We start from the raw sequence: 101849 nt of genomic DNA, 5'->3' as shown, positions 1-101849 counted from the left end.
TCTGCAAACAGAGAAAGCCCACACAAAAGCGACGAAGACCCAGCACAACCAAAAAAAAAAAAAAGAGAGAAAGGCGCTGAAAGTGGTGCCTCCATTCAATATTACCTACACTTTTTGAGCTGCACTCCAGGCAGGGGCTAGAGTTAAGAAGGTGGTGTTCCTGCTCTCCAGGAACTCTTGGGGTAATGGGGGAAAGGGTGCAACAATATTACAAGTGCTTCACAGAGGTGCAAAGTGCAAGTGAGCCTGGAAAGTCAGGCTGATTTCACTTGGGGAACAGAGTGTGAATATCAAGCGAGATCTCCTCCAAGAGGTGACATTTGAGCTGGGTCATAAAGAATTATAAGACTGACAGTAGGAAATGGTCTTTGTAGCAAAGGGTAAGAATTACCGGAACTATTGGGAGTGTTGGGTGCTGTGCTCAGCACCCTATGTATTCATTTAATCCTTATGATGAATCTATGAAGAAGCATTATAATTATGCCCATTTTCCCAGATGTGGTAACTGAGGCTTAGAGAAGGGAACTGATTTGTTTACAAACTTCCACATCTGGTAAATGGCAAAATTCAGACTTGAACCTAGGTCTTCCACACTCTTAACTTCTCCTACATAGAGTGGTTTGGGCAAAGGACATGTGGAGAAGGGTAGGAGGTGAGACTGGTGGGGAGACTGCTAGGGGGAGGCAGAGATTTGGGTGGTAGAAGCCTTGGTGAGAAGTGCAGCCTTTATCCAGAGAGCAGTGGGGAGCCATGCAAAGTTCATTAGTGAGGGAGGGAGTAAAGAGGGATGGGACACACAATTAGCTTTCTGGTTTTATTTATTACCACTTTTAAGTGACTTCCCTGGTGGCTCAGATGGTGAAGCGTCTGCCTACAATGCCAGAGACCCAGGTTAGATCCCTGGGTTGGGAAGATCCTCTGGAGAAGGAAATGGCAACTCACACCAGTACTCTTGCCTGGAAAATCCCGTGGATGGAGGAGCGTGGTAGGCTACAGTCCATGGGGTTGCAAAGAGTCCAAAACAACTGAGCAACTTCACTTTAACCACTTTTAAACTTTTTATTTATTTTTGGCTACACTGGGTCTTCATTGCGGTTCATGGGCTTCTCACTGAGGTGCCATCTCTTGTCGCGAAGCACAGGCTCCAGGGTGTGACGGCTTCAGTAGCTGTGGCGCATGGGCTTGGTTACCACATGGCATGCGGGATCTTCCTGGACCAAGGATAGAACCTGTGTCTCCTGTATTGGCAAGTAGATTCCTAATTAGGGAAGTCCCCAGCTCAAAGGAGAAGAAATTAGAGACAGAGAACCCTGTGTAAGCGTTGCTACAAAAATCCAAGGAAAAGATAGGGGTTGAAGGATGGAGAAGATGGGGTGCCCTGGGAGACGGCAAGCAGAACCTGGGGGCTAAATGGCTCTGGCAGATGAAGTGGAAGGAGGAATCACAGATGATGTCCCAGGTTTGGGGCCTGTTATGTTCCAGAAAGAAGCTTAATAACAGGTCTTTAACAATATATTGGGTACCGCCTCCCTTAATCAGGGCTTTGCTCCACATGGCACCTGCAAAACTCACCCCTGGATGGTGCTCAGTTGTTGTTCAGTCGCTGAGTCTTGTCTGACTCTTTGCGACCCCATGGACTGCAGCACACCAGGCTCCCCTGTCCTTAACCACCCTTGCTCAAACTCGTCCATTGAGTCAGTGATACCAACCAACCATCTCGTTCTCTGTCGTCCCCTTCTCCTCCCGCCTTCAATCTTTCCCAGCATCAGGGTCTTTTCTAACGAGTCAGCTCTTCACATCAGGTGGCCAAAGTATTGGAGCTTCAGCTTGAGCATCAGTCCTTTCAATGAACACCCAGGACTGATTTTCCTTTAGGATTGACTGGTTTGATCTTCTTGCAGTCCAAGGGACTCTCAAGAGTCTTCTCCAACACCGCTTAGTCTTCTCCAAATACCCAAATGCATTCATTGCTTGCTTTTGTCCTTGGTCACCCGATACATATGGAGCACTTACTGAATGCCAGATATTCTGAGCTAGGATGGACAAGGAACAAACTGAACTAACCTCATTAGTGGCTTACTGATTGCAGCCTGGGGTCTGCATCTGAATCCTTGTTCTGCTACTTCTTGGACTGAGTCCTGGCTCAGCTTCCAGCTTGCTTGTGACTTCTGGTACATGACTCTATCTTTCCTTTTCTCAGTTTCTTCATCTGTAAAATGGGAAAACTAACTGTACCCAGCACAGGGATTAAATGGGTTAATGCATGGAAAGTCGCTGGCACTGGGTAAGCATTTTGTGTCAGCTATTATTATTATTACAGAGTTCACCTTTTAGTGGGGAGACAGATCCAACTACACAATTAATTATTTAATTACAACGGGGATAAATACCTTGAAGGAGCAGCACAGTCTGGAGGTGAGAGAGGGCTCCCCAAAGTGAGGGATGGTCCCCGCTGAGCACTGGGGCTGGCCGGTTTAAGGGTGAGGGAGAGGGGTCTCAGAGGCGGCCGACCCTCAGGCAGAAGGAGGTGCTGAGAGGTTTGTATTTCTGTTAACTCTCCCTCTTTGAAACCTCAAAATGGTGCTGAGAAGTAGGTCAGGCAGATACTCTGCCCCCATTTTCCAGAAAGGGCACTAAGACCTAGAGAGAAACAGGGACTTAGCTGGTCAGTGACAGAGCCTCCTGGTTGTTGCTCTGATCCAGGGGGCTGGAGGGGACAGGCTGAGAAGAGGCCTTTGTCCCTCTGTCTGCTGGGGCGGGAGCAGCAGGAACTGAGGCCGCAGCTGGCCACTGTTCCTTCCCCTGCCAGCAGAGCAAGTCCAGGCTCATGGCAGGGGCTGGGAACGTTCCTTTCGTCTTTTTTTTTTTTTTTTTTAAGGCACTTTAATCAACATTAAGCTGTGACTTCAAACAGACACAGCTCCCAACTGTCCTCCCTAACCCTGGGTCTCTCCAACTCCCCAGGGTAAGCCCCCCCAGGCAGCCAAGTTTCCAGGAAAGGGAATGAGGCCTGGCTTCGGAATCCAAAGACTTTGTGGTGAGTCCTGGCTCAGCCTCCAACTTGCTGTGTGACCTCGGGCAGGTCACCAGCCCTCTCTGGGCTCCGAGTGTCCTCTGCAAAACAGGGAAGGGAGGGTTGAAGGACATCAGGTGGTGTGGGAGGGTGGTGGCGGTGGTGGTAGTGGTGGTGGGGGGAGCCCAGTAACCGGGTTCAGCCAGCTGCAGCCGCTTTGCTGCCCTTCAAGTTGGAGGCACTGGGGCCTCGGGGGTCCGGAAGCCGGGGACAGGCAGCCTTTCATCTCTGCTGGCCCAGGGTCGCTGCAGGTTGGCAGGCCCCACATCCCGAGATCGCGTTTCAGGCTGGAAGGGGCCTTCCTGTGACCTCAGCCGGCCAGCCCGGCCCCTGCCCCCTCCTCCCCATTCTCACCAGAGGGAAGCAGGCAGCAGCCCGCCCAAGGTCACTGGCCAGCAAGTGGCTGTCCTTCGGCCTGCCCTTCCCTCCCACCCGAGCCAGCCCCCACCGGCCTCCCACTGTAAAGCCTCAGGTCTCCTGGGCCATTAGGAATCTGCCAAGCGAGGCGTGGTCTTTTTCCTCTCTCTTGTTTCTTGGCTTGTTTTCCCGGTTCTCCAACAGCCGCCTCCTGCAAAAGCCTCCGGGTGCGTGTACAGGAACATTTTTCTTTAAAAAAAAAAAAAAGAGAGAGAGAGAGAGAAATGCAGCCACAATTTGGGTAAAAAAGCAACCAACTCCTTAATCCTTCCCTGTAACCTCTGGCTCCTCAGCAGGGTTGGCTCCAGCCGCTGGGAAGGAAGGCCCTGCTGGGGTGAGAGGCCTGGGCTTGTTTCCCGCCCACCCCCTCCTCACCCGCCTCTGCTCTCCTTCAGGGTTTCGTCTGACTTCTGGAGCCAGGAGGAGGGCTCAGCAGAGCTCAGGAAGCATGGGGGGCTGATGGCGTTGGCCAGGGCCTCTGCCCTCTGCCCACTTGGCCACTTTCTAGGGAGGTTACATGGAGCAGGGGTTTTCACCCCTAACCCACTGCCTCTACTCCCGCTTTCATCCCTTTTTTCTCCTCTACGAGTCCCCTGCAAGTTCCCTGAGCACCATCTCCCATCTCACTGCTTCGTCATCCAGCACCAGGGCTTGGCTTTCTTTTTGTGAAAGCCATACACTTCCACACTCCAAGCCTCTATCCACTCAGACTCCTCCGTAGCGGGGCACTCAATGTCCCCGCCAGGTCTTGCTCTGTCTGCGGAACCCTTAATTAATTATCTGTTGCAGCCTCAGGACCTGGGTCAGTGCTTGAAACATCCTGGGTACTTGGTGTCTCTTGCATGAATGATTTCAAACCGTCAAAAGGTCTCTAGCAATATTCAGGGTGATCCTGCAAAAGGAACATTTGATCACGTCACATCCCAGTTAAAACCCTTCCGTGCCTCCCCAGCACCCTTAGAATCCAGTCCAATTCTCCATCCCCCACCTCTTTCCATTTGCCGGATCGCATCAAAGGATTTCCTTTTTCTCCCAACACAGCCATCTTTCTCTTGCCTCTGGGCCTTTGTACTTACAAGAAATTACCCCCTGCCTGCCACACCCTTCCCCAGCTCTCACCTGGCTGACTCCCTCTGGTCAGTTACCTTGTCAGATTACCCAACAAGCAGAGGAACGTGTATTCAGGACACCAGCAAAGCAGGGACACCAAAAACAATTTTTAAAAATAATCTGATGTTTGATAATTTAAAAAACATTTAAATAGTATTCATGGCAAACATCTGAAGTTTATTTGAGTTCCTTACTCTTACAGTTAGTTTCGTTTTTTTATGTTGAATTTACATATGGGCTGGGTGGTGGTAGGTTGACATAATCTGGCTCTGATTTTTCCTTTTTTTATTTAAAAAAATATTTATTGGAAACTTACATTACCATATGTAAAACAGATAGCCAAGGGGGAATTTGCTGTGTGGCTAAGAAATTCAAACAGGGGCTCTGTATCAACCTAGAGGGGGGATGGGGAGGGAGATGGGAGGGAAGTTCAAAAGGGATACACCTATGGCTGATTCAGGTTGAGGTTTGACAGAAAACAACAAAATTCTGTAAAGCAATTATCCTTCAATAAAAAAATAAAAAAGTTTTTCATTTGGTTGTGTTGGGTCTTAGTTGTGGCACACAGGATCTTCCATCTTCTTTGCGGCATGTGGAATTTTAGTTATGGCATGCGAATTCTTAGTTGTGGCTTCTGGGATCAAATTCCCTGACCAGGGATCAAACCCGAGCTCCCTGCATTGGGAGTGCCAAGTCTCAGCCACTGAACCACCAGGACAGTTCCTTGGCCCTGATCTTTAAATCTCAGCCTAGATATCAACCGGCTTCCCAGGCAATGCTAGTGACGAAAAACCCACCTGCCACCGCAGGAGACATAAGAGACGCAGGTTTGATCCCTGGGTTGGGAAGATCCTCTGGAGGAGGGCATGGCAACCCACTCCAGTACTGCTTGGAGAATCCCATGGAAAGGTGAGCCCGATGGGCTACAGTCCACAGGGTCACAATGAGTTGGACACCATTGAGGTGACTTAGCACAGGCATCAACTACTCCTCCAGGAAGCCTTCACCGACCCCTTGACAGGTTTAGGTCTCTCTTTTTTGGTAGTCCCAAAGCCTCTCTGGATTCTTCTTTAATACTGCTGTTTTTGCTTTACTTATTGCTTTCTATTCCCTGATTCCAAGTCTGTAAACTCCCTGGGGGCATTTCTTTCACCTCTTTATCTGCAGTGCCCAGAAGACCTAGCATAGAACTTACCCCAGCATGTTAGTTCAGTTCAGTTCAGTTTAGTCGCTCAGTCGTGTCCAACTCTTTGCGACCCCATGAATCACAGCATGCCAGGCCTCCCTGTCCATCACCATCTCCCGGAGTTCACTCAGACTCATGTCCATCGAGTCCATGATGCCATCCAGCCATCTCATCCAGCATGTTAGTATCTAGCCTTTATAGATTCAGTCTCCTTTGCAGGGTTTGCACTGTACATCATATTCTATGTCTCTATATTATAACTTTGTTTGAGGAACTCCTATCTGCCTTTCAAGACCCTACTCAAATGATCCCTCTTTTGGTAAGCCTGCCCCAATCCTCCAGTTAAGTTCTATGCTTCTGTGGGCTCGCAGCTCCTGCTGCAATCGGTGTTTCTCTCTTTCTTTCAAATAATGTATGTGGTTTTTTTTTTTTTAATTCTTGTACTTTTCCTTTTGCTGTTAGAGAGTTTTATTTTTAAAAAATATTTATTTACATATTTATTTGGCTTCACCAGGTCTTAGTTGTGGCACTTGGCCTCTTTCAGTTGCAGCATGTGGGCTCTTTAGTTGTGGTCTGTGGGATCCAGTTCCCTGATCAGGGATAGAACTGGAGCTCAGAACTGGGAGCTCAGAGTCTTAGCCACTGGACTACCTGGGAAGTCCTATGTATGTGTAGCTTTTATGTATGTGTTTTTCTCCCTCACTAGATTGGGAGTCACTCGAGGGCAGAGACTGGGTGGATGGATCCCTGGATTGCCAGTGCCCTGCACAGGTCTGGCAAGAGCCGTCAGCAGTAGAGGCTCACTAGATGAATAGACTAGAAGACGCTACAAAGGAGAGAAAATTCAGGCAGGATTTTGAAGGTGGGAGGGAAAAAAAAGAATAACATGCACTTACTGAGGGCACAGAGTCAGTACAGATAACAGCAAATAAAACAACCACCACTGAGAGCACCAGGGTGCAAAGGGTAAGAACAGAGCTAAGCTCTGCCTCTTGTGGGCTGTGTGGCCTTGCGCAGATTATAGAGCCTCTCTGTGCCTCAGTGTCCTCATCTGTAAAATGAGGGATGGTAATAAGGGACCCCTTCCAGGGTCCAAAACTGGACTCTTGTCTAACTCTCAGAAATGACTTGTCCAAGGAGACACATATGCTGACAAAGCAAGAGATTTTATTGGGAAAGGGCGCCCGGGCTGAGGGCAGTAGGGTAAGGGAAGCCAGGACAACTGCTCTGCCACGTGGCTCTCAGTCTCGGGTTTTATGGTGATAGGATTAGTTTCCGGGTTGTCTTTAGGCAATCATTCTGACTCAGAGTGCTTCCTGGTGGTGCATGCCTTGTCCAGCCAAATGGATGCCAGAGAGAAGGATTCTGGGAGGTGGTCGGACATGTGGTATTTCCCTTTGACCTTTCCTGAACTCTTCCGGTTGGTGGTGGCTTATTAGGTCTGTGTTCCTTACCAGGACCCGTCATAAAACAGCTCATGCAAATGGTTACTATGGTGCCTGGCCAGGGTGGACGTTGCAGTCAGTAATCCCTCACAGTAATGGGATCCACCTCACCAGGAATCAAGTAGACTAATATTTGCCAGGTGCTGAGAGCTGTGCCAGGCACACGTGGGCACTGGGTGTGTTGCCATCACTGTTACCAACTCCATTGCTGAGCGCTTTGGTTGTGCTGGGCACTTTCATCTGGCTTCCCTGTTTAGTCCTCACAGCGGCCTGAGAAGGGATTGTTGTCTCCTTTTATCAAGAAATGAGGTGTAAGCAGGCCAAACAGCTTGCGGAGGCCACTCCCTGGCTAAGCGGCAGGAATGGGATTTGAACTCAAGGCTTTCTGGTCTGCCCGCCCACCCGTGTTCCTTGACTATGTGGCACCTGCCTGCAGGAGGAGGGGGGAGGGAGAGAAGATGGCACAGTGGGAAGGCAGGGGGAGGCTTCGCCGAGCTGGGGCCTCAGGAGCAGAGCGGCAGGCATTTTTCTAGAGCTTTCATTTCCGTCTGCCTCTTCTGAGCAGGTGAAAAACCCCACAGAGGGCCCTTCACTTGAGTCCTCCCCCTCCTCCTCCCCCTCCCAGTGCTGTCTCATCCCCCATGCTGGGATGGGGGGAGGTCAGGCTTGCCGTGGGGGTTGCAGGCAAGGGGAGTGAGGTGGTGGGGGAGCATCATTCCAGATCCTTCCCCTCCAGCACCGCCCCCCCTCCCCCCACCTTCCCCCATCAAAGTCGCTCCGGGGAGGAGGAGAGAGCATTCCAGGTGGAAGGAATGGCAAATGCAAAGGCTGTGGATTCAGGATGTGGAGGCGGGGAAAGCCTGCAAGCTTGGCTGGAACCGAGGTTCGGGGGCCCCCTGGGATTGCTCAGTGGAGAAGAACTTGTTTGACGAGAGGGAGGGAGGGAGAGAGAGAGAGATGCAGTGGACCCAGCCTGAGCTAAGGATGCCAGAGGCAGGGCAGTGGCTTGGAGACCATTCTGCCTCTGAGCACAGTCCTCTCCACCCTCTTGCCTTCAGGCAGGGGTTGTGTGAAGGGGTCAGCGTGATTCTCTGTGGTCCCTCTGCCCTGAATCCCTGTGCTCTGGCAGTTCTGTAACAGGCATGGGTTCATGGCGTTTGGTGCCTTCTTTCACTGTGCTTGTGCTCCCTCCAGCCCTATAAGATCAGTACGATTCACTCCATTTTATAGATGAGAAGACTGAGGCTGACTGCCCCAAGGTCACACAGGAGTAAGAGGCAGATCTGGGACTCGAATCCAGGACTGTTTCCAGAGATGGCAATCTGCCTGGTATGCGCTATACTGGCTGTGACTGCTTTTCTGGAGTGCTCGCCATCCCCATAGCAACAAGGAGAGGAAGCCTTGTGCTGAAGAGTACTTTATAGTTCATGCAGGACTTGTTTTTTCTGCTCCTCACAACAGCCCTAGGAGGCAGAGCTATTATCATCCCTATTTTATAGACAAGGAAACTGAGGCTCAAAGACGGGGTGTGACTTGGCTAGGACAGAACCATTAAGTGGCACAGTTGGGACTCAAACCAGTTCTGGTGACTTGATGTGTCTTCCTGCTTCCCCTTGTAGAGGGAGAAGTTATGTTCCCTGATCTTATCAGCCGTCGAGGACAGGGAACAGGCAAGGGTTATTTTCTAGAACTGGTGGGAAAGGAACAGCGTTTGGTCTTCAGAACCTGGGACTTAGCAGCAATGATTATTTCATCGTTCCAGGTGAGAACTCCTTGGGTACTAGAGAGAGGGCTTGCCTCTCAAAAGCACCAAGCCCTCTCAAATTCCAAGGTTGGGTTTAAATTGCAGTCATATTGTTTCTTTTTTAAAATTAATTTATTTAATTGGAGGCTAATTACTTTACAATATTGTAGTGGTTTTTGCCATACATTGACATGAATCAGCCATGGGTGTACCTGTGCCCCCTTATCCTGAACCCCCCTCCCACCTCCCTCCCCCAAAACACCAATACAGTCATATTGTTTCTTGACTGTTTGGCCTTGGGTAAGTCACTTGACCTCTCTGTGCTTCCTTTATCTCATTTGGAAAATGACAACAACAGGACCTAAATTATAGGCCTGCTGTAAGAATGTATGAGTAAAGCACTTACCCCATGGCTGGCACATAGCAAATGCTCAATGTTAGTGCTTATTATTAGTAACAGTTATGTTTTTTTTTTGGCAGCACCATGTGGCTTGTGGACCTTAGGTCCCCAACCAGGGATCGAACCCATGCTCTTGGCAATAAAAGTGTGGAGTGCTAACCTTGACTGTCAGGTAAGTCTCAAGATTAGTTATTAGTATTAAGATGCACAGCACCTCCGCTTCTGAAAGTAACCTATCTCCATTGCCTGAAAGGAGAAATGAAGTCTCCTGTTGCCAGACAACCTTCAAGCAAAGCACCAGAATCTTACCTCGTACAGACAGTAACTGCCGACATCAATAATAATAATTAAGGCGAACATTCAACAGCTGCAGCTATGTGCCAATCACTGTGCTAATTACTTCACATTTTTAATATTTATTTACGGCTGCATCAGGTCTTAGTTGCAGCATGCAGGAGCTATCGTTGTGATGTGCAAGTGCCAGAGCACGGGGCTCTGTAGTTGTGCTCCAGTTGCCCTGCAGCATGTGGCATCTTGGTTCCCTGACCAGGGATTGAACCCATGTCTTCTGAAATGGCAGGTGAATTCTTAACCACTGGACCACCAGGGAAGTCCCTGCATTTGAGATAAAGATGTGATCATCTTCACATCTCTGAGAATCAGGAGCAATTATCACCCCCATTTTACAGATAAGGAAACTGAGGTTCAGAGAGGTGAAGTCACCTGCCCAAGGTCACACTGGCAGGAAATGGTACAGATGTGACTTGAACCCAGGCTTGCCTGGCTCCAAAGTCTTTTATGACAATTAAAGTCAGATGACAACTTGCGTGGTGCCCAGGAGCTTGTGTCAGCTCTCTCCCAATATCAGTATTAATCAGTTAACACTAATTGCCAATTAGTATTAGCATTATTCATCTACTGGATATGCTGCCTTAGGCTCACCTCCCTCCATGCTGTGAAGGCTAAACATCATTTGTGAAGTGCCTTCTATGTGCCAGAGTGTCTTATACACATTTCCACACTGAATCCTCACTCCCTCACCTTATTCTACCACTATCCCCACTGACTGGAAGAGGAGCTGAGGTACAGAGAGGTGTGGTGACTGCTTCAGGTCACATGGTTCAAGGTGAGATGGCAGAGCCAAGATTCAAGCCCAGGGAGGTTGATGTCAACACTCAGGCACTACCAGAAAAGAACAGAGACCCTTGGAGAATGGCCTCACTTTCACGCCAGTTGCCTTAGCCTGTAACACCTTATTTGTTTAGGCCCACAGCAAGTTCTCTCCCCAATGCTGCAATTCACCCCCATGGGCCTGGGCCTAGATGCTTTTAGCATGCTTTCTCTTGGCCTCCAACACTTCTTCCAACCATCTGCAGCTTAGTTAATCCCCATTCATCAACTCATCTCTTCAGCTTCCTGAGACCCCATCTCAGTTCCTGACATTCATTCTCATAAACACATTGTACTTTGCCTCCTTATTCCTTATCATAGCTTTTGATTTGTCTGATCATTTAACAACTTGCTTCCTCATCAAACTGTAAGCCCCATGAAGGTATGAGTCTGTTTTGCTTACCATTGTAGCTACACTGCTGGCAGGCTGCCTTACACATGGTTGGTGTGTAATAATTTTTTTACTGAATGGATGAATCCATGAATGAATAAATAGCTATCAGGCACTTTACACACATGACTCATTAATTCCACAATTAACTTACTGAATCCTCACAACTGCTATGTTGTCCCCATTTTAGAGAAGACCTGGGTGAGGCTGAGAGTTAGTTACAAAGTAGTGGAGCTTGGATTCAATCTTAGGTTAGTCTGCCCTAAAGTCATTGACCTCTGCATAGCACCTGCTGCCTCCCAGCGCCCAGTGGCCACAGTCAGGATTTAAATAGTCATCCGCCCGCCGTCAGACCACATGGCCCAATTTGAGCCTGGAGGTCACTGACTCAGCGGGCACTGGGGCCTTATGGGCACCACCCACTTGGTGGTTTCTGTCCTTCTGACGTCTTAGGCTGCTCCCTCCTCACACTCCCTTTTTGGCTCCCTTCTTTTCCAGAGAGGGAAAAGGACTAGGAATTATAGCCAAGGCAGTCCTTCGGAGAAAAACAATCCTGCGGTGAAAAGAGCCCTGTTCCGAGAGCAGAGAGACCTGGACATAAGTCCTGGAATGGAGACTGCCCCTCTTGGAGCTTCTGCGTCCTTACTCAGGATTCTACCTGGGTTTTTGACCCACCTGTCATCCCTTACCCACCTCCTGGTTCCTAGGCCCCCAGAAATAGTTCGGGTACATCCCTTGGCTTCTTTTTCCCAGGAACCTCGGAGCTGGGGAGTGGCTTATTTTTCCCAGGAACCTCGGAGCTAGGGAGTGGTCACCTAAGTCTATGGTTACCAGAGAGATGCGGGATTGGCCTGAGGGCACCCTCAAGAATCTCCCTGGAATGCTAACAAGTTGGAGGAGAGGTCTTTCTCAGGGGACACCAGACCTGGAAGGGAGAAATACAGAAATGGAAGCCAAAATATATAGGTTTGAGTCCCAGGGTCATTTCAAATTCCCTGGGCGACTCAGGGTTAAGTCATGGCGTTTTTAGTTTTCTCTTTTGCAAAATAAGGACAGTATCTGCCTTTAAGAGTTGCTCTAGAGAACTAACTGAAGTACAATGTGAATCCGGCCTGCAACCTTTTATGATCGGCAAGACGTGCATATACCCACTCAAGCATGAATCCTTAAACACTGCAGGACAAGAGGCAGACGTGACTGCTCCTACTTTGCAGGACAGACTGAGACCCAGATAAGTTGAGAGAGTTGCCTGAGGTCGCAGAGTTCGGTGGCGGCTGAACCAGGATCCAACTCACCTGACCCTGGCCTTTCACACCCAGCACCCAATCCCAGGACCCCGGGCGTCACCCCAGAAGGACCCTTAGCGGCAGGCGGGAGCCTGTGACTCACTCTCCCCGCCCTACTTTCTGCCGGCCCGAGACCGGTCGGGAAGGAACAAAACTATCAGTAACTTTAGGGGTGTCCACAGAAACTTTATAGGTTTGACCCATTCATCCTGTCAAAGATCCTGGTTATTTGAACTCTAACAAGAAGAATGCACCTCCCGATACACTTTGTATGAGTTTTTAAGTGGGATTTTCCTACTTTGAATATAGGGGTTGGTTTAGTTTCAAAGCCACCCCCACTTCACTTGGTTTGCCCCTTGCTGTTTACTCCGATTGCGGAAGTAGCTCGGGTGGAGCTCCCGGGACAGTACCCTTGAGTACGTCGTTTGCGTAGCTTTTAACTGACATTCCACTCAGGCCAATGGAAAGCCCGGAAGTCCCAGGCGGGTGGGACAGCGAGCCAATCAGGGCGGTTGGCGGGGTGTGGCTGCGTCCCCGGGCGGGGAATCGCGTAATGGCGGACGCGGGCCTGGCGAGCGCGGCTGGGGGCGTATCGCACTGAGCGGGGGAGGGGGGGGTCCGGCTGTGTGGCAGCCCGAGAGGCGGCCGGAGAGAACAGACCCTGTGCGGAGAAGGGCGGCCGGCCAGCCTTTCTGACGCTAAGGGCGACCGCGCGAGACCAGGTGAGCAACAAGTCCCCGCGGGCGGGCCCAGCCGTGAGGCGCCGGGCCCGGTCGGGCCGCCCCTCCCGAGTCGCTCAGGGTTCCGGGGGAGTGGGTGCCGCGCCTCCAGCCGCAGACCGACCGAGAGCCGGTGAGCGGTCAGCACGGGGTGATGTCTTCCAGTACACTCCCTTCCCCAGAGAGATGTCCCGGAGACCCCCTCGGAGGCTTGGAAGGGCCCGCGAGGCAGCGAAAGTACCCCAACCTGATTTATCTGTGCTTCCAACTCGCTGTGTGACCTTGGGCAAGTCATTTCCCTTTCTGGGCCTCGTTTATATCCATTTGTAAAACGAAGGCTTTGCGGGCAGACGTTGTCAGAGATCTTGGGCAAGTTCTCGGCGGAGCCTCAGTTTCCATCTCGGCCATGAAGACATTAAAGCGCTCTTTGAGACTTCTGGCCAGAGTGGTCGAGAGGAATGTGTAGTGTACGTGAGTGTAGGTGTGTGTCCAGGATGGTCTGCAGAGTAACAGGGAAAGTTGGCTAAAGGGGCCCATCGAGGAAGACTCTGGATGGACCCCAGACTATAATGGGGTGGGGTCTGGTTGTCTTGGTCTTCCAGGATCTTCTAGAATCTCTGAGATGGGGAAGTTTTGTACAGTTCTTCATAGAATCGGAGAAGAGGGAGGGATCCTTGGAGCCTCTTGGGGCTGTGATTGAAATTTAGGCCCCAAAGAACTTGGGTTTTTTTTGGGGGTGGGTTAGAAGAAACATTTATGGTGCCCCTACTGTGTGTCAAACAGGTTCTTGTTTAATTTTTACAGCCACGCTTGAGAATTTACAGGTAAATAAGTTTCAGAGGACTTGAGTAACTTGCCCAAGGTCACACAGTAAGGTTCAGAGCTTACCAACATTAGGGTGTTTCCTTTGAGAATCACTGGTCAAGGGGCAATTGACTGTCTACTTAAAGGAAGTTTGTTTTGTCATAGATGGGGGAGGGGTTGGGTCCCAGACACTTGAACTGACTTCTGACAAGGAGACAGGCTGGGTCTTAATCTCTGGATGGTTAATCATAAGTACATCCCCTTTGTTCAATTTGTGAGTTGGAAAGGACCGTTACCGAATTGTAAAAGTCACTCGGAAGTGTGTCAGAATCTCAGAGAACTGTTTGAATCCTGATTGCATGGCCAGTAGAAGTTCACTAACTGTTGGTGCATAGACTTGACTCTTGGTTTGGGATGGTGCCAGCCTAGTAACTTTTTCTCCTCCCTAAGAAGGCCAAGCTTTCTTGGGATGGAAGAAATTTCCCATTTCTTAGTGCAAATTTCTTTGGATTCTTGGGGTGAAAGTTTCAATAGCCCGCCTCTTGAAGTGAAACAGTCCTTTCTTTTTGCTTCCTGTTATTTGACTTCTAGATTAGTGAAGATTGTGGACCTAGAGTGGGTACTGCAACTAAATTGCAACTCTTAATTTTTCCAAGTCTCAGAGCTTTTGGTTAATCAAAATGGTAGGACGGCAGTGTGCATTGTTCTCATATGTCAACAGTAGGGAAGAAAATTGGAAGAGGAAGTTGCTGAGAAGGAGGGCGTTTCTTAGCATTGGAGCCAATATGTATTTTCTTTGTTTGAAATTCTAAAACCAGAAAAGCAGCAACTGAAGGAGGAAGCAAGGAAAGAACTGTGAAACTCTTTTTCCCATTGAAATGTTTTTAAGGACTTTTCTGTTGCTGTCCCCTGTCTAAGGCTCTGCTTTCACAGAAAAAGTCACTTGAAATATGTTCTATGTTCAGAGATTATATTCTAGAATGAAAGAATTTTACATCTTAAATCTTCTGAGATAATTTTTAAAAAGTCAGAACTGAATATGTTATTTGTCAGTGAATGATTGTTTTTCTCAACATTATTACCAATTGTAGTCTTCGGGATTTTTTTTTTTAAAATCAGTGATTTAAATTAGTGTATTTCAGCCTGAGAGGACTTGATCTAGATATTGGATGATGCAAATGTCCCCATTAATTGGAAAGCAAAAAATGGTGTGTTTTTTGACATTTGTTAAGTCTTTATAATGCTTTATTTTACAGGATTGTATAGTTGTGAATAGTTAAAGACATTAAATTTATTATCTATTACATGTAAAGATTTACATTTACTCTTAACATCAGTTATATTTTCTGTAAAAGATTAGTCTTAATTATGTATAGTTTATCTGCAGTACCGTGAGCAGGGGGAGGTTCTTGGGATTAGTTGTGCTTCTGAATTTAGAATTTTGAAAAAGAAATGTACAAATATTGTAAGTTATGTAACATCCCTGAAAGGTGTGGGGCAGCACCTTGTAATCAAACATACTTCTGTTTCTGCAGTAAAATGTCAGAATGTTCACACCAACTGGGATAAATAAATGTTATAAATAGCGTCATGTCATTTCATTTATAGTCATTTCATGTCAGGATTTGCCACCAAATGAATAATGAAAACATATTTTTTATAGCCTTTTGGATTTTGGAAGGAAGGAATTGTGGAATTTTATGGATATAGTTTATATGATGAACAATTACAAGGACAAATATTGTCAACCAAGCAAATTTTAAAGTCATAGGTCCTGAAAACAGTATTACATAGAAGACACTTTTTTCTTTCATATTTCTTATTTTAATATACATTAATATGCATTTTTCCTCAAGTACAAAATTTTACCTTTTAATACTGTTATTGGTCTCTGTCTTAGATGTTTGAAAGACATCCCTGCCCTCTTTTTTTTAAAAAGTAATTTATAGGTCTTGTGCTCATCAATTTTTATATAGCAATTAAGAGAATTGTATCTTTTCCCATATAATTCAGAGAAAGACTAATCAGGTGAGGATCTGTAGAATCATGTTTGCAGAATTTAAAGTTTCAAGGTGGTCTTTAGTATGAGGTCATTGCTGCTGGATGAGATTTATATAAACATTTTTATGTTTTTAAGTTTTCAAGCTTCTTCAATTTGTACATCAAGGAGTTTACTAAAATATATTGGATTTAGATAGTTTTGATTTATATTTTTACTTTTTAAAAAATTTCAATTATTTACCATGTGAAAAACTGAAGTTTACCAGCCTTATGAATTTGGGTGATTTCTTTAAACGGCCAAGGACCTCTAGGAGCACATTTACAAAAATTCGGTCTACTCTTTACTATTCTTGAACACTTCAACTAGGAGTGAGGTGGACTGGTATTGTTAGAGGTTAAAGAATTATTTCTCCTATTTAAAAGAAGGCCTTCGACATCATGAATTTGAGAGATTCTGGGCTTCAGGACAAACTGCCACCTGATTTGAGGGCCTCAGTTCATTCTCCTAATTGGAGTGTCTCCATAGTTCCTGAGAGTGGCACTTTCACTGTCTGGGAGATAGAAAGGGTGTGGAACAGTGTATCAGTGTAACAGTGTATTAGTGTAGTTAGTGTTTGATTGGACTAGGAAATAGGAACAGTTCTTATCCAGACTACCTCAGTTTCTTCCCTTTGGTAAGGATTGATAATATTGCAAAAGGGTTACAAATTAGTAAACAAACATATTATTACAGGTTACTCTGTTGTGACTGTGGTTAAGCTCTTCAAAACAAGCACTGTGTATTACACTTGTATATTCTGTAAAGCCTAAAGGCCAAGGCATCACACTTTTGTTGCATCAGAATTTACCATCAAAAAGGAAATTATATCTGAGAATTCTGGTATAAGTAAACAACCAGAGTTGAGAACCATTGAGGTAAGCACATGGAAGGTGTTCAGTAAATATATGTTGATTAATTTGCTATTGGATTTCCCTGGTGGCTCAGACAGTAAAGCGTCTTGTCTACAATGCAGGAGACCTGGGTTCGATCCCTGGGTTGGGAAGATCCCCTCGAGAAGGAAATGGCAGCCCACTCCAGTACTATTGCCTGGAAAATCCCATGGATGGAGGAGCCTAGTAGGCTACAGTCCATGGAGTCACAAAGAGTTGGACATGACTGCGCAACTCCATATTGGTTCTGGCATGAATTGGGTAGGGTGGAAGAGGATTTCTTCATAAAGTAAAATAGCTTTCCAAGATAGCAGCACACATCCAACAGTTGGCAGATCTGGACACATAGTCAGTTCATTGCTAGTTACTCTGCCAGCATCGCCATCCTGATTTTGTGATCTAGGCAAGATTAGATACAGTCTTGTCGACAGGCAACTGGAAGTTCTTCTGAATCCGTGGATAGTGGCCTTCCTGACTACTGTGATAGGTTGGTGACAATTGCTCAGTGAAAGAATGGTTGGGATTTGAGTTGGGGAGGTGGGCTGCTGGGCACCGGCAGTGCCAGGGGAAAAGTGGAAAGTTGTAATTTGTGTCTCCAAAACATAACAGAATATGCGGAACATAATTGGTATTCCACAGTTTTTGTTGAATGGCTTTTTGTCTGCAAAGAGGCATTGTAAGCTGTGAAGTAAGATGCTTCCTACTCATCCTTCAGAACTGAGCTAAGATGTCTTCTAAGATGTGAATCATTCCTAGGAAAAGTTGAGTGACTCCCTTGTATGCCATTTCCTTCATTAAAGCATTTATCGGATATTGTCAAATTAGATAACAGACAAATTATAAAACTCTTTCCTTTACCTGGCGATGAGCTTCTTATGGGCTGGGCTCTATTGTTCATTTCTGTATGACCAATTGTGAAACACACAATAAAGCCTTTTTTTTTGTTTTTTTTGCCATGCCACGTGTAATGTCGGATCTTGGTTCCCCCACCAGGGATCGAATTCACATCGCCTGTGTTGGAAGTGCAGAGTCTTAACCACTGGACCTCCAGGAAGTCTCAATAAAGGCTTGATAGATGCTAGTAATGTTTAATTTAGGCCTCTGTCTTCTGTTTCATTCTTATAGGCTTCTCTTTTTTCCAATTTATGGTCTTTCCTTTTCAGTTCATTCCAACAAACATTTATTGAGAGGTAGGTCTTTATTGAGCGTTGGGGTCAGGTTTCTCATCCTTGGTGCTATTGACATTTTGGGTTGAATAATATGCTATATAGTGGTAGACTGTCGCGGGAATTGTAGTATCTTTAGCAGTATCCCTGGTCTTTACCCACTGTCTATTAATGGTAATTGCACCTCTGCCCCTTCTCTGTGCCAACCAGAAATGTCTCCAGATAGTGTCAAATGTCCTTTGGGGAGAAAATTGCCCTCTGTTGAAAACTCTGTCAAGGGTAGGGGTAGTAGGGTCATAGAGCGGGGATGAATGTCGGTGTCCCCACATATGTGCTGTCCTTCCATTCCTCCTCTCTGGTTATATAGTCTCTTGTCTCTGACTTTTGGATAAGAAAGAAAAATGAGGGAAATCAGGAGGTGACAAACTTAAAATAGCACCATCATTTTTATTCTGCTCATTTTATTTTATTTGGTTTAAATATATTACAGCAGTACAGACAGTTGAATTATTTATGCAGATTTTGTGAATTCAGTTTCTGCCACCGGTTAGGCAGAGTAAAGAACTACTAGAATATTACTACCTTGAATAAAAGATTCAGCTTTTCTCAGAAAAGCTGTTTTAACACTTAGAGAATAACCAGCATTGGTTTTATAGAGAACTTGCCAGGACTTGTCAGGATTCTTCTCAGCTAATTTTTGAGCTTCTTGGCTAAGATATATCTTTTAATGTTTCTACATAGATACTTCATAATTCTAAAAAACATGTTTAGCTAATGAGCATGTTTTTCTAAGCGCAGTATTTTTTTGTGATAGGTAGATTGGTCAAGGCAGTGATCCTCTTGGTTCCTTTGGATGTTCATAAAATGATGATGACAAGTTAGTCGTAACACTGGGGGACTTCACTCCTTTGGCCAACCCTCTACAAGATAACATAATCATTCATGTCTTAGTCACCATTAAAGTGAAGTTGAATGAGTGTTTTTTTTCCCCTGTTCCATTTAAAGTTATGAATAGTACTCTAGAGAATTCAAATGTATGGTTATGAATGGTATCTCAGAATAGTTACCATTTATGCAAATGAAGCACACTTCTTAACTTAGAAACCAAACAGAATTGAATTAGAAAAGAGAAGAATAGAAACAAGAATTGTTGAATGCTTACAGAAGAAATAACGTTCAGATATAGAAGTACCGCAGAAAAATTTGGTCGTCTTCATGATTTCTATACACTAATAAACAGTTTGAGATTGATGGGAGAGGCTATTAGACTTTGCCTATGATATTATTTTTCAAGCTGCTTTTCTTTTTGGGTAAATATGGGAAAGCTTGAGACATACTCTCAGTTATAAGATGAATTCTGAATTCTAGTTGAACAGAATTAAGTTTCTTATTTTTAGAATGTAGAAGCCCTTTTGGGAAGAAGCAGTGGTTTAACTCTGTTCCAATTTGAGTAAATATGTGTATGTATGTGCACAGATAAATATTTATACACATTTATGATAAGACTTACGGGGACATTTAAACTTTGTAATTGACATAGTAAAGTAGTGAGCAACTCTTACTCTCATGTATTTAGAATTGAGACCTTTTCCTCCTGTGATTATGCCATTGTTCCGGCAAGTACTCAGTCTAGCAAGCTTTCTCTCAAGTCGTATCTTGAGTAATTGTTTTTAACTATGTAGAAGGAGGTCTTAGATCATGTCCATGATGTTCCTTTCCCTTCACAATTGAGAACTATAAGTAAATTTCCCTTTGTAGAATACTGATAGTTTTTAAAGAATAGTATTCCTGATAACAAAGCCATTTGTTGTATTAAGAGAAATATAAGATCCACTTTGCCCCCATTTTACCTTTAAAGTTCTTTGAACATTCATACTGTTACAGTTTGCAAAGCACAGTCTCTGACTTTGATACATGTTACAGTCAGTTCCCAGCATTGAGATAAATTATGTTAGCTCCATTTTATACCCATAAATGGGCTTCCCCATGGCTCAGCGGTAAATAATCCGCCTGCCAGTTCAGGAGACACAGGAGACGTGGGTTCGATCCCTGGGTCAGAAAGATTCCCCTGGAGGAGGAAATGGCAACCCGTTCCAGTATTCTTGACAGGAAAATCCCATGGACAAACGAGCCTGGTGGGCTACAGCCCCTGGGGTAGCAGAGAGTCAGATATGACTGAGCATACATACAGATAAGCAGCCTCAGAGAGGTTAAGTAACTTCCTTAAAGTCATTCAGCTAATAAATAACGGATTTGAGATGGAACCCTGTCTTTTGAGATTGAACCCTGTCTTTTTTTTAAAAAATGAGATTTCTTTAAAGGTAAAATTTACATATAGTGGAATACATAGAAATACAAGTGTGTAATTATTGATAGATGAGTTTCGACACATGTAAATACGTGTATGGCTAACACCCAGTCAAGAGATAGACTGTCTCCATAACCCTCCTCAGTTCCCTGCTGTCTTACAGGCAACCACTGTTGTGATTTCTATCCTTACATATTAATTTTCCTGTCCTTGGCTCATGCAGTATGTACTATTGTGTCTGACTTCTTCTGTTCAACATAGTTTTTGATATCCATGTTGGTGTGTATATCAGTGTGAATCTGAGTCTTGTGGTCTATGTATAGAGTTCTTTCCAACAAACTGTAACTCCTTATTTGCTAATTCTTATATCATATCCATTTTTGGGGCTTTGGTATTTGCATGTAATTTACTTCATTTTTCTAATATATTAGATTTATTTGTTTTTAAAATCTCTTTGGAATTACAAAAGTAATACATGCCCATTGCAACAAATTACAGAATTTGAAGTGAGTAAAGAGTGAAAGTTTCCTCAGATTTATTTTTATTTCTTCATTTTTCCAGTTATGAAAATGATATGAGCTCTTTTTTGTTATTAAAGCCAAATTAAAAAAATATGAAACACAGAATGAGTCACCCGTAATCCCATTGGGCTTCCCTGATAGCTCAGTTGGTAAAGAATCCACCTGCAATGCAGAAGATCCCGGTTTGAATCCTGGGTTGGGAAGACCCGCTGGAGAAGGGATAGGCTACCCACTCCAGTATTCTTGGGCTTCCCTGGGGCTCATCTAGTAAAGAATTTGCGTGCAGTGTGAGAGACCTGGGTTCGATCCCTGGGTTGAGAAGATCCCACGGAGAAGGGAAAGGCTACCGGCTCCAGTATTCTGACCTGGAGAATTCCATGGACTGTATAGTCCACAGGGTCACCAGGAGTTGGACACGACTGAGTGACTTTCACTTTCACATAATCCCACTAGTTAGCATTTTGATATGTTTTCCTCTTTTTCTGCAGTGTGTTTGCCATATCTGAGACCACAGTTTAGGGATTTTTAGGCTTCCCTTCTTATATTAGGTTTGTTACATCCTCATTAATCGGTTATTATTTCAGTGTTTGTGCTTGTGGTCACCCTAAATCTGAGTATCTATCTGGTGGTGATCTTGGCTGGGCTGGACTCATCAAGCAGCCTTTTTGAATACTTATTGTATGCTCCTTAATCACTCATCTCATTCTTGCATACCCAGCATCCAACATTTCTTGCAGAGTAGGAGGCAGTTAGTTGTGGTTATGAGTATAGATTTGGAGTCAGCCCATCTGGTTTCAGATGTAGGCTCCTCCATGTGTTAGCTTTGTGTATAGCCTTGGGCATTGACTCTTAGGTTCAGTTTTCTCATCTGTAAGAGAGGGGCCTGTCTAATTAAATTAAGACAATGAATGGCGTGTTTGGTTGGACATATCATCTAGTCCAGAATTCTGCTGCTAATGGTAAAGGGGTGAAAGTGTCAGCTTCAAAGTTTAGGGCTCTGTTGCCTAAAATCTGTAATTTTTCTTAGGAAGAAGGTTCTTATGGAAAAGGTGCCTATGAATTTTTCTAGACTATCTTTGAATGATTTTTTTTTCTTATATTCTGTACTCGTCATCTGAGTAATGAGTTTTATTACTTTATATACTGGATTGGGTAGTAAACTATTACTTTTTATTAGTCCTAATAAAAGTAGTAAATGTAGACTATATACCAGGTAGTATGCATATCTCCATCCTCATGGCAGCCCTTCAAATTAGATATTTAAAGATGAGAAAAGTGAGGCTCAAAGTTAAATTCATTCCCACTGTCACACAGCTAAGCCTACTGGGATTAAAGCTCAATTCCTTCCTGCCTTCATTTTTTTCCCCTTCTTCCCTTTCCCCCTTCCCTTCCCTTTTTTGACATAAAACTTCTGTCTGTCTTATTCTAAAACTTGGGCTTAAATTTTTTAAAAAATATACTTTACTGTTTGTTTACACTTCTAACTGGATTGTAGCTTTTAAGATTTGATGTAGTCTACCATTTCATACTCGCTTTGTTTCATACTAATGTGTCCTTTATATATATATATATATATACCTACATAAGCTCCTCTGTCCTTTGGCCGTTTTGGATACCTTTTTAGACCTTCTCTGTTTTACCTTTTTGTGTTATGGCGACCACAACTGCACATTTTATTCTAATACAGATACACTTTGCTTGGTACAAGGGCAGGATGATGTGTTCCCTGTTTCCAAGGCCTTCGTAATAATGACCAGCATTTGGTTGCCTTTTTGTAGCTGTATTCAGCATAAATCCAGGGATTCTGATATCTTTTTCCTGTATTGAAACAGGTAGCTTTAGAGCTCATCATTTGATAATTATAGTTTGGACTGCCTTTCCATTACTGCATTACCTTATTTTTGTCTACATGGATGCTATTTTCCACCTTTCTTAACGCACAACGTTGTATCATCATACCTCTAGCTACTACTTTAGAGTCATGCAAGCTGAGACGATTCACTAGACAGTTTTTTTCCTAGCTAATTTCTAAAAATGTTATTTCTGATAGGTTTCAGCATTAATCACTGGGGATCCCCTTGTTTATAGGTCTGTCTTGAGAAGGTAAATACTCTTTATTTCTGTTTCTAAATGAATTCGCCAGAGGAAAAAAAAGTCTTCTTAAATAGTATTTATTTACTGTTTTCACTAGCCTTTGGAGGAATTAAAAAAAATTTGCATTCTATTCACGTTATATCACGTATCCTCTCACTTCAGACATGCATATGTGTTACCTGAAGCTTTGCAAACAGTAGGTTCTCTGTAGGACCTTAATGTATTAAATGTTCAACAATAATACGCAGTATTGGGTTACTAGTTTAACATTCAACAAATAATTATTAAATATCTGTTATGTGCCAGGTATGAAGAACACAGCTCAGTGATTATAAGAGGCAAGGTCTCAAAAAAAAAAAAAAAGGCAAGGTCTCTGCTCTCATGCAGTTTAAGGAGGCTTGGGTAGGCAATAAGTAAACACATAAATCAAGATTAAATTAATCACATAGACAAATAAATCAAGATAGCCTGGAGAAATATCAGCAACTTCAAATATGCAGATGATATCACTCTAATGGCAGAGAGTGAAGAGGAACTAAAGAGCGTCTTGTTGAGGGTGAAAGAGGAGAGTGAAAAAGCTGACTTGAAACTCAGCATTCAAAAAACTAGATGATGGCTCAGGTCCCATCACTTCATGGCAAATAGAGGGGGGAGGGGAGTGGAAATAGTGACAGATTTTATTTTCTTGGGCTCCAAAATCGCTGAGGACCGTGATTGAAGCCATGAAATTAAAAGACGCTTACTCCTTAGAAGAAAAGTTATGACAAACATTGACAGCATGTTAAAAAACAGAGACATCACTTTGCCAACAAAGATTGTATAGTCAAAGCTATGGTTTTTCCCGTGGTCATGTACAGATGTCAGAGTTGGACCATAAAGGAGACTGAGTGAGGAAGAATCGACGCTTTCGAACTGTGGTGCTGGAGAAGACTCTTGAGAGTCCCTTGGACAGCAGGGAGATCCAACCAGGCAATCCTAAAGGAGATCAACCCTGAACATTCATTGGAAGGACTGATGCTGAAGCTGAAACTCCAATACTTTGGCCACCTGATGCAAAGAACTGACTTACTGGAAAAGACCCTGATGCTGGGAAAGATTGAAGGCAGGAGAAGTGGGTGACAGAGGATGAGATGGTTGGATGATATCATGGACTCAATGGACAGAAGTTTGAGCAAACTCTGGAAGATAGTGAAGGACAGGGAAGCCTGGTGTGCTACAGTCCTTGGGGTCGCAAAGAATTGGACACAACTTAGAGACTAAAGAACAAAAACAAACTCATAAGATATTGAAAGATTGTGATATGTTAGTAAGAGAATAAAATAAGGTGTTATAACAGAGGTAATGGAGAAACTCAGAGATGGTTGGGCTTCCCTGGTGGCTCAGTCGGTAAAGAATCTGCCTGCAGTGTGGGAGACCTGAGTTCCATCCCTGGGTTGGGAAGAAGCCCTGAGGAAAGCATGGCAGCCCCCTCCAGTATTCTTGTGTGAAGAGTCCCCATGGGCAGAGGAGCACGGTAATCTGCGGTCCATGGGGTCACAAAGAGTCAGACACGACTGAGTGACTAAGCACACCACAGAGATGGTCAGAAAGGCTTCTGTGAAACGGTGACAAACCAAAACTGAAGAATGAAAATGAATGAACCAAAGGAAGAGGTGAGGAAAAGACAGTTCCAAGGTAGAAGGAAAAGGAACTAAGTGCAAAGGTATTTCAAAGCTTTGTAGGCTTGATAAGTTTTAAGTAAAATGGGAAGTCTTGATGAGATTTTTTTTTTTTTAATTCAGATGCTTGAACAGTTTTTTTAAAAACTTTTTTTTTTCTTTCTTTTTGGCCCCACTGTGTGGCTTGCTAGATCTTAGTTCCCCAGCTAGGGATTGCACCTGTGCCTGGCAGTGAAAGTGTGGAGTCCTAACCACTGGGTTGCCAGGGTATTCCCTTTAAAAAGCTGTTAATGCAAAATTTCAAGCATATGTAAAAGTAAAAAAATGGTATAATGAACCCCTGTGTATCTATTTCCTAACTAGAGTTACTAATTCATGGCTGATTTTTTCCTTCTAATACTCTGTCTCCTCCCCTAATGTTATTTTTTTCAACAGTTAATGTAACTTTTATTTATTTTTATTTTTTAAGCTTTATCAAGATATAATTGACAAAAATCTTATATTAAGGTATACAACATGAAAATCTAGTGTATGTATATACATTGTGAAATGATTAACCACAATCAAGTCAGTTAACACATACATCACCTCACATAGTAACTATTAATCATGTAACTTTTGTTTAAAATTATTATCTAGCTTATAGACAGCAGCAGTTTAAATACTTGAATTAACAGCCTTTTTTTTCATTTTATAACAGCTTTTTTGAGATGTTATTGGCATAAACCACCTATTGAAATGTAAAATTTGGTAATTTTTGACATATGTATATACCATTAAAGACACTACCATAATTAAGATAATGAACATACTCATCACCCGTAAATCTTTCCTCCTACCTCTTTGTAATCACTCCCTTCTGCTCTGATACTCACCTTCACACTCCCAGCCACAGGCAACAACTGATACACTATCACTATAAATTATTTTGAATCTTCTAGCCAGCGTGCATGCTCAGTTGTGTCTGGCTCTTTGTATTCCTTTGGACTGTAGTCTGCCAGGCTCCTCTGTCCATGGGATTTTTCAGGCAAGAATAACTGGAGAGGTTTGCCATTTCCTCCTCCAGGGGATTTTCCCAACCCAGGGATCTAACGTGTGTCTCCTTGTCTCTTGAGTTGCAGGCAGATTCTTTACCTGCTGAGCCATCAGGAAATCTAGAATTTTATATAAATGGAATCATACACTACATGCTCATTGACAGAGGTCTGGTGTCTTTCATTTGGGATGATTATTCTGAGATTCATCCATGTTGTTGCAAGTTTCACTGGTTGTCAAGTAATAATCCATTACATGAATATAGTAATTTTTTTATCCATTCACCTGTTGATGGATATTTGGATGTTTCTAGTTTGGGGCTATTACAAATTAAGCTGCTATGAACATTTGTGTACAAGTCTTTTTGTGGACATTTCTTTTTGATTTTTAAAAGTGAGATGCAGGCTTCCCTGGTGGCTAAGTGATAAAGAATCACCTGTGAATACAGGAGTCACGGGTTCGATCCCTGATCCAGGAAGATTCCACATGCCTTGGAGCAGCTAAGCCTGTGCACCACAAGTGCTGAACCTGTGCTCTGGAGCCCATGGTCTGCCACAAGAGAGGCCACTTCAACATGAAGCCCGTGCACCACCAGGAGAGAGTAGCCCCCACTCCCCGAAACCAGAGAAAAGCCGAGCAGTAATGGAGACCCAGCACAGCCATAAATAAATAAATAATAAATAAATAAATTTAAAGTGAGGTACAGTTCACATACCAAAAAGTTTACCCATTTAAAATGTGCAGTTCAGGGACCCCCAGTGGTCTGGTGATTGAGAATCTGCCTTGTGACGCAGGGGACCAAGGTTCAATCCCTGGTTGGGGAACTGAGATCCCACATACCACTGGGCAACTAAACCCGAGCTCCCTGTAGCCAGTGACTCAACTAGAGAGATGTCTGCATGCTGCAAGGAAAATCCTGTGTGCTGCAACTAAGACCCCGAGCCAGCCAAAAATAAACAAATATTAAAAATAAAATATGCTATTCAGTGTTTTTTAGTATATTTACAAGGTTATACAGTCATCACCACTGTTTAATTTCAAAATGCAGAATGTTTTTATCACACCAGAAAGAAACCCCATACCTATTAGAAGTCACTCCCCATTTTCCCCTCCCCACAGCCCTGAAAGTGAAAGTGAAGTCGCTTAGTCATGTCCGACTCTTTGCGACCCCATGGACTGTATCCCACCAGGCTCCTCAGTCCATGGGATTTTCCAGGCAAGAGTACTGGAGTGTGTTGCCATTCCCTTCTCCAGGGGATCTTCTGAACCCAGGGATCAAACCCGGGTCTCCTGCTTTGCAGACAGACTGAAATTAGACTTATATAAAATAAAGTGGTGCAAATCAGCCCCCAAAAGTAATGTTTTTGATACACAGTCACTTCCATGACCTTGTTAGGCAATTTGCGATGACACTGCCCTTGTGTAGGAAAGGCAAGCATGGCACATGAAGCGTTTATATTGGGAAGTCAAGTGTTCCTAGGCAATCTACGTTAAACTCCCTTCCAGAGTTTACAACCAGAATTCATAGGAATTTTGAATTAGTCAAGGTTAAAATAGATGAAGATACTTTAGGGGAAAATAAATTTAATGACGTTTTTACATGGTATTACATTAATCTGCTTCTTGTGTCTGTGGATTTGCCCTTTCTGGACATTTCATATAAATTCAGTCATATAACACATGCTGTTCTGTGGATGGCTTCTCTCACCTAGCACAATGCTTTCAAGTGTCCATCATGTGGCAGGCTTGTATCAGTACTCCATTGTATGGATGTAACACTTTTATTTATTCATCAGTTGGTGGACATTTGGTTTGTTACCACTTTTTTGCTATCATGAATGACGGTGCTATAACATTTGTATAGAGATTTTTTGGAGTGGATGTATGTTTTCATTTCTCTTGAGTACACACCTATGAATGGATTTGCCGGGTCATATGGTAACTCAGAAACTGCCAGTCTGTTTTCCAAAGTGGCAGCACTATTTTACATTTCCACCAGCACTGCGTGATTCCAGTTTTTCCACACCCTCACCAATATTTCTCATCTTTTTTTTTTATAGCCATCCTTGTGAGTTTGAAGTGATACCTCATAGCTTTTGTTTTGTTTTTGAAGTACAGTTGATTTACAGTGCTGTGTCAGTGTTTGGTGTATAGCATAGTGATTCAGTTATACATGGATATGTTCTTTTCCTAATTCTTTTCCACTGTAGTTTGTTACAAGATACTGAGTGTAGTTCCCTGTGCCATACAGTAGGACCTCTTGTTTATCTACTTTTTATGTAGTGGTTTGTATCACCTAATCCCAAGTGCCTAGTTTACCCACCTCCCACATAGCTAATGTTTTGATTTCCATTTCCCTAATAACTAGTGTGATGTTGAGCACCCTTCATGTATTTGTTGGCTGTTTCTGTATCTTCTTTGGAGAATGTCTGTTTAAATGCCTTACCCATTCTTAAGTTGGGTCATTCATCCTTTTTATTATTGAATTGAATAGTTTTTTATATATTCTGGATACAAGCCCCTTACCAGATATAATATGTAAATACTTTCATTTCTGTGTGTTGTCTTTTCACTTTCTTCCTGTGAACTTTGAAGCACAAAAGTTTCTTAATTTTGATGAGGTATGGTTTAGCTACTTTTCCTTTGCTTGTTTGTTTTTTTGGGTGTCCTATCTAAGAAACCATTGCCTAGTCCAGGATTGTGAAGATTTACACCTATATATTCTCCTTAGAGTTTTATACTCTTAGATCTTATAGTTAAACCTTTGATCCATTTTGAGTTAATTTTTTGTTATGGTGTTAGGTAGAGGTTCAACTTTATTCTTTTCAGATGAGTATCTAATTGTCCCAGCACCATTTATTGAAAAGATAATTTGTTCCTCATTGAATTTTTTTGCATCCTTGCTAAAAATAAATTGACCATAGAGGTTTTTGGGAGTTCTCAGTTCTGATCCACTGACCTGAATGTCTGTTCTTACGCCAGTGTCACAGTCTTGATTACTGAAGCTCTTTTATTATAAATTTTGAAATAAAAAAGTATGAGTCCTTCAGCTTTGTTCTGTTTTTCAATATTGTTTTGACTTTCTGAGTCCCTTGTACTTCCATATAAATTTGGGCTCAGCTTGTCAATTTCTGCCAAAAAAAAAAAAATTCAGCTGGGATTTTGATAGGAATTTAATTGAATCTGTAGACTAATTTAGGATGTATTGCTATTGGAACAATATTAAGTCTTTCACTCTGTTAATATAGGGTGTTTTTTCATTTATTTAGGCCTTTACAAATTTTCTCTATATTTTGAAGTCTTAATGTACAAGTTTTACACTGCTTTTATTAAATTTATTCCTAAGTATTCCTAAATTTATTTTGATGCATTTGTAAATGAAATTATTTTCTTAGTTTAATTTTTGGATTGTTTATTACTGCTGCTGCTGCTGCTGCTGCTGCTGCTGCTGCTAAGTTGCTTCAGTCGTGTCCGACTCTGTGCGACCCCATAGACGGCAGCCCACCAGGCTCCACCGTCCCTGGGATTCTCCAGGCAAGAACACTGAAGTGGGTTGCCATTTCCTTCTCCAATGCATGAAAGTGAAAAGTGAAAGTGAAGTCACTGAGTCGTGTTCAGCTCTCAGCGACCCCATGGACTGCAGCCTACCGGGCTTCTCCGTCCGTGGGATTTTCCAGGCAAGAGTACTGGAGTGGGGTGCCATTGCCTTCTCCAGTTTATTGCTAGTGTATAGAAATAAAATTGATTTTTTAAAAAGAAATTTATTTTGCTGCGTTGTGGGTCTTCCTTGCAGCACATCATTTCTTCATTGAGTCATGAGGAATCCTTTGTTGCAGTTCATGGACTCTAATTGTGGCTCACGGACTTAGTTGCTCTGAGGCATGGGGGATCTTAGTTCCCTGACAGGGATTGAATCCTCGTCCCTTGCATTGCAGGGTGGATTCTTTTAACCACTGGACCACTAGGGGAGTCCCTAAAATTGATTTTTGTATATTGATCTTGTATCCTGCTGCCTTGGTTCTAACAGTGTTTTGATGGATTTCTTAGCATTTTCTATATTACACGATCATGTTATCTGCAAATAGAATTTACTTCTTCCTTTCCAGTCTCATGCCTTTTCTTTCTTTTTCTTACCCAATTGCCCTGGCTGGAACCTCCAGTACAGTATTGAACAGAAGTGAGAAGAATGGATATTGCACTCTTGTTCCTAACTTTAGGGGGAAGTCTTTGGGTTTTTTTTTTTAAATTAATTAATTTATTTGGCTGCACTGGACCTTAGTTGCGGCATATGGAATTTAGTTCCCTGACCAGGGATTGAACTTAGGTCCCCTGCATTGGGAGCATGGAATCTTAGCCACTTCCCCACCAGGGAAGTCCCTTTGTCTGGTTTTGATAGCACAGTAGTACTGGCCTCATAGAATAAGTTCAGACTTGTTTGCCCTTATTATTTTTGAAGCAGACTTCATTTGTCAATATTTGTCAATGCAAGTATTTTCCCTACTGGAACATGATTATATTAGCATTGTCACACCCCAGTGTCTTTAAGTATCCATTTAGTTAGTGTTTTAAAGAGGGAGTGGCTATGTGATATGATTTGCATTTTTTATAGATTAATGTAGGGACTTCCCTGGTGGTCCAGTGGCTAGACCACCCCAGCTCCCAATGCAGGGGGCCAGGTTCAATCCCTGACCAGGGGACTAGATCCCACTTGCTGCTCCTGAGAGTTTGCATGCAGCGACTAAAGATTCCGTGTGTCACAGTGAAGACGAAGATCCTGCATGCCACAATGAAGACCCAGCGCAGCCAACTAAATAAATACTTTTTTTATAAAGAAAAGATTAATCCAATTGCTGCAAAAAAATGAATTATTTGGGGGGCAGGGATTGATATAAGGTGAATAGCGGAAGTCCAAGTGGTAGAGACGTCAGCTAGGTTGGTGGAAGAAGAAATGAGAGAAGTAGATGCATGTGGTAAGTATTTTGGAGGTAGAGCTGATAGGCTTGATGAGGAATTAGCTGTGTGGGTCAAAGAAGAAAACAAGGATAGAGCATGCCTTCCTTCTAGAAACTCTTCTCTAAGCTTTTTAACAGGGCACTGTTCTGATTCTCTCGCTTTCCTTGATCTCTCTTCTTTTTCTGTCTCCAGGTTGTCCTGTGTCCTTTCCTTTCTCTTTATGCTTTTGTGTTAGGAGGTCATCTCTTTTCTCATGTCTTTGACTATCACCTCCTCTGTTTGGTAACTTCCAAATCTGTATTTCCACCTTTGAACCCCAGTCCCAGAATTCCTATTGAATTCTTCCGGTTGGTCATCTCTTCTGCACCTTCAGCTTTTCATGGATTGTTTGCTTTTGGCAACCAGTGGTCATATTGGTACAACTTGTTTCCTTCTTGGTAGGGAGACATGGTAAGAGTTTTTAAGGATGGATTTTATACTTTTTATACAGGTTTTAACGATAGAACCTTTGCTTTTCTGACAATGCTGCTTAGCACACCTGGGCAGCATTTTCCTTCAGCACCTTGACTTCCTCATAAGTTAAAACAGGAAGGCTGAGCTGTTCTGCCCATCCCACCCCACAAACCCCCTTATTTACTTATTCACTCAGTCAGTCGTTTATTCAGTACATTTCAGAGCTAGTATAGGTCTGCCAACATATCAAACAGTGGCTCTACTGTTTACCCAGTTGAGTGAGATGTAAGGCCTTAGTTGCTGGTTGACTTTCCTGACCTCCCTCTTTTCATGCCAAGATACCCTCAGGTCCCTCCCTGTCTCTTTTCCCTACTATACCAGTTCAGGTTCCTTGTTCCCTTTGCCTTGACTGTCGCTTCGGCTTTCTGTATCGCGCCTGTCCCCACTCCCACCGCTCCCAGGTCCATTCTGTTCTTCTCTGCTCAAGTGCGATGTGTGTGTGTGCTCAGTCAGTCAGTCTTGTCCCACTCTTTGTGACCCCATGGAGTGTAGCCTGCCAGGCTTCTCTGTCCTTGGAATTTTCCAGGCAGTAATACCAAGTGATATGCATAGCATCTTCCTAAATATTCTTTAATCTGTAACTCATCTTGTGTGACTCCTATCTCTTAGCGACTAAAGTACAAACTCACCCTGATATTTAAGATTCTATCATCTGGCCATACTTGTCTTTCCAGCCATGTTCCCTACTGCTTTTGCAATAATGTACTCATCTTCATTCCTCAGAAATGTCTCATTATTCTCTGCTTAGGTACCTCTGCTCACTTTGTCCACCTTAGACATAATACTCCTTGTCTTTACATGTCCAAATCCTGCCTATTTTAACACCCAGTTATATGACACTCCTCTATCATGCCTTTTTGTGGTTTACTTAACCAGGTAAACCATAACTTCATCACTTTTACTTTATTTTATATTTATGTTCTTTTCTTGTCTCTCCTGTATTATGAAACTATTTAAACAGAAACCCTTATATCTGCATACATCTTCTACAGTGCTATGGCCTTTGCATTTAGTAATTACTTAATAAATGTTTGTTGAGTGAAGTAATATTGCAAGTAACATTCCTAGAAGCAAAAAACTAGATTGAATGACTTCTTGAGGTACCTGCCAACCCCATCATTTATTTTCATAGATGTTTGTAGATTCAAGAGCTGGAAGTGTCCTTATAGTAAAATTTTTTCTCATAAAAAAAGTAAGTTTAGAAATTTTCAAATATTACAAATATAGAGAAGATGATATAAGGAGCCTCTATATGTCCATCACTGGACTTCAACAATTATCAGTCTCATGGCCAGTCTTGTTTCATCTGTACTACTACTGTCTCATCCTCACAAGATTTTTTTGAAAGAAATTCCATGCACCATATCATTTAAATTGTAAATAATTTCATTATGTGGCTTTAAAAGGTAATTACTCTTGAAAAAAAAATCACAGTACACAGTAACTTCATTGGATATCCAGTTAATGTTCATATTTCCACAGTTGCTTTCTCTTTTCCCTCTCTCCCTTCACCAGTGTTCCCCCCTTCTCTCTAAACAGTTGGTTTATTAAAATCAGGTTCCAAAAAAATTTCCATACATTGATTTGGTTTATATGGCTCTTAAGTCTCTTTTAATCTTTGGGTTCTCTTGCCTCTTTTTTCCCTTATATTTTTGTTGTTGATGAAACCAAGTTTTCTCATTCTAGATTTTGCTAATTGAATTTCTGTGATTTATTTATTTGTTTCTCTGCCACTTGTATTCCTTGTAAACTGGTTGTTAGATCTAGAGCAGCATTATCTAATAGAAATATTCAAGTCTGAAGTGAGATTTCAATTTTCTAGTAGGTGCATTTAAGAGGTAAGAAGAATACAGGTGAAATTTGTTTTATTTAGTTGTAAGTTACTATCGTTTCACCATGTAATAAATATAAAAATTATTGAGATATTTTGCATACTAAACCTGTGTGGTTTGGAGTGTATTTTACACTCACAGCACGTAGCAATGCACGTGAGCCAGCCACATTTCAAGTGCTCAGTAGCTTCGTGTGTGTAGTGGCTGTTTACTGGTCAGCACAACTCTGATGGCTTGAACTAAATCAGCTCCCTGCTTTGACGATATAATGCTTTGTAAGTGTGGTTGTGTTCTTCTCTCAGAAGGCCTGTAATGTTCAGGTGTCTCTTTTTGTGTTGTAAGTAGTCATGGATGATGATTACCTAGATGTTTGCAAAATGGTGATATTCATCCCGGTTCTAATTCTTTTATTTTCCCTATTATTCTTTCTTCGTTTATGAGCTGGAATACTTCAAAAAAGAAAAACTTCCCTAATCAACTCTTCGGTTTCTCTGAAGTTTTTGATTTGTACAGGAAAGGCAGGATAAATACTCGATTCTTTACCTTTATTCCCTTATTTGCAAGTTTGAAAATAAGTTGGTTCCCTGATACACTCCAAAGGGAATGAATGAGTTGTTTAGGTTTTTAAAAAAACTGTCATCATGAGTTTTAACGTAATTGATATGTTTTAGTCTATTGTCGTTATTTTTACTGATGTTCGCTTTGTTCCATCTTGAACTAGTGGGAGCCTCCTCAGGTTGGCTCCTGATTCCTTTTGACGTAACTGAAGTAGTCCTTGATACTGCTCCTTGCTTTCTAGTTATAAGAGGTTCCAGACTAGTCTTGAACAATTCCTGCCCTTTAGTCAAAGAACTCTGGATGCTTTTAGTGAGATACGGTATTTAAAGACCACATTTATCACTTAGGAAACTGGAGGCTCTAGAAGTAGAGTGATTTAACCAAGGTCACACAGGTTCAGCAGCATAAGCTGACCTAGAACCTGAGGCTTCTGGCTCTTAACTCTATGCCATTGCCATCTTGTCTTGCTTTCTCTACCTAGCTTCTGTGGCAGGTGTTTTAACTGCATTTGAGCTTCTACTCTAGGCCATCAGGGGAAGATAGGTTTTGTGGGTCATCATTGGAGGTACAATCAAACCTCATTAATTTGGGCTAATTGGGGTAAATCCTAGTGAGGGTGTTGTGTTTTGTTTTTCTTTAGGTGCAGCTGTTACTTTGAGTCATAACTGAAACTAGGCTAATAGTGTTACCAGGTTATTTTGTTAGATAGAGGTCCCTGTACCTGGTTTAATGAATAGCTGAGAATGATGTGCAATTTAACTTTAATTGTATGTAAATTAGACTCCCGAAATGCTTAAAAACAGCTCATTAAACATTTCTCCCTGCAATCTTATTTACACCATTTTCTTAGCCAGGCTTTTCTTTATTAGAGTGCAGAGGTTAACTTTAGCTCAGGTCTGAGTTTATCTCAAGTTTCAAATGGGTGTGGAGTCTATGTTAATAAAGTGTTGCCATCAAGTTCAGAGAATTTTAGAAAAAATATTTGAGAAAATACAGAGGAAGAGCATCTGAAAGTCAGACATCTGGCATTTTCAGCCGAGCAGAATGCAACTCTTTGCATTTGAAAGGAAGCTGAAAGTACTTTTGAAAGTCAAAGAGCTTTCCAAAAGCTTGTTCACCTACCTAAAAAGTCTCATCCGAGGGCCTCACTCTGAGGTAACTGTGTTTGTACTGAGGGCCAGAGGATCTAGGTGTGTGAAGGCTGTCAGTGTTGCCTGTTGGCTCTGTGGCCCAGAGTAAGTCAGTTGACCTCTCTGAGCCTTAATTTATTCATCTATAATGAGGTAATTAAAATTGGGAGTCGTAATACATGTTCTTTTTACCTCACAGACTTCTTGTGAAATTCAAATCAGCTAATTAATCAAATGACATAGTAGATATTTATTGAATTAATGAGAGATGACATGAAAGTGCCTTTTAAACTAAAAGCCTTGTTTGACTATAAGCATTATTAGAATAATATAGAGTGGGTGCACTAATACATACAGATGATCAAAAGCTGACAGCAGGAGGAGGGGATTCAAGATGTCTGTCCAGAACGTTATTGCCGTTTCACTGTGGAGGTGTATAGCACTTCACACCTCAAGAACCTTTGACAGCATCATGGTTTTATAGCATAGTACTCTTGCTGATGTGAAGATCCTGAGTTACTAAGGAAAAGGTTGAATTATATTTTGTGTATTCTGTTTAAGAAATAATGGATATGCACAACATATTTTACAGAGGGTTTTCATTAAAATGACTTTAAGAAGTATAGTGTCTAGGGACTTCCTTGGCGGTCCAGTGGTTAAGATTCCATGCTCCCAATGAAGAGGGTGGGAGTTCGTTCCCTGGTTGGGGAACTAAGATCACACATGCTGAACAGCATGCCCCGCCCCCCCCCCAAAAAAAACAAAACACAACAGAACTATAATGTCTAAAGAGTTATTTTCATTATCCAGCAGTTATTGTACTTTGTATGGAGTCTCTGTGTAACCTCATGGACTGTGGCCCACTGCCCCGCTCCTCTGTCCCTGGGATTCTCCAGGCAAGAATACTGGAGTGGGTTGCCATGCCCTTCTCCAGCGGATCTTCCCGACCCAGGGATCGAACCCCGGTCTCCTGCACTGCACTGCAGGCAGTGCTTTACCAGCTGACCACCAGGGAAGCCCTGCATGGAGTCTGTCCCTCCCTAAAAGCAGCTAATACCTATATTAAATGCCAGAAACCGTTCCAAATTCTGTATGTTTACTCCTTTCTTTCTCCCAGTAATCCCATGAGGGAAAAATTAAGAAACCTGGCCACAATTCTGGATTAGAATCCTGGATTGAGGAAAAAAATTCCCATAAAGAGCATTATTGGGACACTTGGTAAAATTTAGATATGGACTTTATGTTTGTTGCACAGTAATACTGTATCGTTATTGTTAAATTTTCTAATGTGATAATTGGACTGTAGTACGTTCTTAGGAGTTGACTTTCTGAAGTATTTAGACGTAGCGGCACCATGTCTATCTACAACCTGTTATCAAAATAGTTTAAAAATTAGTGATGAAATTGTGTGTGGGGGGAAGATAAAAGTAAATATGGTAAAATGTTCATAATTGGTGAACCTCGGTGACGGGCATAAAGGAATCCTTTGTACTATTCTTGCAATTTTTCTCCAAGTTTGAAATTATTTCAAAGTGAAAAAAACAGCAAAATTTCTTGAGGTCACATAGCTAGAGTGTATGTAGCAGGGTTAAGATTTGAACTCCGGCCATTTGCTTCTAGAGTCCATGTTCTTAGTTACTCTGCTGTTGCTGTTGTGATCATGGTGCTAGATAAATGAGGGAAGTATGTACTGGATTTTACATAGTTGGGACTATGATTCGATCCTGAACATTGAGGCAGCTCTGCCTCCTGGTTCTTGAAGGTCAGGGTGCTCATATAATTGATTGTGTAAACCGATTCGCTTAAAACTTTTTTATGTGAAGTATAGTTGATTTACACGCTACATCTCACACGCTAGTAAAGTAATGCTCAAAATTCTCCAAGCCAGGCTTCAGCAATACGTGAACTGTGAACTTCCAGATGTTCAAGCTGGTTTTAGAAAAGGCAGAGGAACCAGAGATCAAATTGCCAACATCCGCTGGATCATGGAAAAAGCAGGAGAGTTCCAGAAAAACATCTATTTCTGCATTACTGACTATGCCAAAGCCTTTGACTGTGTGGATCACAATAAACTGTGGAAAATTCTTCAAGAGATGGGAATACCAGACCACCTGACCTGCCTCTTGAGAAACCTGTATGCAGGTCAGGAAGCAACAGTTAGAACTGGACATGGAACAACAGACTGGTTCCAAATAGGAAAAGGAGTACGTCAAGGCTGTATATTGTCACCCTGCTTATTTAAATTCTATGCAGAGTACATCATGAGAAACGCTGGACTGGAAGAAGCACAAGCTGGAATCAAGATTGCCGGGAGAAATATCAATAACCTCAGATATGCAGATAACACCACCCTTATGGCAGAAAGTGAAGAGGAACTCAAAAGCCTCTTGATGAAAGTGAAAGAGGAGAATGAAAAAGTTGGCTTAAAGCTCAGCATTCAGAAAACGAAGATCATGGCATCACTTCATGGGAAATAGATGGGGAAACAGTGGAAACAGTGTCAGACTTTATTTTTGGGGGCTCCAAAATCACTGCAGATGGTGATTGCAGCCATGAAATTAAAAAATGCTTACTCCTTGGAAGGAAAGTTATGACCAACCTAGATAGCATATTCAAAAGCAGAGACATTACTTTGCCAACAAAGGTCGTTAGTCAAGGCTATGGTTTTTCCAGTGGTCATGTATTGGATGTGAGAGTTGGACTGTGAAGAAAGTTGAGCGCCGAAGAATTGATGCTTTTGAACTGTGGTGTTGGAGAAGACTCTTGAGAGTCCCTTGGACTGCAAAGAGGTCCAACCAGTCCATTCTAAAGGAGATCAGTCCTGGATGTTCTTTGGAAGGAATGATGCTAAAGCTGAAGCTCCAGTACTTTGGTCACCTCATGCGAAGAGTTGACTCATTGGAAAAGACTCTGATTCTGGGAGGGATTGGGGGCAGGAGGAGAAGGGGACGACCCAGATGAGATGGCTATATGACATCACTGACTCGATGGACATGAGTCTGAGTGAACTCCGGGAGTTGGTGATGGACAGGGAGGCCTGGCGTGCTGCGATTCATGGGGTCGCAAAGAGTCGGACACGACTGAGCGACTGAACTGAACTGAACTGACTAATAGTTGACTTACAATGCTATGTTAGTTTCAGGTGTACAACATGGTGATTTGCTATTTTTAAAACCAGTTCACTTTTAAGAGTAAGAGGGAACACTATTAATAATTTCTGTGGGACAATTGATAGAAATCAAGTTGATGGACACCCTAAAACAGGATACCTGTTGGCAGAGTTCTGTTTTAACAAATGTGACAAGACATGATAATTGCTTCACTTTCATTAAATTTTGTTTACCATGGATTCTTGTTTACAGAGAACCATACTTTTTTCTCCTGCCAACAAACCTCAGGCCTTCACCTGATGCGTTCTCATTTTCTCTCCTCTCGATTTGCTAATTCTTTGCTTCCTTCCACACCACTTGGAAAATAATCTTTGTCAAATTCCATTTTGACCAAGCCTGAAAAATACCAACAAAAATTTCTGTAACACTTGTCTAGTTTTAAAAACTACTGACATTTAAAACCATAAATCCTCAAATATCATTTTTTTTTTTTGGCCTTGTGCCGAGCAGCTTGTGAGATCTTTGTTCCCCAACCAGGATTGGAATCTGGGCCTTGGGCAGAGAGAGCGTGGGGTCCTAACCACTGGACAGCCAAGAAATTTCTCTAAACATCTCTGTTAATGTGATTTCTGTAAGGAGAAGAGCTGGTAAAATACATTGGTATTATGAGATAGGTAGAGAAGTATTACTGCTGTCAACTTCTCATAGATATTTGGGAAATCTTATTGTATAATACTGGAGGCTGTGATAATGCTTGTTAAAAAAGGATTATACCAGTTTAGAATCAGAGGTGTCTGTACTGTTTCACTGATCTGTTGCCCAGGTAGTGTCCTGGACTATGTCCAATTAAAAAGGTTGACTTTCACTAATAGAAGACTAGTATTATTCCATGAGTCTCTAAACAAGCTTTCAAAATTATTCTAATATAATCTGCTCTGGATGTATAAAGCTCAAACCATCTCTTTGCTTCTCCTTTCTCATACAACATGCATTTAACCGAGTGCACATCCACTGGGGCAGGAGAGGGTGGGAGGGGACTCTGAACTTTAAATCAGATAGTTTTCCTTTCAGTTAGTTACTGTGTTCTAAGGTGTGAGGAAGAAGTGAATAAAACAAATGACTAACATGTTTTTTTTCAAACCACTAAACTGACTTTTCTTAAGTCATGAAGTGTGATTTTATAGTAACAATAGTCTTAATAATAACTTCATTTTTATTTTTTAAAGTAATGTGTATTTTTTCATTCAGAGCTGTATTTTATAGCTCAAATCAGTTCCTGCTGGTTTTTTTTTCCTTTAAATTCAATGAATTCCCATATTTAAATGGATTTTTTTTTTAAAGATCTTTGAAACCAGTTTTTACTTGATTGTATAAAAGGTTTTTATTTTAAAGACAACTACAAATATTACTCAGGTCAACCATATATTAATCAAAATCAACTCTTAAAATAAGAAAATACCTGTTGACTTGAACTATCAATTTTGTATTTTTCATTTGATATGGGAAATCAGGAAATACTTTTTAGAACACATTAGGTACCAAAGACTGGTAGACGTGATCCCTGTCCAAAAGAAGTCTGTGTTCTAGGAATGCAGAGACACATGAACACGTTGCAGTATTGTGAAATCTCAAATCTTTGTTTTGGATCCTTATCTCTGCCCTTATTCTGTCTAGTCTTCTAGATATTTTTTCCTTATAGTAATCATTTTTGCTAATCAAGTTAAAGAATACTGTGTCATTTTATTTTAAAATTTAGATAAAATGGACAAACTTCAAAAGAAAGCTTATCAAGATGATTTAAGAAAAAATTGAAAACCTTTAACTATTTAATGAATTGAATTTATAATAATAACAACTTCTGCAGAAAATACCAGGCCCAAATAATTTCCAGATGAATTTAAAGATACAGCCTGAGGTTTTAGATTCAGTTATAAATCTCACTTTTCGATGCCTTTGTCCCCCATTAAAGAGGTGACTGTCCAGTTTACATGTCCACTTCCTGGCCTTCCTGACACGGAGCTCCATTCAGGAGTCTGAATTGTCACAGTTAATTCTTACTAGTTCCCAGTGCTTTTGTCCTACCTTGCCTTTTCTCTGATTTTTTTTTTCTCTTCATAATCAGCAAGAATAAGAAAGAACCTTTTCATTGTTTAGAGATTTTTTCTTCTTTTTAAGAACTATATTCTTTTTGGCCACACTGTGCAGCTTTCAGGATTTTTGTTCCCTGACCAGGGATTGAATCTGGGCTCTAGACAGTGAGAGCGCACAGTCCTAACCACTGGACCACCAGGAAATTCCTTAGAGATTTTTTCTTAGCAGATTATGTTTATCTTTCTGTCTACTTACCCAGTGTTTTATGAAGAATTGATAGTTGACAGAGTGCTACTCAGCCCCTGAGGATTTAAGAGATAGTACTTTCCTTCAGAAAGCTCCTAGTCGATCCCCGTTACAACTGTAATATGGGATGGGTACTCTAACAGAAGAATTATAGAGTGCTATTGAAGCAGTGGAGAGCTTGATTAATTATTTCTGAGGAAGAGGGTGAGGATGGCTTCACGGAAGCAATTACATTTGAATTGGGCAGGGAAGGATTAATAAAATTTCAAGAAGTAGGGGGAGGAAAAAAAAATTTTTTAAAAGGTAAGTATTCCAGGAAGCAGGAAATATCTTGTATGAAATCACAGGCAGGAGAAGTGTAGAGCATTGTAAAGGTGTGACCAGAAAGGAAGCTGAAGAAGTGTGTTGATATCAGATAGTCAGAGGCCTTAAATATTGCAATATTTGCCCCTCTGATTTTTCTGTCTCAGTGTAGTCCTTCTAAATTCTCTAACTCACCATCAGTTGTCAGATGAAAAATCTTAGATTTGCCTGTGTGTCAGGTGTCAGTATGGCTGAGATTTGGTCATACAGTTTTAGCTTAGTGCTAAGAAAGACCAATTTTCATCTTGTTAGTTATTGGGAGGCAGCATTCTGAAGGACTTCCAGCCTTCTAGGCTTTCAGAGAAGGTTTCTGAAAATAAAAAGTAGCTCCTTTCTACAAAAAGCATTGAGGATGCTCAGCCTTATGAGCAATCAGGAAAATGCATGTCAGAACTACAGTGATGTGCTGCTTTGTGTCTATCAAATTGGCAAAAATTAAAGTCTGGCAAAAAATGTCAGCAAGGCTATGAAGCAACCAGAACCCAGCAAATAGTAGTGTAAATGGGTACAACTATTTTGCAAAACAGTTTGGCATTATCTCATGATTGAAGATGTGCACACCTGTACCCAGCAGTTTCTCTCCTGGCTGTCTACCCTAAAGAACTCTTGCACATGTGCAGTGGGAGATGTGTACCAAAATGTCCGTAGCAACACTGTTGGCATTAGCAAAATAAACAAAAAATCCAAACTGGGAAAAAATCCCAATATCCATCAACTCCAGATTGTATAAATAAATCTCAGTGTGGCCATACAGTAGAGCACCATGTAACCATGGAAATGACATGAATGAATCTCAACAAATTGTAGAGTGAAAAGTTGCAGAAGAATATACATTATGATAAGATTCATGTGAAGAAACATGTGAAAATAAAAATGTTTAGAGATACAGTTGTGATAAAGTTACCACTATTTGGGATAGTGTTACCTCATGGTGAAAAGAGAAGAAGGTGGGTTTGGGGAGAGACATGCAGGGGACTTTAAAACTAATGGTAAAAATAAAAAATAAAAAAAAATAGATAAAACTAATGGTAATATTCTTCTTAAACTAGGTGGTAGGTACACTCTACAGTGATACTTGCTATCTCACTAAACGTATATTGAAGAATTTATACTATAAATTTTAAAGCATTAAGAAAAGGATGATACATGATAGTCTAGTGTTCCCCCTAGAACACACAAATGCATTTTTCAGAATGTAAAAACTGAGAGAGATTAGGTAATTTAATTGTGTTCAAAAGAGAAAGCTTATCAGTGACAACTTGGTCTCAAACTCAATATAGAGCAATTTCTGTCATCTTATGTTGCAACTTTCCCATTATGTAGATTCTATCGATCAATTAGAAGTGCTTCCACTTGGATTACTGCCTCAGTCTTTCTCCCCTTCATGTAATACATTTTCTCTGCTGCCAGAAAGAGCTTTCTAAATGCAAATCCGATCATGTCACTCCCTGGCCTCAATCTTAAATAATTCTCAGTAGCCATCAACACACTCCCAAGTGCTATAGTACGGCACACAAGGCTCTCTGTACCTGGCCCTCTGTCTGTCTGATTAGCCTCATCACTCGTGACCTCCTGCACTTCAGCCACACCCAGCTGTTTGCTGTTCCTGGAACACTGTTTGCCTCTGCACACATTGCTTCTTTCCCCTGAAACTTCTCTTAACTAACCTTTTCATCTTTTAAGACACTCTTTCTTATGACCCCTTCACCCCCAGTGTGAGCTGGATGCCTCCATAACCCTTGAATTTTAACATTTGTGGTCACATTCATCACTTATATTATTGTCCCCCTTTTTAATTTGTCTCCTTCAGGAGCGATCAAGCTTCATGAGGACAGGGCAGTGTTGAATTATATCCCCACTGTGTGCACAGTGTAAGGTCTGTTGAATGAGTGAAGGAAGGCGGAACAAACAATTGATTAATTGGATATCCTTTATACTGGTGTCCCACATGTAGTTTGAAGTTGTCATTTGTTTGCCAAATTCTGATCATCTCTCTCAGTATTTGTGAAGGTAGGAAGGAAAAGAAAGACGGGGCAGGCTGGTGGGTGAGTAGATGATGGGGAAGAAGTATCGAGGGAAGGGAAGCCAGAAGCTGATTTGGGAGGGAAAGGAAAGACTCAGAGGCTTATTAACGTTTTAGGCTAAGTGCCCGGGGATTTTAATAACAGCCTGGATTTCTTTCAAGCAGTGGACATGTGCTGATTTTCATGACTTAGACCTTCCCTAGCCTTTTTGGAAATTTATCTTCTTTGGCTGATGACTCTTAGCATTCATCTCTCTTTACTTTAGGAAGTAAGAACTTGGAGGTGAGTGAATAAAAAGGAGGTGGCAGATTGATCATATTGGTCAGGGTAGCCTTTTGTTTTTTAGTTAATTTTTGCCTTGGGTTTTAATTTTTAATGTCTCACGCTGTATCAGATTAGACCCTTGATATTTTCTACGGCTTGGAAAGTGTATGGAGATTCTGTCTTGTGATCTGGTGTGCTACCAGGACTCTTAATCTAAAATAGAAGTTAAACTTGGACCGTTCAGATTGGGTTCTCTTCCCTCAGGAAGCAGTGCTGTAAGACGGGAGGTCCAGAGACACTCTCCCGACTTCACCTTTTCGAGGGCTAAAGCATAGTAGCCACTTACTGTAGCTTTATTCATTTGACAAATTTTTATTGAACATTCTGTGTCTCGCATGGTGGTAGGCATTAGAATTAGAGATGACTGAACACTAGCCTCAGTTTAGTCTAGTGGGAGAGCAGGTAAGAAAATCAGTCATTTTAAAGCAATGGGATAGGATGGGAATGCACAGAGTATTATGGAATTTTAAAGAGGGTGTGAGGGAGGGCCATCAAGCTCCTTTGGGGTCAAGGTAGGTCAAAAGATGTTTCACTTTAGCTCAGTGGGTGGTTTCTTTTTTTTTTAATATTTAATTTATTTATTTGGCTACCCCGGGTCTTAGTTGTGACATGCAGGATCTAGTTCTCTGATCAGGGATTGAACCCTGGCCCTCTGCAGGGATTGCAGGGTCTTAGCCACTGGACCACCAGGGAAATCCCTGAACTCAGTTTTGGAAAACCCTAGAAGTTGGGGAGAAGACCCTAGAAGCAGGAGGAGAAGGGGCCGACAGAGGATGAGATGGTTGGATGGCATCACTGACTCAATGAACATGGGTTTGGGTGAACTTCGGGAGTTGGTGATGGACAGGGAGGCCTGGCGTGCTGCAGTCCATTGGTTCGCAGAGTCGGACACAGCTGAGCAACTGAACTGAGAAGTTGGAGGTTGTGGTAGGTGGTTAGACTTGAACAAAAGTATGGTGGCAAGAGAGAACGTGATGAGATGGTCTGTGGGACTTCAGAGAAGGGTATGTAAATATAAGATATGACAGAAGATGAGACTGGAGCCAAAGAAAGGGGCCGTATTGTGAATGACCTTTTCTACCTTCCTAAATTAATCAGTAGACGTGTTTTCATTCATGTTATGTTAGATGTTTAGTGTTTCTCTTGATGTTGTCTCTTGAGCAGCTGAGTTTTACCTAATGTTTATTTCTTTGGTTCTTTTTATGATGCCCCTTGGAGGTATCATATCAATTTGGAGCCCCCTTTCCTTTTATGCTTTAGGTTCACTCCACATTGAGTACCATCTAGTCAAACCCCATTCTCAGGCATTGTGGAGAGGATGATGCATTGCTTTTAAGGCAGCTTGGAAGGAGGAGGATTTAAATGACCTTCAAAGACTAATGTCAGACCCCCATGTCAATGTCACTGCAATTCATGCATGCGTGGAGAGTGGGAAAGGGAACTTAATTACGGAGGAGGGGAATCGTAACCCTGCTTGAATGGGTAGTTGAAAGTCCTGGACCCGCCCCTTAGCCTCAAAAAAAGGGCTTTCTTACATTTGCTGCTAAAGCGGTCATTGGGAGAGCCCACATAAATACTACCCTCCCTCGGATGTGTGAGCCAGTCTTATTCTTTTGCTTCCACAGGTGCAGAATAGGTTCACCAAACAGTATTCTGATCTCCATTGAACAGAATTTGGCATCTTATTGTCCTTTTCCAGAGAATCAATCCCTTTAAACATGGAACATGGCAATTTTAGATCAGCAGGCATTTAAAGACACCTTTTAACTTTCAAGGGCTGGCCTAATAAGATACATTTTGTGCAAAAATACCAGTGTTACTAAGATGAGACTTGAATCATTTAAATCTGGAAAGGGGCTCAGTTTTAGCTGCCAGTACACCTTTCACTTGTGAAATTCCTTCTTGTCTTTTAATGGCGCTGTCCTTCTGGAGTCCTGTGAGCATCATCAGATATCAGGCTCCATTCCTTCTGCTAACCTTTGGTGACTGCTCAGAATTCATTACAGTGTTTGAAATGAGGCACTCACAGTGACCCCTTGTCACTATCCTTTTGGACCATCAAATAGCCTTCCAAGTTAGCCAGGATGACAGCAGAAGCCAGCCTTATGTATTACGTGGTCAGGAACCGCTCCAGTACGGCTACAGTCTGAATGGCGAAAGGAGTTAGTCATAGTTAGGCTTATCTGTTTCATTATTTGTTTTGAGAAGTCATATCAGTGAGACACAGATGCACCTTTGGCTCATTAATACTGGAGTCTGAACAGTGACATTTATTTCAGTGAAATCCTGGAAAGTTGCTGAAAAGGCATGATGTTGCTTTGTAGTTTCTTTTGTATGTATGGCCGCACTGAGTGACTTGTGGGATCTTAGTTCCCTGACCAGGGATTGAACCTGTGCCCCCTGCAGTGCAATCGCAAATTCTTAACCAGTGGACTGCCAGAGAAGTTCCTCTTTGTACTTTAAATAGAACTTTTCTACTTTGGAGGGGAAGTGCTGTACAAATATGGCCACAGTTGTTACTGCTATAACATATATATTCATTCAGTTCTTGATATTTCTAAAGTTTGGGAAAGCTCCATGTTAACGTAAACACAATTTTAATTTTTCTAAACACATGCTCATATCTTAAAACAACACTCATTGATAGATTTTGGTGGGAGGTAGAAAAACAAAACTGTCTTCCTAATTTCTCGTCCGTATAGGCCTTTACTCTCCGTTTTAATAGAAGTTCTTCTGGGCACAAACTGTGGCAGAGCCCATTTTCAAGGCAGTTCATAGATTTAGCTATGCAATTTACTTACTCTCAGTCACCAAGAAAGAGTAAAAATCAAAGAGCCAAATGGCTGCTAAGGGAAAATGTTGTAACAGCAAACTTGAGGGGCTAGACCAGAAGGGGCTAGCAAGAGGAGAATGCTCGAGGGTAGTCTCAGGGAACTGTAATTGATAGTAACAGAATAGAAATGAGGTAGTGGAAAATTTAGGCTACTATACCAGAGACATGCTCCTAGTTTTGGCTTGAAATTGTCTTGCTAAGTAAAGCTGTTGTGATTACTGGAATGCCGTAGAATTCATCTCTTGGCTTTTTGTCCCACAAAAGCATTAGAATTTAAAACAGACCCTTTAACATGAATTACAGCAGACGAGAAATGCCAGTTCAGTTAGGGCAGGTGTTATTTAATTACCCTTCTTTATGGGGATGGGGCTGTTCCCACAAAAACTGTTTGTGGGTGAAAGCACAACAAAGATCCATAAGGTACAGCTCTATATGTATATATTTAAAATAGACATCAATCTCTGGAATTTTTCTGATATCAAAGGTTAATTTAAAATATTAATGCTGAAAAGATTAATTTAAGATATTAAATCTACTAGGCAAAAATACATGTACATACTGTAATTACTTCCCTTTTACAATTAAAGTAATTGGATTATATTTAATGAGCTATTTACATTTAATAATTAAAAAAGACTTATCTTTTCAGCATTCCCCATATGCAGAAAGAGATGGGGGGGTAGGACTCACTTCTGATATATAATTATCTTTGCTTGGGCTAAAAAGGAAAAACAGTTGTGCTTTTTAGAAAAAGGCTCAGAAGAATATTATTTTAAAACACATAAAGTCATCACCCATTATCTGAAGTTTCAGTTTCCTCTGTTTCAGTTACCAAAATTATTAAATAATAACTAATTTCAGTAGTCCAAAATTATTAAATGAAAAATTCTAGAAATAAGCAATTCATAAATTTTAAATTGCTCACCTTTCTGAGCAGCATAACGAAATCTCACGCCATCCTGCGCTGTCTTGCCCTGAACGTGAATCGTCTCTGTCCAGCGTATCCACACTGTGTATGTTACCTGCCTGTTAGTCACTTAGCCACCATCTCGGTTATTAGATCAGTTGGCAGGTGTTGCAGTGGTTGTGTTCACATAATCCTTCTTTTACCTATTAATGACCCTCAAATGCAAGAGTAGCCAAAGAGAGGCCAAAAAGTACTTCCTCTAAGTGAAAAAGGTGAAAGTTCTCGACTTAACAAGGAAAGAAAAAAGTATTTTGTTTATATATAGGGTTTGGTACTTTCAGGCATCCTTGTGGGGCTTGGAATGTATGACTCTTGGAGAAAGGGGACTACTGTATACACTTTAGGAATTACCCACGGGAATGTGTTTTGGTTCATTGTAAAAGAAGATAATAGATTAGGCACTTTTAAAAAGTCCTTAATGACAAGATTTGATGAGTTCAACAGTGCCCAGAGAATTGAACTTAAAAGTGATTTTCAGGGACCTTGTAAATAAAAGTAACCCATCAGAAGTGACGGAACCCCAAATGCCTAGCTCTTTGGAAATAGGCGTTTGTTTGAAAAGCAGTAGCATCTGAACATGTATGTTATCTGAGGCTGGCACTTTAAATGAGCCAGTGTTTCTGTTACTTAAAGTGAAAGATGTGAAGCCCCTGAGCAGCTGGCTAAAACTGGGTGTAGAGAGGGAGAAAGCAGTGTGTTATTCTCATTAACACCATTGCAGTTCCAGGGTAAATATGTCAGGAAGGCTTTCTTATGTTAGCATATTATCTTTTTTTTTTTTTGAGGGGGAAGAAACTAGTCTGGGGTTTGATGGCACTTGTGTATGAAAATGAGAACTTTGGGCACAGTCTTGGCTAGGGTGTTTGTGAAGTCAGCATAGTGTCATGGATGCAGATGGACCTGGGTTTAAAAGCTGTGTGACTGTGATAAAGTTACAGAACTGCTCTTAGTGTTTTAGTTTTCTTAGCTGTAAAATCAGAATGCTACCAGTTACCTTTCAGTAGTGTTTTGAAGATTAGATTTGTTGAAGAAAATGTGACTAAATACCTGACACATTTTGGGCAGACACTGTAGGATGCAAAGAAGTTTTTAAAAATCCCACCCTTATTACAGCAGATTCCAACAGCTGCTGCTATTACTACTGTTTCTGTTTAAAGATATTTTGTTTTTCAGTTCCTGTATTCAAAGAATTGTACACTCCAAAAAGCTGTGCTACAATATAGGATGTAGTGACTGCCGTAAAAGGTTCAGCATACTTTTTTGGCACCTTTGGAGAGGGAGAAATTACTTCAGACTAGAAGAGTTGAGGGAGGCTTCTTAGAAATGGTGACATTTGCCTTGGGCCTTTAAGATGAAAGAATTTTTTTTTTTTTTAAGAAATGGTACAATCCAGATAATAGTACTTTTGAGACTGCTTTCAAAATACATAAAGTGAAAATATTGAATTGACTCTTGACAGTGATTTGGAGGACTGATAGACTGATACCCTTTGTCTTAATCCTTAAAATTGGTATAACGTAAGCAAAGGCCATCCATTTCTTTCTTTCTTTCTTTTTTTGACATTGGATACGTTTTTATTGAACCTTTTAGTTTATAACATGAAGTAAAAGGCAAATCAGTTCTCTTCAAGTGATATTTTACACAGTTGTAGTAAAATATTTTAAAATTCAAGGGTTTATAATGGATTGCATTTCTTAAAAGTTGAGGGATCAAGTAAACAAGTTCTAACTTGAATTTTCCAGTCGACTCTTCACTTAACAATAGTAACCAGCTCTAATTAGATACATAAGTTTCTTCACGGCCACGTCTTTATTATTTTAGTCAATATCCACTAATTCCACTTCAAAAATAAGTTTTGCATTTGGTGGAATTTTGAGGCCATCCATTTCTTTCTCAGCTCCTGTCTTCAGACTCCCAGAGAACCCGTTTCAGAAGTTAAGAGGCCTAACTACTGCTTGGTTTCCTCTGAGACCAAAGAAAAGAGACCCAATTAGGAGAACTCTTTGATTTGACCTGCGCTCTTTAGATTATTGTATTACCACTAGGAGGTAAGTCCAACAAACTCAGTTCTCCTTTGAATTAGCAACAATGAGAGCTGTCAGTTGTTGAGTACCTACTAGGTGCTAGATACTCCTCCAGAAGGCTTACGTATGTTACCTCGTTTTATCCTGAAAATCATCCTATGAGATAGGTTTTATTTTCCCTATTTTACAGATGAGGCTTGGAGAGATTAACCAGCCCAAAGTCATATATAACTAGTGGCTCAGGGAATCCTTGTCTCTTGACTGAACTTGCCTCTGGATTCATCAAGCTGTATTGATTTTTAATGTGATAAATACCTATATGAGTACCAACTTTAAAAAAAGAAAAAGGGAAAATTTTCTGCCATTATTAATTATGATTATTCAGAAAATTAAATGTTATTCAAATATGTTACAGGCATATAGTGGTGATATCCTACCTTTTTGCAATGTTTTCTTATTTGATTTTGGGATACCTGTTCTTCCTTTTAAAAGTTTTCCATGGCATATACTTATTGAAGATAAATTGAAATTAATACCTCTTTATGATTGGGGACCTTGCAAAACCAGAGTGGAAGTCAGTCCTGACTTACATAGGAAGCTTGTGGCTTTGATTGCTGGGAGAAGGGAAATAAGGAGGTGAGCCCCGTGATTACCCTGATTTTCTGTCTAGATGTATAGTCTAACCATGGAGCAAGGCGGGGTGGGGCGGTGGGGAATCCCAAGCAGAGCAGATTTGTCTTACTGAACTGAAGAGACAAATTGTGTTAATAGTTCAAGGGAGGCTGAGGCAGCTGGAAACTGTGGGGTGCAGTTCTGGAAAAGAGGAAGAATACTGTTCTAGAAATCTTCTTAGGGTCTCCTTGAGGCTTGACTGATCACCCATATGCCTGGGGTCAGATTACAGGAGGTTGGAAAAGAGTGACCAGCAACTTATGAGCTAACTGATTCCCAGTGTAGGGAGGTGTACTAATTCCTATCAGCCAGCGTAGAGAGCCCATGTTGCTCACTCTCCAGCAGAGATCCAGTAGAGAGCATCCAGTAGAGATCACTAAAAGGGCCATGTCTGTACTGGGGCTAAAGAGCCAAGAGAGTAAAAGCTGCTCAAGATCCACCCTAGCAAAGCTTAAAAAGAAACCTCAGGTGTACCAAATTGAGCCAGAAGTCACTTAACTGCCAGCCAGAACAAAGCCTCACACTTTTGAAACCAAGACAACGATGTTAGGTACTCAACGTCATAAAATCACAGTGTCCAACATCCAGTCAAAAGTTACCAGGAAAATGTGGCCCATAATTAGGGGAAAAATCAGTTCATAGAAACACTCAAAAATGATAGAGGTGATAGAATTACCAGACAAAGATATTAAAACAGCTGTTATAATTATGTTCAAATATATAGAGGAAAGGGCTTCCCAGGTAGCACTTGTGGTAAACCCGCCCTGCCAGTGTGGAGACTTAAGAGACACTGGTTTGATACATAGGTGGGGAAAATCCCCTGGACAAGAAAATGGCAGCCCACTCTAGTATTCTTGCCTGGAGAATTCCATGGACAGAGGAGCCTGGCAGGCTGCAGTCCATTGGGTTGTGAAGAGTTGGACACGACCGAAGCGACTTAGCACATATAAAAGAACATACGCACATACTAATTAGGAGGTAAACATTTTAGCCTTGCAAATAAATAGTGGGATTTGGTTTCAGTCGCTCTTATTTTTTATTATCTTTCTTCTCATGGTGTTGATGATTTGGTAAAATTTGAATATTGTAAGTCTAAGTTAACCAAATCATATCATTTTGTTTTTTTTAATATCATTTTAGAATTGGAAAGAACTTTTAAAGATCATCTTGTTCACCCTCTCATATTATAGAAAAAGAAATATTATGTTTCATTAATTCTGAGATGTATATTTTCCCCATATTTTAACATCTCTGGAATAATCATGCATCTTAAATTTCATGAAATACCGTAAAAACCCATTAGAGTTGTGACTTTTCCGTAAATACTCATGGTAGAATTCAAGTCTTCTACTTATATTACCCTCACCTAGAAAACTTCCCTTCTTTATTCTTTAAATCCAAATCCTGCCCAGTTCCGGTCTTTATTCCAGGAATTCTGTTCAGTTGAGAGTGATCTTCTCATCCCTTCTTTTGTCATAATCGACTACATCATTCGTTAGATAACTTCTGTTTACTGTGTTGGTACTTACCTGTGTTTTATCTGTCTCCTCAAATTATAAGCTCTTGGAGTCATGGGGAGAATTTTACATTTCTTTGTGTCATCTAGTGTCTACTTGATAAATATTCACTGATTGATAAGGGTACTATAATTAGTAGTTAGCAATTAATGCAACCCAAAACTTATTAAAAGAGTGTTTACTGGTTAAGAGAACCACATTTTTAGCTATATGCCAGAGCTGACCGCTAGATAGGTGCAGAATTAGTATTTCTGTCACCACTGCTGCTGCAGGGACTACTGTTACTGCTACAGTCATTGCTACTGTTATTGTGATTATTCTGTACCAGGTACTATGTTAAGTATTTTATACATGCATTATTTCATTTTTCTGCACAACAACCTCAAAAACCAAGGATCATTTTACTAATTTTAACAGGTTAGGAAACAGACAGGGAGAGTACTGCTTGCCAAAGTCCCAGAACTGAAGTTCGGCAGTAGTGGGGTGAAATCCATACCTCTTTCTCTAATGCCCATGCTCTTGCTGCTCTACATCACTGCTTATTAGCTCTTTTGAGGGCTTTGGTAACCTAGTAAACTGAGGATAGAAAGAAAAGAAATGGACACGTGCTTTTCCCGCTGTTCAGGGACTTTTCCTTATAAATCCCACGTTTTGAGTGGTGGATAGACCTTGTGAGAGGAAGATGTACAGCTGCCCTTTGCTGCTCTTAGTTGCTGGCAGCTTGGCCGTTGGTGACAGATGAGTGTGTGACACTTTTTCAGCAATGAATTCTTGTTACAGCTGGCAGAATAGAATGGTTGATATGAAATCTCATGGCAGTGTGCTTCGTAATTCCACTCGCTGGTGTACGGATGCAGCTGAGATGGCAGGTCTCTCGCCCACTTACGCTGGTGTGTTACCAGTCACATCCAGGACTACTGCTCCGTCTACCCCATGACCACACAGTGTGTTTGTGTATCGCCTTGAGCTGTCAGCAAAACATTTTGCTGAATTTCCTTTTTTGTTGTTACTCTGTAACCTTTCCCCCCCTGGCCTTTCTCATTTGTGTGGAACTGGCTTCTTTTTTGGCCTTTTCATCCCAGAGAGGGAGTAGTTACTACGGAGGGATGCCTGAAATATGAAGAGAAGCATCATAGAGATTAAATGCATGGCTAGAGAGCCAGCAGGATGAAATGAGACCTACTCAGTGCCTAATGTACGGTTCCATCCTGATTATCTCCTTCCTCATTTTCAAACTTGCTTCAGTATTTCATCCACCAGTGGGTGCTCCAATGTCTTATCTGTAGGGAGCTTAACCAAGTGCAGTAGACTACTATTTGCAGGAACCAGGAAAGAAGGGTTACAGCCTAGCCCCATTTTTCTGTCCCTGGGTGAGATAGTAAACTGGGAACTAGACATTCTCCCATAAAAAACAACTTTGTGTTCCTATATGGTAGCACATGTCCAGGTTAGGCTTCCTCCCGGGTATTCAAGCCCAGGTACTTGGAGAGGAATGCCTTTTGTATCTATCCTCATCTCAGTTTTTTGGCCACCGCCAACCGGAGATCATTCATTTCTGTCGTTGCCTGTAAATAAAGAAAACTTTTTAAAAAAGAGAATACTTTATAAGGGCTTGTGTGAGTTATTGACACATTTCTAATAATCTTGTGCAGTGATTTGTTGAGGTTTTGGGGTTTTTTAATCTATTTTTTTGTTGAAAGATAATTGCTTTACAGAATTTTGTTGCTTTCTGTCAAACCTCAACATGAGTCAGCCATGAAAGAAAGTGAAAGTGAAGTCGCTCAGGTGTGTCTGACTGTTTGTGACCCCACGGACTGTAGCCTACCAGGCTCCTCTGTCCATGGGATTTTCCAGGCAAGAATACTGGAGTTGGTTCCTTCTCCAGGGGATCTTCCCGACCCAGGGGTCAAATCCGGATCTCCTGCATTGTAGGCAGACGCATTAGCATCTGAGCCACCAAGGAAGTCCATATCAGCCATAGGTATACGTATATCCTTTTCCTTTTGAACCTCCCCCCCATCTCCCTCCCCATTCCACCCTTCTAGGTTGATACATAGTCCCTGTTTGAGATCCCTGAGCCATACAGCAAATTCCCATTGACTATCTATTTTACATATGGTAATGTAAGTTTCCATGTTACTTTTTCCATACATCTCACCCTTTCCTCCCCTCTCCCCATGTCCATAAATCTATTCTCTGTTTCTTCATTGCTGCCCTATAGATAAGTTCTTCAGTACCATTCTTCTAGATTCCGTATATATGTGTTAAAATATGATATTTATCTTTCTCTTTCTGACTCTTTCTGACTGACTTCACTTTGTATAATAGGTTCTAGGTTCATCTACCTCATCAGAACTGACTCAGATACACTCCTTTTTATGGCTGAGTAACATTCCTTGGTGTATATGTACCACAACTTCTTTATCCATTCATCTGTTGATGGACATCTAAGTTGCTTCCATGTTCTAACTATTGTAAGTAGTGCTGCAATGAACAGTGGGAGGCATGTGTCTTTCATTTTTGGTTTCCTCAGGGTATATGCCTAGGAGTGGGATTGCTGGGTCATACGGTAGTTTTATTCCTAAAAAATATGGAGCGCTTCATGAATTTGCATGTCATCCTTGCACAGGGGCCATGCTAATCTTCTCTGTATCGTTCCAATTTTAGTATATGTGCTGCTGAAGCGAGCACGAGGTTTTGTTTTGTGAGGTTTCTTTGTCCCAGAGCAGTTGAGTTGTTTTTCATGTTAAACTCCTGTGTGAATTTAATGCTCATTTGATGACTATAGCTGAAAGAAAACTGGTACTTGAGTACCCACAAATGACAGGAATAAGGTTTCCTCACTTACTCATAGGGATGCCAATGGTAAAGAACCCATCTGCCAATGCAAGATACGGAAGAGATGTGGGTTCAGTCCCTGGGTTGGAAAGATCCCCTGGAGAAGGGCATGGCAATCCACTCCAGTATTCTTGCCTGGAGAATTCCATGGACAGAGGAGCCTGGTGGGCTCCAGTCCATAGGGTCACAGAGTCAGACATGACTGAAGCAATGTAGCATGCATGCACTCAGAGTAAAAGTGAGCCACCATTTATTTTTCCAGTTTTATTGAGATATAGTTGGCACACAGCACTGTATATGCTTAAGGTGTGCAGCATAATGGTTTTACTCACATCCATCATTCCATATAGATAACAGAACTAAAGAAATAGAAAAAAAATTTGTGTGTTTGTTGAAAACTCTTAGGATTTACACTCTTAACAATTTTTGTATATAACATACATCAGTGTTAATTATATTTATCATGTTGTGCATTATATCCCTGTCACTTATTTATTTTATAATGAAGTTTATACCTGCCGCCTTCATCCAGTTCCCCTCCCCCTGCATCTGATAGCTATAAAATTGATCTCTTTTTCCATGAGTTTATTTTTGAAGTATAATTGAGCTGCAACTCTGTGTTAGTTCCTATTATACAGTATATGATTTGGTGTTTTGAAACATTTCAAAATGATCACCAGGATAAGTCTAGTTAAGATATGTTACAATACAAATACATATCATAGTTACTGACTGTATTTCCCATACTGTACATTTCATACCCCTGACTTGTTTATTTTGCAACTGGAAGTTTATACGTCTTAATCTCCTTCACCTATTTCTTTCTTCCCCCCTGTCCTCTGACAACCACCTGCTTTGTTCTCTGTATCATAGTTCTGTTCACTTAAGGGATCTCAGTTCCCCAACCAGCAGTTGAATCCCAGTCTTCCCAGGTGGCCCAGTGGTGAAGAATCCGCCTGCCAGTGCAGGAGACTCTAAAGACTCGAGTTCGATTGCTGGGCTGGGAAGATCCCCTGGAGTAGGAAATGGCAACCCCCTCCTGTGTTCTTGCCTGGAAATTCCATGGACAAGAGGAGTCTGGCTGGCTACAGTCAGTGGGATTGCAAACAGACGTGACTGAGTGACCGAGCACGCACGCAGACACACACGCGGCAGCTCTGAAAGCGCCAACTCCTAACCGCTAGGCCACCAGGGAACCCATTTCTGTTGTGTGTGTTTGTTCGTTTTTAGATTCCATATATAAGTGAAATCATACAGTATTTGTCTTTCTCTGTCTGACATTGCACTTAGCATAATACCCTCTAGGTCCATCCGTGTTGTTGCAAATAGCAAGATTTCATTCTGCTTTGAGGGGGAGCACTTTTACTGTAGTTGATTTACAGTGTTGTTTTAGTTTCTGCTATACAGCACAGTGAATCAGTTACACACATACAGATCCACTCTATTTTTTTATTTAAATTTTTTAAAATGTTTATTTTTTTGGCTGCATTGGGTCTTAGTCGAGGTACATGGTGCGTTTGATCTGTAGTTGTGACATGTGAGATCTTGTGATTGTGATACGCGAACTCTTAGTTGCACCATGTGGGATCTAGTTCCCTGACCAGGGATTGATCGGGTGCCTACTGCATTGGGAGCCTGAGTCCTAGCCACTGGACTACCAGGGAAGTCCCTGTCCACTCTTTCAGATTCTGTTCCCATATGGACCATTACAGAGTATCGAGTAGAGCTCCCTGTGCTATACACTAGGTCCTTATTAGTTTCCTATATGACATACAGTAGTGTGTATATGTCAGTCCCAAAGGTTTTCATTCCTTTTTTTGTGGATGAGTGATATTCCAGTGTGTACGTGTGTGTGTGTGTGTGTGTGTGTGTACCATGTCTTCTTTATCTAGTCATCTCGTGATTGGCACTTGGGTTGCTTCCGTGTCTTGGCTGTTGTAAATAACGCTGCAGTGAACATGGAGGTGTAGGTATCTTTTCAAGCTAGTGTTTTTGTTTCCTTGGATAAATATCCAGGAGTGTAATTACTGGATCAAAAGTAAGACCTTTTAGATGGATAGTTTGGAGTATTTCAGACCATTCCATTCTGATGAATTTAAGTTTTGCTAGAAATTGGAATTAAGACTGGGAGAGTAAAAATGAACTTTGTGTCTGTTATTGAAGTTATCAGTGATAACCATGCAGACCCTGTGTAATTTAAATGGATTCATAACTAGGAACTTAGGCAAAGATGCAGATACAGGAAATATTTTATGTGAATAAATCTCTTTGGAGCTAGGAATGTTTTGTAAACAAAATCTCAGTTTCATATAGCACCTCTCAAGCATTTTTTTTAGTGCAGCTCACAGCTGAACTGGAAAGATGAATTGAAAGTTTTTCTCCAATTGCTAGTCATCGTTAGACTAAGAACTAGAACCCGACTCACAGTTTTAAGTGGTTTCCAATGCACAATTTTAAGTGTATTTTCTTTTGGACAACCAGATGGATCTTACTTTAAAAAAGAGCTTAATTTTGGCCATTTGAAAAGCAGTTTTTTATTTCTCCTTTGCAAATAAGTTCATCTTTACCATTTTTCCAGATTCTGCATATATGTGTTAATATATGATATTTGATTTTCTCTTTCTGACTTACTTCACTCTATATGTCAGTCTCTAGGTCCATCCACATCTCTGCAAATGGCACAATTTCATTCCTTTTTATGGCTGAGTAATAATAATCCATTGTATATAGTTACAACATCTTCTTTCCTATTCCTCTGTTGATGGACATTTAGGTGGCTTCCATGTCCTAGCTATTGTAAATAGTGCTGCAGTGGACATTGAGGGTGCTTGTATCTTCTTGAATTACGGTTTTCTCCAGGTATTGTACAGATGTAGAGAACAAGCATATGGCTTCCAAGGGGAAGTGGGATTGGGGATGGATTGGGATAGGCATATATACACTACTATGTATAAAATAGATAAACTAATGAGAACCAACTATTAGCACAGGGAATTCTACTCAGTGCTCTGTGGTGACCTAAGGAAATCCAGGGAAGAGGGGATATATGTATATGTGTAACTGATTTACTTTGCGGTACAGCAGAAGCTAACACAAGATTGTAAAGCAGCTATACAGTAATAATCAAAACAAAACAAACCCCAAAACAAAAACCAACCAAAAAAGGCAGTTTTCTGTGGAATAGTTGATACTAGAAGAAACCAGTTTTGCAGGTTGAAGTTATTAGCTCCCGATTTTAGCTTTAAGAACAAAGCTATGATTAAAGCCTGAAGAGTAATAGAAGAAAAAAGGTGGTATTGCCCCTAAAAGATAATAGAAAGTTATGAAATTGCCAGGTGTGAGTGGTCCTTGATAGATGTACAGTATGTTCAAGGAGTAAGATACTGTAGTTTAGAAATCTGTTCCCCTGGACTCCTTTCCCAAAACCAAATTAGGACAAGAAGGAACTTTACATTTATTGAAGGTAGGTCCATAGCTGGTGTCATTCATTTATGAAATTGGTCATTTCTCCTGGTTTTAGATCACAGGTAAGCTTTTATTCTTGGTTCTCCCAGTCAGATACTTTCTTTGTACACTCTTGGAGTTCCATTTATCTTGCCAGCTTTTTTAAACATTACTCTGGTGACCTGAACTGATTTGTCAGTAATTTCTTGTGTTTGGAGAGAGTCTGGTTATATTTGTAGCTTCAGCCCCACCCTGTATTTCAACAGGAAGTGGTAGGTGCCTAAGTCTATAAAAGAGACAATTCTCCTTGGGATTGTTGCATGAGAGTGAGGAACTGCTATATGCAGCAGTAAATTTATACTCCTTTAAATATTTTGATGGACCAACTTAGATTACCGTAAACCTGAGTGTTATGTTTTATTTTGAAATCAAGTGATTGTTTGACTTTTCAGTTGAGATTCTTGAACCACTGTGGAATGCATATTCTTTATCATAAAGAAATTTATCTCCTGAAAGAGGAAACTAGTCTACAAAGCAAGGCACTTCTCATATGCCCCTACCCAAAATGCTGTTAACTATAGAACAGTGGGAAATGCTGAAGTGAAAAGCAGAAGTACTAATTGCCACACATACAATATCCCCACATGTTCTCATCCCATGCTACTGCTGATCAGCATTTTGAGGGTATGTTTCAAACAGGAACTGCCTTGAGAAGCATTTCTGTTGTTATAGTTATTGCTGTAGCTCAGATATACTTGCTTTGGGATGTGACCATAGAAATCTGCAGGTGTTATCAGTGACCATGGCTCTAAATGAAGCATCGTTCATTTATTTATAATAAACAGCTAGTAATACATGTCATTGCCAGAATGAGCAGTCATCTGTGTTTTGTCCTGCTGTTAATAGGAATTCAAAGTGTAGAGTACAGATGAGTGCATCCTCCCCGTCACATGCACTCTTCCTTTATTACCTTATTCCAGCTTCCAAATTCGTCCCTCTCACCTACTTCACCCCACTCCTGCTCCAGGCTTGTCGGGAGCAGAGTTGAGAGTTCAGAGTGTAGGGTACATGTCAGAGTCTCCTTTTGCCTTAAGACTGGCCAAATGTGATATATAAATACCCCATGATAACTTCAAATATACAAACTTGTAGAGTCTTACTGTTGTGAAGGGACCTCAGAGAACACCTCATCCAGTTTCCAATTCAAAGCACAATCCAATCATGGTACTGGCAGTCCAGACTGGTCAGTGTACTCCAAGCCATGGGTTGGAGGGGATGGTTGAAGTCTTTGATTTATTCTGACTCATTCTCAAGTCCCTTAAGCTGAAAATAGCTGGGGGGGGGTGAAGATGGGGGTTGCTGCTGAGTCTGACTGGAAGTCTGTAACTGGTCTAAAAAAAAAAAAAGCTCCCCCCCTTTTTTTTTTCATCTTTGGGTAGCCAACATCCAGATTGGCTTGGGAGGCTCCCCGAGTGTAATTAACTTAACCCCAGGGCACTATCTGGAATGTCCTTTTTACCATTCTGGACCTATAGAAGAGTTTGATTCATGGACATGATCCATCCATCTTTACAGTACCTAGACCTCCCCTGCCCTTATGTTCAAAATGCAAGTGACTGTTGGCCAAGCAGAGGTTATGGCAGCTCTCAGTTCAGTTCAGTCGCTCAGTTGTGTCTGACTCTTTGTGACCCCATGGCATGCAGCACGCCAGGCCTCCCTGTCCATCACCAACTCCTGGAGTTTACTCAGACTCAGGTCTGTTGAGTCAGTGATGCCATCCAACCATCTCACCCTCTGTTGTTCCCTTCTCCTCCAGCCCTCAATCTTTCCCAGTGTCAGGGTCTTTTCAAATAAGTCAGTTCTTCACATCAGGTCGCCAAAGTCCAGCAAATCCAAGAATTTTAGAGTTTTCAATCAGCGATAATCGTGCCTCGGATAAACCTCATTGGCTACGATACTGCCACTGCGTAAAGCTCCAAGAATTTTAGAAATTCTTAAAGATCTTGGCTTAGTCCTTTTATTTTGCAAATGAAGAAACTGAAGCCCAGAGTCAGAATTATATCATCTTTGATTTAGAGGGCATTGTATCAGTCATCCAGTCTGACCTCTCCATATCATCTTCTTACAGTCTAGGAATCTCTCCCCCAGCATGCCTAATAGCTGGTATCCAGGGGATGATACTGGGGAACTTATCACCTCTGAAGAGAACCCATTCTAATATAGGACAGCTCTAATTAAAAGGAACTAACTTAATTGAAATCTGCATCCCTATAACTTTTATCTTCTCAATGTTTCTAATTTAATTCCTCTCCTATGTAACATCCCTGAAGGTAAGACCTTCTCAAACCCCCAAATTAGCAAATATCACTATAGTCTATAATTTTTCTAATCAAAGTAAAGTATAACTGAAAAAGAACTTCTACTGATTCTATAAAGACAGGACATTCCACTTTTCATGTGTCCAGAATTACTTTTTCTAGCTAAGAATGACTACTTTCTTGGTTTTCTTCACTGTCCCTTCATTACTGGCACTAGCATTTAGTTCTTTTCATAGTACTTTTATTTTAAAAAAATTTTTATAAATGGCAAGATCTCAGTTTCCTGATCAGGGATTGCAACAAGGCCACAGCAGTGACAGCACCAAATCCTCACGACTAGGCAACCAGGGAACTCCCTCATAATATGTTTAATAAAGAAATGTACATTTTATCACTTTGTACAGAACAGATAGGGCTGAAGGATTGGACTCACCCTCACAGCCTGTCTGTGGTTTCCCAGTTCTTATTTGCTAGCTGTGGTGGGCCTCTCCATTCTATCGTCTCCTTCTCATCCTGGGAAGAGTTTCCCAACTGGTCTTCTTACCTCCAGTCTTCTGCCCAAATACAGCTTCCTACTTCTTTTAGAATGATTTGTCTAAAAATGCAGATTTGACCATGTCACTTCGTTAATTTAGTAGTTCCTCAACACCCAGTGCTCCACTGATTTTCCATTAAATGACGACTGATGATCGAGGAGTTTTTCTCAACTGGATTCCCATGAGAACATTAAGCCCTAATGCCATTAGGTATCCATTGTATATAATGCATTAGCTTCTCTCCAGTGCATCTGGAATGGTGCTAGTTGTTTACACTCTTGATGAGAATGGAGAAAACAGTCACTCTAGTCCTTTTCTCTATTCTGTGGTTCAGATGAGGAACCCATTGTAAAAGAGTAGAGGAGAGAGAATGTTTGTTCTTCAAGAGGTCCAACAGCATGGCTGGGAGCAGTCTCCAGAAACAGAACTCACAAATTTCATTGATGTCTAGGGTTTCATCTTTAAATTTATGTGAACACTGCGTTCTACTACATAATATGTCCATTGTTAAAAGTGTTTCAAAATATTTGTCAATGAATAAAATTGACTTTACAGGAGGATTTGCCTCAGGTCTATTGAACTAAAAATAACTGCCTTTTTTTCTTAGCCCTGTAGTGGACATTTTATATATGTTACATTATTTAATGTCTCTAGGAAAATTGCCCAAGATCACACAGCTAGTAAGGTGTCAAGACTCAGGGCACTAACCCAAGTATGTCTCAACTCCACAACTTAAAGCTGAGTTGAGTCAAGAGCCTTTGCTTCATTTCCAAGTTTATCTTCACTGGAATGTAGGATTTCTTTCTTGGTCAAGTTAGTATTTTGGTTCAAATTGTGCATAATTCCATACTTCTTTTGAAGAAAAGTGAGTAGTAATGTGGGTGATTCCATTTAATAAGGACTCTTGTCTTTCTTTGGTGACTCTGAAACATGTAAAATGACTTTTTTTAGTAGCAGATTCACTTTCCTAATTCTTTTGTCTTGATGGATATTGAATACTGTAATTTTTTTATTACTCTAGCTTGATGTGGGAGCTGGGTTTTTTTTTGGCAAGACGTAGCTAGCTATCTTGGTATTGAAAACTTGGCGCCCCCCCCCCCCCACCTCCAGATGACACAGGGTTGACTCCATTTGTGTCTTCTTACCCAAGGAACTTGGAAAAACATAAATGCTTAAGTACCAAGGTGTTATGAGTGGCTTCCCCAGTTTCATCCCCATCTGACATTTACCTAGCTATTTGGAATCCAGTTTCCATTAGGTGTCCAAAGAGAATGTCTGGAATGCCCTGTCAGTAGCCATTTGACACAGAATTTCAAGGGGATCTGGCTCCTGTAGCTCCTCTAAGATGCTGGAACAAGTTCTGAAATGATTGCTAAAGGAGGGGGCCATAGTGGCTATTTCCAGTCATCTCTGGCTGCACCCTGAATTTCTGGCTCTTCTGGTGAGCTTGAATTTGGGGAATCTGGGGGCATCCAGAGGGTGCACAGCCCTGTGAGCTTCTTTTATTTGTGACCCCTTGTCTCCCTTTCTGCTCTAAACTCTTTCTCAGTTTGAGTTAGTTACTGAAGCTGCATGTTAGTACCCAGTACCCTTTACATTATGTAAAAGAGGAGAATCATTAGACTGGAAGGGAAAGTCCAGAGTTTGGATTAGAAAATCTGTTGAATCAAAGGGGAACTTAGCTGAGGAACAGAATGAAAATTATTTCCTTAGACAGTAGACAAATATTCAGGAAACACCTCTGCACCCCAAAGATAGGCACAGCTGCCATACAGTGACTATTAAAGGGAGGTTCAAAGTTAGGAGCAAACAGCTGATTCTCTTGGTTCTTGGGCTGTTGCTGTTGGTGACAGGAAATCTTGTTCCCCAGGCTGCTGGCTTCCTGTTTTATTTTTACTCTTAGCAGATCAGAATGTCCATAACAAGGAGCAGTCTGTTCCAAAGGGTTCTACTCCCTCTTTGAGCTGAAGGGCTTTTTTTTCTTTTGGTCAGACAATATGTTGGTTCACTTTTAAGTTCTATGATGTATAGCTTGGTTTAAGCATTTCGTGTTCACAATCAACTTTTTTGGTGATGAGCTGGTGTTTTAAGATTCAATGTAAGTAAACCTCTGTGGATTTGTGTGTGTGTTTTAAGAGGTGTTTGCAATCTTGGGGACTTGAGTATATTACCTTTATGCTTTACCATTTAACTTGCCATTTTCCCTAGCACAGAAACCTTTAGGCTGCTTCAGATTTCTTTAGTTTCACAAGTTAGGTGAACAGTTCCAGCCCAGTGTGCCTTGGCTATAGTCATATAGTCATTTTGTTGGATAAAAAACCTCCTCCTGTCCTCGTAAAGTTAGGAATTTGGTAATCTAACTCTGAAACAATAGCTCAGCGTGAACCTAAAGTGCTGGGGGATTTCCTAGGGAAAGGGGCTTAGCCGACAGGATAAGAACCAGTAACTGGAAGGTTTCCGGATCTGCTCCAGACACTTCCTGCTGTCTCAAGAGACTTTTGGCCCAGGTGTGTTGAACCGGATGGGAGAGAGAAAGGGAGCTGTGAGTAGAAGAGAAAGGACTGCTGGGGAATCTTGCAGCACAGTGTGCTTGGCATCATGTTTAATATATTGAACATATAGAATTTTCCTTGGTATTCTTTCATTGTGTCCATTTACAGAGTGCACTTTAGTAGTCTTAATAGATACTGACAGTGTTTAGTTGTACATTAAGAGTCCTCCATCAGGGAAGAACTGGAGAAATTACGTCCTGATGTAGATCAGTGGAATCACTTGGCAACGTAATTTCGTTGTGGAGACTATCAGATGACAGAAGCTCTTTTTTGATTCTCATAATTGATCATCTGGAATCTGATCTGTTCTGATTGTGGACACCCCCAGGTTAGGATCGGTACCATCCAGGACCTGCTGAATGGGCTGTTTTCTGACCATGCGTCCCTGCCTCTAGAGACTTCTGTTAGCTGGAGCATACTTGTTATTTTAGGGTTTTTAGGTTTTTATACTGCCTCTGTACCTTCAGCCAGCAGTCACCAGTTCAGAATTTCTAAACTCATCCAGTAGGGCTCTGATAGCAAACCTGTGAAAGAGGGGTGTGATGGGGAGGGCTTAAAGCAGGGGAAAAAGAGAGAGAGAGGCAAAGATTTTTTAAAGCTGTTTAGATCAGAACAAGACAAAAGGAAAAACGACTCACACAGCCTTGGTGTGCCTGGAATTTGTGGTTGAGTAATACTTTCCTGTTATTTCTTTTTTAGGTTGTTTTTCATCATTCAGAACATTGCCTGAAGCAGGTCCACCATGCCGTTAGTAACGAGGAACATCGAGCCAAGGCACCTGTGCCGTCAGACGTTGCCTAGCGTTAGAAGCGAGCTGGAATGCATGACCAACATCACCCTGGCAAATGTCATCCGACAGCTGGGCAGCCTGAGTGAGTGCCGCAGAGAGCCTGTGCTTTGCCCTCAGGGGTCGTTGGTGCTCTTTATTTCCTCCCCTTCTCCTCCGTGTTCCTCGTTCTCCCCCATCTGCCTTCCCTAGGTAGTGCGAAAATTTATCCCACCCTCACCCCTCCCCAGAGAGAGGCTTCTGTTTATACAGATTCTTCCCCTCAACCCTTTCTTCATCTACCACCACCCTCTAGGTTCCCTCCACCTCCCCCTCCACCTGCTTCAAAAGAAATCTGTGGGAAGGGTGGCAGGAAGGGCTGCAGCAGAAACTGCAGATGGAATGACAGAGCAGAATTCTCTGTGTAAAGTGGGAGGTTCACAGAGCAGTATCTTGGGTTGGGGAATGTGCCTGTAATTGCACAAGCTATTCGATGTAGCCTGACTTTGTTGAAGCCTCAAATGTACCAATAGTCTTTATCTACCCAACCCCCCCCCCCCACCTTTCTTCACAAAGAGGAGTAGAGCAAACACGCATTCAGAGAGATTCTGGCTGACTTGTCTACCCTGGTACACATTTAATTGTGCTGCAAGCCCCCAGGTCTAAGTTCAGGGTACAAATTACTTCTGTAGTCTCTGGGGTATTGGGAGTTTTGCAAGCTGTGTGAACACAGTGACACAGATTGTAGCTGGAGCCATTCTTCTCTAGGAGGAAGATGGGGGTTAACCTAGTCTATTTTGAAGCTGAGGGAAAGCCAGCTCAACTGTAATTTTTTTTTTTTTAATTGCTAAGAATGAATGAGACTGCCTTCAGTGGGGTACATGCTTGGGTTTGGATTTCATTCTGAATTGAGCGGATTTTGTTTGCTTGGAGCCGAGATATGGGAAAGGCAGATGCTTGGATAGGCTCTGCATTTGTCTAGTGCCATTCTAGTTCCCATAAGAACCTCTGTCAAAATGCCATTTTAGTGATCTTCCTTAGCAAAAGCATCTTAGTGTGAATTATTTCAGACATTTAACCCTCCTGTCGCATCACTGCCTTTCGTGAAAGCAGTGGAATATCAAGAAAGCCTGCATCCCCCCCCCCCTCCCCTGCCACCCCAGATAGTAATAGCCCCTGCCTTGGAAATAGGGGCCTGAGGAGATAGAGGCCTGTGACCAGATGATGTATGGGGTCTGAGATTCCTAAGCCGTCACCCAGCTCAGAGGCCATCTCAGTTGATCCAGGGCTTAGGGAAACCTGGATGGGGCGTCAGGAAAGAAATGAAACCCTGCCAGTGTCTGTCTTACACAAAGGACCGTTGACAGCAGTGCCACAGCAGTACGACTAACAGGGAAGCACGTGAAGACTGCAGAGAGCCTCACTGCTCCTTAAAAGCATCCTTTCTGCTTCTGTCACCCTGAGAAGGCCAAATGGGTGGAAGTCAGTCACACGCGGGTTCCTTCTCTGTAGGACAAAGGACATCTAGCTAATGATGCGTCTTCTTCTCTCTCAGCAGGAGTTACGGTCTCTCTCAGGTGTTTTTCCAGCGCAGTGTTGCTGGATGGCATTGCTCACTCTCCCACTTGTGATCAGGCACTCCTATCTTGAGGAAGTTCATCTGAGGGCCAGGGTTGGCCTGTGCTTATGGAAACAAGATTTTCTCACATCGTAGAGCTGGCCGACCCTTTATTCATCCAGTAAACATGTATTGAACATATTTTATGTGCCAGGTGCTGAGAGGATACAGCAATAATAAGAAGTGGTCTCTGCCTTCTGGGAGCTCATAATCTACCAGAGGAGAAAGAAATAAGGGGAGAATGAGAGAGGGTGAGAAGAGATCTCATATTTGTTGATTGCCTACTTTATGCCAGGTTTTAATAGGATCTTGACATATAGCTGCTGCTAAGTCACTTCAGTCGTGTCCGACTCTGTGCGACCCCATAGACGGCAGCCCACCAGGCTCCCCTGTCCCTGGGATTCTCCAGGCAAGAACACTGGAGTGGGTTGCCATTTCCTTCTCCAGTGCATGAAAGTGAAAAGTGAAAGTGAAGTCGCTCAGTCGTATCCGACTTGTAGCGACCCCATGGACTGCAGGCTACCAGGCTCCTCCGTCCATGGGATTTTCCAGGCAAGAGTACTGGAGAGGGGTGCCATTGCCTTCTCCATTTGACATATAGACTATCTAATTTAATCTTCTTAATAATCCTTTGAGGTGAGAAGTTGGCATTCCCGTTTTTCAGGTGAAGAAATGAAGGCTCAGAAAAGTAAGGTAACTTGCCTGCAGACACAGTAGCCACTGAGAGGCAAAGTCAGACTTCCTAAGAATTTCTAAGCTTGCCCCCTGGCTCCCTGGCTCCCTGGCTCCCTGGCTCCCTGGCTCTCCCACGACTGCCCTGCATTAGACCTTTGCTGTGCCGTACTAAGTCTCTTCAGTCATGTCCGACTCTTTGTGACCCTGTGGACTGTAGCCTGCCAGGCTCCTCTGTCCCAAGGATTCGCCGGGCAGGAATACTAGAGTGGGTTACTGTGCCCTTCTCCAAGGGATCTTCCCGACCCAGGGATCGAAACCACGTCTCCTGCAGCTCCTACATTGTAGGCTGATTCTTTACCGCTGAGCCACCAGGGCAGCCCAACTGAACACTCACCAAACGATTCTTAGACCACCTCTGGCTTCCCTTTCTCTGATCAACCTCTTTAAATCTATAAACCTAAAAATTGTGTAAAGTCTTTTAAATCGTAAACTTATATGTTCTTGCCAGAGTGGTCTGTCCAAAAACTAAAATCTGACTTTTTACTTTCATAATTCTGATTTGTTTGAATTTTAAAAAGTTGAGTCTGTGTTAACTTTTGCAATTTAAAAATGTTTTTAAAATAAGAGCATAAATGTTAGCTATGTATTTTATCTCCCGTCTTCCTCACCATGAAATTATTTAATTTTAAATTCCTTCGCTTGGCATTCAAGGCTTTAAGACCTACCTTTCTTTTCAGCCTCATTTTCTGCAGTCCATCTTTTTCTCCCATTTTATAATCTTTTAAAGAGATTCTTTTAAAATTAAAAAGGGAAAAAAGAAGGGAGGGAGGAAGAAGGAAGAAAAGATGAATTGCCAACTACTCATAGCTTCTGAGACAGACCATATACTCTTCATACTTTCGCACGGCGCTTTTGTTCCCACTGCTAGGGAGCCCTTGCCATTTTTGTAGAGGATCTTCAAGACCCAGCTTAGAGATCTCCTCCTGGTTGGACTGAGTACTCCTCTGAGATCCTATTACTTGCCTGTATTATATTACCTGCCACATTATATTAAAAATTGTCTGTATCTCCTATACTAAAGTAAAAGTTTTTTGAAGGCAGAAATCATGTGTGGTTTCCTTGAACCCCAGTGTCTATCTTGTATAGTACCCGGCACCCAGTAGGAGCTCAGTAAATATTTGTTAAATGATTCGTGCTTCTATTCTTTCTACCCTTCCATGCTATTGGTGCACAGAGAATACAGGGAAAGAAGGAATATTTCCTGTGGGGAGTGGGAACATAGCAAGAATAGGGAGAGTCAAGAAAAGCTTCATAAAAGAGGTTACATATGAACCGAACCTTGAAAGATGACTAGGATTACATCCAGCAGAGAAGGGTGCAGAAATGGGCTCCTGCGTACTTCAGGCTCATGACCTTGACCTCATGTATTATATACTCTAGCCGGAAGTGCTTGGTCTAGTAGGGAAAGTCTGATTATGGAACGCATGAAGCACAAAACTAAAAATTTCACAGCCATGGATTGCTCCCTGATAGCATATCCAGAGTTATTTTCCCTCAGGGCAGTGAGATTGGCGTTTCACGTGTTAGGTTGCCACGTCTTAGAAAATGTGCAGCCAACCAGCACTTCTGAATCAGTGTGCTGACCACCTAGGAGATTGGAACCTCCTCTTGGGTCATTAAGAAGATTTGTTTTCGTTTGAAAAATTATACTGCTAAGGTATCTTTTGCAGAATGAAGTAGATGTCTGTTATGAATGTCCTGATTTGATAGTGGATCTGTCTTGGTAATCTGAATGAATGAAATTAACTCTGAACAAGATATGTACGTATCACACTCCTGTTTTCAGAGGTTGGAGTACTTTTTAGTACTTACAGAGCAGGACTATCACATTACCAACTGGAATTATATTTAAATTGGAAGATCCCCTGGAGAAGGGAATGGCTACCCGCTCCAGTATTCTGGCCTGGAGAATTCCATGGACTGTGGAGTCCATGGGGTTGCAAAGAGTTGGACACAACTGAGTGAATTTCAGTTTCATTTTCAAGTGTAAGTCTTAAGATACTGAGATATTGATACTCTTAAAAGTCATCAGTATAAGGACGAATCTCATTATATAACTTTTTACGATTTGGGCTTATTTAGTCCTGTGACAACTTGGTGAGATAGATACAGTTGTCCCCATTTCACAGATGATGAAACTGAGGCTGAGAGTTTGACTTGGTGAAGAGTCAGTAAGACAAGGATAGAGATAAAGAACTGAGACTTAAATTCAGACTTTCTGGTTTGAAGACTAATGCTTCTTCCATGTATTGTCTTGAGTTCCAAGTATGCTTAAGTCCTGAGGTAACTTGACAATGGGGAAGCCTTTACACCGCCTCACTGCCTCTTCAAGTAGCATTCTCAGTGTCACCGTTTTTGTGTGGTGGAGTTCTTTGTATGATTTTTATCTTAAATCACAGGAGCTCTTCCTGCTGTCACTGCTCCTTTCACTGAGGAGCACGGAAAGTCCTGGGTACTCTCTTGGGTGATCTGAGGGTGAGTTGACTTGGGGTTTTCTTTTCCTCCAGAACAGTTGGTTGGTTACCAGATATTTTTGAGCCTTTGTTACTTTCCATACTAATGTTGTGTGTTTCTCAGTCAGTCTTTTATTACCTAGGCAAGCATGATACAGTATGGTTTTTGTTTTTTGTTTTTTTGAATATAGTTGATTTGCAATATTATATGTGTCAGGTGTGCAACATAGTAGTTCACAATTTTCAAAGGTTATATTCCATTTATAGTTATTATAAAATATTGGCTATATTCCCTGTGCTCTATAATATATCCTTACAGCTTATTTTATACCTAGTAGTCTGTACTACCTCTTAACCGCCTAGCCTATCTTGTCCCTTCCCTCTTCCCTCTCCCCCCTAGTTTGTTCTCTGTATCTGTGAGTCAATACAGTATGGTTCTTATAGGAACTTAGCCGTTTTATGGACAGGGATCAGATAGGAATCTTCAGCCTGCACAGTGGAAATGCAGTTTGTTAGCCAGTTTGAGTCCTTTGAGCTCAGGAGCTTCCCATGGTTGTTTAGATCACAGAACCATTCAGTATGCAAAGACTTGCTTCTTCCTTGATTAGAAGCTCCTTATTGACTAAATCTACTAGCAGTCCAGAATATGGTGTTGATTGGTCTTATGCTTACTCTTCAGGTTACACTGGGAAGGTGAGTGAGCTGCAGTTCACCCTCAAGGTGAAGTTTTGGCCTTTTGAACTCATTTTTTCCCCCTCAGGTGTGGACTAAGCATAAATGTAGTTTAGAAGCTAAAAATCAGATCTACTTTAAATAATTCTCAAAGAAATGATCTGTTGGTTGGGCGCAATCACTTATGCCTGCCTTCACCTTGCAAGTAACACACTCGGATGGTATATTTATTTGTACGCACCACTTTTCAGTTCCTAGCAAGAATGTGCTTTGTGGCTTGGAATGACAGTGTGGAGGTAGTGTCAGATTGCTGTTACATTTCTCTGGCCGCAGATTCTCCTTGCATTCCAGGGTTGAAAGTACGGAGCTCTTTTTCTAAAAAACAAGACATTGTGGAATGAGACTACTGGTGTGTTGTTTTTCAGGGAGAGCTTGAATGTTTCAGCTTTCCACTTGTTCCCTGAGATGTAGATTTGAAGGATTATAACCTAAAGCAAAGACTTTCAAAATTGTAGCTTATGAATCATAAAATCACCTTTTGACCCTTTAGAAGAAGTTGTTAGTCTCTACTAGGAGTTGTTAGTGACAGTTCAAGGCCTCTCCCAGATACCACATCTCATCATGGTTGTTCAGCGTATTTTGGGGGCTCCATTGAAGATGTAACTTCTTTTTTTTTTTTATGTTAATTGTAAACACTTAACTAACTAATTCACAATTTGTTTTCCAGAACCACTTTCAGAGGGTACTTTTACAGAACAGCAAACAGCTAAGGCCTATAGGCAAATATGTAGACATACTATCCACTCTTCTAGGATGTTTCTTTGTATTACACCTTTTGATTTTATTCAGCTTGCTTTGAGCTCATGACAGCTCAGTTTGCCAAGAAGACTCTTAGTTACAGAGCACACTGCAGGCTGCCCAGGCTTTGGAGGGTGTATCTCTGTCTCCAAGAACAAGCTCTTCCTGTAGACTGAACCATCTTAGAGAGGCGAGGTCCCTGTGTGTTTGGGAGGTGGGGAGTACAGTCTTTAGTAGCCAGTTTTTCTGACCATTTTGTCACTTTTATGCACTAGTGACTTGGTTCTTTGCTCTCTCAGGTAAATATGCCGAGGACATTTTTGGAGAGCTCTTTACTCAGGCAAATACTTTTGCCTCTCGGGTAAGCTCCCTTGCTGAGAGGGTTGACCGCCTACAAGTTAAAGTCACTCAGCTGGATCCCAAGGAAGAAGAAGGTAAGGAAGCTGAGCTCAGCATTTGCAGGCTCTGCTGAGCAGTTGCTTAGATTTTTTTCCCCTGATTTATAAAAAAGTGAGAGGGGAAATCACAGAGACCTATGGAGTTCTTTGAAATGACACAAACCTGGGTGATGTGAAGAAACCTTTTCATTTCTACCATACCTCCACACACTCCCTTTCTCCCATTTCCCCAATTCCTTCTTTCTCAAATTCTCCTTCCCCCCCGTCTTGTTTTGCTACCATAAAAGTACTTGGAAGATTCAATCCTCCTAAGGAGGGGCCTGCTAGATCTGGCCACATAGTAAACCTTTGTGTTGCCTCATTTTGTTCAGTCATGAAATGGCTGGGCTGCTGACAGCCTTGTGGGGCTTCCCCAGAGGGGGAGAAGGAAAAAAAAAAAAACCTGGCTGCAGACAGCCGCAGCCAAGAAACGCAGCAGCTGAGGCCTCTCCGGCTGGCGTGACTCAGTGTTTGCTCAGATAGCCTGTCGTCCATTTTCTAATGCCTTCCATCTTCTTTCAGTATCACTACAGGGAATCAACACCCGAAAGGCCTTCAGAAGCTCTACTGTTCAAGACCAGAAGCTCTTTGACAGAAACTCTCTCCCCATACCTGTTTTGGAAACATACAACACCTGTGATACTCCTCCACCTCTCAACAATCTCACCCCTTACAGGTAACCTGGCTAGCTTCTCCCCTCTTCAGCCTGTGGCTAACAACACTAGATTGTCATTTTAAAGATGTTGTGTACATCAGAGGATTATATCAAAAAGTGTACTACCTACCCCAGAGTTGTTTGTGGTGGAAGAAGCTAACATTTACCATATAAACAGGTGTCACTTATTATTGTTTGGTTTCTGAAACTCATATATAATATGATTGAACATAATATATAATATTGAAAGTTTGCTATAGCATTTATGCTGCAGAGTTTAATTTGGTATAAGCCAAGTCCGTCTTGGACTCCATCCAAGGAATTTAGTTATTATAGAACCAAAAGGACTTTGTTACAAGGCAGTCCTATAGCTTGCATCCCAGGGGCAACATTTTAGCAAGGCTCCCACTTACTCTGAAACCGCTAGATTACCAGATGTTTGGGCGTGTTAGTGGGGCCAGCCTTGTGCACTGGCTTCTCTGGGCCCTGAGGGTCCTTCCAGAGCCTAAGGAATACTTGGCATTCTTCCAAATGAGTGTCGTTCACTTTGTTTTGAACATCCTTTCAACATTCCCCTGTGAAAGGACCTACAGTGTATGGCTGGACTTGAAAAAGGTAGCCTTATAGACAGCTTAAAGCCCCTCCCCTCTAGTGGTCTGGTCTGGTAGTGTTACTGTGTAAAAAACTTCCAAGCAGGGACAGAAAGCGAATATTTATCTTGCTCGCATCCATAAATATCTTTGGAACAGGTAAAAGTAATTACAGATAGCTGGAGGCAGATGTCTTCTGTGAGACATGGGTGTACTGCAAAGTAGAGTGTGTGTGTGTGAAATTCAAGGACACCCACCTGATCCAGAGAGCCAGAGTAGGAACATGGCCACTGCTCACACAGACGCAGAGAAAGTGCGTGGTACCTATCCTTTGTTATTACCGTGTGAAATTATGTCTGCCCCTTGGCTCTCAAAGGGGCCAGCTAACATGGCAGGGCAGAGCTCTGACTCTGCAGCCTCCAACATTGAGTCTGGTTGGATCTGGGCAGAGGGTTTGTAGGAGAGGAAGGGATTATACACTTTATAATATTGAATGGGGTATGGTAAGACAAGTTTATTTTTCAGCTAATGTAGGGTATTTTCCTTTTTAACATTCTCTTCTCAGTTTTCTGGTGTTAGCCTAACAGAAATGAGTGATGTGGCTGACTCAGAACCAGATTTAATATAAAAATCATTAGTGCTTGATTGGAACTGGTTTCTGTGTATTGTGATAAGATTGGAGGTCAGAAAAGAACTACCTTTCCAATTCGTTTTAGTTCAGAATAGTGTTAAAATAACTATCCATCCCTAAATGCATGCTTCCTGAAAAAGGGGAGAGACTTAGCCATGCCAAAGTTCAGGATTCCAGCCAGGGTCGTTGAATCTGGCGGATGACCCTTATACTGACACTCATCAGCTCACCCTGTCCTTCTGTCACAGCTGCTAAGAGCTGGTGATTAAATCTTGTGGTCATAGAACAGCTGGCTGTCTCTTCTCACTGGGGCCCCCTTGTGGTTGGGGGATGGGGGGCGGATGCTGAGCTGTTCTAGTAGGTGAAGTGCTGTGGTTGCCTGTATTTACAGAGGAATGACAGCTACACACGCGATACACATTCACGTGTGTATGTGCATACGTCTGTACACGTGTGAAGCTGTGCATGTGTACACAGGTTGTGGGTGGGTGGAGGCCGTTAATGCTTGCTGGAGAGTCCTGGGCAATTGATGGTGGTAGGGGAGTCAGTGGCAGAAATCCCATCTGATGTGCCAAGATATCAGAGTGTCCTTGGAGAGATGTCTGCAGCCCTGGAGATCATTAGACATAAGCAGGATGCCTGCTGCTATAAACCGTTCTTGCCCTAACCATGCAGATTCCTCCACCAGGAATTGAAAGTAAGGCTAAGGTTCTTAAAAAGCTAGATAAGTAAGAGGTGCCATGCCATTCAGGGGCTTTGGAACGCTGGTATAGTGGAGGAAATACGCAGTCAATTTGAATGACTTCTTGATTCCTCAGTGTAAAAACTGCTAACTGGTAGGTGTTTGGAATATTGGATTTGGTTGGGAGCTCATTTGTCTACTGACAGCTACTTGTCTTCATTTCTATCCCAGGGATGATGGGAAAGAGGCACTCAAATTCTACACAGACCCTTCGTACTTCTTTGATCTTTGGAAGGAGAAGATGCTTCAGGACACCAAGGATATCATGAAAGAGAAGAGGAAGCATAGGGTGAGGGGAAAGGGGCTTCTGTTCTACACATCAGTAGGCACGATTGTGGAGGGGGGATAAAAAGGAAGCCAGTCTTATGTGAAGTAATCATTCTGAGTGGCTGCTTGCTTGGATGCCAGGTGAGACTCTTAAAAAAATGTGTCCACTCCAAGCACAACCAAGATGAAAGTATAAATCACACCAAAAATGTGTTTGTTCCCCCCAGTACTATTAACAATTGAGTATATTCAGGCTGAGTTTTAGAAATTGACTTTTCTATTCACCATTTATTTCTCTTACAATTTGCACCTGACTCTGCTGGACGCTCGAGCTAGGCTAGTCCCTTCTGCGCCAGCTTTGCAGCTCATTTCTCGGAGATCAGCACAGGGCTCTACAGTGTTTGATTTGCAACGGGAGCGGTTTAACACCTTGACTACTGGTTGGGCGGGGCAGGGGTAGGGGCATAGGCCTAGTTTTGGTAGAGGTGCTCCCCTCCCCTTAGACTCCCAGTGATGTGTGTAAGCATATGACCTAGCAGTTGCAACCTCACAATCCCATTAGCATGGCTGCTGGGAGGCCTAAGAGAGCACCAGGGGCTAGTGCAGCTGCACAAGCTGAAGAATCCGTCAGTTGTTTGGGTTTGTTTTTTAACTATTTCCTTGTATCTGTCCCAGATATCTATGGCTGTCATTATTTCTCTTCTCTCTTGACTGACCTTTGTGGCATAACGAATAATAAATAGCTATTTAGTAACTTCCTAACAGTTAAAGTTGCTCAAAAACATGAATGAATTACCCAGAAAGATGGTAGATTTCCATTGCTACAGGTATTTGAGTATAGGATTGAAGAAATGTGTTTGAGCCCAGGAGGTGGTTTGGATTAGATGACCTCTAGGTCACTCTAAACCCAGCAGTTTTGTAAGTTCTGTGGTTACTGTATGTTGTCTAGGCAGATTATTTCTAGGGTGTATATCCATGAAGGTGGGTGGAATTTTAATGAAGAACTTTGGGAAATGTTTATTAAGCTTTTCTGTTTCTTTTCATTATAGAAAGAAAAGAAAGATAATCCAAATCGAGGAAATGTAAACCCACGTAAAATCAAGACACGTAAGGAAGAGTGGGAGAAAATGAAGATGGGTCAAGAATTTGTGGAATCCAAAGAAAAGCCTTCTCGGTAGGTGCTGCTTTTGTCCTCTTGGTAGCATTCTTTGAAGGGTCTGGGCAGCTGGGGGCAGCAGTCTGACAGCTCTGATGTGACACCTTTCATACCCCCGAAGTCTGGCTGTGTGGCTTAAATCAATACCACTGCTAATCAGCTACTTTAAAGTACCTCCATCTGGTGATTAAAATTTGCTAAAAACAAGAAGAAAAATCTAGAGGCTGAGCAGTTTAAATAAGGTGGCCAGAGTGGTCTGGAAAATAAAGCCCATGGCTTCTGGTGCCCTTACAATATCTGAGGGCCTCAAAGGAAAGACTAGAAAGGGAAGAAAAGTGGTCTTAGGAGTCCTTTGCCTTCAGAGCATTGATTCGAAGGTCGTGACTAAGAACTGGACATTTCATGGGAGTAGGGAAGGCCAGGCAGAGAACTTGTGCACATCACCAAAGCAACTTTTCAGTCAGCTTTTGTCAGTCTCTGGAGAGAGGCTGGCCAAGGGACTGAAAGCGGGCCTCAGAGACAGTGTGGGAAAGGCCGTGCAGCCAGTGTGAGGCTATATATCTCTGTGGAGAAACAGTAGATGTCAGTCTGACCCCGTTTCCCAATACCAGATCACACTAGAGGTTTAAAAGGGGGGTAAATGGTTTTAAAGCTTGGTTTGATGCTTATCCTGGTGTCCGACCTGTGTGACATTCAAAGCCAAGTCGCTGAGATTGCCTGGCATAAATGTTGCCCTGGTTTTTCCCCTAAATACCTTGCATCCTGGCTGTCGGAGAACCATGCCAGCCTATGCCGGGTGTCTAGGAATGATGAAAGGAAAGAGTTGAGTTGTTCTTGCTTTTAGGAATAATTCTACCATGAAATTCTTGACTTTTAGAAATCTTGACACTTCTGACACTTGTTCTTCCTAGATTAAGAGATTTGTTTTAAAGAGTGATGAAGATGGTGAGAGGAAAAAAATGAACCTTTCTGCAGGGGAATCAGCCCTGAGGGTACCTCCTTTACCTTCACCTCTCAATAAAAAGGGGCCATTTTGTTCCATGATCTCATCCTGTTCAGACAGGCCCTTGTCATAGGAAGGCTCAGTGACTCTTAAGACCAGCAGCTTGTGTGTTCAGAGTGCCAACCGGCTGTTACGTGTGTGTGTGTGTGTGTCTGGTGATTCTGTTGTCTGAGAGGTTTGGGATCAGGCTGCCAGGCTGTTCTACATGGTGAACCTGTAAAGAGATGTGCCAGGTCTACAGGGCTGCAGGCCTTGGGGATTTTCTACGTCAGAGCATCATTTGATTTAGTTAGTTTCCTCCAACTCTGTTCTGCCTGGGGTCTACTTTAGATGATTTCCTTATAACCCAGCAGTGGTGGAAAGAAGGGCGAGGTGGAGCGGGACAGGCCACACTTTGTTAGCTGCTGCCTGGTGTGTTCCTGCTTGTGTGGAAGTTTGTTGCTGTTCACCCAGAGTGAATTCGCCCATGGCCCAGTGCTATGAGGGACAGGTGTTCATGAGGCCAGCCCTAGGACCCCACTTGAATCAGCAGCTTGGTTTGTGAGATAAGAAACCACATCCAACTACCACATAGCAACTTGCATTTATCCTCAGCTTGGTTTTGCAGTCAGATGCCTCCTTGGCCTTTGAGTACTCCAGAGGCTTGCCGACCTCAAAACCAGGCTGAGTGCCAGTCACGTGTTTGCAGCTCACTAGCCCTGGGGCCTGGCTTTGCCCTTTGCTGCAAGACAGACTTTGGGATTTGGATCTGGGCTGCTCCTAACATTTGGGAAAGAATTTCAAAGAACTGCTGAGTGTGACAAGGCCAGCACGAGGAAAGGAACAGCATGATTTTGATAAGCTGGGTTGAGTCCCATTTTTACAGACAATCCAGCAGAAATATCTGGGAGAGGGGAGGGGTAGATTGGGAGATTGAGACTGACATATACACACTGCTCTGTATAAAATAGATAACCAGTAAGGACCTACTGTATAACACGGGGAGCTCTACTCCGTACTCCATAATGACCTATATGGGAAAACAGTCTAAAAAAGAGTGGATATATGTGTGTATGTGTGTGTGACTGGTTCACTTTACTGTACACCTGAAACTAACACAACATTGTAAATCAACTATACTCCATTAAATTAAAAAAAATAAAATAATTACAGCTACAGCAACTTGGGGGAGTAGAAATATCTGGGAGATATTTAGCAATCAAATGCATTTTTTGTGGGCTCTTTTAGAAAAGCAAGAGAGTATCACTCAGGCTTTAAATAACAATTTTGGCATTGGGTTCATTATCAGGTATCCACCCACCTTGGTGTACCAGAATGGCAGCATTGGCTCTGTTGAGAACGTGGATGCAGGCAACTACCCACCACCACCACAGTCAGACTCCATTTCTCCACCTTCTCCTTCCTTCTCTGAGGACAACTTGCCTCCCCCACCAGCAGAATTCAGGTAAACAGTGGTATCTCTGCTATTTACTCTGGGTGGTTAAACACTCAAGAACAAAGTAAAAGTTCCAAATCCAGGCCAGGACCACTAAAGTAACTCCAGACAAGTGAGTCAGGATAATAGAAATAATTGGTATTTATTGTCTGTAAGGTACCAGGCATTATACCAAACACTGTGTATGTTACTTAACCTCCACAAGAGTCCTCTTGAGATAGGCACCCATTTCACAGAAGAGTACACAGTGAAGCCCAGAGGTCAGTGAACTCACCCAAGACCACACTGCCAGTAGGAAGCAGACTCACGGTTGGAAAGCAGGCCAGTTTGACTCCAGAGCCTGTGTTCTTAACTACTGGCTACACCTGAACAGAGAGAAGTCACCAGCTTCTCTCGTTTTTTCGCTTAGCGCTGACTCAGCATCAAATAAAGTGGTATAATCTGCTGCTGTCCATAAAATACTGAATATCCTTTCTCCCTAGTTGTCTAGGAACCTAGTAAGTAGTTGCCTTTTTCTCCTGTTGCCTCTGCTCCATTTCACTGTGGCTAGAATCTCCAGGAAGAATGAAACAAAGGAGAAAGAGATGAAACTTAGGATCTGACCATTTTGATATTTGTCAGTGTCCCTGGCAGAGGTGTATACAGGAAGAGTTAGCATGTCGTGGCTGGAAAGGGGAGGGATCTGAGGAGTGTTAGATTTCAGTGTTTCCTGAGGAAAAATAGTTACTTTTCTTTCTGATGCCTAACAAGTGAGAGCTTTGAAAGGTACATTTGTCTCCTTGGACACTGTTTAATCGGAGACTGGATGTTGAGGCCCCTTCCGATGGAGACCTGTAGCTTGCTGTCACCCCACCCCCCACCCCTACCCCCGCCCCATTCCTGGCGTCTGAAACCATTAATCCCAAACCTCCTTCTGCCTCCCAAATCACTTCCTGCTGGTTGCCGCGTCGGATACAGTGAGGCTCCAAGGTCTGTGGAAAATTCCAAGATGGATGCTTTCCTAAGGAGTAGCTATTAGTGTAGGACAGACACAAAGGTGGAAAAAGAGGCCCTTCAGCCTCACACGTGGCCGGAGACCTCGCCGCCGCAGGCAAGCAGGCCTGACCCAGGAGAGGTGAGCCTTAATGCTCCCTCAACTTGGGTCAAGTCTGGCGGCACATTCGTTTCCCGTCTCTGCTGACCCTCAGGCCCTCGTTCTCTCAGGTTTTTCCACAGGAGCACTGAAGGTGCTTTCACCTAAATCTGTACCCTGGTCAGGTTTGCCTAGCTTGGCTTGGGTTTCCTGCCCTCACAAGATCTGGTGAATGTTAACAGCCTATGGAATGGAGCCTGGTGGGTGGTGGTGTTTGAATTTTTATTTTGGTTCGTTCTTACGTGGCTTATTAGTCCTGGCTCCAGGATTGAGCTGACCCTTCCTCTTAAGAGGAGGACTCAGGAGGGCTCCTTCCCTTGCAGAGCCGAAAGGTTTGAGGGGGGCCTAAGAGATAGTCTTGGCCAGCCTTACCTATGAGAGAACTCCTAAGTCCACTTTTTTCAGGCGGTATTTCTCAATTTCTGCTTCAACTCCTCTGCTGACGGGAAGCTCATTATCTTACAAAGCTGCCCATTTCAAGGCTGGGGATTTCTGACCATCCCCAGGTTGTTCTTTCTGTTTGAGCCAGAATGAAATTATACTGTCAACCAGAATGAACCTAGGGTAATCGATAAGCTTCACGTAAAGGGGAGTGTTTGCATCCTGAGAGTGATAGTGGGTCTTTTTTCTTTGTCCTTTCAGCTACCCGGCAGATGGTAACCAAAGAGGGGCTGGCGTAGCTGGACTCAAAAGGTCCAGTGTGGTCAGCCCAAGCCACCCACCACCAGCTCCTCCTCTGGGCTCTGCACCAGGCCCCAAACCCGGGTTTGCTCCACCACCTGCCCCTCCACCTCCACCTCCGATGATAAACACTCCACCCCCACCCCCGCCTGGAGGATTTGGGTCTCCAGCAACCCCGCCACCACCTTCACCCCCATCTTTCCCGCCTCACCCCGATTTTGCTGCCCCTCCACCTCCTCCCCCACCGCCAGCAGTTGACTACTCAACTCTGCCACCACCTCCCTTGTCCCAGCCAACAGGAGGCGCACCTCCGCCCCCGCCCCCGCCCCCTCCTCCAGGGCCCCCTCCACCCCCTTTCAGTGGTGCAGATGGCCAGCTAGCTGCACCTCCTCCGCCACTTTCTGACACCACCAAGCCCAAGTCCTCCTTGCCTCCTGTGAGCGATGCCCGCAGCGACTTGCTTTCAGCCATCCGTCAAGGTAAACCCCCAGTGGTGGGTCCAGGATCATGGCGCCTTGTCTGGGCAGCTGGGATGACTGGCTGGAGGGCGGACGGGGGCCCCTGTGCCCTTCCAGGGGAATGGTTTTTGCTGGGTGGAGAGAGATTAGGACTTCAGACCTCAGATCAGTCTGAAGAAAGGCTTCACTCCTGAAGAAATGCAGACGTTTGTATTTCTTTCCACCTTGGTTTAAAGTAAAGGCTTCTTAACCTAGGGTCTTCGAACTGCTTGGAAATTTATGCTTTGTGTGTTCTTGCGTTCATTCTGTGCCCCAGAGAAAACCAAGAATCACTGTCTTGGAAGGTACTTCCTCATCTGGACTCAGACACTCCCTGTCCTTCACTTTTTTGCCTTTCCTATCCTTCTCCGCTCCTCTCCCCCACCTTCCCACCTCCTTCCTTCCTCCCCTTTCCCTCTTGTCTCCATGTCTCCTTCCTCTCACCCTGCCTTCCTCCCCTCCTTCATCATCGTCTTCCCATCGTGAAGCATTTATTCTCTGTCAGAGGCTGGTTCTGGTCCCAGGAGGCTAGAGTGGTTTCTTCTGTTTGATCCTCAGTGAACTGAAGGGTTGTCTAGAGGAGACAACCTCAGGCAGCTCAACTCCATGAAAATCGATGACTTTTAGTGCCTGCTAGATGGGGTATGGCAGCCACTCCTCACGCAAAGCCTTGTGAGAAGTGCCATCCTCACCAGCCTGAGAGCGTGGGAGCCTGGAAGAATGGCAGGCTCCCTTCAGACCCTCTTGTCGCACTGGGACCACAGTGTCATAAAGCCTGTCTGACTTCTCATCAGCTTCCCCCTTTCTCTGTTTACTCTCCTCCAGCATCCTTCTTTTTAGCTGTCCTTTTCAATACCCACCTCCACCAGGGGCCACTCCCTCTTCCTCAGTCCTGGATGGATTCAGAAGCTGACTTGCCTTCTTAACCCTTCTCTCTCCTCTCTCCCACAAGGCTTTCAGCTGCGCAGGGTTGAGGAGCAGCGGGAGCAAGAGAAGCGGGATGTTGTGGGCAACGACGTGGCCACCATCCTGTCGCGTCGCATTGCTGTGGAGTACAGCGACTCGGAAGACGACTCCTCTGAGTTTGATGAAGACGAATGGTCGGATTAACTCTTCTGCCTGCTGCCTACTTCCTTTTTCTTTCTTTCCTACCTGCCTTCTTTGATACCTACCCCAACAGCCCCAAGGGGAAGAAAAGGGAGGAAAAAAGAATTTCAAGGGGCCAGAGCCTTCCCTGAAGCAACCAAAGATATATCCCAAGTGCTTCCTCCAAATCACCATGTGTTTCCCGTCTCCCCAAGGTCAGGCCCCATGGGGCTGCTGAGGTTCTGTAGCTGGGATGTTCCCTGTTCCCTTCAAGTGACTGTTGCCGACTGAAGAGAAGGGAAGACCCCAAGCACACTCCTTTGATTGGGTTTAAATTGGAGTTGGTGCCTTCCCCCAGGAGCCATTTTCTGTAGTCTTCCAGAATCCTTGCCCTCAGCTGCTTTGCATAGTGCCAGCCATCTTCTGGTCCTGAAGCCTGCTGGCCCCTTTCCCGTGCACTGAGAGTGCGGAGCAGCCGCAGGCCCGGTGCCTCACCCCTCTGTCCTCATCCACAGGGTGAGGCTGCCTTTTTCTAAGCCTTCTCTGTGTCTAGATGCCCTTTATTCCGGGAGCCATCAAGTCCCTAAAGAAATGTCTCACCCCTCTCTGCTCAGAAACAGTGCCTTTCTGAAGGCAGGGGTGGCTGCCTCCCTCCCAGGCTTCCTTCCCGGACTGTGCTGTTCGCGTGTCCCTCAAACACCCCTCCCTTGCCACCAGGTGCCTCCAAGCACCACAGCCCGGTTCTAACCTCTAGGAGCCATGACCAAACTAGCCCTGACACCCAGGGATCTGAGCCTCTGCCGTGGTTAGGAGCAGAGACTCGGAGCTGCAAGACTGGAAGAAGACGGAAGTCTTTGGGTTGAATGACGCTGAAGCCTGGAGATGGGAAGTGACTTGGCTCATGGTCACACCATTGGATGGGGACAGAGCTCAAGCCCGGAGTTCCTGATTCCGAGTCCCCTGTGCTTTATGGGACCAAATCGTGGGCACCTGCTAGATTCTGGGCCCTGCGCTGCTCCAGACCTCCCCGCAGAGGGGAGTCCAGCAGAAGGGCGCAGGGCCTGTGCCAGGCCTGTCAGCGCTGCTCAGACCCTCGCGGCCGCGCTTCCCGTCGTGTGCCCCCCCTTTCCTGTCACCAGCCCGGCACCTGGCCTTGAGAGCTGCCCTTTTGGGGGACCAGAGTAGTGAGAGGAGGAAGAGGGTAGGCAGTGTGACAGGTGCTGCTTTCAGTTCCTCTGCATCTCCTCCCCCGTTTGTTTCCCCAGTTTAAGCATAGGTCCTGCCAACTGTAGAAACTTCAGTCCCTCAGGCTGGCAGCGGCCGCAGGTAGCTGCCTGGGGAGGTGGGGTGGGGAGGCCTGGCAGCTGTGAGGAGGGCTGAGAGGCAGGACGACTCTGGGTCCTGTTTCCAGCTCCCCTCCTCACTGCACCATGATATTCCCTCCCTCCCTCCTCCCTTTTCCCCAAGCTGATACACAGGTGCTATTCTTGAGAAAAAAAGCTGGTCAGCTTTGGCTAGCAGTGAGGTTTCTTCTCTTCTGTTGTGTAGCCTCTTAGGCTGAAACCGGCTTTTCCAGGCTTCTCCAGCTCTCCAAGCCGTGAAACAAAGACAGACAGGATCTGTCTCCCCCCCAGAACAGCACATGGTTCTAGTAATTGCCAAAGCCCTCATCAGCCCCTCCAGCTCGAGGAGAGCATGCAGTCATGGGGACGGAGCCGTTAAGAGGCCAGTGTGCCCGCCTGTCCCCCAGATAGGGCGTCTTGGGCGCAGGGCGGGCACCAGGCTCCGGCACTGAGAGAGCCAGACCGTGTGCACCCCTGCCGTGCCTCCCACAGTGCGCTCCGGAAGCTGAAGGTGCTTTCTTCAGAGCTCTAAAATGGCTGTTGAAGGTGCCCCCCAGCTGTCACCCAGCAGTGACCAGGGCAGCAGGCAGAGGGCAGCGGTTCTCCCAGATAGGAGTCTGGGGCCTGGCTAGGCCAGGCCGGGGTTTGGGCCTAATGGCTTTGACTGAATCACCCCCACCCCCCTCCTTTCTGGAAACGGGGGAGCCAGCACTGTGCTCGTATGATCCAGCTCTGACCTTGAAGGGGGCTGTGTTGGCCTGGCTTCTGGAATGGACAGAGCCTGCCGAGGAAGAGGGCTGGGGGCAGGAGGAGGTGGGGAGGGGCACTGCCTGCGGAAGGTAGGATTAGATCATTAGCTCAGTGACCTCCTAGGGTTTCGATGTGCTGTGTTCTCATCCTACAGCTGGTTTGGTAATGATCTGCAAGTCCCGGAGAGCAACAGCACAGCTCTGCCTGACGCTCTCATTAAAATCTATGCAGCCAAGCTCGGCGCTTTGTAGCAGCCGGCCTTGCGAAGCTTCCTCAGCTCAGGGGGCTGGGGACCCAGTCAGCCGAGAGGCCCTCTGGGCTCTACTTATGCATATGTGCACCAAAAAAAAAAAAAAGCTTCTTTAAACCCAGAGCCCTTTAAGATGATAAAGGACCCTGTGCAGGTAATTGTGTGTCTTTGGAATCCTGTAATTGTAGAATGCCGTTTAGTGATTATTTAAACTGGGCTGAGGCTGGTGAGGGTGTGGAGCAATGGCCCCTAAGGACTCTGAGGGCTGAAGGCAAGGAGCCGCCTCCCTTCCCTGTTCTGCCCAGCCCAGGGGACCTGCCCCCATTCCTGTGGCCCAGGGGCCCAGCTTCCAGTCAGCAGTGTCAGAAGTGACTTGTGGCTCTGCCTTGGTTGTGAGATGAGTACATTCCAAAGGAGCAGCCATGGGGTGGGGGCAGGCTCAGCGATCCCTTGGAGGCTCAGAGCAGCTGGCCTGAGCTCCAGCTTGCCTCCAACGGAAGCTCGTGTGCCCCTCAGAAACGACCCTGGCCAATGTCACCGCAGAGCTGAGGCGGTGTTGTCAGGGCTAATGTGAAATCTTCCCGTGGCGCCGATCCTCCGGCTCTGCAGTGCCAGCTCGGACAGATTGAGGTCTCTGTGGCTTTGGTGACCCTGCTTAAGCATTCCCACCGTGTCCCAGCTCTGCTCTCTGCCTGCCTCCCACTGCAGCCCCCCCTCACCTGCTTGGGGAGGAGGGCAGCGCCCCAAGGCTAGGGGCTTCTGCTCAGGAGAGTTGTCAGGCTTCCTGGGCTCGTCAGGCTTTGAGCTCTGCCGGGGTCCAGCTGACCTAGGATACCAGGGGTTGCCCAGAGATGCACCTCATCCCGTGCCTCAGGAAGGGCTAGGGAGCAATTTTGTTATTGTATTAACTTTACTCAGTTAACTCATTTGAGAAACTAACCAGTTTTTACTTTCTGTCTAGAATGATGTATGTGTAGGAGAGTGAGCCGTAACGCTCCCAAAGTGCCTTGTTTTCTCTGATATAAATATATTTATAAGGACCTGGTCCAGTGGATTATTCTTGGGTGTGTTTGCCACATGAAGATGTTAGGGACTAGGCTTGTATGTCGTGGGGTACAGTCTGAAGATGGGGCCCCTTCCCTTGAAGATGGGACAGGAGCTGCAGCTGAGATCTGAGCAGTGGGGCTGAGCCAGACCCCTGAAGTGACCCTTGCCTCTTTCCCTGCTGCTCTCAGGCCCTTAGAAGAGAAGGACACCCAGTTTTTCAGTCCTATGCCTCCAAGCCTGGGCTCACGTGAGTCCCTGCCGGGTTCATGTGTGTAGCACATTAGCTCCCAAAGTGACCTGAGGATTCTGTGTAATTGTTTTATATATACTTCCGAATGCATAAATGCCAACATTTTAAATAATCTGATGAAAGTCTTTGTAACCATGCAGCCACCTCTGGGGGGTGTGTATGTGTGTGTGCGCGTGTGAGCACGCACTTGTATCTGTGTAATGGGAGAAGCAGTTCCAAGGGGGCAACATTGATAGCCACAGGTGGTGGCCAGAGCTCCAGAGGAAGGTCGGTGTGGGTGGGCTCGGAGGCCCGGGGCCTCTGCCTGTGGCTGGTGCGCCTTGTGTGGGAGGTGGGGGTGTTGATTTAGGAGGAGACCCATGGTGGGGGGGCACGTGGAGGCCACCTCAGCTGCCTGGGAAGGGTGTGCTGGGGCAGGGGAGGGCGGGGGGGGGGGGGGCGCCTCACATCAGGCAGGAGAATGCTGATGCTGCCTGCCAGCATCTGGCCGGCATCTTGTCTGCCTCTCAGACCCGAGCAACTTACCTTAAATAGAACGACTTACAATGGAATCCGATAAAAGGGTTAGGCTGCCGCACGCCCCCTCTCTCTCCTGCCTGGGAAGGCGACAGGTCTGAGTTTCTCTTCTGACCCTAAAAAAATGACCTACCCAGGAAGCAACGGTTGTTCCGAGCACAGCTGCTGCGAGTAGCTGTCCCCGGGGGTAATTGATGAGCGGACTCCCTGTTCTGAGCCCAGCAGACAGACGGTGTGGGGCGGCCCCGGGAGAGGGGTGGGAGCTGGGTTGGTGACTCGGCTGGTCACGCCTGCTGTTGCGAGAGAGTCACCCACTGGCATCCCAGGAGAGGGGGCAGAAGTTTTGAATCGTCAGCAAGTGCTGCGCCAGCCACTCTGAGCTCATCGCTGGGGGTGGGGGTGCAGGGGAGGGGGCGCGGGAGCTGCTGGCCCTGGCGGAGCCCCTCACCCCACCCTCCTGCTCAGGCCTGTGTTTAGTCAGCACTTGGCTTCGCGAGGTCGGTGACTGACAGGCAGCCAGACGCCCGCCCTGGGAGAAGACAAAATGGTGGTGTCGGGAGCCGCCCTTGCTGGAGAATTGGAGGGAAGGAATGTGGTTCTGGGCAGCTGGGAGTCTGACTTAAATTCCAGCTCCTCCACTTGGGAGCTTCAGCTCTTTGGGCTAGTCGTGAAAAGAAGGAGCATTCAACTGCTACCTGCCCGAGACTGCCCATGCTTTATTTCACCAACCAAGGGTCCCACTTGACGCTTGAGAAACATGATTCGGAGAGGTTGAGTTGCCTAAGACCACATAGCCGGCCAAAAGCAGAGCTGCAGTTCGCGCAGGGGTCTCGTGTTCTGCCCACCACGCAGCGCAAACCATTTTCAGAATCTTTCCATCGAGGATCATGGTCTTTGGTGTCAGAGGGGTGTGTGAAAGGTTTTCTGTTACAGACTGCCCTACCTACCCGCTGGTGCCTAGTTTTATAAATGATGGTTGATTTTGCTCTCGCTTTGCAATAAGTGAGCTGGACTGGGGGCCCTGCTATCCTAGACCTTTAGAGTTAGAAGTGCCCTGTGCCCTCAACTGCCTGGAACACAGTGGTCTCCCTGTGTATGGGCAGGGGCTTCCAACAGACACAGCTTCAGTATATGCGCACACCTGTTCAGATGCTGGCATTTGTGCACACTCAGACATGGAGACACGTGCACACAGAATCCTATCTTTGTGCAAACAAGAGCACAGAGCAGCACATGGTTACAGGATCACAAGCGCAAGCAAACCACACAGTCCTCAGGAGCCACCCCTCCTGTGCTGCCTCTGCCAGCTCCTCACTGCCCCCTCCTGGCCGCCTGGTGGCCAGGGCAACCTGGCACCACTTCTGTAAGTGCTGCTCCAGGGTGATTGTCAGCCAGTTCCCTCCTAGATCTGGAAGCTAGGAGATGTCTCAGGTGCTCCCCAAAGCCAGCCTTAGCCCCAGGAGAAGTGTCTTATGAGGGGTCTGAAGCTAGAGGACAAAAAAATAAGCCTTTCATGCCCAAAAGAATCTCTTCCTGGTAGAATGCTTGGTACCATGGTGGCAGGCATTCTGCAGAGACACCTTCCCACCGCAGCAGGCAGGCATCCCTGCCCTTACCTGGGGGATTGTGCACACACCTGCTCATGCCCTGTGTATGTATATAAGGAGGAGAAGATTTCCTGGCTGAGAAGTCAGGCCAGGTTTTCTAGCTCCCACCTTGCAGCTCCCTCTGGGCCTCAGCTCCCTCCCCTGTTCAGTGAGAAGTCGCACAGGATTAGGTATTCTGCCCAACACCGACCCCCCACCACAACTCGTGTCTCGCTGTCTTGGGAACTAACCTCTCCCAGACGTGTGCCTGAGTAAAGCACATCCATAAAGATGAACCCATGGACTCCTCAGGCAATCCCGGAAGGACAGCCAATACCAAGCTTTTTATTCCTAGTTTACAGTTGGAAAGGCAGACACACAGAGAGGTACAGCAACTTGCCCAAAGTCACACAGCAAGTTGGCAGCAGGCATGAAAGTAGAAACCCTCTGCTTTCCAATGCCCCTGGCAGTCTGCAAGAAAGCAGAACTCGCTGTGGGCTCAGGCCCAGAGCCAAGGAGACAGGAACTAGAAAAGCAAAGCCAGAACCTCTGTCCTGTCTGGGAGCCCCGAGGCTGAGGAGAACCCAGAGGGAGTACTGGGCTTAGGTATTAGGCAAGTTCCACCACTCCCCGCCCCCAACACACACCCCTCTCCCTGTAGACCGCAGGAACTTCAAACTCCCTGTTCCTCCACAAAGCTGGTGGCTGGCTGTGGGAGTTCTTATTCTGTGGCTGTTTGGGGGTCCATCATGGTAGGCACACACATGCCTGCATTCTGGGTGTGCATGTACAGGTGTGGATGTGTGTTCTCACATGCCTACAGGTAGACCGAGGTGTACATTCATAGGCATGTAGAGCAAGTAAATTTGTGTTTGCAAGCAGATATACATGTGACACATTTGGGCATTTAGGTGAAGTGTGTTTGGAGGTACATATATCAGTGGTCTCTGTATCTGACAGGTGAATTTATCAACATGTAAGATTTTGATTAATGGGGTTTTTCCTGAGTGTGGGTGTGTGCAAATGTTCACATGCATTTGTGTGAAATGGGCTGGAGCATGTCCACCCACATGACTAGTGTGTGTGAAAGTGCGTGCAGCGAAGGCTCAGGTGACTGGATGCATGTGAATCCTAAGTGCCCTCCCACGAGGGTACGATGCCATTGGCCCCCCAGTCCTGGTATAGGGGCACCCTGCCTGGCTCCAGCTCAGCACTGAGCTCATAGCACCCCCGCCCTGCCTCACATTCTATTCCCCAGACCCAACCTGCTTGGCCAATTTGCAGCCTCTCGCTCCCAGCTCCCGAGAAGGCCTGCAGCAAAGTCAAGGGGCTGGTGGCCAATTAGTGAGGGGGTTAATCAGGGATCTGGGGACCCCCCGGGGGGTGGGAAGCCAAGGGCAGACATTAGGGTTGGCAGGCGCCTGAGCTGCATGTCATGAGGCTGGGGGGAGGGGAGGCTGAGCCAGCCGGTTAGTGCTGGAAAGCAAGGGTCTGCCTGTGAATTCATGATTGCTGAACACTGACAGTGAGGAGCCTGTGTGACTGTACACTGTGTGCAAAAGACATGCATGTACACATATATGTACATGTACAAGTCCTTGAATGTTGTCCTGTGTGCACATGTGTGTACATGACTGATGCCATCTGTATGCACACGGGCAGTTTTGTGTCTGTGCCATGGTGTGTAGATCAGTCTGGGTATGCAAGCGTGCCTGGACCTGTGTGCACACATGTATATACAAGTCTGTGTGTCTGTGCGTACGTATTTGTGCAGGGGCATGTGCATACATTTAGGTGTGTGCTTCTGCATGAGAACATGTGCACCTGAGGTTGACATGGTCTGTGTACATGTGATATATCTGTGTGCACAGGTGTTCATACCGGTGTGCAGACGCACTGATCATACGTGCGTGTCTGGGTGTGTGTGCATGTGTGGGTCTTCTCTCAACAGCCAGGAACCTGGACCCCCGCATGTGTGCCTGTGTGCACACGTCTCCGCATGTAGGGAGTTGCGGGGTGTGGGGTTGGCAGGTTTCAGGCTCCAGGAGAAAATCTGACAGACGAGACTTGCCGCAGCCCCCGGCCCCAGGAGCCTGTTTTCCAGCCTGCAGAAGCTGTGAGCCCGTGAACTCATCTTATATTAATAGCTGCTGTCTCCTCACTTATTGCAGGGAGAAGCGGTCATGGCCCTGGTGGGGGCTGCCCCCTCCACAGGACCTGGGAAGAAGGGGAGGAGAGAAGGGCCCCAGCCCCACCCTAAGGCCTACCCCTGCAGGAAGGCAGGGTTCCGGGCCCCAGCCTTTGCCTCCTCCAAGCCAGGGAGCCCCCACTGCCCAGCTCACCCTCCTGGGCCTCAATCACTTGGGGGGATCAGGCATGGAGTTGGACAGCTGGCTAAGGCAGAGAGGCTGGAAGGCTTGGCTACTCCCCACCCCGAAAAACACAGACACAGGCATACACGCACACGTGCACGCACACGTGATGAGCAGCCCCAGGCTGAGAAGTCAGCCTGAAAGAGACACAGACGGCTTCAATTTGAGGGGCAGACATGTCCCTTCTCTCAGGGACCTTCAGTTGGAGCTGGGACACAGCCTTCAGAGGCCCCCATTCTGATGAGGAAGGTAAAACTTCCCTGTAAATATTTACTAAGGAGAAGTGTAGTGAGGTGTATAAACTTCATCTTCACGGCCACAGGAGGGCTGAGCCAGGGAGGCTTCCTGGAGGAAACACAGACTTGGGGTACAGGGAGGACCTGAGATGTAGCTGCAGAATCCCAGGAGGAAGGAGAAGCCAATGGGCCCCACCTTGCACACACACCCCAACCCGGGGACAGGCTCAGACACCCTCATGTGGGCCCAGGACTCAAGGCCGAGACTGAAGATGCAGGCTTCCAGAAATGTCTGAGCGCCACCTCACAGCTACACAGAGACAGAGGACTCAACGGCGTGAGGGTCCACCACAAATGAGGCTGGCCCTCTGGGCCCTGGAGCCAGAAGCAAGGAGGGGGCTGAGAGCCAAGCCCACCGAGGATGGGATGGGGGCCGAGAGCCAAGCCCACCGAGGATGGGATGGGCTCCTGGCCCTGCTCCTTCGAGACCTTGGTGGGTGCTCCTTGGGAGTGTGGCTGAGGCAGCCAGTAGGCCTGTTCCTACACTGCCCCTCCCAAAGGTCTAGGGGTGCCCTGGAGACCCCCAAAACTTTCCCTAGCCCAGGACAGGGCTCCCTGCCCTGGTTTCCTTGCTTGCTATTTCTGAGCTGCTCCTGAAACCAATTCCCTCATCCAGGAAAGAAACAGATTGGAAGTCACAGGACCTGGTTCAACCCTCAGGTCAGCTCAGCTCTTAACTGTGTGACTTTAGGCAAATCAAATGTCACTTTCAGTGAGGATTTTGAGGGCATCCGTATCTTTTTTTTTACTTTTAGGTCACTCCATATCTCTTGCAGTGTCTTAGTTCTCTGACCAGGGATCCAGCATGGGTCCCCAGCAGCAGTGGATAAGCTGAACCCTAACCACTGGACTGCCAGGGAGGTCCCAAGGGGCACCCTCGTTTAAAGCTTACATCCGCTCCCTGGGCTCTGTCTCTGAGGATATATCACTCTGACATTATCATATTTTAGTTCCTGTCTTTATTACTGTGTCCTCCAGCTAGAATTTACACTGCCCACAAGGACAGCAATGAATAAATGAAAATTCATTACTCTCAGAGCCTCAACTTTCTCTTCTGTAAAATGGGGAAAGCAATAGTACCCCCCCTCCCCCACCAAAGGGGCCATGGTGATGATGTGTGAGATGTTTGGCATGGGACAGGTGCTTCATGACTGGGGACCTTTTTCCCAGGGACCTTCCAGGAAGGTGGGGAGAGGAGGTAAGCCTCAACCTGACCTGGTGGAGCCTCCCCACTTTGGGCCTGGATTGGCACTGTGTGTAGCTCAGCCCAGGCCCGCCCTCTGCCAGCTGTGACCCAGCCCTGTTGGTATGCCCACTCCCCTTGGATTCCTGTGGCTGCTATTGGGGAGGAGTCTTGGACATCAGGCAAAAGCTCTCTGGCCAGGGAAACAGCCTCCCCATCTGTGCAATGGGGGTGCTCTGAGGGCCCCACCTCCAGGCTTTGCCCATCTGGGTAGATGTGGGTTTGGGGTAGTCCGAGCTTCCTCTTCAGCCACACTCCAAACCTACTCCTGCCTGTACCTGGTGAACAAGTTCTTTTTGGTTCCAAAACCGAAATTCAGAGTCCTGCCCAATTTTGTCCTCAAATGCACGAAAGGGTACACACACTTACCTTCACTCACCTTTGCATAGAGAAAAGTCCTTCCAGCTCCTGAGTGAACAGACCCCATCCAACTACCTCCCAATATGGGGCCACTGGCTCTGAAAATTAACCCCAACACAAGGCAGGGTCCAGAATGTCCTAAGCCTTTGGCTTGGGAAGGCAGGAGATGAGGGGGCCTCGGCCAGGGGACAGTGCACAGGGCCTGGAAACAAATGTGCCTCTTTTGAATCCTGGCTCTACGGTTTCTTAGCTGTATGACCTTGAGCTGACCACTGAATCTCCCTTGGCCCGCTTCCTGGTCTGTAACATGAAGTTCTTACCCGTGCCAGGGGATGCTTGTTAGGCATAAGTGAGCTGACGGATGCAGAACGCTTAGTGCAGTGCCCAGCGCGCAGGAAACACCTGTGAGTGGAAGAGGCTGCTGTTGTTCGGGACACCTACATGGCTTGAGCACATTCTTCATGCCCAAACCCCAAGCTAAAGCTAATGTAGGCAAGATGTGAGCAACTGAAACCCACGGGGGCCTGGCACCAGCAGTTCTAGTCCCGGTGGAGGTGGGGTTCTTGTCTGGGGACGCCTGGGTCTGAACAGAGGAACCCATCAGGTTGGCATCCTGGGGTGGGAGGTGTCACCTGCCAGCCTTACTCCACCTGAGTCTCCAGTTTCTTGGATCCCCCCATAGGTCCCCAGGCCCGGCCTAATCCTCCCGTTCGAGGCTGTCACCCATCACACCCCACACCACTCCTTCCACGCACAGACAAATCTTATTTATCACAAAATCATTTTTTTATTGAGGGTTGGGTCAGGAACAGGAATAGGGATTGCACTGGGGACCCTACCCCAGATAGCAGAGGGCTCAGGTGTTGGCTCGCACTCTGCCTCCTGTAGGGCACCGCAGGGTGAGACCTGACCCCAGGCTCTGGCTATGGTGCTGGACACCAGGCTGGAGTGGAGCTGGGGTTGCTTGGCCTGGTTCCGACGGCCGACCCGGCTGCAGTTCCCCAAAAACGGCCACCAGAGGGCAGTCGGCCCCCAGAGCAGAGGAATTCTCGGTTTCTCAGGTGATGGCTTCTTAAAAAAATAAAAAACCAGAGGCTGGTGTGTTCCCCCTGCAAACCCGAGGGGGCGGGCCTGGGGAGAAGGCTCTGGTTTCTATGATCTCTTCGATAAAAAGTAAGCAAAAATAATAACAAAATACGTGGTTTCTCTCTCTCCCTTTTCCCCCTCTAGGAACTGAGGTCAGAAATGAGGGTGTTGGGGACTGGGAGTACCCTGGTATGGCCTGGATTTCAAGGTGTGGGTCTCTTTATTTCCCCTTAACACCCGTAAATAAATTCATAAATAAATAATAAATAGATATTCTCTTTGTATGTGCACATATATACAGATAAACCTTTCTCTTATGTAGGCAACAGAGTAACTAACCTCTCTGACTCTTTAGCTCAGAAACACAAAAGTGAAGTGACATGGTCAAGGTCAAGGGAGGGGGAAGGTCAGGGACTTGGAATGGCACTGTGAAACACCCAGCAGCCTACTGGAACTCCAAGCCCATCTGGGCTGTGGGACATTTCTGAGTTGGGACCCTGACCACCGGAACATTCTAGAACCATGGAGCCAGCTGGGCCCTGCAGGGATCTGAACAGAATCCTGTGAAACACCCAAAGTCCTAGAACTCCAGAACCAGCTGGGTCTTGGGGTGTGGAGCTGGGGGTTGGAACAAAGCCCTGGAGGACCTAACATTCTGGAATTCTGTAGTGATCAGGGCTGGAGGGTCACCAGGATGAGACTAGACATCACTTGGGGAGCGGGATCGGAAGAGCGTCTTGGAAGAGGAACAGCAGCAGCAGACAGCCCACAGCACCTTCTGCACATCCTGGTTGCGGAAGGCGTAGATGATGGGGTTGATCATGGAGTTGTAGGTGGCAGGGAGCAGGGTGAGATAGGTGTAGAGGGGTGGGGAGTGGGCATCGCCCAACAGGCAGTAGACGGTGAAGGGCAGCCAGCAGGCGGCAAAGGCGCCAAGCACCACGGCCAGGGTGGCAATGCCCTTTCGGGTGGCCACGTAGTGGGAGGCAGGCAGCAGGTGCCGCTGGAGGGCAATCTGCTGGGCGTGGCGGCAGACGATGCGACAGACCTGGGCGTATAGCTGCAGCATGATGCCGAACACCATGAAGAAGGCGACGGCCAGGACCACCAGATGGTTCTTGGAGAGCGGATAGACCACACCGCATGCGGCCCGCGCATCCAGGCAGTTCCAGGCCAGCACAGGCAGCAGCCCCAGGCCCAGCGCGCCCCCCCACACTAGGGCCAGCATCACATAGGTCCGCGTCACTGTTGTCTCTGAGTAGTAGGTGAGCGCATTGTACAGAGAAAGGTAGCGATCAACGGTGATGGCCAGTAGGCTGCCGATGCTGGCAGTAAAGGCCGTGGCCAGCACGCCAACCAGCACCAGGCTCATCACTGCTGAGCCAATGCAGAAGACAGCAGCGAAGTGCATGACCAGGCCCAGGCCCGCCAGCAGGTCTGCCACAGCCAGGCTGCCCACTAGCAGGAACATGGGGGCACGGAAGGCGGGAGTGCCCACGATGATGGCCACCACCAGCGCGTTCTCACAGGACACCAGTGTGCCCGAGATGCACAGTACTACGTCCCAGGCCGTGGGGGTGGGCAGCGGTGCGGCAGGGCCTGTGGGCCCCTCTGTGGACCCCATGCTGCTCATGTTCATGTTTCCGGGGCCAGCAGAGAGCCAGGCCAGGGGGCTGCCTGCACCCCACATCATGGTACCTGTAGGAGAAACGCCCTGTGAGAAGCTGGCAGGGCTGGGTGCTGGGTAGAGGGGTCTGGAAGCAGTGGGGGGGGGGTCTCTCCTCAGGATACCTGGCTGGGTCCCAGGTTGCCCACCCCCTCCCATGCCCTGAAGCTCCTTCCAGGATACCCTTGTCTTCACCTATGCCCCTAGGCCAGCAGGGGTCTGGGGATCCCTGTGGTGGGTCGCTCCCCTCTCCCTTCTAATACATTGAGTCCTGCAGGTCTCTCTCCCACGTGTGTGACCCAGGAGGACAAGATGAAGGACTACCATAAGAGGATGGAGGCCCATAGGATCCTGGAGAAGCCGGGAAAGGCCCAGGACTGGGGGAGGGGACATCTCAAGACTGACAGCAGCTCTGCTCCCTCCCCACTGGGGAGGATGACGCTCAGTTTCTGAGGCTCACCAGACCCCTCACGATTCTCAGTATGGCCAGCCCCAGACTCCACCCCCCGAGAATGCTCGTGAAGCTCCCGCCAGCCCCCACCCTGCACTCTTGGGGTAACAACATCTGGGACCTCAGCCCCCCAACACACACTCGCCTAGATTTCTGCCCCCAGCTGGACCCTTCTTTCTGCCTGAACCTCTGGGTCTTTGGGACAAACACCCCCTGCTGGAAGCCAGGATCCTGGAGTCAGATCCCTCCCTCTGCTTGGACACCTGGATCTTGGGCCTGACTCCGCCTCCTGTCCGGACTTCTGGATTTCTAAGTCGGACACCTTCTCCTGCTCGGACGCCTGGTTCCTGGCCCAGACGCTTCCTGCCGGCCCAAACTCAGATGACCATCAGTCCCTTCAGGGCCTCGGGTCCTTGCAGGAGTGCTCACCCCACGCCGGGCTACCCAGCTGACAGCTCTTATCACCCAGACCCTGGGTCCCCTCCTGTTAGCCCAGACTCAGAGTTCCTGGTCTCAACCTCCGACCCCAACCAACCGCTGGGAGCTTGACCGCTTGCCCAGCGTCCAGCATCCTGCGTGCCCTCTTGGACGCCTGGTACCCAAGGCGGGGCCCGCTACTCACCTCTCGGGACGGGGCGCGGCCGGGCCGCGGGGAGGCTGCGCTCGGGTCCGGGCTGCGCAGGGTGTGTGAGGACCCCGAGAAGCCCCCGCGGCCGCGGGAGAAGCGGCGTGAGTCACCCCGCCCTGCCCCGCCCCCGACCACCGCTTTGGTGACGTCAGTGGCCCGGCTGGCCAATGGGTGCGTCGCGCTGGGGCGCAGCGCGCGCCGCTCGGCATAGTAATGAGGCCTCGTGCCGCCCGCTCCCCCATTCATAAAAAGCGACCGTGGCTGCGGCTCCGCCCCCTTCTGAGTCGGCCCGCGCTGTCCTTGACGCTGCGCCCTCTACGGGCCGGGGGTTTCGGGGTCGCTGGTGCGAGAGCCCTTGCAGTCTCAGGGAGGTGGCGGGGGGCATGTGTTAGAGGGAGAGGAAGAAAGGGGCCCCAGAGAGTTTGTGGAGGTGATGGGACCCTCGGGTGGCAGAGACAGGCTGACGGAATTCAGGTGACGGAGCCCGAGTGATGGGGGCTGAATGAGCGTCCCCGGTGAGGATGACAGGGGTTGCCAAGACGATGGGGCCCTGAGGTGATGGTGACAGGAGCACGAGGGAGCAGGGAGGTGGGTGGAAGTGACGGTATGAGCGCGGTGACAGGATCTTGGGGGGATGGTGGCAGTGCGACGCTGAGGAGGAGAAGGAAGCCCCCAGGGCAACCATAGCAGTGTCAGGGTGACGCTGGGCCATGATGGGGTTCAGGGATGAGGCGGTAGGAAAGGGAAGGTGGAGGGGCTGGGTGATAGTTCTTCAGGTCACCGTAACCCTGTCACAAGTGACCAGGCTGTGATAAGGGTCATAGGGTCCTGGAATGAAGATACCAGGTGACTGCGGGCCCCCAGGGGGGTGGGACAGGGTAGAGGGTCTGGACTGACAGTAACCGGGCCAGCCCTGTGATGCCGGGGCTGGCAGAAGGAGCTGGGCGACGTCAATCATGTCAGCCCAATAGCGCCCTCACTGCACAGGGAGGGGTGGGCCTGGCAAGATTTCAAAACTTGAATTATTTATTCAAGGATCTGGAAAGCCAGCGGGGTGGGGGTGGGGGTGGGGGGTCACTTCCCCGAAGCAGCAGGAGTCGGGAAGAACGTGGAAGCAGAAAGCTATCAGCTCAGTCCCCAGGGCGGGCCCCTCTCGGCCTCCCATCTTAGGCACCCTGGCAGGGCAGGGCACAGAGAAGAAACTCCCCCTTCCCCACCTCTTCCTGTTCCCAGGGAACCTCTCCCAGCTGACTTCTCCAGATGCCACAGATATGGCCAGTTCTGGGAAAGGGGAAATAGCTGCCTCCTCCACCCTCCAACTCGAGCTCTGATCCTCATGGAATCAACCAGGCCTGTGGTAAGGGGCTGGGGGCAGGGACCAGGTGAGGGCCCAGATCCCAGGCCCCACCACTTATCCTCCCAGCACAGAACCACTGCAGTGTCCACAGTCAGTGTGGGGCAGGGAGAAGGAGGTGGCCGGCCAGTGGCAGGGTACATGGGGCGGGCAGGGCTGGGGAAGATACTGTACTTCAGGTTGCACATGGTGAGTTTGGGGTGGTTAGCAGGTGGTGTGGTCAGCAGTTAGTTTGGGTGAATATCTTAGGCTCTTTGGGCCTGTTTTCTCTAGAGACAGGGACTTCCCAATTGGTCCAGTGGCTAAGACGCCACATACCCAATGCAGAGGGTTGGGGTTTGATCCCTGGTCAGGGGAACTAGATCCCACGAGCCGCAACTAAAGAGTTTGCATGCGGCAACTAACAAGATCCCACGTGATGCAGCTAAGACCCAGAACAGCCAAATAAATAAATGTTAAGAAAAAGAGAGAACATGTTAGTATCTTCTGCATGGGATTGCTGGGAGGTGCTGGCTGCAGGAGGAGGACACCTGGGAGGCTTGGGTGTGCGGGGAGGGAGCAGAGAGGAGGAGCTTCAGGGAAACCCACCAGTGAGAGCACAGACTGGGTGAGAAGCTTCCTGCTCCTGGGCTTTGCCTGGCGGTTCCCTCTGCCCAGAACCCCTTTACTCCATTTGAGTCTCTGCGGCCAAGTCAATATCTTCCGGAGCAGGCTTTCCCAACCTCTACCCTAGATGACCACTCCCGCCCCCATCACTCTCTCCCTCCTTTCCCTGATTTATCATTTTTTTAGAGCATTTAGCACTCCTGAAATTGTAAATTTATTGTTTTAAGAGAAAAGACATGTCAGCCCCACCAGGATATAAGCTCCACGAGGATACAGACTTTGTTCTGGTCTGTGCTGGAGAACAAAGCCTGGCATGGAGGAGGTGTTCAATAAATACTTGCTGACTGGATGACTGGACAAAAAGCAACATCCGAGAAAGAGAAGGAAATCACGGAGGAACAGTAATACGCACAGTGTCGAGGAAAGCGGGTCATCAAAGGGAATACAAGAACATCTGCCCCCTGGAACCCGGATGTCCACTTTCTCCCCTGTCAGAGCCAGGTCCCAACAGCTGTCCAGTTGGTCTCAGAGAGGCTGCTGGGAGGTTAGCATGAGAGGGTGTATGAGAGGGAACCCCTTTGTGGTCCCGTGGTTAGGACTCCGCACTTCCACCGCAGGGGGCATAAGTTCAATTCCTGGTCAGGGAACTAAGATCTTGCAAGCCATGTGGCTCACACACACACACACACACACACACACACACACACACAAATAGAGGGGAGATGTATGAGAGACCATCTCTTCTCTTCTGAGTGGCATGATCTTTTTTTATTTTACATAGTTTATTTTACATAGTTTATTAATCCTCTCATGAAAAATCTGCACAATCACCACAGATAAAGTCACTGCAGGATCTTTAATCCTCCCTTCTGCCAGCACCTACATTGGTCTTTGTGATCCCCCACACTCCTTCATTCTGTCCTTCAGTTCTTTTTCTTCTCAGGCAGCCCATGTCTTGCAAGGTGGTGGTGGTTTATTTTTCTTTGCATAACCCAAGGAATCGTAAATCACATCCAAGCCAGTTGTCACCACCAAAATGGGTTCTGACTCCAAATATAAAGATGACATCTGGTGTGGTCTTGTATACTTTGGCTATTTTCCCCAAATTTCTGTCTTGGATACTGTTGCCCTTCCAGGGTGAAGAACATCAATGACCACCTTTCCCTTGAAGTAGTTGGTTGGTCAGAATTTCCTGATCCAGAGAATCATGGTGTCGGTTCATGACGGAGGCGATCCTCAGTCAGCCAAAGAGGAAAAGAGTGAAGTGACATTTCTAACCCTGAGAAACCCTGGAGACCTAAGTGACTCAAGTGAGGCTGTGGAGTTTCTTATTTGCTTGTTTTGGGGTTTCTTTGGCTGTGCCATGCAGCATGTAGGATCTCAGTTCCCCGACCAGGGACTGAACCTGCGTCCCCTATAGTGGAAACACAGAGTCTTAACCACTGGACTGCCAGGGAAGTCTGAGACTATGGATTTTCATGTGGGCACACTCTCTCGTGTTCCAAAACTGCCCCATGTCAACAGGACAATTGAGGCCATCACTGCCAACCAGGTCTGTTCCCCAAAGATCTGCTGTCTAGAAGAAAAGGCAACCCTTTTTCTTCTCTCATCCTCAGGCCCCCTTCCCTGTCTCCTTGATTCTCCTCGTCACTGACTTCCCCCTCCAGCCCTTCCCACCTACCAGATGCCAGACCAGAGCCCAGTACATACAATAATCCTACACCCCTATTTCATAGGTGAAGCCCAGAGAAGCCAGATGTATTTGCCCAAATCACACTGTCAATGGCAGAGCTGGGATCTGAAGCCATTTTATTTGGAACCAAATCCAGTGTGCCTTCATTCTAGCCTAAATGTCACCATCTCCCCAGAAGGGGCTGGGAATAAATTTTGACTAAGGTGGACAATACTTGTAGTTCCCCAGGTGACCACCAGATGGCTGTGAGCACTCACCTCCAGGTAAGACTTCTTTCTTTCCCTCCACCAACCCTGTGGGCCTAGACTCTGGAGGGAAGTGTGTGAGAGAGACACAGACACAAGCCCCCTGTCCAAGCTCCAAGAATCTGGCCATCATCAGTGTACACATTCTTAGCACAGACCCATTCATTCAGCCAATATTCACTGATAGTTCCCTTGGGCTTGGGTTTGAGAGGGTGCCACAGACAGATGATGTGGCCATATCCGTGCATTTTCAACATTCAGTAAATATTTATTGAGTTTATTTACTATTTGCCAGGCTCAGTTCTAGGCACAGAGAATATAGCAATGAACAGATATCTCCTCTTCATGGTGTTTCCATTCTGATGGGGAAATGGACAATCTACAAATAAACACTTAATATGATATTAAGTAGGGAACCCTTGAGGGTCTCACAGACCAGTGAGATAGGCAAACATGTATACAGTCACAACATGGTACAGTATGGTTATTTAATAAGCACCTGATTAGCTTTTATGTGTGTAGGGAATTAACTGTAGATGAAGATAAACATGGTTTCTGCCTTCCCAGAACTTATTTATAGACTAGGAAACAACTGAGTAATTGAGTACATAGCTGATACATGTTCTGAAGGGAAAAGGAGACATCGTGATGTAGAATAACCAGGAGACCTGTTTTTAGTAGGGAGGTCAGGGGCAAGTCAGTTGAAAAGAGAATAGAAGAGTTCCAAAGAGAGTAGAGCAGGTGCAAAGTCTTTCAAATCTTAAAAGATGCTGCTGTGAAAGTGCTGCACTTAATATGCCAGCAAATTTGGAAAACTCAGCAGTGGCTACAGGACTGGAAAAGGTCAATTTTCATTCCAATCCCAAAGAAGAGCAATGCCAAAGAATGCTCAAACTACTGGACAACTGCACTCATCTCACACGCTAACAAAGTAATGCTCAAAATTCTCCAAGCCAACAGTACATGAACCGTGAACTTCCAGATGTTCAAGCTGGATTTAGAAAAGGCAGAGGAACCAGAGATCAAATTGCCAACATCTGTTGGATCATCAAAAAAGAGAATTCCAGAAACACATCTTCTTCTGCTTTATTGATTATGCCAAAGTCTTTGACTGTGTAGATCACAACAAACTGTGGAAAATTCTTCAAGAGATGAGGATACCAGACCACCTGACCTGCCTCCTGAGAAATCTGTATGCAGATCAAGAAGAAAGAGTTAGAACCGGACATGGAACAACAGACTGGTTCTAAATCGGGAAAGAAATACGTCAAAGCTGTATATTATCACCTTGCTCATTTAACTTATATACAGAGTACAGCATGAGAAATACCGGGCTGGATGAAGCACAAGCTGGAATCAACATTGCTGGGAGAAATATCAATAACCTCAGATACGCAGATGACACCACCCTTATGGCAGAAAGTGAAGAAGAACTAAACAGTTTCTCGATGAAAGTGAAAGAGAGTGAAAACCTTGGCTTGAAACTCAACATTCAAAAAACTAAAATCATGGCATCCAATCCATCACTCATGGCAAATAGATGGGGAAACAATGGAAATAGTGACAGACTTTATTTTCTTGGACTCCAAAATCACTGCAGATGGTGACTGCAGCCAAGTAATTAAAAGACACTTGCTCCTTGGAAGAAAAGTTATGACCAACCTAGACATCATATTAAAAAGCAGAGACATTACTTTGTTAACAAAGGTCCATCTAGTCAAGGCTATGGTTTTTCCAGTAGTCGTGTATGGATGTGAGAGTTGGACTATAAAGAAAGCTGAGCGAAGAATTGATGCTTTTGAACTGTGGTGTTGGAGAAGACTCTTGAGAGTCCCTTGGACTGAAAGGAGGTCCAACCTGTCCATCCTAAAGGAGATCAGTGCTGGGTGTTCATTGGAAGGACTGATGCTGAAGCTGAAACTCCAATACTTTGGCCACCTGTTGCAAAGAACTGACTCCTTAGAAAAGACCTTGATGCTGGGAAAGATTGAAGGTGGGAAGAAAAGGGGACAACAGAGGATGAGATGGTTGGATGGCATCACTGACTTGATGGACATGAGTTTGAGCAAGCTCTGGGAGTTGGTGATGGACAGGGAAGCCCGGCTTGCTTCAGTCCATTGGGTCGCAAAGAGTCGGACATGACTGAGTGACTTAACTGAACTGAAAGTCTTAGGAGGAAAGAGTTGATTGTTTGAGGGACAGAGGAAGCTAGTGTGTCTGGACCAAAGGAGCCAAGGGGAAATGTAGGAGCTGAGCTCAGAGAGGCAGGCAGGGGAAGGTCATGTAAGTCTTGGAAAGCGGTGAGATGGAAGCCATCGGTGAGCTTAAACATGGAATAATATGGTTTGATTTACATTTTCAAAGGATTGCTCTGACTGCTGAGTGGAGAATGGACTATGGCAGAAGCAGAAGCCCTACCAGGAGGCCACTGCAGTCACCAAGGCAAGAGATGGTGAGGCCTTGGGTGCAGGGCAGATGGGTTCGGATCTACCAGCTGGGACAAGTGCCACAGCAGTTCAGCCTTGCTCTGTGATGGTCACCGAGGGCTTCCTGCAGGCGGCGGCCATTTAGCGTTGTCATGAAGGGTTAGTTTGCCAGATACATGTAGTCAGGAGAGGAGGATGACCCTCCAAGAGAGAGAACCACTACCAGATGAAGGCAAGGAGGTACAAACGACGCATGCTAGGGGGAAGGCTATTCTACTTTCTCAGAGGGTAAGATGCTGGGGTGAGCACAAGATGTCTGAGGCTTCTAGAGCCAGGAATCAAAGGGCTGTGAAAGCCAAGCTGAGTTGAAATTTGTTTCATGGTCAAATCCACGTTTTCAGGACAGCTCTGCACTGTGAGGGGTGAGCTGGGGAGAGGCCTGGAGACTGAGAGAAAGTGTGAGATCAGCAAAAGAAAGCTGAGGGATCAGGACCCAAGAGCAGGATCTGCAGGACTTTAGTCTGGGGGCAAGACAGAGGGAGGGGGTGAGGATGAGACCAGGGTTTCCAATCAGCTGCCTGGTGAGATGGAAGGAGCCTTCCTGAGGGGAAAAGAGGGACTGGGCAATTTCCAGGGCCTGAGGCACAAACTCAAGTGGAGATGCCCTAGAAGCAGGTGAACCCTCAGGAGGCACAGTGGAGGGCAGAGTAGTCTCTGGCCTCACTAGATCCCAGTCCACATCCTGACCCCCTCCATTATAACTGTGCCCCTGGGAAAGTGATTTTACCAGAGGCCTGCAAATGGGACATTACAAAACCCATGTTTAGAGGGTAGTTGTGGACATCAGCAAAGACCTGACAAGTTAAGCCTCTTAGTAGAATGTAAATTCTGCTAGCACTAAGTCGTTGATGGTTGCTTTGTTGCTGTTCAGTCCCTAAGTCACGTCCGACTCTTTGCAACCCCATGGACTGTAGCCGGCCAGGCTCCTCTGTCCATGGGATTTATCCTGGCAGGAATACTGGAGTGGGTTCCCATTTCCTTCTCCAGGGGATCTTCCTGACCCAGGGATCAAACCCGCATCTCCTGCGTTGCAGGCAGATTCTTTACCACTGAACCACCTAACGAAATATGATTACAGGTGTGGCAGCTGGGGAGCGAGCATTGGGCTGGAGATAGAGATATGGTACTTGTTGACTGAGATGACCCAGAAGAGGAGAGGATAGGGCCCAGGACTGAACTGGGCCAGCAGCGACGAAGAGGGAGAAAGAGGAAAAGGAGAAGTAGAGAAGGGAGAGGGGAAGGGAGGGGAGAGGTAGGGACGGGCAGGGGAAGAAGGGGGGATGGGGCAGAGTGGAAGAGGAGCTGTCTTCTAAGGGACCTGAGAGGTGGCTGCAGAGGGAGAAAAGCCACAAGAGGCAGAGGGGAAGGTTGCAGAAAAACCACTTATCCCAGTACCAGTGAGATGGCTTGGCTTGGCCAAAGTGTGTGGTGGGTCAGAGATAGATGCAGTGTATTGAGGGGCAGAAGAGAAGAGGATGCAACAGGTGAAGCGATACAGGCTGCCAGAGTCTGGGGGCCTGTTCTTCCCCCCTGGTTGGAGGATGAACTCTACAGAAGCTCAGAAATCAGGAAATTGACCTCCCTTCAAATCTAGATTTTGCCACTAACTCTGTGACCTCTGACTCAGTTCAGTTCAGTCACTCAGTTTTGTCTGACTCTTTGTGACCCCATGGACTGCAGCACACCAGGCTTCCTGTCCATCACCAACCCCTGGAGCTTACTCAAACTCATGTCCATTGAGTTGGAGATGCCATCCAACCATCCAATGCTCTGTCAGTCCCTTCTCCTCCCGCCTTCAATCTTTCCCAGCATCAGGGTCTTTTCCAAGGAGTCAGTTCTTCCCATCAGGTGGCCAAAGTGTTGGAGTTTCAGCTTCAGCAACGGTCCTTCCAATGACTATTCAGGATTGATTTCCTTTAGGATAGACTGGTTGGATCTCCTTGCAGTCCAAGTGTCTCTCAAGA

General features: G+C 45.0%; 2 protein-coding genes and 1 long non-coding RNA gene across 7 annotated transcripts; 1 reads left to right on the top strand and 2 right to left on the bottom strand.

Moving 5' to 3' along the window:
• LOC102185696 lies at positions 1180 to 4609 on the bottom strand. 2 transcript variants are annotated; one of them, XR_001918959.1, is made up of 5 exons: positions 4479 to 4609; positions 4289 to 4382; positions 2391 to 3679; positions 2065 to 2209; positions 1180 to 1238 (listed from the first exon to the last, which is right to left on the bottom strand). It is a non-coding gene; the product is annotated as an uncharacterized LOC102185696 (long non-coding RNA). The 2 variants fall into 2 exon arrangements; XR_309829.2 differs by lacking the exons at positions 4289 to 4382; positions 4479 to 4609 and having other exon boundaries at positions 1181 to 1238; positions 2391 to 4238.
• Positions 9516 to 83409, top strand: WASF2 (WAS protein family member 2). Of its 4 annotated transcripts, none has more exons than XM_013973964.2 (9): positions 9516 to 9547; positions 63003 to 63175; positions 69645 to 69779; positions 70305 to 70458; positions 72572 to 72689; positions 73717 to 73841; positions 76115 to 76270; positions 78036 to 78553; positions 79524 to 83409. In XM_013973964.2, exons 2-9 carry the CDS (start codon positions 63046 to 63048, stop codon positions 79679 to 79681), a joined length of 1494 nt encoding a protein of 497 aa, XP_013829418.2. In that variant the 5' UTR covers positions 9516 to 9547; positions 63003 to 63045; the 3' UTR covers positions 79682 to 83409. The 4 variants fall into 4 exon arrangements, with proteins under 4 accessions (XP_013829418.2, XP_017912234.1, XP_017912248.1 ...); XM_018056745.1 differs by lacking the exon at positions 9516 to 9547 and adding an exon at positions 12770 to 12944; XM_018056759.1 differs by lacking the exon at positions 9516 to 9547 and adding an exon at positions 48205 to 48450.
• On the bottom strand, positions 90438 to 93583 carry GPR3 (G protein-coupled receptor 3). Its single transcript, XM_005676792.3, has 2 exons — positions 93496 to 93583; positions 90438 to 92454 (listed from the first exon to the last, which is right to left on the bottom strand). Exon 2 carries the CDS (start codon positions 92447 to 92449, stop codon positions 91457 to 91459), a length of 993 nt encoding a protein of 330 aa, XP_005676849.1. The 5' UTR covers positions 92450 to 92454; positions 93496 to 93583; the 3' UTR covers positions 90438 to 91456.

Source organism: Capra hircus, chromosome 2 (genome assembly GCF_001704415.2).
Source record: "Capra hircus breed San Clemente chromosome 2, ASM170441v1, whole genome shotgun sequence".
NCBI classification, from domain to species: domain Eukaryota; kingdom Metazoa; phylum Chordata; class Mammalia; order Artiodactyla; family Bovidae; genus Capra; species Capra hircus.
The sequence above is the reverse complement of the archived record's forward strand: the minus strand, read 5'-3'. Positions and strand labels throughout refer to the sequence as shown.

Coding starts and splice junctions, on each gene's coding strand:
- WASF2 (XM_013973964.2), top strand. CDS start 63,046: ATGCCGTTAGTAACGAGGAACATCGAGCCAAGGCACCTGTGCCGTCAG. Junction 63,176..69,644: donor CCGACAGCTGGGCAGCCTGA/GTGAGTGCCGCA, acceptor TTGCTCTCTCAG/GTAAATATGCCGAGGACATT. Junction 76,271..78,035: donor CCCCCACCAGCAGAATTCAG/GTAAACAGTGGT, acceptor TTGTCCTTTCAG/CTACCCGGCAGATGGTAACC.
- GPR3 (XM_005676792.3), bottom strand. CDS start 92,449: ATGATGTGGGGTGCAGGCAGCCCCCTGGCCTGGCTCTCTGCTGGCCCC.